Source organism: Perognathus longimembris, chromosome 28 (genome assembly GCF_023159225.1).
Source record: "Perognathus longimembris pacificus isolate PPM17 chromosome 28, ASM2315922v1, whole genome shotgun sequence".
Taxonomy (NCBI): Eukaryota; Metazoa; Chordata; class Mammalia; order Rodentia; family Heteromyidae; genus Perognathus; species Perognathus longimembris.
In genome coordinates, this window is record NC_063188.1 from 96,014,115 (window position 1) to 96,158,293 (window position 144,179).

The window sequence follows — 144,179 nt, forward strand, 5'->3', positions numbered from 1 at the left end:
ATCCCATGTCTCAGATCAGGCATACCATAGTTCTAGGCAAGCCTAGGCAAAACAGATCATGATATTCTATCTTAACACAAAATGCTGGGTATGGTAGGACTCACCTGTCATCTCAGCTAAGATGGGAAGTATAGACAAGAAAATTGTGGTCCAGGCCAGCCTAGGAAAATGTTAGCTCCTATCTCAAAAATGACTAGTGCAAAAAAGGCTGAAGGTTTGGTTCAAGTAGAGTACCTGACCAAGCATGAAATCCTGAGTTCAAATCCTAATACAAAGAAGAACAAAAACTAAGCCGGGCACCAGTGGTTCATGCCTGTAATCCCACCTATTCAGGAGGCTGAGATCTGAGGATCACAGTTCAAAGCCCGCCTGGGAAGGAAAGTCCCAGTCTTATCTACAATTAACCACCAGAAAACAGGGAAGTAGCACTGTGGCTCAGGTGGTAGAGCGCTAGCCTTGAGCAAAAAGAGCCCAAGGACAGGGCCTAGGCCCAGAGGTCAAGCCCCATGACTGAAAGAAAAAAAACGGAGCAAGTTATTATTCAGATTAACAATGCCATCAAATGACACAAAATGTAAAAAGCAGTTGCATATATTAAGCATAATAACTATTTCATGAAAACCTCTTATGGAATCAATTATAACTTCTTTCAATGTATAATGTCATATGTGGAAAAATGTATGACTAAGCTATTTATTAAATGATAATCATCTTTTTCTGTTCTCACAACTTTCTCCCACATACCAGTGTTCCAGATATAGACAGAGACAGAGGAAGAGTTCTTCCCTTGTAAGAGAGAAGGGAGAAAGTATGCAACATGGAGACTAGACAGGCTGAATCTTCAATAGCGTTACCAAGAATTATCTACTGTGCTATTCATAGCACTTGGAAATAAAATTCTAAGTGCTATGAAATTCCAAGTTCCCGTGAAATTTGACCAAACCTCTAAGAAAGTGAGAGTAAAGCTCCAGCTTTTTTACTGTTCTAGTATTGAATTTATAAATGAAAAAATCAAATAAGAATAATTATATTTGGTGCACAGCTGAACTCTGTGTATTGCCATCCACATTCCATATACTTCCTTGCAGATTTTCTGTAAAAGCAATGAATTTTATGTGTTGGAGATTCTCCCTTAAATAGCTCCTTAGGTTTGTAGCAGTATTAAGAATTGTAGTGTGCTTTGAGAACTAGTTGGCAAGGAATGTATTTCTCTACATGCATTTCTAGAAAACTGTATAAAAGCATCTGAGAAAAATTAATTTGAACTGTTAAGACTCCATAAGTTTATTGTGATTTTTATTCTTGTTTAAAAAAAAAAACATACATAGCTAGGCATAGTGGTGGCTTACAGCTATAGTTCTAGCTACTCAGGAGACTTAAAGGATTGAGCTTTTTCCAGTCTGAGGGCTTGAACTCAGAGACTGGGTGCTATCATGAGCTTGTAGCTCAAAACTAGTGCTCTACTACTTAAACCACTGCTGGTGGTTAGAGATAAGAATCTCACAGACTTTCTTGCCCTGGGATGGCTTCAAACTATAATTCTTTTAGATCTCAGCCTCCTGGGTAGTTAGGATTACAGGCATGAGCTACTGACCCTCAGCAGGATTGTTATTTGAAGCCATTCTGGGCAGAAAATTCCATGAAAGTCTTATTCCCAATCAACCAGCAAAATATTAAACTTGAGATATAGGTCAAGTGGCACTTTAGTGTCAGCTTTGAGCAAGGAAACTGAGGAAGAGCCAAAGACTCCTAAGTTCAAACCTGGTATTGGCACTAAAAAAGAAAAAAAGAAGTAGAAAATTATATCCATACAGTTTTCCTGAGATTTTTATTTAAGAAACTCTGCCAGGATATGTGTGTGTGTGTGTGTGTGTGTGTGTGTGTGTGTGTGTGTGTGTGTGTGTGTGTGTGAAATGAAGTATGAAATGAAGGTAGACAGTATTTTGGATATATATAGAGAGAGTATTTAGGGTATAAATGAATATATATGCATATATACACACACCCTATCTATTTTACCTTATGCACTTTTTTTCTGTGGTCGTGGGACTTAACTCTGGGCCTGGGTGCTGTCCCTGAGCTCTTGAGGTCAAGACTAGAGCTCTACCACTTGTGCCACAGTGCCACTTCCAGTTTTCTGGTCGTTAATTGGAGATATGGGTTTCACAAACTTTCCTGCTTGGGGCTAGCTTTGAACCACAATCCTCAGATTTCAGCCTCCTGAGTAGCTAGGATTATAAGCATGAGCCACTGTCACCGGCTAACCTTGTGCACTTTTATAACCTTGACTGCCTTACATTCTGCATGTATTTTTTTCTAATTCTCTGATAAGGAGAAATAAATTTCTCATTTCATCAAGATACCTTAGCTTCTGATAAATGTTGCCCAGACAACACAAACTAAACAAAAAAATCAAGTATTTGCACTTGTTTCTAAAAGAAAATAATGCCACGTTTTTTCTCAACCCTTTATTCAAAGCCAAATTTCCACAAATGTTGTCATTTTTTAAAAAAATTTCAGCTTTGTTGAGACATAATTTTCACATCACAGAAATTTATGCATGTGTCAATTCAATTTTTAAGTGTTCTTGTAAATGTGTGCAGCCTCCATCACAATTCAGGAAGCCTTGCTTCAGCTTCCCATTCCCCTGAGCCTGTATGTACAAATTATATTTTACAACTTGTTTTTTAAGAGTCATTGTCTTCACTTGCTCACCTCTTGGTGAAAATGAACTTTTATCACATGAAACTCCTGATGTTGTGGGGTTCTGTTGCCAACATTCGTTTGAAATCACTAAATGAAATAGCTTAGATGGGTTTCCTCATTTTGAAAGAATGGGTAATCATATCACCTGGAAGTCTTGTGGATTGGTCTGTCCCTTTCATTAATGATTACTGAAAGCGAACAATAATCCTTCCTGATTTTCCCACTGTATGCTATGGATTCTTTTTACTTTTTAAAATCTAACGAATCAATATATCTTGTTTGTTATAAAAAAAATATCAGATTGGTTGCTGTAATTCCAAATATTTAGGAAGCAGAAATTGGAAAGGGTGAGGTTCAAATCTAGCCTTGGAAAAGAGTTAGACCACATATTAACTAATATGTTCCGTGTCGTACCTGTAATCCTAGCTACCCTGGAGGTATACACAAGAGAATTTACAGTTTGAGGCTAACTGTGCCCCACCCAAAAAAAGTCCCTATCAGAAAACTAACTGATATAAGAACCAAAGTAACAATAAAAAGAACATAAAGGGATCATGAAGAGTAGAGAGTAAATGTTGAGAAATTTTCAAAATATGATTTTCATGTTTATAGGTAAGTATGTGAAGTATGTGAGGTGGGAAGAAATTGGGAATGTTTTAGGTTGTTAATGGGAGTTAAAACTGAAGCATACACACAGATTACAGGGATAACCAAATTCTAATCATTTTGTTTAGCCGTTCTTTTTTTCTGGATGTTTACCTGAAAATACCAAGTTTTCAGAAACCTATTTGAAGTAGAGCCTAGTTTTAAAGGTAAAATTCTACTTAGCTATCATTCCTATGCATCATGGATTATGAATAAAGGTATGTGTGTCAGAGTGGGTATTCCATTTTCATAAGACTTAGTATAAGGTTTACACAATGAAAAGTTTGTATGACTTTTACAGAGAGGGAAGATTCAGGAAAGAGAAGGAGGAAAAAATGATTGAGGGGTGTGTGTGTTTCACACAGACATATATAAATATATACGCTCATACATATATGTTCATACACATATACATATATATGAACTTATCTTGTACAACTAATAAAAGCTAATAAAATATATCAAGAAGTTTTTATGACCTTTAATTTTTATGAAAACATTTAGCTAAATTTTCTATTTTTCTAAGTATCTACCACAAAGTGGTTTGTTTATAACCTAGTCTGATAATTAAGGACTAGGAGAAATTGCATCATATGTGCTGTGTGGCCATTATTGGAAGGGTTTGTTGTAATATTCCTAGGAAAATTATTCGAGCGCAAAATCTAATAATCTGAAATTCCATTTTCATTAATTATGTGGGAAAAAGCCAATATCTATAATTAGGCCAAAAGGAATATTTGAAATGAAAACTCAATATTTTTCTATTTATTGTAAAATTACTCAGAAATAGTAATTATATTTAATGATGCCAGATTCTCTTTAAGTAAATATTTATATTTAGATATTATGTACATTTTAAGTATTAGCAAATAATATTTTGTTAATGATAGCTCAGAAAGTGAGTGTCTTTAGAAGTTTGGGGTTTTTTTGATTTGGGGGGTTTATTTTGCCAAAAAACTGAGTAAGACAGTCTGGAAATTTTTCTATGTCTTCTGTAATAAAAGGATCTATGGATATTTATTCCACAAAACCATGGCTTATAGACCTTCTTTCACATGACCTGAAACTCTTCAAGTAAGTCCTATCAGTCTCCGAAAGATAAGCTAGAACCTTGTCCAAAGACCCAGCATGTTTCCTAACTCATGAATATGTGCCTTTAAGAATTTCAATTCTTGGGGCTGGGGATATAGCCTAGCGGCAAGAGTGCCTGCCTCGGATACACGAGGCCCTAGGTTCGATTCCCCAGCACCCACATATACAGAAAACGGCCAGAAGCGGCGCTGTGGCTCAAGTGGCGGAGTGCTAGCCTTGAGCGGGAAGAAGCCAGGGACAGTGCTCAGGCCCTGAGTCCAAGGCCCAGGACTGGCAAAAAAAAAAAAGAATTTCAATTCTTTAGCATTATCTCTTTCAAATGTCTTCTTGAGGTTTTGTTGTTGTTGTTGTTCTAATTTTTATTTTTTACTGGTCCTGAGGCTTGAACTCTGACCTGGGCACTGTCCCGGTGCTTTTGCTCAAGGCAAGCTCTCTACCACTTGAGCCACAGTGCCACTTCTGGCCTTTTTGAGTAGTTTATTGGAGGTAAGAGTTTCCTGACAGGACTGGCTTCAAATCGTCATCCTCAGATCTCGGCCTCCTGAGTAGCTAGGGTTACAGCATGAGCCACCAGCCCCTGGCTTTCTTTTTTGTTTAATTTAAGAATGATAGAATCTCAGGGTAATTTCTAGGAGCTTAGTATCTATCCCTTTCATTATGGGAATCTAATATAGAAAATTAAAGTCCTCCAGAACTTTTACATATGAGGTACCTAGATCAGCCCTGGCGGGGAATTTCATAGAGGGCCAAATAGATTGAATACTTAGCACTGATGAAACAAAAATATATATCATTTCTTAGCTTATTCTTATTTGTTTTATTCTTTTACACTTAATGTAAGGGGTTGTACTCTTTTTAGATTTAATATCTTCTTATACTTACATTTTCTTGTATTTGTAATCCTGGATTCCAAATATGAAGGTATAACCAAGTCATACAGAAGGAGATTCTGAACTGAGGAAAACCAACAAATGAAGGTCCTGATTTAGTTGTCTCAAAAACATTAAATCGAATTTTCTTCTGCGCACACTGAAGACTGAAGCTAAGTCATTTTTCTACCTCAGGTTCTCACTCAACAGTAGCAAGGAAGGATTACAACTATATATTTTGGACCATGACCAGGATATCCATTAAGTTTGTAAGTATTTTCCTCAATTTAAAAAGAGAACTACAGGAAATAATTGTAAATCTATTTTCTTTTTTAAATTCAAATTTATTTTAAAATTAGCATACATTAATAGTACAAAGAGGTTTTATGATGATAATTCCACACATGGGTAAAATTTACTTTAAATAAGGTCACTGAGTTTTCTGATTTGCTAACTTTTCATTGTTTGATGATTTTCCTTATGATATCACAAAACTTTAGAAATCATAAATCATGTATTTACAAATTGTTAGTATATTGATTTTTTTTGCCAGTTCTGGGCCTTGGACTCAGGGCCTGAGCACTGTCCCTGGCTTCTGTTTGCTGAAGGCTAGCACTCTGCCACTTGAGCCACAGAGCCACTTCTGGCTGTTTTCTATGTATGTGGTAATGGGGAATCGAACCCACGGCTTCATGTACACAAGGCAAGAACTCTTGCCACTAGGCCATATTCTCAGCCCATATTGAAATATTTTAATGAGAGTTCCAATAACCAGAGTAGGGAAGTGGCAAGAAAAATGTAAAATTTCATAATTTAATGTGGTGACAGGGCTTATACAAAACTAAAGCTCTCCATAATGTTAATGATCATTCACTAAAACAAGAAATCTTCTGTCATGCTAATTATTCTGTGGAACAGAGGAAAAGATGTAATGATGTCACAGTAAACTAGCAAACACTTATAACATGGGCCATGAGGTTACTAGTAAAATAAGATGGATAGGAAAAATTGTCCAAATTTTGCCACAAACTACAGCTCTCCTGGAAGATATGTAGATTTCTTATTGTATAAAAGTGTAATTAAAGTAACACTGAAAGATAAGACAAACTGGATCCTACATGCAAGAAAGATTGCTACAAATGGTGGAGACAAATCTGCATATGTTTTATGATCAGAAGGGGTTAACATACAAGTGCATACACACATATTTAAAAAGTCAAAAACAAATACACTATATTGATATTCCACTACAGTCAGAATGGTTATTGTCTTTAGTTTCTGTTTTCAGCTCCTATTGTACCATATGAACCATGCCTCCAGCCCTGCTTTTTTGCTACTTATTTTGGAGGTAGAATCTCATGGACTTTTCTTCCTGGGCTCTTCTCAAACTCTGATTTTTTGAATCTCCTGAGTCTCCTGAGTAACTAGGATCACAAGAGTATGCCACCATACCTCACTCAATAATTTTGATTTGTATTTCTCCAATAACTAAGGATATTTTACATTTTTTTCATGTTTTTATTAGCCATTTCCACTGTTTTAAAACTATGTTAAATTAATTTGGCATTCATTAATTGGTTTGTCCTTTCGGTATTAAATTTTTTGAATAATCTGTATATTAATTCTTTATTTGATTAATAGCTAACAAAGATCATCTCTCCTGTTGATTGTCTTTTAATTATTTACTATACAGAAAATTTTTAATTTGATGAAATTGCATTTGTCAAATGCTTTCTATTATTTCCTTGGAAATTGGAATCCTAATCAAGAAGGAATTCCCTATCTCTATATTTTAACCATAAAGAAATGATCAGTATTTAAGGAAACAAGTAGGTTTCATCTGATTTTAACATTATGCAATGTACTATACATAACATTATAACAATGATATATAACATCTATCAAATATCGCATATTACATTATGAACATTAAATTAATTAGTGCAACTGATTTGTTTTTATGTTTTAGTTACAAAAGTACTGATAGAAATAAAGGACCGCTTTCTACATTCTTCTTCCTGAAGAAAAATGCTCTGTTATACCTTTGTCTAAGTGTTGCAAGCAGTATGACACTGGGAATGTGGTAAGAATTTTCCTTCTGCCTTTACCTGAAGTTACCCTTTAGATGTCTATTACTCTGCATATCACAATGAATTAAAGAATTCAAACACAGCATAAGACATATTATATAATTCCATGCATCTGAAGTTCACTAACAAAAAGAAATCTCTAAGCCTAGATTAAGAATTATTCTAAAAACAGAAAGTATAACTGAGAAAAATGTCTTGATTGACAGAAATTTCAGTGGTCTCATATTTATTGTGGTTAAATGTAAAATTCACCTATCTATATATTTTCAATTTGTGAACTTTAACATATGCAATAATCCTAATTAAAATATTAATAAAAATTAAGAGAAAAATAGCACATGCCAACATCATTACCATTCAACAAATATAGGAAGCAGTGAAGGAGAAATAGACTGTATAATTGCTGAAAAGAAAAAATGAAAATAATTGATTGCAATGATATGATAAAATGTATAGATAATTTGAGAATAAACAGTAAATAAATAAATGGAACTCATTTACTTACCAAAGGTCACATGTAATTCCTGTGTTAAAACATTAGAACAATTATTTTATTGTCTTTGCCTTTCAATTGACTGTTAACATAATGCTCTAATATGCCTTCTGTTTTCTGTGGAGAAATCCAGTCTTGAATGATGATCCCATTAGACCTCACTTTGTACTTTGAAACACATTGACTTAGAAGTTGTGGTGGCATTTTTCAATCTTTCTCTTTACACATCATTCTGTACTATACTGATATAGGTAATTTCTTCGTTAAAATTTAATTTTATTGTCAAGGTGATGAGGTTACAGTTACACACATAAGGTAGTAATACATTTCTTGTCAAACTTGTTACTCCCTCACTCATTTCCCTCCCCTCTAACCCCCTCCCCGAGTTGTACAGTTAATTTCCAACATATTGTCTTACGAATTTCACTGTTGCATTGCTTCACTCTTTGTCCCCTTCCCTTCCCTAATTCAGATAAACATATATATATATACACACACACACACACACACACACACACACACACACACACACACACACACACACACACCCAGGGTACCAAAATGAAATACAGTGACAAAAAAGGATAAACCATAGGAAAGAAAAACAGAAAAAAAGAAATAATTTAATATAGTACATTGAAAATAGCAACAGCAATGAAAAACCTCCTGTTTCCATATCTTGGAATTCATTTCACTTAGCATCATCTTATATGATCATGTATACATAACTATTGAGCTATTGTGATCCTCTGCTAGGATTATCCTAGACAGATATTAATTATTACCAATGGTATGGGTAATTTCTCAGAGATTTCTCAAATTTTAAGCCATTATGTCTGAGAACTAGTGTTTATCTAACAATATTTTCATAAAGATTGTTATTTGCTATGGTTCTCTGCAGAAGTTTTCTTTTGTAATAACTCTAGATGTGAGCACTTCTGTGCACATAACTATGCACAATCAACAGAAGACTTATAAGTGTTTTGTGGGAAGTTTTAAATTTAAATTGAAATCTCAAATGAAGTTGACTTTACAGTGCATGTGGATCTCAGATTATGTCCGTTATCTAAAACAGATGAAGGCTCTATGGGGCTTCCTGTGCAGTGGGAATTTAATGTATATTTTATCTATTGTAAAGTTACATTTGCATTTTAAATTAAAAAATCACAAAAATGTTGTTCAAAGGAGATTCTTTTAATTAAGAATTCTTTTTTTTCCACCAGTAATGGGATATGAACTCAGGTGTTTGTTCAAAGTATTCAACTGCTTGAGCCATGCTTTTAGCAATATTTTGGGTAGATGCTTGTATTTTTCCTCAGCAAACATACTCTATAACCTCATGAAGTTCCTTCATAGCTAGATAGACAGGTGTGTACCACCATGCTGTTTTTTGTTGTTGTTGAGATGATGTCTATTTGAAATTTTGCACACATTGGTCTCAAATGGTGATCCTCTTATTCTCAACCTCCTGAGTAGCTGACATTACATCCCTGAGACAATGCTCTTGGTTTAGGATTTCATTTTGTAAATTCCTAAATTTCTTTAGAAGTGTACATTTCCCTGAAACATTCGTTTTCCTGCTTTCTGAGAAAATTAAGTCTAATTGTTTTCATGTAAAATTACAAAATTTCCTCTTACTTGGAGTCCAAACTGATACACTTAACCTCATATTTTATTGGACAAAAGTAAGCAGTAACTTCAATCTCCAAATTTCTTTTCTTTAGACCAGACCTGTGAAGTTCACTTTCCTCTGAATTCATATTGTGTAGCCTGATCCTAGGCAGTCATTTCTCCATTGGTGTCTAAATCCTATATCTCTCTTAAGGTCTTGAATCCTGAATCATTTGGTTTCTTTCTTATACCTAGATATTTTCTGTCAGCATATTTTCCCAATATCTTTCATCTTATACACAATGTGTAACAAGCTCCCTTAGTTATACATTTAGTTCTTTCTTTAATCTTTTTTTCTACATAGCAAAATTTCTTGGTGGGCTGGGAATATGGCCTAGTGGCAAGAGTACTTGCCTTGTATACATGAAGCCCTGGGTTCAATTCCCCAGCACCACATATACAGAAAATGGCCAGGAGTGGTGCTGTGGCTCAAGTGGCAAGAATGCTAGCCTTGAAAAAGGAGCCAGGGACAGTGCTCAGGCTTTGAGTCCAAGCTCCTGGACTGGCGCAAAAAAAAAAAAAAAATTCTTGGAAGACTTGCCTGCATACAATTTATAATACCAGGTACTCAGAAGGTTGAGATTGGGAAGATCACCATTCAAGAAGTGTGGTCCATTTCTAAAGATTTTGATAATATTGTGCTCTGCCAACGTAGGTAAGTTCTATGCTAAATGATCAATAGTTTAATGAAAAAATCAATTTATAAATGTTTTATGTAGTTCCTAAGTACTTTACAATTTAGTCTAGTGCTATGTCTTTAAGAATTATTTTTCTATCTAAAGTTTAGTAAATGTTGTCCTTTAAATTTCTTGTCTTGGTTTCATTTTATAGTTTTTATTGGGCTTTTATTAGAAGCAACTTAGCAGAAGCACACCATTGAACAAAATAGTCAGATAATGATATAGGAAGAAACATTTTCAAAAGGTCACAAATAATGAAAATTACTATGCATGAATCACAAAACAAGTAGATTTCAAAATCTATGGGGACTGAATTATTTCTTCTTATATGATAAACATTATATGAATTATTATAGCTACTATAGTTAAGGAATTTTTCCTATGTTTTCTTTTACTTTTAACATTTTCATTGCTTTGAAATAATTTCTGATTTATAAAAATGTTCCCATACATTTTTCAGTCGTCTCTAATGTTACATCTTCTCTTATCTTGGTATATTTGTTAAAACTAAGAAACTAGTAGTGTTCTGTTATTATTAAATAAGTTACAGACTTTCTTCAGACATTTTGCCACTTTGCTCATTAATGCCCTTTTTCTGTTCCAGGATCATAACCAAATACAGCTTTGCATTTCACCATTATGTCTCCTTAGACTAATTAAGTCTGTGATAGTTTCTCTGCCATTTCTTGTTTTCTGTGACGTTGAAATGTTGAAGAATACTATAGGTATTTTGTAAAATGTTACTCAGTTTGGTCTTGTCTGATGTATTTTTTATCATGACTAGACTTGGGTTATATGGGGTTTGGAGAAGAATATCTGTAAAGATGAATACTCATACCACTGTATAATATTGGAGGCATATGATGTCAACATAGGTTGCATTACTTGATAAAGTAGAATTTTTGTTATAGTTACATATTATAAAGTGATTATTATCTTTTCTTGTTAAATTGGTTGTATGGATGCAAGACACTAAATCCAGTCCATATTCAAAGAAAGAACGGAATAAAATTAACTCACTATTCTTTAAGGAGATTTAAACCTCCTGTCCCATTTATTTAATTATTTATGTATGTCAATGTGGACAGATTTTATAACTCTTTTGTAACTTGATTTTATTTTGTAACTTGAGTTTTAATCTAATACACAGTATTTTATGATGATTTATTTAACCTTTCACAGTTGTAAATTGTTTGAGTTGGATCACGGGCAACCAAAATTTATAGATGTGCTCTTATCCTTTTGTTTACAATTACTTTGCTATTTTATCACTACGGAATGCTCTAGGTTCATCCTTTATGTTTCCTGTAACAGCCCTAGAGCTTCAGTAATTTTTCCAGGGCTTCCAGGTTTCTTTTGTTATAGAATGGTAGTAGAAATCATGATCTTGGATGGATGCTGATGGCTGAAGCCTGTAATCCTATCTACTTGGGAGACTGAGATCCAGAGTTTGAAGCCACCCTGCACAGAAAAGTCAGGACACTATCTCTGAAATCATTAGCAAATAACTGGGCTGGATGCATAACTCAAATGGTAAACTATCAACCATCCAAGCAAATATGAGGCCTTGACTTCAAACACCAGCACTGGCAACAAAGAGGAAGAAAGAAATTAAGGTCTAGTTGCATGTATTCTCATCTCTGACCCAGTGCATCTCCATGGAGAGAGCTATGAAATATATGCACTTTATTTCTGCATCTCTCTTTATAATATATTAAGGTAATCAGAAGTTCATACTGATACCTATAATTCTAATCTAGAACCACAGAGTTCATCTAACCTGCCTTGCTTGCTTCCCTGTCATTTCCCACTGACAGGGAGAAACCTGGTTCTCATCATCCATTATCAGTTTGTTTATTAATAATCACTATATATAACATGTAAAGCAGGTTGAGCATTAGTAACTAGTACTCCCACTGAAAACAATTTATCATCTACATTAGTTTGCATGTGTATTTTTTTTACAGATGTCCTTCAGGATACCGTTTGTTGAAATTATTTAAATCAGCTTACTTTATCCATCCCTACTTTAGCAAGGATATGTCAAACTCATTTATCATAATTCATATCCCATTTTGAGATCTTTGTAACATTGTAGGTGAATATTTTTACTTTTTATATAAATTTATGCTTTTAATGTACTGAGTTTTGACAAATGCATTGAATATTAAATACACCCCTCCAGTATCATACAGATGAATTCTGTCACCCTAAAATGAGGGACTGCTATGAGAACGCATGTGGAATAATATATTTTTCCTACAAAAATGCTAGTTTATTTTCATAGTTCTAAAGTCAATTTTTAGTTTCACAAATACCCTTATTTACCACCTTATAATTTTAAGCTTTCAAATAGCATTCCGGGTATAACAATTAATTCCCTTATGTAACCTTAAAAGGATAACACCTGAAGCCCAACCTTGTCTGTTACTTAGTAATTTTTACTATAAGCTTTTCCAGATGATCTAAGATTTTAATATTTACCTCCTATTGATCCTAGTATCCAACACTATAAACATATTAGATACAAAAGATAGTCCCTAAGATGCCTGAGCCACTGTAGATTTTTAGAGTAATGAAGACAACCCAGTCTCAGCTGTGATTCGAATTTTATTTTAGAGAGAGACTTCTTTTCAGTCCTGGGCCTTGGACTCAGGGCCTGAGCATTCTGTTCCTGGGTTCTTTTTGCTTAAGGCTAGCACTCTGTCACTTTAGCCACAGTGCCACTTCTGGCCATTTTCTATATATGTGGTGCTGGGGAATTGAACCCAGGGCTTCATGTATAAAAGGCAAGCACTCTTGCCACTAGGCCATATTCCCAGCAGAGGGGGGGGGAGGGGGGAGGGAGGGAGGGAGGGAGGGAGGGAGAGAGAGAGAGAGAGAGAGGAGAGAGAGAGAGGAGAGAGAGAGAGAGGAGAGAGAGAGAGATTCTTAAGGAACATTTTTAGCAAATTTCATATGTAACTGAGACTAGATCTACTACTCCTATTTCAATACATACTATTTTACAATATTATTTCTTTCTTTTGCTTATCCTTACTTAAAAAAATTCCCATGTCCTAAAATTCAGCTTAAGGTACTTGAATTATTATTTTGGTTGCCATTTCTGCTTCCTAAGGTGAGAATACATCTACTTTAATACACAGAAATGAAAATGTGAGTATCATGAAAGTATCTTAGGTCCTGGGCTCTCAATTTTTATTATCAACTGTATCACGTTTTCATATACCAAAAGAACAGTGTAAAGATAGATTCAGATGAGAGATAGAGGATAGATACATGGATGAAAAGATTAGCGGATAGATGGAAGGATGGATGGATATACAGATAGAAATATATATATATATATATATATATATATATATAAAGATAAAACACATATATGTCAAGTCCAAACTCTTCATTTAGAGGGCACTGAATTTCTTCATACAGCAAGTATTTGAGTTCAAGTAACTTAGATACATACTTCAAAGCATAAAGGGGAGATACTATCATTCAATGTTCACGCAAGGAAAAAGAAATACGCTGCATTTTGTATATATACATACATAATATATATGATATATGTAAAACAATAGTCTGAACCTTAATTATGGTAGTTGGTTAAGCAGTCATTTTTCTTGTCGGTAGTGGGGCTGCTTAACCAACTACCATAATTAAGGTTCAGACTATTGTGGTGGTTACATTTTGACATGTCCATATGTGTGTATAATGTACCTTGATCAGACACATCACCTCCATCACTTTCCCTCATCCTCCTGCCTCCATTCTGAAACCAATTTCAAGCTTCACTATTCAGTTTTCCCACATAAAGCATTTTGACCATATTCACCCTTTTTTACCCTCTCCCTTTTTAGTAATCCTGTGCTAGTAACAGCTTGTCTCAGAAAAAAATAGTTACAGTTATGGGTATAAAGAAAGGAAGTTAGTACAATATGGCTTAGAAAACTGAAGTGATTGTTACAGTTTTAATTTTTCTCTATCTTATTAGTATACAGAAAATGCAATAGAATATAACTCTCTCATAAGACAGTGCGATAACATAACAATTTTGTCAATTCAAAATGGAGATGAAATTACACCTTTTGCTTTAATTTTTCAACACCAATTATTTTCATTCCAGTATAAAATGTTTACAAAACAGTATTTTTGTAGGCCTTCATGGCTTTTATGATCATAATTATCTCCTCATTATGAATTGAATTTAACTGCATAAAGGTTTTACAGATGCTAAGCTATACTTTATAAAAAGACATCTTTTGGCAGCTTTTCTTTAGAAGGAGAGATATGGGAGAGAATAGAGGTGGAAATACATTCATAGTAGAAATATATGTATATGTGTATATGTAGCTTGCTAAAGGGCAGGCCAAAAATTTTTGGAGCATTCTGATAGTCCAACAGCGGCATTCAACAGAGCTCAGTCTACCAAATTCTGAGCCAAAAGCATAATACAGAAAACTCACAATGGGCTTGATGCTAGAGCTATCCTATGATCAACTTGTATAAACGTCCACTATATTGAAGTGTCTCAATGATCGTCTCAAAAGCAAAAATGAAAGGCTAAGGCTTTCAGATTTTATTTTCATGTCCTTATGGAACATTTAATATATTTAATATATACTTATTTGCTGGATAATGAGAGTTCAGAAATTGGTGAATGACAATTCAGGTACAAAGGGAGGCTAGCATGCTAATCACAAACTGTATTTTGGGGAGAGCTGGGAGTTTTTGTTGAAGAAATCTTAGAAGACACTTGTCCTGTTGTTCAATCAATACATTATGTACAGTTTTTGTTGTCTCTTTATCTAGCAATGTTCCGTAAGTAGTCATCTATGCAATTTAAATATGTATGCTGTCAAAAGTATTACTCAACACTATGTGAAAAATGAACTAATGAAACTTGTGGGTAGGGATGGGAGGGAGAAACTGGGAGGAAAGCAAATTAAGGGGTGGCATTGTCCAAAAGAGAAATGTATTCCTTACCTGAACTATAAAATAGCAACCCCTCTGTACATACCTTAATAATAACAAAATTATATTTAAAAATGTACACTCAAGTATTCATTTGTCAGCTGTTATTCATAATTATATTAAAATGGAGATGAAATTTAAGATCAGTGAAGTTAAATAAACTCTCCCTATATAAAATTATTCAGCTAATAAGGTGCAGAGTATGGGGTCAAATAGAATCTATAAATGTGGATATTCAGCTCTCCCAGCACCAGTTTTTGAATAGGCTGTTTTTTCTTCAGTGTACAGTTGGGGTTCTTTAGTGTTTTGTTCATGATCAGATGTTGCAAGCTGATGGTGAGAGGGCATTCAGGATAGAGAGATGGTTGTAAAATGGAAAAAAACAATAATAAATGGGAATCTGTAAGAATTATTTGGATGACAAGGACAGGTTGAAATTCATGTTTATCTCTCCTTGTCTTCAGACCTCCAGCACCAATTATATGAGTGCTTTGAAAAAGCAGGCACTCCTTTTAATGGAGCAAATGAAAGTAAAGGAATATCTAAGGGATATGGAATTGTTGGCCCAGCTACTACTCCACAACACAAGGTAGGCAAAAATGTTCATGAGCTACAGCAACACCTGCTTCCCCTTCTATCATTTGTGAGTATACTTTTTAAGGATAAAAAATACAGATTTTAGATATTTTTAAATATTTTTCTGTATGCCTGTTATAGGACAAATAATCTCATATTCATGCAGGAAGCGCTACACAAACTTTTGAGTTAACTAAGTTGATGGATTATGGATACCCTAGAAAGGAGAGAAGGAGAACTGTTTATCAACAACAAGCAAAACAAAGTTTCGTAAATGTTGCTAGTTTATACCCTATCCAGTTATACAGAGTGCTTCAAATGTGGAATCCTAGTTTATTACTTTCCTCTCTTTATGTTCTACTTTAAACTGCAATACTAAGCTCAGAAATATTGGGTTCTCTAGGTGAATTCTCTTATGAGAGTCATAGGGTCTTTTTCTGTCAGAATATAGGTAAAATCTTCTACAGGCCTCTAGATCCTTGGGTACTCTTCCTAACTTTGAATCTCCGCGTACTGGAACGTTGATGAAGATATCTTCCATTACAAAGTCTAATCTCATTATGAAAAATTTTCAACTTTCTTACATGGGAGCAGAGAAAATACCCATTTTAGGCAATATTATCAATGGAAAATCATTATTAGGCCATGAGATATTTCATTACATCTTCTTTCCCAGAATAAGTCTGCCAAGAAAGTTAAAAGCTCACTGATATTTAGAGGAAATTGATCTTGTATACTCACTTATGCAAATAACATATAAAACTGGAAATTATTACTAAGCAATCATTGGACATTTAGTACCACAAATTTACATTAAATAAAGCAGAAATAATTTTTAAAGCAGTTTAGCCTATAAATACCTGCAGAGAATTTTAAGCAAAGCATGTATGTAACAACATATTTCTAATGGTTTTACATCAAATAATTGTCTATTTTTATATTGCAGCATTGCTAGTAGGCTAGCATGTTGTAAGAGATGGCTGAGCTAGGAAGATTTCCTGGAAGATAATCAGTGGTAATTCTCAACTATTAGAATTCAAGAAACAAGAAAATTGAAAGTGCACGGTAAAAAATACCATGTGGTAAAATTTACTTTAGCTCTCAGCAGCTTTACTTTACTCAAATTATTCAATATTAATAACATATATCCAGATGTGGACAATTCCAAGTTGTTTAGTTTAAGGCAGTGAATTACCTGGTTAGGAAAATATCTGGCTTCTCATCCTTTTGTGTTTTGTTTTTTGGGTTTTAGGGTTTGTTTGTTTTTTGCCAGTCCTGGAGCTTAAACTCAGGGCCTGAGCACTGTCTCTGGCTTCTTTTTGCTCAAGGCTAGCACTCTGCCACTTGAACCACAGCGCCACTTCTGGCTTTTTCTATATATATGGTGCTGAGGAATCGAACCCAGGCCTTCATGTATACAAGGCAAGCACTCTACCACTTGGCCATATTCCCAGCCCCTCATCCTTTTGTTTGCATGTGGTTTATGCATGGCATAGGGTATGAAATCAAGAAACAAAACCATGATTAGTTTTATTTTATTTTACATTTTTGAAGCATGAACATATTTCTGAAATATCAACAGAAGAATGTAGAATATAGAATTAAATTATTAAAGAAATTAAAAATAGTAAGATGTCTCAATTTGTTCCAGAATTAGGAAACAATAGAGGTTAATTATAAAGGAACAAAAGGGAAGAGGTATAAATAATTTATTTATTCATTTATATAAAGTTAAGGGATAAAGAAAGAGGATTAGAGAAACCACTTGTGCGAACCCATGAGTTTCAAAAATCTTCTTCCTATCTCACATTTTGCAGTACTTGGAAATGCTTCTGTCTTTAGTCAGGACTAGAGTGCTACCCACAAAACCATGTTACACTGTGAGCTGCTGCACATGCTGTGCTATTCTTTTGCAGACTGAGACTTGGTGCACTTTGGCAAATATTCTTATTAGAGAACTATCAGCAAAAGTGATATTCCTTAGGCAAAATAGCTTTCATAAGCCTCTCAGTGCTTTGCTTGAAGATAATGTGCGGTATGAAATGAAGACATAGGCAAGTGCAATGAAAGGTTAGCTAAGTGCTTCATAGCTAGTGACTTCCTGACACACAAGAAATATCTGAAGCAATTCAAACAGCTTGAAGGAAATCTAGAGAATTTCTAACTGGCAAAATTGGTATAAGGTTGCAAGTTAAAATAAAAGATGGCTAGTTAATTGCTTTTCAGATAAACAAATACATTTTTAGTACGAACAGATTTCAGCCATACACTATATTTTCATTTATTATTTAGCTGAGATTCAAATTTAACTTGGTTTCCTGTCATTTTGTTTATTACATTTGGCAGGCTCCTTAGTGAGAAGAAGAATTTACCTTTTTAATTTAACCAAGGCTGAAATCAACTGGTCAATTTAAAGTAGACATTGAAAAGAGTGAGTACGTGATGTTCCAGCAGTATAAGATGGAAGTACAATAGAGGCTTTGTATGTTTATTGGAAATTAATTCAATTTAAAATACCAAAGGAACATCAACTTAATTTGAAGAAAACTTTCTGTGATATTATGGGCTTGCCAATATATTTTTTTATAGCACTCCAAATTAGAGACTTCTTTGGAGTCTTTTAAGAGAAGAAAATCACTAAACTAAGATGGTTAATTGACATTGCTGTATTAACTTCAGAGTTTCTCTAAATAAATTATCTGAGGTAATATGACTATATTTTCTAAAGGACTACAGTACATTTTTGATTAAGTGAAGACTCAAAATAAGAAAAACAAGGATTCCCTCAGAGTAATTGTAAAATGAATGCTAAATTGGCTGCATATAGTAGTATAAACTCTTCTAAAAGAGATGATTCCAGTGCTAATAGCAATGGAAAGGTACATAAAAGAATATTCACAGCAAGTTGTAAAGAAAAGCACGGTAGCCAGAAAACCATTTGCTGATATCATCATGACTAATGTGGTAAATAAATTACCATACATTACTATAATGAATAATTTACAGAATGACAATGAAAGAATTTAAAATTGAGTACATTTGTATGGATGAATCTTAAAAACACAATGAATGAGAAAATCCTGACAGTCCATAATGTGATAATTATACAAATCTACATAGTTTCCATATGTAATAAAACTTTTTCAAAGGGCAAAGAAATAGTTGTCTCACAACATAGGACAATCATTTTCTAATAATAGAGAAAAAGCTTACAAAGCAGGAGAGAGGAAACTTCAAAAATACTTGGTAATATATGTAGTTTACCAAGGGCAAATATGCATTCTCATACTTTGTATTATTTATTGCTAAGCATATACGTCTTTTATGTGTATGATACACAGTCTGGTCATTTTTATTTATTTTTGTTACAGCTCTTCATTTTTAGCAGGTATTTTATTTTGTGTTTTAATTGTTGAAAATTGTCTTCAAGTAATTGTACAAATGGATCTAGTAGAGTTTTTGTTTATTATTATTATTATTAAGTAGTTGTACAAAGAGGTTACAATTTCATAAGTCGGGTTATGAGTATAATATTTCTTAGTCAATGTCCCTACTTCCTTTGGTCTCCCTCATTATTCCTCTTCTGTCTCCACTCTAAGATCTAGTAGTTTTTAAAAGAGAGATTGTTGCTGGGCAGCAGTGCCTCATACCTGTAGTGCTACTCAGGATGCTGAGAGCTAAGGATTGTGGTTAAAGCAGGAAAGTCCATGAGACTTATCTCTGATTAAACACCAAAAATTTGGGAGTGGAGCTGTGACTCAAGTGATAGGTCTCTATCCTTGAATACAAAAGTTCATAGATGGCACCTAGGTCCTTAGTTCAAACCCCAGGACCAACATTAAGAAAGTGATCCTTCATTAACAAGGGAGTGGTCTCAGCCGTGGAGCAAAAACACAGGAAACATAGAGCATCCAAGCCTATGGACGCCCATCCTGGTATTGTACACAAAAGGGGCGGGGCTAAATCTCCGGCAGGAGGTAAGCGTGAACAACGCGCACAGGAACACACGCTGGGAGGAAAGCTTGAAGCAGGTCTCATTTATTGTTGCACAGATCAGGAATTATATAGCCCCCAGCACCCCAACCTCCTGAGTCCTCCCGGGCCAATCACCTAGCGGAGAGTTGATGTAAGGCACTAGTGGCGGGCACCGATTGGTCCCCCGGGGGAGTGTGGGGAATGTGGATAGATCGTGGCCGGCAAGCCGGGCAGACGTGCCTGTGGGCTACGTCTCCAAGAGCAGGAAGTGTGCTTCTACTGCTACTCCAGCTGACTCAACCAGACCTGACCAGCATTACCCACAAAAAGGAATCCCTGTTAGTTGACTTTGGATATATTGGAATACACACACACACACACACACACACACACACACACACACACTTCTTGTCAAATTGGAAAAAAAAGTTCCAGTATTACAGGTTGCATCATGTTTTTTAGCCTAATGCCCTGCATAAATGTATCTTTTAAAATTTCTTCATTTAGCAGAATTTAATAATGACTTGGATTTCATTTAAGTTTGGTTTAACTCTAACTGATTTATTTGACATATTTCCATTTCAATTAAGTTATTCATTCATTCACTTCTCCATTTATTTAAGGCTTCTATATGTCATGTACTCTTCCAGATATTGATAATACATGGTGTACTCACACTTGTAGAGTATATAATACACTGGAGAGAAGATCAGATTAAGCAGTGAATAATATGGGTAGTAATAAATCTGTATAAATGCATATACAGTATGGGACATTAGCTAGTATATTCAGGAAATGTCTTTGTGGTGGCACTGAAACAGAGTGCTGAGTGAAAAGAGAAATGGGATCATCACATATTTAGGGTAAGAAAATTCCCTATATACTGGCATGAAGTGCAAATATTTTGAAATAGTTTCACATTGAGAGTGTTTATAGAATTTCAAACAAGCTACTATGAAGCATTGTAAGGCACTATAAAGGAACAAGTTAGGCAATGGGACTAGAAGAAGCAACAGCCAATGAAATAGTCCTATTGGCCATGAAGAGATTTGACATTTAAGTGTTCTGTGAAACTTTTGAAAGGTTGTGAGTAGAGTAATGCATTATGCGACTCATTTTTTAAATATTTTTATTATCTTTAAGTAGTTGTAGAAAGGAGTTGCCATTTACCAAAGCAGTGTATGACTACAATGTGTCTTGATCAATGGCGTCCCTTTCAGCATTCTCACTTACCCCTCCCAAACCACCCTTTCCCTTGCTTAATTTTAAATTATATATTTAATTTTTGTGCCTTTGAACAAAGCAGTTTATGTATACAATGCAACTTGATCAGTGTAGAATCCCTTTAACATCTTCACCCCCACTTTGGCCTACCGCTGCACTTATATTTCTCAATTCTGTGGTATATATAATCAATTCTTGCTTGCTTTCTCTTCCTTCCCCCTTCATTTTGCTACCCTTCTCCTCTTGAGACCACCCTACCCACTTGCAAGCAACCATTTCCAGATACTTATTTTTGTTGAGCTTTGATTTAATCTTTTTAGAAGAATTAGACTACTTGCATTCTACATAGAGTCTATTAAACTAAAGCTAATTCAATTGTAACCCCTTGATTACCACCCATTACTTGTTGATTTACAGGCACATTCTAGCTACCACAAATGAGTGAAACCATGCAACCTGTGTTTCTCTGGGTCGGTATTACTTCCTTAGTATAATATTTCCAAGTCGTTCGATTTCCTTACTAATGACAAAATCTCATTATTTCTAATGGGTGAGTAGAAATTCATTTTCTTGAACCATTCCTTCTTTGAGGGGTTTCTGGACTGATTCCAGATCTCAGCTATGGTAAATAATGCTGCAGTGAACATGGTTGTGCTTGTAGCTTTAATATGGCCTTGTTTGTGCTCTTTTGGAGTAGAATTGCCAGGTCATAGGGTAACTCTAGTTTTAAGAAGAACCACCATATGGGGCTGGGGATATGGCCTAGTGGCAAGAGAACTTGCCTCGTATACATGAGGCCCTGGGTTCGATTCCCCAGCACCACATATACAGAAAATGGCCAGAAGTGGCGCTGTGGCTCAAGTGGCAGAGTGCTAGCCTTGAGCAAAAAAGGAAGCCAGGGCTGGGGATATAGCCTAGTGGCAAGAGTGCCTGCCTCGGATACACGAGGCCCTAGGTTCAATTCCCCAGCACCACATATACAGAAAACGGCCAGAAGCGGCGCTGTGGCTCAAGTGGCAGAGTGCTAGCCTTGAGCGGGAAGAAGCCAGGGACAGTGCTCAGGCCCTGAGTCCAAGGCCCAGGACTGGCCAAAAAAAAAAAAAAAAAAAAAAAAAAAAAAAAAAAAAAAAAGGAAGCCAGGGACAGTGCTCAGGCCCTGAGTCCAAGGCCCAGGACTGGCAAAAAAAAAAAAAAAAAAAAAAAGAAGAACCACCATACTACTTTCATTGGTTGAACAACTTACATTCCCACCAAGAGTGAACTACAGTTCCCTTTTTCCCACCAAGAGTGAACTAAAGTTCCCTTTGGGCCATATCCATACCAGCCTTTATTATTGTTAGCTTTCTTGATATTGGCTATTCTAACTGGGGTGAAGTGGAATGTGTAGTAGGAAGAACAGTGTTGGAGGAATAACAATACCAAACTTCAAACTCTATTACAAAGCCATAGTAATAAAAAAAATAGCTTGGTACTAGCACAGGAATAGGCCTGACGACCAATGGAACAGAATGGAAAACCAAGAAATGAACCCACACACGTATAGCCACTTAATATTTGATGAAGGAGCAAAAAACACAGGATGGAAGCAAGACAGCCTCTTCAACAAATGGTGCTGGCAGAATTGGCTATCCATGTGCAGAAAACTGATGCTAGAACCTTATGTATCAACTTATACTAGAAATAATTTGAAATGAATCAAAGATCTCAATGTAAGGCCAGAAATGATGAAATTATTACAGGAAGGATTAAGGAAAACTCTAGGGCTCCTATGCACAGGTTGAAACTTTCTAAGTGAAGCTCTATAATTACAACAAATCAAATCAAATCAAATAAATGGTATTCCATTAAAGTTCAAAGTCTCTTTAGATAACAAGCCAATAAAAAGCCCACTGAATGGGATAAACATCAAAGGCCTGATATAAAAAATATACTTAGAGCTCAAAAAATTAAGCTCACAGAAATAAACCCTCAAAGAAACAACAACCAAATTAATAAATAGGTGAATAACTAAAAGACAGACTTCTTAGAAGTAAAAATGGCCAATATATGAAGAAATGTTCAACATCTCTGGCCATAAGGAAATGTACTTCATTAAAAGAAAAAAAAAAGAACAAGAAGACTGGTTTTTGTAGAAGAATACTGGTTTTTGTACAGAAAATATCATGGCTTGAGAAATTAACAGTAGTAGTGTTGGGGATGAAAAGTATTAGGTTTGGGATATATTCTGAAAGTGGAAAAGATAGCATTTTGATGAGTTGATTGAGGTGAATTAGGCTACTAACAAAAGCATACATCACTTGTGCAATTTGAAACAGTTGGGTAATTTGAAGCATGTGGGATTTTGACAAAGGTGAGAATTGACTCCAGGGAAATCACAAGAGAAATATTAGGACTTCAGTGCTGGTATGAACAGAAAGACATTACTTCCATAAACTTAAAGGAGCAGAAGAGCTAGCAGAAGGGCTGGGAATATGGCCTAGTGGCAATAGTGCTTGCCTCATATACATGAAGCCCTAGGTTCGATTCCCAGCACGGCATATATAGAAAATGGCCAGAAGTGGCGCTGTGGCTCAAGTGGTAGAGTGCTTTCCTCGAGCAAAAAGAAGCCAGGGACAGTGCTCAGGCCCTGAGTCCAAGGCCCATGCCTGCCCCCCCCCCAAAAAAAAAAGAGTTAACAGAAACCTTATACAGAATAGCTGATATAAGGAGTCTCACCTGACATCAGTTACCCTTCCATGGTCGCATAGGAAAGAGAACAAAGACTTAAAAACACACCAAATTTATTCTCACTCTTCTGATCTTCTGGTAATTCCACAGAGTCACTTAAGGAAGGAAGGCAAAAGAATCTGGATGGGTAAGGAATCATTTATTCTTCAAGCATTTGCTATTGGCTAAAATAATTTCTTAACTAAATTCTAGATTTTGGAAAGCAGAGGAAATGTATGGCCTACTCAAAAGTATAAAAGAGCACTGGAAACATTTTCCCACCGAAAAAAAGAAGTAGTTCATTAGTAAAGAGAGAGAACTACTACCGAGAAACAATCAAGTCTGTGAGGAAAAGCCAGTGAGGAGCTTGAGCAAATGAAGATAAGGCCACGAAGAGTTCTGGTGATCACTTAATGGGACTCACAGTGTGAGGGGGGATACCCTGACAAGGAGGAAGTGAGTGACCAGAGCTTCAGGGACAGAGAATGAAAAGGCTGTATCGTGTAGCCAGGGGAGTGATAACAAAGGCGTGCAGTAAGAGAAAACTGCAAACACTAACCACCTTGTGTCTTTGACCAATGACATCCCCCTTGAAAACAAAGGAAAAGACAATTTAAAGATGTTAGGAGTAATATTTACAGTGGCACAGTGCAGGCAAAAGAATGAACAATAAAGACAGCAAAGCAGGAAAACATGCTACTCACAAACAACTTGAAAAGTCTATTAATGGAAACTTTCAAACAATCCAAGACACCAGAAAGACCCTGGGAACGCTGTGGGAAGTTACAGTTCTGCATTCATAAGGTACTTGTGACTCCTGTTTTATGGGACAGTAAAAGCTTACCACAATCTAGAGGTAGTTTTTACTCTAAGGATAATTGTATCCTATAGGATGACATCACACATGTGGCTCCTGGGCTATATGTAGCTCAGGGAGAGCGCTGCAATTTCTTAGGAAACTGAACAAAGGCATAACCAAAGTGCAAGAATGAAAGCAATACAAAACTGATGAGATGAGTGGGCAAGGCTCACCCAACCTTGACTGCAACCAAATCTTAATGGACATAAAAAGAAATGTTCTCTGAGTAGGAGACATTTCTGGAGGTGCTCAGTTCTGAGGAAGAAAAAACAGAACAAAACAAAACAAGGCAGAGAAAGAGATGGAAACATAAGTTACATTTGGGTTTTTATAAACTTACACATATCTGTTTCTAAAGTATTGTCTTCCTTACCCAGCTTTGTAGCTCACAAAGAAACTTCAGTTTCTGGGCTTTATTAAAATGATGTTTTGCTTTAAAATAAGGTTTATACTTTATGTCCAGTTCTTTTGTTTCTTCTAATAAGACAATTTAAACAGTTTTAAAAAAATAATCTGGATGGGCAATTTTAAGCTACTCATCCTCTTCGGGACAGATAAGAATTAATCATAACTCCTAATAATAATGGTTGAATAGTAATTACCTTTTACCAGAATGGGAGCTGTAGATGCAGACAGATAATCAATCGTTTTTTTTAAACATCAAGTATCGAAATACTCACTAAACGCTGAGAAAAGAGAAGCATTTGGAAGACTTGGAAATTGGACACACATGTATGGAGTTTGTAAGAAAGAAAAATAAATATAAAATTTGGACATTATTAGCCCCTGGAAATAAATAACATTTCCTAGGGAGTGAATACACAAGGAGAAGACCAAAGATCTTTGGCCCGCTTACTGAAAATCTTCAACATTTATTATAGGAAGAAGAAGAAAACCATTTGGAACAGAAATATAAGAGAAAACATGAGAATATGAAACACGTGTAGAAACTACTTCACAAATGAAGGAGTGATCAACTGTGCTCAAAGCTGTGGAGAAATTAAGGTGAGATATCAGAATTGACCATTGGATTGGGACTTCTGAGAGCAACTAGCCAAGAATATCTGAGGAGAGAAAGATATGTTTAAAAGGGAAGACAGTGAAGGGAAGAAACTCTTAAAGACTTTTACTACAAAAAAGTGAATCCGATGGTAAATCAGAACAAAGGATAAATGTGGCCAAGGGATTTTTGAAATTCATAGTTATCTTAGGATGTTATATGCTAATGATAATGAACTAGTAGTAAATGGTAAAACCACAGTGCAGTAGAGAGAGAAAGTTTCAAAAAATCCTAAATAGGGAGGAAGAATTCAGTGGACAAGTGGAAGCCTTTAACAGGAGGTGAAGACAAGACATGTAAATTGTTATATTTGATGTAGAAGAATGTGCATATTATCTTCTAATTGCTTCCCACCTTGAAGTAAATGGAGAAGCATGGAAATGAATTATGAACAAGGAAGATTGAAGTTGTGCTATAATGTTGATGTAGAAGATTTGCAATAGCCAATTCAGAATAGATGAATGGATCTATTAGGAAGCCTGGGAGCTTAGAGGGTGGCTTGTTGTTTCATAAGAAGTAAAGTCATACAGAATTACTTACTTTTAACCATTTCATGTGTTTGAGTGTAGGAATGTAGTACATCTATACGTATGTTGAAGTAAATTCCAATATTTTTGTTAAAGATGACAGAGTCAGGCGGGTAAAAGATCTTAGATTGTACACAGTGGGAATATTATAACAATGGACCATATTAAGAAGGGAATTAGGGACATGAGGGGAAAGATGGAGAGAATAAGTATTATCAGCTCAGCAGATTGGAGGTCCCAGCAGAATTAAAGTTTGCTGTGGTCAGCAAGTATGATTAACAAGAGAAAAGTAGAATTCACTTCATAATATTTTTTACCCTATAGTCTAAAATGTATATGAAGCTTAGAAAAACAGGATGTCCAGAGCAGTAGTTTTAAAGTAAAAGAAATTTGATTAAATGAATTTGAAAGCAATTGTGGGGAGAATTTTAGAAGAAACATTGCTGTACCACAGGATATCACTACAACTGCTCTTGAAGATCAGAAATAAGGAAGCATTATTCTGATAAGGTCCATGAAAGAAATAAAAACGTGTTCCTTATATGATTGCTTCATTGAGGTTAGAGATTCAAGAGGCAATCATTTCAAAAATGCTTAAAGGCTTTGTCTTGTATTCTTACCTCACGGAAATAACAGTGAAGCAAGGGAGACAGATTTGTAAACCAGTAACCATCATGAAGTGAGGTGCATACTAATGTTAATAAAAGATTTTTCCATGGAAATTTCATGACATAGTGGAAGAACTTACATTTAAATGTGCTTCATAGATTTTAGGACTACTTAAAATTCTAGGAAGCTTAGGAACTTCAGATTTTCATCTAAAAACAAGGGATGCCAAAATTAGTCCTTACCTTCTAGAAAAACTTCACTTTAATCAGTTAAAGTGATTTATTTATTATCAGAGTCCTGTCAAAAGTGATTGTCAGATACTAACTGTTTGGGGGGGTGATCATAGTGTTTAGATTATTTTTTAGGAAAAGCATTTGAGTGTAACAACAAAGAAAGGACTACCACTACCACTTAACATGAATTTTCTTCTGGGCACTTGTGTATTCATGACAATGTTCCTGAGGCTTATCCTTATTCTACTTTAGTCTTCTTTCTGAGTGTGACCTGGCAATGCTTGAAGCAGGTGGAACTTAACACATAGTCTGTGTCAGGAGAGGAAAGAGAGCATACATATTCTGGAAGATAGAAAATCTTGGCTATGACTGCAACAAGGTATGTTGAAACAGTATGAGACAGAGCTACCTAAAAACTTGCCGTGCTTTATTGCAGTACTTCTGAAACTTTTAGATGTTAGGACCCCTTTACCTCAACTCTTCAAAATTATTAAGAGTCCTAAGTTAATCTCTTGATATTTGCTATACTAGAAATGAGAAATGAGAGATATTTAGTTATTAATTTAAAACAATAATTAACCCTTTGCATGTTACCACAAGTAATATAAGAAAGATAATTATTTTTCCTTAAAACAAATTTAATGAAGAGATTGGCATTGTTATACAACTTTGCATATTTTTATTATCTGGCTTAATAGAAGACATCTGGATTCTCCTATTTGCTTCTTCATGCAATCTGTTACATACAGCATCATACATTATACAGTGTCAGAAAAATTTGTACATTTATGAGAGAATTATATTGAAAAAAGCAAATAACATTTTAGGATTATCATGAAAATAATTTCGATGCAGTAGACTCCTGCATGAATAGTTTAAAATTAAGCAAGAAATTACCTTATTAGATTTGTCAGGGTGGGAAGTAAGTTGGAGAGAAGCAAGGCTTGATGATTGGAAACTAATTAAATCTAAACAACTTGTGACATTTTCTTCCTGGAAGAACCATTTTAGACACACACATGTAAAGCTAGTGATTTTTCTATTCATTTCCTCTATTCAAGAGTAAGCTACTTGAGTCAGGCTCGAGGGACTCATATTAGTAGTCGTAGCTACTCAGAAGACTGAGTTCTGAGGACATTGGTTCAAAAGCACTCCAAGCAGGAGAGTGAGTTCATGAGATAATTATATTCAGTGAACGTCCCCAAACCTAAAAGTTGAACAAGGGATAGAGAGCCAGCCTTGAGTGAAAAAGCTAAGGGACAGTCCCAGGCCTTGACTTCAAACACCAGTATCTGCATCAATCACTCAATAGAAGTACATTTGTTAAAATCAGATACTACTATTTTTGTTTTATTTTATTCTAATTTTTAAAATGTATTCATTTAGTGCCAGTACCGGGGCTTGAACTCAGGGCCTGATGCTCTTACTCAGCTTTTTCACTAAAGGCTTCTGCTCTACCAGAGCCATTCCTCTACTTCTAGCATTTCTGCAAGTTAACTGGAAATAAAAGTTTCATGGATCTATGTGGCCTGGCTGGCTCTGAATAACAATCCTCATTCTTCAGCCTCTCTAGTAGGACTATAGGTGTGATTCCTTAGAGCAAGGCTGTTTTTGGTTTCAGTACAGTTCTGGCAATTAAACCTAGGGCCTCATTCATACTAGATAAGTACTATACCACTGATGTATGCACTCAGCCCAAGCATGTACTATTTAGATTAGATTCATCTTTCTAATTTTAGAATTTGGTAGCAAGTAAAGATCTGTTGAAAATAAATGAAAGAACCAACTAAGTAGCTATCAGAATAGGACAGATAAATGATGGTATACAAGCCATTAATTTAATGGCACTGCCAACACAAAAGTGGAAATTCAAGATTTATGATTAATTCACTGTTGGCTGACTGGAAACGCCTTTGACCTACATATCAGATGAAGGTTTTGAGGCAAAAGAAAAGGAACAGCACTATGTTTGCCATCTACCTACACTGCATGAATCCTCATTTAGGGAGTATAGAATGGAGTGGAATTTGCAAAGATGACCTTTGAGTATTTTTTGAATATGATTAATTTCAAGTCTGTGTGTGTGTGTGTGTGTGTGTGTGTGTGTGTGTGTGTGACTTGCTCTCTTAGCATTTTAGGTTTTAAAGTTTACTTAAGTGTCTTGTGTAATTAAGCCAAGATCACAGTATATTCTAATATTTGTTTTCAGTGCTTTAATATTTTAGCATTTGTTTTTAAGACTTTTGATGTTTTAGTGTTTATTTTTAATGTCTTACAATTTTAAATATTTAATCAGAATCTTAGATGTTTATTGGCCTATATTTTCAGTTCTGTTAGTGAGTGCTGATTTACGCCAACCAATTGGGATTAATTTGGTTACAGCACAGTGGATATTACTTTGTATTCAGCTTTACTGTTATATACTTCTAGATGCTATCCAAAATGCAGGAAACTGATTTATCCTTATAATTATGTGAGGGAATCTGCTAGCCTCACTCTAAAATGCATGTATGATAGGAGATACAACATTCCACACATCACTCATAGATATGTTACTATCCTCCTACTTCACAAGCTCCGATAAGGGATAATGATGCATTTTTAAATGAGTATCCACAAGTATGGGTTTTAGTAATTCACAATTCAATAAATAGACATAATGTGATGGGAAATAAAGAAGTGCTATATAGAGTATGTTTTGAACAACTTCAAATGAGTTCAGAAGGTAACAAAACAATCTGGCTTCGTGTTTTCAAGAGAGTAGCCCCAATAGGCAGGAAAGCAAACTTTAAACACTAAAGGGATTTAGTTCTCATGTCCTTTATTGTTGCTCATCTTTCCATCTGGTTAGAGTCACTATTTCATCTAGTAACTTTCTATTCAGTACAATCTCCTTTATATTTTGTTTCCAATGTACTCAACAAGCTTAATTGTTGTCCTGTCCCAAGAGGATATGAATCATTTTTAAGTTAGAAAAAGAAGCATCTGCATAGAGAGAAAATAACAGTCATTTCATTATAATGACTCGATTTGTTTTTCTTTTAATTATGCCAAAATGCATCAATATCTCCAAAGAATAAATGACTACCACCTGTCATAAAAGATGAAGGCAGCCCCCAACTCTGTTTTTATCCTTTCAAAATTTAAAAACAGATTTAATGAAAGTTTCAGCCTTTGTTTCATCTTTGTTACATCTTGTTTCTATTTGCAGCATAATTCAGTGAGTTACAGAAATTGTACTATTGAGGAAACGTAAGAATATACTTTCAAAAATTATCAGTTTTGGTTTTCCATTAGTTATTAATTGTGCACCTGATAAAGTCATACTGAACAGAAAAAACAGATATGCATCTCATTAGAGATATTTACATAATTAAAATGAATACTAGAATATTATTTTTTAGAATGTATGGTGATGTGTGTGAAATGGAGCTTTAGCTCTAAAATTTAAAAAGATTCTGATATGATATTATATAAGTTTTACCCTGAAAAATAGAAAATTAGACATATAAGTTTTAAAAGTAGCCAAAGATATTTCATTAAACATACATACTTGGAAGTGGTTCCACACTTTCTTTCCCTGTGCATTTACCCACAAAGGAAGTTTCTGTGCCTCTCTTTTACTTCTAATCTGATCCTTCAGATTTTCAAATGTAAAAAGCTACAATTCCAGTTTTGTCCGAGCCACTGGTCACATGTGACACATCCTATTGCCCTCTTGCCCTTTTGCCTTAGTGCTTAGGCATGGTGGACACTCTTGTGCTTCCTGGACATACAATAAGTATGCTTAGACAGTGCCTCAGATCTGCCTTTGGTAGACGTGTTGGCCATTCTTGCTGATGCTATCTTCAGCCACTGAATCTACATGTTAGTTGGGTCAGACACCCTTGTCCAAGTGTCACTGACTCACTCTTATCAAATTTTCTACTTACTTAATTTTTTTCTCCTATCACTGTATCCTCTTGCTTCTCCATGCTCCCAATACTTTCCACAACTATTTAGTTCAAAAGACAGATTTGGATTGAGACAGGAGAACCTCGAATTTTAACTATATTTTCCAGTCCAGATTTTTACTGAACAGTTTTGTTTTTGAGGGATCATAAAAATGTTTTTAAAATGAATGAATCCACTTAATGTGAGAGAGTGGTATGATTTGTTTACTTGGATTCAGTTTTCTAAATGCAAAGAAAGACACTAAAATACATTATTTCTATTTTCAGTTTTGGTAAAATAGAAGCTGAAGTTGGAAATCAACATAGCTGATTTTCTTACATAGCTTCTAAATAAACCCCAAGGTCACTTTTTTAAAATATGAGACACAAATATTGTATTTGTATTTTCAGTCTTTGGAATAAGTGTATATACCTTTATACAATGAATATTTTGAAAGCTACCATTTTAAACCAGAAACATTTGAGTTTGTAAAAATCAGTACATATTTTTATTCTTTTTACTTATACCATTCAACAACCCAAGGGAAGTCATTGAAATAACATGTATTCATTGCCATGTAGGATGTACACACAGTTAGAACCAAAGAGGTTCAGAGGAGAGAGAGCTCCCAAAGCTGTGGGCATTTGGGGAAACAATTTGCAAAAGCTAAAAGAAACTGCTTAAACAAGTAGAAAAAGAAGAAAGAATTTCTGGCAAAGAATAAAAAAGTTGCAGACATGATTGTGAATACATAAAATTTACTTCTTTTAGAATATGGATACATGTTTATCAAACTAATGTGAGATAGCAAGAGGCATCTTTTGGAGTCTGGAAAAGGAAAGGAAAGAATTCTCCCTTATAGCCTCCCTAAGAAATATCTACAGAACTAATTATAAAGTAAATTTTTGTTATTCAAAACCATGAAGTTGTTGGTAATTTGTTACTGCAGAAATAGGCAAATGAAACAAGGATGTATGTACATAGCTAGAATGTCACAGCATCTTTAAATATTTTAGCTAAAATGAAAGAATTAGAGGAAAAGCTTTCAGTCTTCACTATTATGATGGTATCTACTGAGTTTACTTCGTTTTTATTTTGAGAAAGAAATTATACTTTTGAACACATTCCAGGAGTTTATAACCTGAACATGTATTGAACATCATAAAAAAATCTGAATATTGTAAGATCACACTGTTTTTTAAATCTCTTAATCTGTTAATTTTATTTATTACCTTAAGTGAACAATGTAATTGAAACAAAGGCCAGAAATAACTAATTTTTGACAAGAGCACCCAAAGTAAACAATGAAAATTCTAAGTATTTCAAAATTATGTAGCTTTATTACATAATGTAATCAATTTTACCCCACAATTTTTCGAATAGTCACTGTCAATAATTTAACTTTAAATATAAGGATGCGGAAGCAGACAAAAAGTCAAATAGCTTGCCCATGGTGGTACAAACAGAAACTAGAACAATAAGAATTCAAACACTATGCCCAAATTCCAATATTTTATATTATAGTCATATCTTTCGAAATATTCTGATATTCATATACGAAGGGAAATAATTACTGTAGTCAATTAAATTAACATGTGTGTCTCTTCACATAATTAACCTTTTTTTCTGTGATAAGAGCACCTGAAATCTGTTCTATTGGTAAATTTTTGGTATGCAATACCATTTTTTCTTTCCTTTTATGTATGTATGTGTTTATTTATTTAATTTTATTGTCAAGGTGATGTAAAGAGGGGTTACAGTTACCTATCTAAGGTAGTAAGTATATTTCTTTTCATACTTGTTACCCCCTCCCTCATTTCTCTCCCTCATTTTTCTCCCACCTTCAATCTTCCCTAGTCATCTCTCTCCCCCTGAGTTGTACAATTAATTTCCAACATATTTATTCATTTTTTGCCAGTGGGGCTCAAACTAGGCTCTGTCCCTGAGCTTCTTTGTGCTCAAAGCTAGCACTCTACCACTTGAGCCACAGCACCACTTCTGGCATTTTCTGTTTATATGGTACTGAGGAATCAAACTCAGGGCTTTATGTGTGCTAGGCAAGCACTCTACCGCTAAGCCACATTCCCAGCCAATTTCCAACATATTGTATTGTGATTATTGCTATTGCATTGGTTCACACTTTCTCCTTTTTCTCACCATTCTGATTCTCTCCTCTTCCCTAATTCAGGTAAACATAATATACAGTATCCAAGGTACCAAAATTAAATACAGTTAAAACATGGGATAAACCACAGGAAAGAAAAAAAATTCACATTGTACATTAAAAATAACAACAATAGGGCTGCGAATATGGCCTAGTGGCAAGAGTGCTTGCCTCACATACATGAAGCCCTGGGTTCGATTCCTCAGCATATATAGAAAACGGCCAGAAGTGGCACTGTGGCTCAGGTGACAGAGTGCTAGCCTTGAGCAAAAAGAAGCCAGGGACAGTGCTCAGGCCCTGAGTCCAAGCCCTAGGACTGGTAAGTAATAAATAAATAAATAAATAAATAAATAAATAAATAAATAAATAAATAAATAAATAAATAAATAAATAAATAAATAAAAACAAGGATAACAAACCTCTTGTTTCCATACCTGGAGTTCATTTTGCTTAGCATCATCTTATATGATCATATGAACATAGCTATTGAGCTCTTGTAATTCTCTGCTAAGACTATCCTAGGCATTTACTAATTATTACTAATGAGGGAAACCATGGAGTCTATGTTTCTTTGAGTCTGGCTCACTTCACTTAATACATTTTTTCCAAGTCTTATACTGTACGTAAGATCTCTAGAATTATTCATCATACGTACCTACAGCTTTATATCCTTTGATATTCATCTCTTACCTTTCTTTGGGTACTCATACTACTCTTTTTAGATTCCAAATATAGCATACATGAGATAATGCAAATAGACTTAAACTTTAGTTTATCTCAAAAATAATATGTGTGGTTCAATTATATAAACTGAATGAGTTCTACAAATATCTATACGTTATGTATAGCAACATGATACTTAGCACTTAAATATTTTAATATTATTTTATGTTAAATATTCTTACCACAATAGCAAATAAAATGTATAGTTTCATATATCATAGAATTAACTAGTAGAAAACGCAGTCTCTTGTGGCTCTCAGCAACGTTTACCTTTAATTTGTTGAAAACTTAGGACATGTCAGGCACTAGTGGCTCACACCTGTAATGCTAGCTCCTGAGATGGGGTCCGCTTAACTTCTTTTTTGCCTCTTGTTTCCTGGAATCACAATCCTTCTGATATTACCCTCTTGCATAGTTGATTGACTGGCACATGTCACCATTCCTAACTTTTGACTGAAATAGTGTCTAGTCAACCTTTCCTAAACTTCTATGGAACCCGTACCCTCTCAATCACAGCCTCCCTCGTAGCTACATTTGCAAGCCTGATTCACCACACCCAGTTATATAAAAGAATTATTGTCAGGTTTTCACAGTTTTATAGCTAAGCCACACACACACACACACACACACACACACACACACACACACACACACACACACACAACTACCAGTAAGGTCATAAAGTGAAATAAATGCATTTCTGCAATATTTATCTCAACCACAATGTCTCCTAATTTGGCCACCATGCATATACATTTTATGATTCAGTATGTTTAAAATTTCACATCTAGGAAGGAGTATAGCACTAAAATAATCTAGGACTACAATGGACAGAACATGTATGCCTCTATCTGCAAATTAGTACTTTGAAATCCTAATACCAAAGGTGTTAGCATTAGGATATAAGGCCTTTGAATAATGACTAGGTCATGGTGATAGGATCTTCTTAAACATGTACCTTTTATAAATGTCATTTAAAAAGCACACCAAGCCAGGAGCTGGTGGCTCATGCCAGTAATCCTAACTACTCAGGAGGCTGAAATCTGAGGATTGGGGTTTGAAGCCAGCCCAGGCAGGAAAGGCTGTGAGAGTCTTATCTCCAAATAAGCACCAGAAAACTGGAAGTGGTGCTGTGGCTTAAAGTGATAGAGCACTGGCCTTGAGCAGCATAGCTCAGGGACAATGTCCAGGCCCTTAGTTTAGGCTCCATGACCAACAAAACAAAACAAAAAAGAAAAGAAGCACACCATATGTGTGTGTATATATATATATATATTGTATATATATATATATCATAGTATTGTACCATGTGAGTTTATAACATTTGTGAAACAAAAGCAGGTCTTATCAAGTATCCTGCCTATCTCACCTGGATATTGAGCCTTTCAGCTTCCCATATTTTTGAAATAAATTTACCTTGTTTAAAATTACTCCTTCTTATCATATTTTGTCACAGGCACCCAAATAAACTAATACAAGAGAGTGGGAGGAGAGAATTTTAACAATCAGTCATTGTTTACCATAGGTCAGAAGCCTGACGGTAGAAGAATATAATGGAACTTTGTTGGAGCAAATGATAGAAATATTCTATATCATGGTTGGCTTCATAGTTACATGATGGAATGCACTTGTTAGAACTCATCAACCTGCTACTCAAGAGGGCGATGTTTCAAATCCAGCTAGGCAGTAAGGTTCAAGAGACTCCATCCTAAAAATAACCAGTCAAAAGCCAAGCTGGAGACATAGCTGAAGTGGTAGAGTGCCAGCTGAGCAAGCATGTGAAGCAAGCTTGAGGATCTGAGTTCAAACTCCAATATCAGCAACAAAACAAAAACAAATGAAACAAACTAAAATGCTCATCAAGCCATATTCTTAATTACTCTTTTTGGAAGTACTAGGTTTTGAACTCAGGGGCCAGCACTTGCTAGACAGGAGCTTTATCACATGAGCTACACCCTCAGAACATTTTGCTTGTGTTTTTTCTCAAATAGTGTCTTGAATTTTTTTTGTGTGCGCTAATGCAGCTGGTTGAATTTGGGGCCTCACGCCCTCGATTGGCTTTCTTGCTTACGGTTCATGCTGTACCACTTCAGGCGCACTTCTAGTCTAGCATTTCTTTGGTTAATTAGAGATGGAGTCTTGAAGATCTTTTTCCTGGGCTTTCTCTGAGACTTGACTTTCAGGTCCCTGCCTCCTGAGTAGCTAGGATTATAGGCATGAACCAGTGGCTTCCAGCTGGATCTTACTTTTTGACAGGGTCTATCTAAACTGTGTCAGGGGCATGCAATACCACAAACTTGTTTTAGCTTTCTTAAAAGAAATTGCAGCACTTTGTACTCAGGGCCACGTACTTGCTATGTAGGTAGACTGCCCCAGAGCTATACATCCATCCCCTTTTGTGCACTTTTTCATTTGGAGAACAGGTCCTATTTGCCAGGGACAAAGCCTAGACTCTTCCTCCAACTGTAACCTTCCCACCATAACTGAGATAACAGGTATGTTCTATCATACCTACTTCTTCTACTAAGATGGAATCTCCCTAACTTTTGCCTTGGGTAAGTGTGAAAATCAATCCTTCCAAACTCTGGCTCCTATGTAGCTGGGATGGCAGGCACATGCCACCAGGATCAGCTGTTGGTAAGATATAGTAAACTTTATGCCTGGCCTGGCTTGTCACCATGATCCTCCTGATTATCCTGAGTAATTAGGATTAAAGGCATGAGTCACCATTCCCAGCTCTTAAGAGTTTTTGTTAATCAGTTTCATAGTTTTATAGATAATTCCTTAAAATGCTACTGACAAATAAATTCAAGGGAGGCAGACCGATTTTTATATTATCTAATTCAACCACAAAGCTTCTAAATTGAGCACTTATGCATATTCTTCTTAGGATATACTACTTTTGTAAATCACATACCCAGCTAAGGAGTATGATATCAAAATAATTTAAAACTACAATGGACTAAATGCTTATGCTTTTACTCGTAAATTAATAATGTTGAAATCCCAACTTCGAAGGCATTGCTATTTAGGATATGGCCTTTTTATGTAGTGATTAGATCATGAAATTGGAGCCCGTAGGAATGTCATGTCTGCTTTTATTTAAAAAGTACTCCAGCCTCAAATCAGGACTGACAGCTCATGTCTATAATCCTAGCTACTCAGGAGACTGAGATATGACGATTGCAGTTGAAAGCCGACACTAGGCAAGAAAATCTGTGAGGCTGTTGTCTCCCAATAAACTACTAAAAAAGCCAAAGGGGAGCTGTAGGTCAGTTGATAGAACCCTAACCTTGAGCAAAAGATGCTCAGGGATAGTGCCCAGGCCCTGAGTTCAAGCCCCAGGACAATAAACAAATAAATAAATACACCCAGAGAGCTAGATTGATCATGTGGTCACATTGAGGAAGCATCATCTACAAAACAAAAGCAGATCTTATCAGATATCATGTGTAATGGAACCTAAATATTGGGCCTTTCACCTTCCTACATATTATGTGATAATTTTTTGTTTGTAAACTACTCCTTTTTATCACATTTTGTTATAGTAATTTTAAAGTATCAGTCATTAGTTTTCCTATGTCTCCAGTCAGGAGATAAGACTGAATGTAATGGAGCATAAAAAAAAAAAACTTTCAGGGAAGTGATGAAAACACAGTGTATCATTATTGGCTTCATAGTTATTCATTTGTTAAAACTCATTAAACTATATGCTTAATGATTTAGAGCATCTGCACTGGAGTTTGAACCGAGAGCATTGTAATTGTGATGCAGAAATTCTACCATTGGTGCACAGATTCTTTAATTTTTGAATGCATCTTGCTTTGTATTGGATTTCTCTAGAGTGTTCTCTTCCCATTTATGATTTCTTCCCTACTTGAATGGCAATCATGTGCCAACATGTGCCAGATTTTTTTTGGGGGGGGGCAGTCCTGGGGCTTGGACTCCGGGCCTGAGCACTGTCCCTGGCTTCTTTTTGCTCAAGGCTAGCACTCTACCACTTGAGCCACAGCACCACTTCTGGCTGTTTTCTATATAAATGGTGCTGGGGAATTGAACCCAGGGCTTCATGTATGTGAGGCAAGCACTCTTGCCACTAGGCCATATCCCCAACCCCAGGTTTTATTTCTTGATGTAGGTTTTGTGACTTTGCTCAGAGTGGCCTCAAATGGTGATCCTCCTGATCTCCACCTTCTGTGTAGCTAGGATAACAGGTGTGAGCCATGGTGTCTGAATGAATAAACTGTTTTGAACATAAACTATTAGACCTACTTTTTCTGAGTCTCCTTCATTCCTGAAATGCTCTAGACTCCTTTTCCATTTTGGTAAACACAAAATGTTTTACAATAATGTCTTTGTGTTTAGGAGCTTTATTTTCAAACTATTTTTATTTTATATTATTTTGCATTATTAGGGATCAAACCTGTCTTCATGTTAGGCCAGCATTACACTGTGGAGTTATAGTTCATACTTTTCTGTTTGTTTTGAGAAAGAGAATCAATGAACTTCTTGTCTTTGGAATTTCCATCTTCCTGCCTCAGTTTCCCAAGTACTAAAATTATGAGCTTGTACCATCTTGTCCAATCTTAATTTAAATTTATGAATTACACTTTCATAGTCATTTCAAACATTGTCTATTTTAATATCTTTTGATATATGTAGAAACATGTTCTTCACACTTTAAAAAATTCACTCAACAAATATGCTTAGTGTCAGGCAGTATTACAGATACTATGGATACAAGAGTGATGAAGACAAATGAACCCATCTCCTAATATAATAGTAGTAGATAAATATACTAATTTGAAAAGTCAGTAGATTAGAGTAGAAATCCTGAATAAAGGTTATATTCATTGAAATTTTTAAAAATAGACAAAAATATATCATGGAAAATGCACTGATTTTAAAGAGGTGAATGAAGAATGCATATGGAGATGTATCTGTATATCAGTGTTTAATATTTCAAGCAGGGAAAGCAGGAAATAGGATTTTCCTGAGAGAAGAGGATGCATGGAATGAATAATGAACAGTTTGGAGGATGGAAAGACCAGGGCAAGTTGCATAAAGGAAAGAAATAGACACAGTGCCAAACAAATAACGGGAGACCATATTATTTAAAGCCTAAATTCCACATTTTAAAGGGTTATACGTTTTCCTTAAACATGCTCATAACAGGATCTGGTAAGAAAACAGACTTGGGAACAAAGGTTTATGTGTCAGTCTTCTATTGGGGAATTTGTCTCAGGAAACAGCATTGAGGAGCAGAGGAATCCAGGAAGAACAATGACCACTGTTAAAAATGATTTGTTGCTCTGATCATTGGATAATCTGAAAAGAATATTAATGCCTTAGATACACTGATGAATGATAAATATGAGCTATTTCAGACGTAGGAACTTGTGTTTGTCCAAAGATACCATTTAAGATTTTAAGAGACAGCATATTTATAACACAAAAAACTAACAAAATGATAGCTCCAGCATAAACAAAGATGACCTGAAAATTAATGAAAAAATAGAGATTTTTAAATAGCCATTATAAAAGAAAATATAATCAGGAATGGTGGTACACACCTGCAATCTCAGCTGCTTGGGAAGCATAGTAGGAGGATTATGATCCAGACCAGCCCCAGAAAAAAAAAATGAGGCTCTATCCAAAGAATAGCTAAATAAAAATGGAAGCATTGTTCAAATGATAGAGATAGAGAGGACCTTCCTAATAAGTGTGTGCCATCATGCTGTGTCCAATAATTGGTTTTTGAAGTTATCTTTCAAAGGGAGGAAAGCGAGCATGATGATACCTCTGGTTTGATGGCAACAGTTTTGCATATATAAATATGAAATTTTAAACCTCTTAAAATGTGTATTATTAAAGGTACATAAAATAGACAACACAGTGGCTCACACCTGTAACCCTAGCTGCTCAGTAAGTGGAGATTAGGATAATTGCCATCCAGGCCAGTTGGTGTAAGCATGATGTTGCTCAATAAAATAACAAAAGCAGAAAGGGTTTGGGGATATGGCTCAGTGGTACAATACTTATCTAGCAAGGCAAGGCCTTGAGTTCAAACCTGAGTATTATCCCCTCCCCTCCAAAGAAGAGATAATACATGTCTCATGACTATCACATAGTAGAAGTAAAATTGATTTTTTTAAAGAAGGACTACATAATCTTTGGATCTATTTATGACTCTAAATTAGTCTGGAGAAAGAGTTGTTAAGGACTGATCTCCCAAATCTCATTCAGATTGAAAGAATAGTAATTGGTTATAAGAATTAAGGGGAAGAGTAATTACTGAGCTGTTCCTGAGAAAATTTATTAGGTGGGAGGGAGTGCAGGGATGTCCTGAGGGGTACTGAAACATGACTAATTGAGTGTGGCCTTTGCTTTTCACTGTGATGTGTTACCAAGCTTGTGTTAGACACAGTAGGGTAGGATATGTAAACAGAGGGCATAGCTATATTGATCTAAGTAATACAAAACTGTTAAGAGAGAGTGATAACTCATTTTGCTTGTTCTTTTCAAAAAAGCTGCAATATTGATAAAAAATAAATTGTTTCATTTTTGCCACACAGTCCCCAATAATGTATATTTATTTATTGTTATACACATATATTTCAAATATTTATCTTAATATATAAATATTTATAGTAGAGTACAATCCTCTGTTTTCAATTGTGTTTAAAAAGCAATGTATGAATTTATCTTCACAATTTCCATTCATGTATATAATGGACTCTTACATCTTCATAAAACATAGAAGGTAAAAATAAAGATTTCAATAAATAAATAGTATCCTATTGAAAATGTCTATACCTATATTCAGCAGGCAAGAGTTATCTATGATGATCACAAATACGTTCTTTGCTGGTGAAAACAAGACTATTCAGTTCTACTTCCTATTAACTCTCAGAGCAGCCTCCATTTGGGAATTGCTGATCTGAGTCTCTATCTCAGTGCTTAAACAGCATTTGAAGTATTTTTGAAGGGTAGTGTACTCCTTAGACAGTATGTCCTTTGGAAATGAGATTAGTATTTGTGTTTTCCTACATATTTCCAGCTTAATTGTCAAGGGAGATGAATCTTTCAGGGCTAAGAAAAATTCAGCTAAGGATTCTTATGTGGCACATGAAGTGTGCCCTTCTTGTGTTTAGAGATTATTCTGTCCTGAAATTAGTATGGGTTACCATTGATTATAATTGCAGAATTGCAAATATGAAATTTCAATGCAATATTTGATGTGAAGCACATTTTATTTATTTTCTTTAATAGTTGCTTAGAATAAATAGCTGTTATTTTATTGTCTGACTCAGGTCATGTGATTGATTCCTTTTGTTTTCCTCCTATTTTCAAGTATTCATGAGATGGTTGCATTTAAAGTGAAAATACCTAGAAGATTTAATTGTATTTGGTTAAAAAATCAGGCAACAGCCTATAAAGTTGAATAAATGTGAATATAGGTCTGTTACTTGGAGATACAATTCTGCAACAGTGAAGAATTAAATTTTCCAATATCTTTTGGCTTAAAAATGGGCTTGTTAAAATGGAATTTTATAACTTAACTTTGTTGCCTTATGAATTTAATATATTCTGTCAAAAGTAGTAGAGAATTAACCAATTGAATTATATTATAATTACTGCCTGAGTAAAAATAGTTATTTTTCCCTTGTTCTTCCTAGCAGAAAATTAAAAATTTTCTATATTCCAAACTGTTCTGAAGTTAGTTTCCCAATGGTATATCTAAGTTTTCAATAATATATAAAATAAACAATGAATACTCCTCTCTACAAAGAAATAGAGAAAATTATTAATAAAATTCCTGTTTTGAACTTGGGAAATATATAAGACTTCTTATATCAAATGTATCTGTATGTAAACATATCATATAAAAGCTGGCCAAAAAATTAATTGAAAGTGTTTTAAGTGACATTTCAAAGAGTGGATCAAGGACATATTCCTATTGATTTCAATAGATAATATAATTTAGATCATATTAAATACATGTATGGAAGTATTCATACTTTGAAATATCTCATCTCAAACTGTTTTACTAATGGTGAACATTTTTATTCAATTTTTTAGCATTCTAATATTTTATGCAAATAGATACAAACATAAAACAGTATTCACTAGCTTTACTTCTTAAAAAACAGACAACACATACAGTACTGAATGAGTGACCTTATTAATGTATCATTTAGAGTAAATATGCATTTCTTGGGACAAATATTCAGAAGAGGTTTGGTGCCAAAAATTAATTCCCCATGTATTTGGGGTAAATAATGCTACGGAGGTTACATTATTTTTCACTTTTACTAGCAATATTTTTGCATTCTATGTTATAAAAGAAAAAACTAAAATAGTTTTCTATTTACAAATACTATTTGTATCTCATGTCATAACTATTCTCAGTTTGTATTTGTTGCCTGTTTTCCTTTTGTATTATTAGTGGTATTGAGTTCTATGAACTTTATTTTTAACTGCTTTATAAGAGCATAAAAAACATACATATCAGGCTGGGAATGTGTCTTAGAGATAGACTGCTTGCCTAGCTTGCATGAAACCCTGGATTCAATTCCTCAACACCACATAAACAGAAAAAGCCAGAAGTGGCCTTTGGCTCAGGTGGTGGAGTACTAGCCTTGAGCAAAAAGAAGCCAGGGATAGTGCTCAGGCCCTGAGTTCAAGCCCCAGGACTGGCAAGAAAAAAAAAATCATACATATCAATGGGGTACCATGTGATGTTTCAATACATGTGTACATTGAATGTTTTAGTCAGATTAAATAAATCTATCTCCTTAATCCTTGATCATTTCTTTATGGTAGAGACTTTAAAAGTATTTTCTTATTGTTATCTATAGCCACTCTATTATGTAATAGCACGTCAGAACTTTTTACTCCTAACTGTAACTTAGTACCCATTGATAAACTCTCTTCAACCCTTCCCTCTCCCTCATTCTCTGCACTTTGCTATTTCCCATTCTACTCTTAACTCCTATGAAATCAACAATTTTAGATTCCACCTGAGGGAAATTATATAGTCCTTACCTTTTTATACACGAAGGAGGTTAGAGTTTTATTTATGGTATAAACTTTGGAGATATTTAATTGGTTTTTATTTGTTTTTTGACCTTGCTTATGATGTGATTTTTTTTTTTTTTTATTTATTTTTGGCCAGTCCTGGGGCTTGGACTCAGGGCCTGAGCACTGTCCCTGGCTTCTTTTTGCTCAAGGCTAGCACTCTGCCACTTGAGCCACAGCGCCACTTCTGGCCATTTTCTGTATATGTGGTGCTGGGGAATTGAACCCAGGGCCTCAAGTATACGAGGCAAGCACTCTTGCCACTAGGCATAAGTTAGAAATATCTATTACTCTTTTCATTTAAGCCTTCTAGATGTTGAATTTCTATTAGAAATTACTACATAACTACTAATTTCAAAAACGTATCCATGTTTATTTCTGATATTTGTAGGTTAACATTTCAATATGTGTACAGAGGTACTGGAATTTGAACTCAAGGCTTTGAACTCAGGCCTTCCTGCTACCAAGTCAAGTGTTGCGACCCACCTCCATCCTAGCTTACGTTTTTTTCATACAAATTTTCTGACTTTTGGAGTTTTTTTGCTAAAAAACACTAACTACAAAGAATAAAAAATCACCCTTGTTTACTTTTGACACTTATAGAAACTTTTTACTTAAAAAATTTAAATCTTCAATCCAACTGAAATTTATCCTGGTACATTCTGTGAGAGATTCAAATATTATCTTTTATTCCCTCTAAATTTCTTCTAACTATTGCACAAAATTATTTAAAATTTTACTTTTAGAGTGGATGTGGTACATACTTGTAACCCCAAGTAATCAATCACATGGCTGAAGCAGGAATTAAGTGCAAGATCCAGTCCTGCTTAGGCTATACAATGAAACCTTGTCTCAAAAAATCACGTTTTGTCTGGGAATGTGTCTTAGAGGTAGAGTGCTTGCCTAGCTTGCATGAAACCCTGGATTCGATTCCTCAGCACCACATAAACAGAAAAAGCCGGAAGTGGCGCTTTGGCTCAGGTGGTAGAATGCTAGCCTTGAGCAAAAAGAAGCCAGGGACAGTGCTCAGGCCCTGAGTCCAAGCCCCAGGACTGGCAAAAAAACAACAACAACAAAAAAAGAGAATGCATGTGTTGAGAATGCATCTGTTGAGAATGCAGTCAGAGCAAAACATAGTTGGAATACTAAGCTTGTAATTATTTAACAAATAGCACATTTGTATAGAAATTTAAAAGGAGAACATAAATATCAGAAAGTTGTTTTAAGGATGCAAGTAGTTAAAATAGTTATTTGAATTATGTAAAAAATAAGTACACTCCTAAGGAAAAATAAAATAAGTTTCATAGCCTTGTAAATATATCTAATTTAGTTGTCTTATTTTTAAAATTGAATGATATGTTTCCCAACAGGGTTGATGATAAAACATGGAAAGTCAGTCATGTAGAGACTGTGTTATTTTAAAACACTTGACAAGATGAAAATTATATAAATATGAAGATGCAAACACACCTAAAGCTATTTGATTTATCTCTGGTTTTAATTGTCATATTTTTAGTATCTCTGCACATCTAACACTAATATTCAAGAATTTTTTGTAATGCTTTCACAGTTTTCCAATTTAGTTATGTTATTCCTGTGTCTAAATCATCCTGTGTTAATGATTTAGGCACCAGAGGCACATTAAAGCTTCTAACCACTATGAAATCACAGGTCTTTTAGGAAATTGCTGTTGCCATGCATAATTTGGTACCCATGGCATTCACCTGTGCCGGTAGCAATTAGAGATTTCCCCACTGATTCTACCACATCCTGAAAGAGTTAATGGACCTGTCTAATAGTGCAACTTTCTAACAGGATCAAATTAATTGTTTCAGAGCAAGTATAACCAGTTTTCTTTTGAAAAAAATTATTTAATGCTTGAATTGTGCTAGTTTAGAGGTACAGGGTGGTTATTCTCAATAAAGATAATAAAAATGACTTAATCGTTGGCATTTCAATCTATCTGATACCACTGAAGAGGAACAGCAAATTTAAAGTTATCTAATATATGGTTCAGAGAGGTTCATTAACAGCAACAACAACAATAATAATGCTAAAATCTGAGATAGAAAAGAAAAGTATTTCTATTCAGTCTGTAGGAAGAGATATTACTAATTTAGCACTGAACATTCCAGAATGTCTAGATATGTTTGTTTCTAAAGAAATTGAGGTAGAATGACCTAGGGCATAAGTGTAATTTTCCCCATACATTTTGTTTTATTATATCATAGTTTGAGAGTGATGAAACTAATCTGTTCCATGCTCTTTTGTATTAGTAAGGGACTCTTCCACATTATTTCTGTTTAACTGGTGCATTGTTCTAGGCACTTGTCTATGTTTTAGACAAACATTAAAACATTACTTGTGGGGCTGGGGATATGGCCTAGTGGCAAGAGTGCTTGTCTCGTATACATGAGGCCCTGGGTTCAATTCCCCAGCACCATATATGCAGAAAATGGCCAGAAGTGGCGCTGTGGCTCAAGTGGCGGAGTGCTAGCCTTGAGCAAAAGGAAGCCAGGGACAGTGCTCAGGCCCTGAGTCCAAGCCCCAGGACTGGCCAAAAAAAAAAAAAAAAAAACATTACTTGTAATAGTGTTGTGAATTGCATGTTACTGAAATTTATACTTTGCAGATTAGAAGACAGATTTTAGACATTAAGTAACTTCCCTAAGCTTGTGAGTCTGGGTCTTGAAACTGTGTTCTTAACTATACTTTAAAGTACTTTGATATTTATTGCATTTTCCAAATTCCACCTTTCATCAAGAATAGGTTTAATATTAGTTGATTTGTTTTACTCTCATTTCTCATCAAATGTGTATTTTCTTTAGGAATTATGGAGCATCATGCCTTGTGGCGGGAACAATATTAGTGCTACAGTAAAAGCATTTTAAGTTTCTAGCATGCAGGTGAGAGGCTATGTTCAGAAAACTGTCTGAACCTAGAAATAATTACCTTTGAATTTTTGTAATCCATCCATGCTGTTTTTACGTTAAGCATGTTTCATAACACAGCTGCAGGCTTCATACCCTTAAGACTGAAATAATATGGCCTTAAACCCAATTGAGTCCTGGCTACTGACATTTGCAATTACTTTAAAAGTTGGAGAAGTAGGGAAGATGGGCAGGCTAGAAAGCACTTGTCAATATATTCAATCCCTCAGAAAACATGAGTTTCTCAAATAACTGTCTCCTCACTGCTATTACTTTTGCAATTTCTGTGGTTTGCAGCCTCTTCTGTAATGTAATGTTGGCTGCCAGAAAAGAACACTCTGCCAAAATAAAATGCTTTCTAAATCCTAGTGATGTTAAAATTTAGTCATTTTATATTATGGGAACAATTTTTCTACTAAACTAAGCATATTTACAGAAAAGTTCTTTGGAGTTGAGAACAAATGCTTAGGAAAGAAATTGTGAAACAGTTTTGTATTATCATACAAAACTTAAGGAAATCTAGGCATGATTGCTCACGTCTGTAATCACAGCTCCTTAAGAGGCAGAGATAGGAGGATCAATGTCCAAGGCCATCTTGTAGAAAAAAAGATAACAAGACATTTTAAGAAAAGGTGGGTGTGGTCTTGTGCCCCTGTGATCTCAGCTATGTGTGAGATGAAGGTAGAAGGATTGGAGTTGCAAGCTGATTTGGACAAACACCACAAAACCCTATGCAAGACAAAAGCTAAAACAAAAGGGACTGTGAGTGTGGCTCAAGTGGTGGAATTCTTGCCTAATAAGCATGAGGCTCAGAATTTAGAACCCCAGTTCTACCAAAAAAATGGAAAAAAGAAATGGTACTTGTATAACAAACTCAACTACATAGGATAAGTATATATTTAGAATTAGTTTGACACCATAAAAGGTTAAAATGATTTTGACAGCTTGCCTTCCTGTATTAATATATATTTGTAGGCATTTAAGGATGAAAAAACAACCCTAGTAAGAATTAGGATTGCATGAAACCCATTTAATTACATTGGTTTGAGTTGTATGTAGCTCAGCTGTAGAATGCTTTCCTAACCTGTAAAAGACCTTGGGTTTGATCTCTAGGACCTGAAGATAGGCATTTATTTTATATTTTCTGCTTTTTCCTCTATTATAAAATGATTCTGTTATTGTTAGCTGAGTATGAGATTGAAGTAGACAAGGCAGAAGACGTTTGTCAGTGATAGATTAGATAACCAACATCAAATAGCTCATTTAACATTTCCTAATATAGTAAAATAAAAGAAATTTAAAAATCACACAACCATAATCTACATGTATCAGATTTTATATTTTACTTTAAATTTATATTATCATGGATGTCTTCTAAATTGAATTATAGTCTGTATACTTAGATACTATATTTATTCCAGGCTTTGCTACTCAATAACTTAATTTCTGATATTACTCTTTCTTTTCTTATATTTGAAGTTAATAAACTATGGTCTATAACCTAGATCCTCTCATATTTAGAAAACAAAGTTTTACTGGAACACAGCCATGTCCATTTATTTTGGGGGGCTGCCTTTGTGCTGTAATGAAAGAGCATACCAGATGTAACAGATCATGTGACTCACAGTCTAAAATATTTACTGTCTGGAACATTGGAGAAAATGCTTGCCAAATAATGGCATACATCTTCAGTTTTTCTTCATAGATTATTCTTGTCTAGAAATAAACATTGTGTAATAGTTCTCATGTTCCTTTCCTGATTCTACTTTCCTCCAATTACTGTCACTTCTCTCTGCTCCCTTTTACAATTATCATCAAAAGGCTTGTATATATCTTATTTCTTTCAACCTCTCCTTGCCAATTATTTTTGAGTCCCATGAAGAGTTTCACCCAGCTATTTCATGCCGACTGCTCTCTTAGGGTTATCAATGGTGTATGTGATTCAAGCTTCACTAGCCAGTGTTTAATTCTTATCTTTTTCATTCAGTAGCAACATTGGGCATTATCCAAATCCATCCAATTTTCTTGAAGCACTTATTTGATTCTTCTCATATCTGCCAAGCCAATTGTTCCTTAAAAAAAAAAAAAGGTTTTCTCTTGGTTCATCTGTCTTTTCTTGGGTCCTCAACTTTGAAGTATAAAGGCTTCAGTCTCTAAACCTTTGATCTTCTCTTGTAATTATTTCCTTCATAATTCCATCAAGTAGCATAGATTAAATGCTATATATTGTATGCCCTGCTGGTTCCCCAAATTTAATTTCCAACCCAGTCCTCTTCCTTAAATTCTGAACAATATAATGCCATATCATATCTACTTGGATAATAAATAAGAATTTCACTGTTAAGTATGTCCAAGACAGATTCATCATGTACATTTTGATGTGTCCATTTTGTTAAGGATCATGCTTTTTCTGAATCACAAGTGAATGTAGTCTATCTCTATAGAAACAGAAATTTGTATGTTTTCAGCCTACCACTAAGTGTTTCTGTTTTCACTATATAGGAGTGCTAATCTAGTACATTGATCCACAATAAATTTCAGACCAAAAATGAGCAAATAAATAATCAAAGCACACTAGGTTCTGAAAACTGAAACGATTAAATGTTGTTTGTAAGTAAGAGCTAAAACTTAGACCAAGTGACCACCCCAAAATAAATTTTCAGTTTCTGACAGCTTTATCTGTGGATAGTCTTATTCATAGCAGCATAGGGACAGCTAAGACTGATTGTAAATCAGAAAAATTTCTAGTTGGGCAGTGAGCAAAGAAAGGAGATAAGAAGAGAACTATTTATTTTGTGCTTAATTATAGCCTGGATTGTGAAACATGCATGTGTAAGGCTACCAGAAAGCAAGAAAAACATAAAAGATTTAAGACATTTCCTCCTTTAGCTAGAGTTCTTTAGAGTTTAGATCTATTTAAAACACTTCCTAGAAAAAGAATGTATCACATAATTCAGAAAAAAAGTTATAGCATCCAAACTGTTTACAATATAACACCCTAATACACTATAAAATTATCTGACATCCAAAGCATCAGGAAATCTAATGACAACTTGATGGAAATAAGAATCCATATTTGCTAATCCTGAGTTGAATCAAAAATAGAATATGTTAAATGAATTAACTACTCAAAATAAAAGCACATATAATTAAATGGGATCAAAAGCAAGCCCAACAGTGTGGTATGTGTAAGAAATTTACTTAATACAAATAGAAAATTTAACATTAAATGGGTTCATATATGCCATGTAAAAAGTAAACTTAAGGCAGTTGAACATCCATATACTATTAACATCAGATTAAAAAATAGACTTCCAAACAATTATTTTTTGCTAGAAGTACATAAGGTTATCAAGATCAAAAGGTCATTTAAGTATGATAACACAGAATAATCTCAGCACCAGGGAGGTGGAGGTAGGAGGATTGAAAGTCCCAGGCTAGCTTTTGCTACACAAAGGGAAAAAAAGATAAAATAGTTAATTTATCTGGAGAAAGTAAAGATTATAAACGTGTATCTTCCTAGTTTCAAAACATTAAAATAAAATTTCTGTTTGTTCAGGAGAAAAATGAATCTTCCAAATTCATAGGAGATTTTGACGTCTTTTCTAAAAAGAGATAAAAATAACTAAGTAATTAAAAATTAGTGGAGATTTGGAACAATACTATAAAACACTATGACCCAATTGGTATTTATAGAACACTATATGAAACTACTTTAGGATTCTCAGTCTTTCAAAGAGCCTAAAATCAAATGTATTGACATCATATAGAACTTATTCTCTAATCACAATAGAATTGAATTGAAACGGAAGTAATAAGACAGCTAGGTAAAGGACCAAAGAAAAAGAGAGAGAGAAAAACAGTGCTCAGAATTTTTATTAAACATATATTAGTAAAGAAGTGAGATCTAAATTATTTGGTCTAAGAATTAAGAAAATTGAAGAACAGTAAAAACACTAGTGCATCATTTTTAGAATAGTAATAATGGTAAGTGCACAAATCAAAAGTATATAAAATGGATTAAGTATTGGAGATAAAATTCACAACCCCTAGCTATACTGAACTGTAATAAAAATGAGAGCAAGTAAATAACAATATCATGAATTACAAAATGAAATATCCTGCATGCTATACAGGCATTAAAAAAATAAGAAGTCCAGCTCCAGTGGCTCATGCATGCAAATAGGAGGCTGAGATCTGAGCATGAGTCATGGGCACCTGGCTTTGTTTTCTTTTTATTCAAAATATTTTCTAATTTCTCCTGTGGTTTATTATTTGACTCATTGGTTCTCTAGTATTATATTGTTTAATTTCCACGTGTTTATTGATTTAAATTATTTTCTTCTGTTATTAATATCTAGGTTAATTCTACTGAACCCAAAGAACTTATATTTTATTGATTTATATATATTCTTTCATTTATTAAAGCTTGATTTATGGATGGTCATATACTATATTCTAGAGAACACATAATTTACTCTTGATAAAAAAAAATGTATATTTTGTGGGGTTGGGAATGTGGCCTAGTGGTAGAGTGATTGCCTAGCACCACATATACAGAAAAAGCCAGAAATGCCGCTGTGGCTCAAGTGGTAGAACAAAAAGAAGCCAGGGACAATGCTCAGGCCCTGAGTTCAAGCCCCAGTACTGGCAAAAAAAAAAAGTATGTTTTGTGTTTTGGATGGAGTAGTCTTCAGATGTCTTTTTAACGAGTCATCTTAGAGTGTGGTCAAACTTATGACACAACCTATCCATTATTGAATTGATTGGATTACTTTTCTTCCTAAACATTATAGCTGTGGACACAATGTCAAGATAATCTTTCCTTCCCTTTACCTTAATTCTTTGTCTCTTTGGAGTCTTTAGAAACATTAAGCACATTAAATTCTTGGTGTTGAGTTAATAAAAAATGTTCCCTGAAATAATTGCACTCAGCTCAGTAAGAAACATACCACAGTGAAACATCTAAATGAAGATCAATTTGAAACCATAATGCAGAAGCTTCTTGATTGAGATTTACACATGGTAAGAAATTGAGGACAAAATTACAGATTTTAATTTATTTCAATTCTTAACTTATATTGCAATGGTGAATTCATTGGTGAAATTTATTCTGAACTTTAATATGCAAATGTTATTTATTTCGTATGCTTTAATTTATCCCTGAAATTTTTATGTGGGGCTGCCTTTATATTTAAATTTATAAAACTTTATACTAGCATTTTGTTATTAAACTATATTAATGCTGTCAATTTTGTTGTTGAAAATTTTGCTTTATCATTAGAAAAATATTTGAGATGAGAGAATTAAAGTAGTTAGTGGTCTTGGGTAATAAGAATGACATTTGTTCATTACAGCATCATTTTCTGGACCATTTCTGATATTTCTAGGAGCAAAATATGTATTTTTCAACCAATACTTTCAGAATGATAGACAAAGGAGCAATGATGTCTATCTTGGCTGGTCCTCAAAGATAACCAACTCTCAGAGGAGAATGCAAATCTATTGTTTCACTCTAGCTCTATAATTTTCTCAAATGGAAATACAAAGACTATTAAAAGAGATTTTCTCTTGGCTCTTGATATTCTCTTAGTTCATGTATTAGGATGCATTTTTTTCTTAACAGTAAATGACTATTCTATACACAAAATACTTTACCTGTTCATTGGTTTTCCTTTCTTAGCCTGCTATATAAGTAACAAATTTAGAGTCCAAGAGATGTGATACCTTCTTTACCTTAGAAATAGAAATATTATACTCAAAATTCTCCAAAGTTTACACCAAAAGCTTTATCTCTCTTTTTCTCTGCCTTATTTTATTCTACACACTTGATGTTATGACAGTACTTCCAATGAGAAAATAATATGCTTGCCTTAGGCATCTTTTCTCTACTCTTAGAAAAATTTTCCTTGAAAATATCTACATGGTTTACTTCCTAACATTTTGATTTTTCTTCTATCCCCTTAACCTGGGCGGCTTTCCTAATGATGTGTATAAAATAGTATTTCTTTTCATCTGCATTCACATTTTTTTGCATTCACATTTTTAAAAACATTTTGCAACTAGCTTATTAACTATTGGGCTTCATTTTCCTCTTTATTTACTTGTTTTAGAGTTCTGCAAAATTTTCATTTGAGGCTTTAGTTGACGCTTGTTGTCTACATTTGGACAAGTCCCAAGGCCAGAGCTGGAGGTTTGTTAATTCATCAATAAATATTTGGGCCATTAAAACCTGTTTGATAGATAATGCTGAGAAAAAGTTATTATCTTATTATTTTAGGCTCTATATTGGGAAACAAATCAAATAAGGACAAGGAGACAATTAGTTATTGTATCAATCTCTGCCAAATTAATAATTTATATCAATAAAATTCTTTGTAGTTTATATTCCTATATTCAAGGACATTCTGTATATAAGGGAAAAATCAAAATAAGTTTCTCATAAATATTTTCTTGAATTTGAAAACATGTGAATAAAATGAATTTTATTCACCATAATACTGAGAAACATTTATTTTGCATAAAGAGATATCAAGGAGTTTACAAGACTGAATTATATTAGTTAATGGGAAAATAATAAGCAGTTGATAAAACAATTAAATTACAAGCTTTGTTTTCCACAGGACTTTTGTTTCTGAATCCCATGAGTTGTTGTAGGATATATACTTACTACAGTTGTATGATGTACAGTTGTATTTACGTATTTTGTGTTGATGTCATCTTTTATTATCTCTCCTTTCCTTTTTCCTTTCCTTCTATCACATTATTTCTTTAATTGCATTAAATATAATAGTCATGGGGTGAGAGTGTAGTTTAGTTATCACATGCCTAGCATGTGAGAGGCCCTTAGTTCTATTCCCAGCACTACTAGCAAACTAACTTGTTAAAAACATCAATATCCTCCCACATTACATAGTAGAGTATACAATTTTTATAGAGTTTTTTCAGTTGATGTTGACTTAACTCTTCAAGGTTACTAACTTGCATATTGATAACTTATTTTAAAAATTATAAGGATATCTTCACTATGCATTTCACAATAATGGATATAGCTAGTACTTGTATTTAATAAAGAGCAAATAAGAGGGAAGAATAATTGGTAAACTAGTTCTAAATATAGTTTAATGTATTTCTATAGATTGCCTTGTAGAGTTGCCAAAAATATTACAATTCTCGAACAGTACATTTTGGGATATAAATTTTGCTGTGCATGAAAAGCACCTCCTGAAAGAGAATGTTTATGGAATTTGATCATATATTACTAGACAATATTTCCTTTTGTTCATCTCCTAAAGCTATTAGGAAATATAAACACCTTTTATATAATATGCATATTGAGACCAATGGTTTCCAGGAATAAAATTATATTAATGAATAAAAACGCTATAAAGCACAACTGCAAAAATGACAAATTAGTTTTGGCATTTATTTAATAACTTTTGTTGATTTTATAATCATCACAAAATTTTTATCATCTCTATAAAGTTACTTTGATGCCTTGTCAGACTGATGCAAAACTGTGCCTTTAGTTCTATTTTACTAAAAGCTCACCTTAAGTGCCATTCTACTTTTATTCAAGTCTCAAGGGTTAGGTCAGGTTAAGAAAACGTTGTGTACAGTTTTGTAAAGAAAATATTTTCAAACTTTTCATAGCACATTCAGTATTGCCCTTCTCAACCCATCTGACCTGATAAAATGATAATGCTAGATTTAGTTGAGGAAATCTCCTTTTGGGGATAGTATCCATTCTATACTAAACAACGTTACTGCTTTTAAAAGATAGGAGGTTTATTCAACTGACTGAAAATGTCTTCCCAGCCATTGTATTCTTTATCTAGTCTGTCCAAGGAGTCTATTTAAAGAAGTGTTTAAAAATCAAACCAACTGATAGTCTCTTAGAAAGGTTTTCTGTTGTACATAACAGGAAATGCTTAATCATCTGGAGGCCTGTGTTTTAAAATAACATTTAGGATGAAAAGCAAAATAAACTTCACAACTATTCACTTATAATTTGTACTTGCTTTTGTGCTTTAAAATGTTTCTTTTTTAAAGGGATATCTATATAGATTCTGTGAAATTATTGTTACAATTTAAAATAAATGTGAAGGCTTCATAGCATAGATTTTTACAATTAAGAAAGTAACTTTGGAAATATCTAGTCTGTAATATTATTTTATTGAAACTGAGGAAGGAATAGCATCTTGTTAAAGCCCAACAGCTAGTTAAATTCAGTCTTTCCTGTGTGTTTTTAGCTTGCCACTTACTTACATTTTAACTTTTTATATCAAAATTAAATTTCCTATATTGTTTCCAATATTTATATTTTGTACTAAAATTATGATGTAAATTTTAATATGCTGTTTTAAAATTGAATAAAACTGTAACATTGATTATATGCTGGAGAACTTTCTTTATAAACTTTCTTTAAAATATTTTTTTATTTTCTTTCATTAGTTGTACAATGATATTACCATTTTACAGAGAAGTTTATGAACACAGTGCCTTTTGATCAATGTCAACATTTAACAAAGCAATTTATGTATACAATGCATATTGATCTGTTTCATCCCTTCAACATCTTTATCCCCTTCCACCCACCCATCCCCTTATTTTTCTCAGTTCTGTGGCATATACATTTTCACCACATTCTACTCATTTCTCCCATTCATTCTTCTACTCCTCTCCTCTTCACTCCCCAGCTCAAGTACCCATTTCCTACTACTAATTTTGTTTCCACAAGCATTAAAATGTCTATATTAATATAGACATAAATATTGATTACTTTCTTAATTATACAGAAGGTAATAGTACTTATTACTGTTATTCACTCTGATTATATGGCAGATACTATATTAGGTTCTAACATATCCTATTTTCAAAATCATGCACTTTTAGCTGGATGGTGGTGGCTCATAACTGTAATCCTAGATACTCAGGAAGCTGAAATCCGAAAGATCATTATTTGAAACTATTCTGGTAGAAAAATTCATGAGACTCTGTCTCCAAAGCAACCATCAAAAAGCAAGGCTGATTGTTGGTGGGAATGTAAACTTGTTCATCCACTCTGGAAAGCGGTATGGAGATTCCTCAGAAGGCTAAATATAGAAATCCCCTACGACCCAGCAGCCTCACTCTTGGGCATCTACCCAAAATATTACAAATAAGAACACACTAAAGTCACCAGTACAACTATGTTCATCACATCACAATTTGTCATTGCTAAAATATGGAACCAGCCCAGATGCCCCTCAGTAGACAAATGGATCAGGAAAATGTGGTACATATACACAATGGAATTTTATGCCTCTATCAGAAAGAATGACATTGCCCCATTCGTAAGGAAATGGAAGGACTTGGAAAAAATTATAATAAGTGCAGTGACCCAGACACAAAGAAACATGGACTCTATGGTTTCCCTCATAAGGAATAATTAGCACAGGTTTAGGCTAGTCACAGCAGAGGATCAGAAGAGCCCAATAGCTATGCCCTTATAAATGCTTAAGATGATGCTAAGTGAAATGAACTCCATGTTATGGAAATGAGTGTTATATCACTGTTGTAATTACTTTCAACATGCCATGTGAAACTGTAGCTTTTTTTGTTGATGATCCTCTTGTATTCCCTTCCTGTGGTTGTCCCCGTGCTATCACTGTATCGCATTTGAGTACACTGGATACTGCACATACTGGTATTAGAACTAGGGAAGGGAAAGGGAGTATCAAAATCGAGAGACAAAGGATAAAAAGACAAACGACCCCAAAAGCAATACTTGCAAAACCATTTGGTGTAAACCAACTGAACAACTCATGGGGGGGAGAGAGAAATAGGGAGGAGGGAGGAGAGAAATGAGGGAGAAGGTTACAAATTGTACAAGAAATGTACCCACTGCCTTATGTCTGAAACTGTAACCCCTCTGTACATCACTTTGACAATAAATATGTAATTATTCAGAAAAAAAGCAAGGCTGTTTGTGTGACCTAAGTGTTAGAACATCAACAAGCAAGCAAGTCCAGTGAGTGTAAGTCCTTGAGTTCATACCTCGGTACCCTCCAAAAAAATTAGAGCTGTTATACAAAGATTTTAATGAGAACATTTAGGTTAAAAACGCAAAGCCTTCTCAAAAATAATTAGTTTATGTCAGACATTTGTTTCCACTGTAGATCTGTTTAACTTCAAAGTCTAAGCTTTTAAATATTGTGATAAATAAAGAATGTAATTCTCAGAGCCTTTAACTCCCATTTCCTGGGGAATGTTTCTCTCTCTTTTTTCCTATTCTCTTTATATTATCTTGTTATACTAAGCTCTCTGATAAAACTTTTTTTAAATGCCATTCTGTACCCCAGTCTAATAGTGAATCAGAACCTCTCCTCTCTTTGTATTTAATTTAAATAGTATTTGTATAATTTTCTATTAACAGAGTTGCTCTCCATAAATTTGTATGTATTACTATAGTTCAACTTGGAAGATAACAGTGATAATAACTACCAAAATGGTTCTTTCACGTGTGTGTGTGTGTGTGTGTGTGTCTGTCTGTCTGTCTGTCTGTACAATGACCTGAACTCAGGGTCTTGGGCTCAGCTTTTTGCTCATTTGATGGTTAATTCAAGATAGAGGCTTATGGATGTTGCCACCTAGACTAGCTTTGAGCCAGTCCTCAGATGTCAGCCTCAAGAGTAGCTCACATTTCAGACATGTCACTAATACCTACCTCAAAATGATTCTTAACTAACATTTTAGCCTTCCCTTAATTGTACATAGAGAATTAAAGCAAAAATATTAAATTTCAAGAAATAAAATTCAGTAATTTCAGGACTGAAATCCATTATTATGAAGGGCTGTGGAGCCAACTTAAGTTCTAGGAGGGTCTGAGCTCATGCACAGGGATCTTCAAGTTCTTTCATCTACTCTGTATGCTATACAAAGTGATGTAATTGAGGTAAGACAAGGGGAAAAAGAGAGCAATTTCATTTCCATTATGAAGGCAGAATTTGATTCTAGAGAGTGGTGCTTCCTGACTATATAGTTGGAGTGTTAGTATACTAAGCATGTTTACATTTCAAGTATGATCATGTTTCTGTTGTTATAATAATAAGAGACAAGGCTGGAGTAGGATGCTTATAACCTCCTACTTATGTGACAAGAATAATATTTGTGACATTTCCAATTTAGTTTATATCTAAAAAGTGTTCCATAGAATAGTATCTTAAAATTAGAGTTTATATTCTCTTAGTAATAATAGAATTGCTGATATACACAAAGGAAAATAAAATCATAAGTCCTTAATTAGGAAGACAGAAACATATTATTTCTTTTCAAATAATTGGACTTTCAATGTTAATTTAGCAAAGTATTAGATGATGTGTTCCCAAAAAAAGTCACTTAAGTCACCTTAACAAATGAATTACTGTTACTTAATAAGTAACATTACTCAAATGAAATTCTATTACATTACTAAAAGTTCAGTTTGAAGCTGGGCACCAGTATCTCACGCCTATAACACTTGCTACTCTGGAGGCTGAGATCTGAGGATTGTGGTTCAAAGCCAGCCCTAGGATACTCCGTGAGACTCTTATCTCCAATAAACTACTTAGAAAAGGCTAGAAGTGGTGCTGTGCTCAAGTGTTAGAGCACCAGCCTTGAGCACAAAGAGGCTCAGGAACAGCATCCAGGCCTTGAGTTCCAGCCCCAGTACTGGCAAAAATAGTTCAGTTCGAGAGAAATGGTAATATTTCAAAAGTTTTCAAGTAAATCTAATCATTGTTAAGTGGATATATTTAAGGCTTAAGCTTTATTAATTTCCTAAAAATAAAAGGTAAAATTTCAGAATATATTTCTCTGAAAATGAAGATAATAAATAAGTATTTTAAATTAATTAACCAGTATAAAATAGAAAGGAATAAAGGCTATACATAGGGTGAAATCAAATGATTCCAATACGGAAATAAAATAAAAGAATAATATGTTACAGAGACCAGGATGCCATTTTCCCTCTCTTAATTAACTTGTAGTTATTTTAAATATTCACAGTTAGGCATATTTTAGTATTCGTTACAACATTTCACAAATTTCCTGATTTAAAAAGCTAAATTTCTGTAGTTATTTGTGAATGAGTTTCATGGATTTACTGATAAAACGAAACATGTGGGAGTTAAATTTCTGTGTGTGTGTGTGTATATAATTTTGTTGTTGGTGGTGGTCATGGGGCTTGAACTCAGGGCCTGAGCACTGTCCCTGAGCTTGTTTGTTCAAGGCTAGTGCTCTACCGCTTTGAGCCACAGCCCCTCTAGTTTCAGGTGCTGAGTTGAAAGTAAGACTCTCCTACCTTTCTTACCTAATAACTCAGCCTCCTGAGTAACTTAAGATTACAGGTGTGAGCCACCAGCATCTGGCTGTTTCTATATATTTTAAGCAGCTTCAAAAATCTCTGTGTATGAGTGAGTGAGTGTGTGTGTGTGTGTGTGTGTGAGTGTGTGTGTGTTTAGAAAGAGGTCTTTTGCTATTAGAAAATTCTACTAAAATTATATGCCTCTGTTTACTGACTCATAATACAATTTGTGCTTGAACTAATGTACAGATGAACTTATAATAATAATAGTTTCCTACACTGGCACATATGTTGCATAACAAAATATTGGAGTCCATCTATTTTATGTTAATCAAGGACTCTGAAGTGGTTAAGACAAGATGATTTTTCAGTCTTGATACTATTAACATGTTGAGATCGTGTAACTTTTTGTTTTTAGGAAACTACTCTGCACTTTAGAATATTTGGTGGGCTTTCCTGATTTCTCCCTACTGAATGCCTTTGAACACCTCTTTTATCAAGACAAGTCTTCATATACTTTCTAAATGCCCTCTGGCAGACATATCAAGCAAGTAGAGGAGTAACAGGTTAGAGTTATAGAACATCTCATCAAAGAAGAGCAACTATTTTCACTAGGTTTATTTTTTAATTAATTCATGTATTTATTGTCAAAGTAAGGTACAAAGGGGCTACATTTTCATATGTAAGGCCATGAGTACATTTCTTCACTAGGTTTAGACTCGTAAAACATTTGAATATCTAACTCTCAAAAACATTCCAAACTCCCAACATTTTGCTTATTATACCTTAGTGATAAGGCCCTTTTGAATCTGCCTATGTTCTTTTGTTCAAAATGCCTCCTTTCAATAGTAGTACACTGGAATAAACATGAATACAAACTGTGAATGTAAGAAAAGTGCATGTCCTTTATGCACTGGACAACTTTCATACTTCTACTAAACTCCTTGGCACACCAAGGATTCATTTCATATGAATCATATGAAAGTCATATCCTGTACATCATCAATAGATAAGTAAATTCTGTTTTCTTAAAAAACTGTGAAAAGTACATTTCAGGCTTGTATTTTTGTTCCTTGACATTTATATTAAGTTAATGTTCAATTTTAGCTACATATCTCCCAGAAACCAAAAATCTGAATGTAACATAAGTGACAAGCTATTGTAGTAAACCTAGTTATGTTCATATAAATAAAGGAAAAAAGAGAGCTATTATTTGGAAGAGATTTGGAAAGTGCCAGTTACTTCTTAACCCCTTCCTCTTGGAAGTAAGTTCTGAGTCACTAGTTTGGTGTTGCCTGGTGGCTTAAAATATATTCAAGTAGCCAGATGCTGGTGGCTCATGCTTATAATCCTAGCAACTCAAAAGGCTGAGATCTGAGGATCCCTGTTCAAAGCCAGCCCGAGCAGCAAAGGCCCATGAGACTCTTATCACCATTTAATAACCAGAAAACCAGTAGAGCTGTGGTTCAAAGTGGTACAGTACTAGCCTTGAGCAATAGAGCTCAGGGATACCACCCAGGCCCTGAGTTCAAGCCCCACTGCTGACAAAAAATAAATTATATATATATATATATATATACATATACATATGCAAAATATGTAGTCAATATGTAGTGTGTATATATACACACACATATATTCAATATGTTGACTATATATTTTGCAGAAGCATCCTATCTATGGCCAACTCCCTCAAAATGGAATTAACGTTTTCCAAATTCAACTCCAAACTTGAAATTTTCTGATAATTCTATTACTAATCATGACAACACAGTTTTAATCTCCATAGCTTCATATCTCACATTCACTATACATCAACTATCTGTAGAATGACAGTGTAAATTCCAATTCTGTCACTTGCTGGCATGTAATTTTTGTCTAACTCTGGACAAAATACTTTAATTTATGATTTAATTGTAAAATAACAATATTATCTGGATGGTGTCTTTTTCTGAGGATTACCACCAGCAAATTCCTTGGATATTTCATTGTTCAATATTTTAGTAATAAAATTCTTTTTTATAATGGAAAATGGACAAAGAAACTAATGTTTCTATAAGTTTCCTTATTTTTATTAACATTTTTGTATTTCTTTTATATAAAACCACATCATTCTATTCTAATAACCAATACTCTTTCTTTGCCATATATTAGATAACAAGTAGGTTTTAAAGCTGTCTTATTTCTTAATGATTTGCAATTACGTTTATTTCCCATATTCTGATATGATATCAAATTGCTCTATAAATGCTCAGGAAACCTAGAGTGACTCAACTGCATTTCTCTTAAAACAACTCTCCAGAAATAAGTGAAGCCAAAAGAACATCTATTTCACATAAAAATAATTTATAGCATAAATTGGTCACTTTATGAAGAGCTATAACCTTGTTAGATTCATGTAGTTAATGAATTGCTACCATTTGATTTGGATCTTGAATGTGATATTTTGTTAGCATTTTTCTTTAATATATTAAATGTCATTCTGATAGAATGATAAATGTGCATATATCTGAAGAAGTTTCAGGTAAATGTGCAGAGAAATACAGAAAAATTGCTTGGCACAGGGAAATGCATTTTTGTCCTTCACTTAAAAAGTGCTTATTTCAGTGGTATTCAATGACACATGAGAATATTAATAGATATGGGCCTTTTTGCTCTCAATTTGTAGTTTCCATTTCAGTTGAGAAGATCTTCAAACTATTTCCAACTTAAGGATATTAGTTGTTAATAGAATAACTTCCTACATTTTTCTCAGTTCAGTTGAGTTGGATGAAATTTATAACAGAAACACTGCTAAATGTTTGGATTTGAGGGTGAAAAAGAACAAACATTGGTTTGTAGTAGGCAACAGAGAACAGAGTAGCCTACAGTGAAAGAAGAGAGATAGCCTAGCAAGATATTACAGGATTTAAAAGACACTGTAAGAATTTGACATTTTGTTGTGCTTCTTGTAAAAAAAAAAAATATATATATATATATATATATATATATAATTTTTAACAGTGAAAGATGTGATGTGATTTTGGTGTCAGCAAGACTACTTTATCCAGTGGGTGGACATTGGTCAACATATGTACAAAATATTATTGACAACTCTAAGATTAGGAAAGTGAATTGAAAAATCGTATTTCTTTCTACACTAAAAAAAAATATTTGTCTTTAAAACTTGCCTATAGTTAAGGCATGTACCTTGTAGGGCATCACATATACTATCATTTCCCATATATTTTTAGTTAGCTTGATTTTCACTTATGTTCTTGTGTGGCTACTGATGACATTTGATATTCAAATCAGCCAGGATCATTAACTGCTTACAGATTCCAGACATGTAAGTTCCTGTTCTACCCTTATGTGTTTTGATTACTTGGAAAATAATACATACATATGTGTAAAAGTCATAATTTCAGGACATATAGCAAGTATTAACACATAAAATGATTGAATAATTCAATTCATTCCATCAGACCACAATGAAATAAAACAAGAAATTTAAAAAATAACAGAACCACCATCCTCCTATCTCTTCTGCTGAGTCCCTTAGATTAAAGACCTTTGCCACCATGTCTGGCCTTCTAGTATCTGATGTTTTGATATATAGATTCCTTATGTTATATTTAAGTCAGATTAAATATGTTTAACAGACCTCAACATTTATCATTTTATGCTGAAAAGTTTCTCAAATAATTTGTTCTAGCTTTGTAAAATGTACATTTCATTGTTATTGCCTATAGTCACCTTACTTTACAGTACAAACTAGAATGGCTCTAAAATTGCAACTTGATAAATAATTGTTCAACCTTTCCTCATCCCAGCCTCCCCTTTGTTCTTTAATCCCCTGCTAACCTTCTTTCTACACACAATTTCTATGAGATCAACTTTTTTAGACTCCACATATGAAGAGATAATGTGATAGTATTCATCTTTCTGTTCCTTGATCACTGCACTTAATGATCTCTAGCTCCATCCATATTGTCACAATTTATAGAATTTCATCTCTTTTTAATGATTAAGTGGTATTACATGATATGCATGTATTTCATTTTCTTTATTCATCAATTGGTCTTTTTTTTTTTGCCAGTTCCAGGGCTTGAACTCAGGGCCTGAGCACTGTCCCTAGCTTCTTCTTCTTTTTTTTTTTAATCTCAAGGCTAGCACTCTACCACTTGAGCCACAGCGCCATTTCTGGCCTTTTCTATATATGTGGTGCTGAGGAACTGAACCCAGGGGTTCATGTATAGGAGGCAAGCACTTTACCACTAGGCCATATTCCCAGCCCTCATCAGTTGGTACTGACTTTGTTTTCATTTCTGTTATGAAAAGTGAAACAATGAATTTGGGCATAACCTCAAAGCAATATTCCTGGATTATGTGGCAGTAAAATTTTTTAAATGTTTGGAAGAATTTGACTGTGTTTCAGTATTTGTGTTAACTTACATTCCCAACAATATTATACAAGCGTTTCTTCTCCATATTTTTATTAGCATGTTATGTTTAGTCACTTTGAGAGTATCCATTATTACTGGGTGAGATGATATCTCATTTTGGTTTCGTTGTGAATTTCTCTGTTGATTAATGATGAGGAGGAGATTTTCCATATGTCTGTTAGCTCTTTGCATATCTTGTTTTATGAACGGTATATTAAAGTAGTATTTTAGAATCACATAGAAGCAATGAGTCTTTCTATAACCTTCTTGATCACCATATTGGGACTCTGGTGCCAGTAATAATTTGAACATATCAGAGCAAATATTAATAAAATCTTTTGCTTCTTTGATATTTAGGCTTTTCCATCTAGAAAGTAGAGATGATTTGTATATATTTATATATTATATAGTTATATATTAACTAATAATATTTTAGTGGTAATTTTCTCATTGGCATTGTTTAAGAATATACATGTTCTCTCTTCACAATCTTCTTCATGGCCACTGAATGACTAATCTGGAGCACAGTGGTAGAGTGCAGGAGCAGATGATGGAAAAGACACATGAAGTTCAACAATGATCAAGGGTAAATCATCATATATAAAGCTTTTATTGAAAACCACCAAAAAACTTTACTAGTAAGAAATCAAAATATTAGTTCGGAGGACAAGACTTAATGTAAAAATTCAATACTTACCTACTCACCTATCCTTCCTGAAAACTTGAGATTCAAAGAAGTCTTCTTTTTTCTTTTTTGACATGTTATATGTTAAAAGTGAGATGTGACTGGTACCACTACTAGCTGCCAGCTCCCACTAGTTCCTAAAGACAGGTTTTAAAGGTTTATTCAAATATAGCAGTGACCTAACTGAGAACCTCCCAGTCAATATCCTATGGCTCTAACAGGAACTATTAAATATGTCAGAGAGAGAAAGAGTCAATATAAAGCACATAAAACTTTACAGGATTTTTTTTCTTGAGAAAAACTGTCTTCTTGCCTCAAATAAAGGACTCTGGGAAGACTCTTGGCAGCTTCAACAACAAAATACTCATTTGGCCAACATCAAGAACTTACATTGACCTGAATCACAATGATTCATAATCTTTTGTCATATGGAAATTTATTCTCTGTTATCTACAACTACAAACAATATAATTCTATTCCATAAATTAATTTTATTGAAAAATGTGAGCTGTTTACTCATTAGAAAAAAAGTTTGTGCAAGATCCAAGCCAGATAAACTTAGTCTAAGGTAGAAAGTAATAATCTGTCATTATTACATAGTTTTAGTACAACTTACTACATTTTACTTTCTCATGAATCATTTTCAGTGTCTTTTTTGTCCAAATTTCATAAGGGAATCATACATTTAGAGATCATTTTTAGAATTTATTTACTAAATATCCCATCAGTTTGACCTTAGATAATTGTTTTTATGTCTTTGGGAAATCTAATTTTAGGAGTACAATCCCTCATACATGTGACACAGTTTTATTGTGGCATTCTGTGACATAAACAATTTTGTGAAATTCTGAGATATGGTTCTTATATAATCAATTTTTTGCATCAAACACATAGTACTAGGAACTCATATATTATATACCACTTATGTTTGGAAAAACCAGGGGGTTTCAGAAAGTACAGGCTTAAAATGTGGATTATTTTAGAAATAGCTTTTAATATTAATCTTTATAGAATTGATATACTTTCAGATTTAACTTTGTAATGTTAATCTAATCAAATGAGGCAAATAAACAGAAAATTTTTATTTATTCCTACTTGACCCATATTTTTACATAATAAAATATACAATAAATTAGCAATATTTTATCTTTTGTTTTAGTTATGTAATTTAATTTTACACTGAACCTTCCAAAGAACATGAATGATACTCTTGAAAGACTAGGACGACTCAATCTTGAAACTGCAACCATCTTGTTGTTTGTGTTAAGCTAAGAATAACCCAGCACATACATAAAACCCAGGAAATGGCTTCTTTATGGTGAAACTAGCCAGAAATTGTACAGATTCCAGGAATGAAGTTGTTTGTGCGGATGTTTGTGCCGAAACCAACCGGCCATAAAGCCCATTTCCCAGATGGCCAAACCGGTTTGGGAATGTTCCAGTTACATTGACTGCTCTGGAATGTCCTCTGACCAATTTTAGAGAACCCCTAGCCCCGAGCCAATCAGACTTGTCCTCGCACTCCAACCCTGCTTGCACTCCTGGTTTTTTGTAACTTTGTGATTTTTTCCTTTAAATACCCATGTAAAACTCTGCTCGTAGCCTTCCTTCTAACCTCCGCTGCGTCGGTGTGTAGGATGAGGTCTGGGCCGCAGCTCGCCTAAAAAAAACCTTGCTTTTGCATTTCAGAACATCTGGCTCTCGGTGGTCTTCTTGGTGGTCTACGAGGACTTGGGCACAATAGTTGGGGGCTCATCCGGGATCCCCAGAGACCCCCGAGACCCCAGACCTTGAAGGTGAGAAACAGCGCTGTTAATTTGTCTTGTCCAGGTCTTTGTCTTGGGAAATCTCCAACTCGTACCAGTAACTTGTCTTTTTCTCAGGCCTGTGTGTTTGGTACCTTTTCTGTTGTTGTAATTGTTGTGTTTTTTGTAGCTGTCTGGATTGAACACCTGACCAGAGTCATAGGTAAAGTACCATCTAGCCCCCTAGACTTGACCCTAGCCCACTGGAAGGACCCCCAGTCCTCCACAGTCAGCCCAAGCCACCCGCAGGTGGTGGGGAGTGACCCCACCGCGCAGCGCTGTCTCTACATTATTTGTGAATCTGATAGTTTCTTTTGTGTCAAACCTGCGTAACCTGTTTTGTTACCTTGTCCTGTGTTTGTTGGCGCTGTCAGTTTATAAATTAGTAGATTGTTTATGGCATATTAATTCCTTTATGTGTTTTGTATGTGGTCTGTGTGTAACTGTGCCTAACCTCCCTCCACACTGGTGGGAGAAATTCCTCCTAGGCATGGGGACTGAACTGAGAACATGGCAAACAGAAGACTTCCAGGGGTGACTCCTTCTCTTTCTCTTTATGTCCCCAGTGGAATTTTCCTCCCTACCTTTTCTTAGCAGCGTTGCTTCTCCAGATTTGTCAAACTGTTTTTACTCTTGCCACTTTTGTATGTTTGTCTGGTTTATGTAAAATGCTCTGAGAAGTCTGAATGATGTGGTTAGTTGGACTTTGATGTAAAAGAGAAAGTGAAATTGAAAGCAGAAGGGCCTAGGACAAGATTGAGTACTGAGGAGACTAGGTCCCGTGGTGAATTAGGAAAGAAAGTAATAGTAAATCCAATCACATACTAGAAAAGATTATGTTGCAGAAAAAAAATTGCCTGGTCTGGACTGTTCTTCCCTGTTTTCTGTATCTCCTGACTGTGACGGACGTAATGGGACAGAGTCCCTCTACCCCCTTGGATTTATGTTTAGCTCATTGGAAAGATGTACAGGTGACAGCTCACAATCAGAGTGTGAGTGTCCTCAAAAAGAACTCTGGGGGACCCCCACCCAGCCTTCTTCAGCAGAAAATTATTTGGTGTGTTAAAATGGTTTGTTAAAACTATCAAGCCCTGGAAGATGAGGCTGGAGAATGTTAAAATCATTTGTTAAAGGTTTTGTCTTAAAATTTGGGTGTTGCAGTAGTAAGATTGGCAAAAATACCTCCTGCCACTGGAAAATGTACGGCCGATGTTTATTTTGCGCGCTTTAAGATCGTTTGAATATGTGTGTGTGCATGTGTGAGTGTGAACATGTTCAAAACTGTTAGCATGATGTAAAATTGAGTGAGTTTAAGTTTAAATTCAAATGGTCATCAAGTTTGGGCATTACCAAAGGCTTCAAAGGATTATTGCATTGTTAAAGAGGAACTATAGTTAAAAAAATGTTTAATTAAAAAATCAGAGCTAAGGTTTATCACTGTTAAAAAAAACTGCTTGGGTTTCTCAGTTCAAAGACCAATAGGAAAGGACAGGAAAAACCTAGGACGGGCCTGTGTGCCTATCCACAGGAGTGAGGGGTGATCTGGCAATGGTGCAGCTTAGCCAGCCCACGTGGTGGTGTTGTGCCAAGTTGCAAGACCACCCCCAAGAAGACCACCGAGATTCAGACACTCCGAAATGCAAAAGCAAGGCAAGGCTCTATTTAACGAGCTGCCAACTCGGGCCTCGTCCTACCCACCGACACAGCGGAGGTTAGGAGGAAGCCCCGAGCTGTGATTACACAGGGCTTATAAAGGCAAAGAACAAGGTTACAACAATCAGCTGTGCAAGCAAGATTAGAACACAGGTACAAATCTGATTGGCTCAGGGTTCGATTCTAAAATGGGGTTCACGTGGTGGGGCCTGACTTCAAAGTCTGGCACCTCATTTCCCCCTTTTTCTTTTTGGTACCTTGGGAGCCAATCATGGCTCCATTCTGTCCATTTCAATGGCTTGCATGTCTAGGGGATGATATAGAGGTAAGGCATGGGCCAGTAGGGCCCAATGTAGTAAACAAATGGCCTGTCACCATTTCTTACAAGAATATTCTCTGTACCTCTTGCATGTCTCTAGTTTATCCTGCCTCATCTTCCCAAAAACAACTCTGGTCCCTTGATTTTAAAGGGGGGCTGATGGGTGAAGATCATCCATCTTCTGTAACTTCTTCAGGCTGACTCAGGGGCGTAGACCTTACCTAGCCAGGAACCTATAACCTTAGTCTCAGTCTTGAGGCGAAGGCAAAGCGGCTGAGTTGGGTGCTTGGAGACTTCCCATGTTCCATCACGGTAGTTGTCATCCAGGGCAAAGGGGTCAGCTGGCCTGGCGTGGAAGCAATGAACCCAAGTGGCGATGCCGTCTAGGGTCCCTTCCACCGTGGTTCTTAGGATTTCAGTCCCCCGGTCTGAATAAATGGGGGGTAGGGACAGAAGCAGAATCATATCTTTTAAAGTCCAATTCATTTTCTCTACCTGTCCTGCACTCTGGGGTTTCCGTCCCCAGTGCTGTAGCTATTCCCTGACTTACTTTTGAGACAAAAGCCTGTCCATTGTCTGACCCAATGGTGGATGGGAAGCCATACCTGGGTAGGATTTCTTCCAGGATCTTTTTAGCCACTACATTCGCAGTCTCATGCTTTGTTGGATAGGCTTCAACCCATCCTGAAAAGGTGTCTACAAAAACTAGCAAATATTCTGTGAAATCTACTTCCCAATACACGCCTGGCCTATTCCCACAGAGGCGAGCTCCTTTAGTAATCTGTTGATTGGGGGCATTGGCAAGCTGACAGGTCTTGCAATTTTTAACAATATACTTTTGCAGGCCTTTAACAGATCTCAATAAGGACACAATCTCAGGTCTACAAGCTTTCTTTCCTAAACAGATATATCAGCTTAAAATTCTTACTGCCAGTCAGAGTTTTTGAGTAAATGCGGGGGGGGGGGGTGAGATTTTAATCTATCCTCTCATTTGACAAACTTACCCTTACTAACCACTATCACAGATGACTGGCAAATTCCTGCCCAGTAGACAGACATGGGCATTGGAAAGGCATGCTTATGAACTATTCTTCTAGGACTTCCCGGCTTTAACTTTTGAAAGGCCAACAGTAGTGACTCTAGGATCTGACATCATCTCTGCCATCCAAGAGTGGCTTACTGCCTCTGGATGCTCCATCACTTTTGTCCCAGGAGGAGTGACTTTCGACTTGGACTCAGGGCCTGAGTGCTGTCCCTCAGCTCTCCAGCTCAAGACTAGCACCCTACCACTTTTGAGCTCCACACCACTCTGTTCCCAGCACTCTGCTGGCTGATTACAGACAAGTCTCTCACAGGGACCTTTCTTTGCCCGGGCTGGCTTCGAACTACAGATTCAGATCAATGAGTCTTATAAGGGGCCACTTTACTCCAATTATAAGCAACAAGCTGGTCCACACAGAAGTAGTTTTTAAGCATGCTCTCTTACCTGGAACTTATTAAGGGCCAGTATTAGATCTTGACAAACTTGTAGGAATCACCTGTGCTTCTCTGTGGGCCTGCTGGAAACTGTTACAAAAAAAACCTACAAAGAAGCTGGAATGGCAATTAAACATTTTGGTAGCCATAATTCTCCTTTTCTCACTTTGCAATAATTATTTAGGACAATTTTACTTCCAAATTTCTTCCAAAAGGCTACAAAAACAAAACAATTAATACAAAAGGAGGAAAACACACAGGCCTAAGAAAAGCTACGAGTTGGAGATCTCCCAAGCTGGCCCACAACCTCCTACAAGGGTGCAGAAGGAATGGACCCGAGTTGGCCCACAACCTCCTGCAAGAAGGAGTGGACCCGAGTTGGCCCACAACCTCCTGCAAGGGTGCAGAAGGAGTGGACCCGAGTTACATGTTGGAGATCTCCCAAGTTGGCCCACAACCTCCTACAAGGGTGCAGAAGGAATGGACCCGAGTTGGCCCACAACCTCCTGCAAGGGTGCAGAAGGAGTGGACCCGAGTTACATGTTGGAGATCTCCCAAGTTGGCCCACAACCTCCTACAAGGGTGCAGAAGGAATGGACCCGAGTTGGCCCACAACCTCCTGCAAGGGTGCAGAAGGAGTGGACCCGAGTTGGCCCACAACCTCCTGCAAGGGTGCAGAAGGAGTGGACCCGAGTACAAGATGGGCGGGTTGAGTCTCGTTTAGGAGGCCCTCCTGGTCAGTTCCGGCCAAAAACCAAACTGACTCGCGCCCTACAAGTATAAGCAAAAGCAAAACAGACAAACAGACAAATTACAGGACAAGACAAATGAACAGCGCTGTTTTCTTACCTTCGGAGTCTGGGATCTCGGGGTCTCTGGGGCTATCCCGGACGAAACCCCAAATGTTGTGCCAAGTTGCAAGACCACCCCCAAGAAGACCACCGAGATTCAGACACTCCGAAATGCAAAAGCAAGGCAAGGCTCTATTTAACGAGCTGCCAACTCGGGCCTCGTCCTACCCACCGACACAGCGGAGGTTAGGAGGAAGCCCCGAGCTGTGATTACACAGGGCTTATAAAGGCAAAGAACAAGGTTACAACAATCAGCTGTGCAAGCAAGATTAGAACACAGGTACAAATCTGATTGGCTCAGGGTTCGATTCTAAAATGGGGTTCACGTGGTGGGGCCTGACTTCAAAGTCTGGCACCTCAGTGGCACAGGCCCTGGAGGGAATCCACGTGGTGGGGCAGCCATAAGGGGGCATCCATTCATGATGGAAGAGGACAAGCCGGCACCAAGACAGTTCATCAAGCTCTGAGGAGTAGGATGGAGATAGGCTGTTGGGTAGGACAGGCCAATGGAGGCCTTTTGTCTCTCTTGTTTTCAGGTGAACTTTGGTGAAACCTGGTGGTAAAAATGAATGCTTTGTCTGGAATTTCTAAAACTGCCCCTTGAGGTACTAAGAATTGGAAAAGTTTTTTTAAATGGTTAAAAAGTTTATTTACCTGATGTGATTTGATTCCAGGGCTATTTTTGTAATTTGGATTTTAAAGGACATATATTAAACTAATGGGGATAGGAGTAAACTCTCATTAACTCTATGTATGTAGGAAGAAATGGCAAAATGGGCTAACGTTTCTCACTAATTTATTGAAAAGCTGAATGGATAAGTATTTCTAATTCTGTAATTGTAATTCTTGCATTAAGGAAAAATTGTCAATTGTGTCCAAAGGTCTTCATGCCATGCGGTAACTGGGACTGAAAAAAAAGAAAAAGGCTCTTTTAAAACAGGCAGCCATTATACTCTGGTTTCTCTTCAGATCGTATAAATCTTTCGCCTTTTAAAACAGGCAGCCCGGAGTCAAAGGGCAGTACCTGGTTTCAGAGTGCCTGTAAGCTTCAGAGTTTTTTCCAATGCAGATAAGAGCTAAAGTGTTAGTGTTAAACAGAGGTTAGTAAAAGGCCTTGCAAATCAAGAATGCATTTCTAGATAAGAAATCTGGAAGTAAAATTGTCCTAAATGATTATTGCAAAGTGAGAAAAGGAAAATTATGGCTACCAAAATGAGTGTTTAATTGCCATTCCAGTTTGTTTGTAGGTTTTTTGTAACAATTTCCAGCAGGCCCACTGAGAAGGACAGGTGATTCCTACAAGTTTGTCAAGACGTAACATTGGCCCTTAATAAGTTCCAGGTAAGAGCATGCTTAAAAACTATTTCTGTGTGGACCACCTTGTTGCTTTTAATCGGAGTAAAGTAGCCTCTTATAAGACTCATTGATCTGAAATCTGTGGTTCGAAGCCAGCCCAGGCAGAGAAAGGTCCCTGTGAGAGTCTTCATGTCCAGTTGGCCAGCAGAAGTGCTGGAAACAGAGTCGTGAGTCGCGTTGAGGTTCAAAGTGGTAGGGTGCTAGTCTTGAGCTGGAGAGCTGAGGGACAGCACTCAGGCCCTGAGTCCAAGTCCAGTGACAGATCAAGAGAAATGCCAAAGGTGCATTTACCTCAGAATAAAAAAGTCACTCCTGGGACAAAGTGATGGAGCATCCAGAGGCAGTAAGCCACTGCTTGGATGGCAGAGATGGTGTCAGATCCTAGAGTCACTCCTGTTTGGCCTTTCAAAAGTTAATCAGAGCTGGGAGGTCCTAGAAGAATAGTTCGTAAGCATGCCTTTTATTGCCCATGTCTATTTACTTTGTAACTGGACAGGAACTTGCCAGTCATCTGTGGTAGTGAGTAGTAAAGCTAAGTTTGTTAAATGGAGGATAGTTTAAAAATCCCAACCCCCTGCATCTACTCAAAGCCCTGACTGGCAGTGAGAATTTTAAGCTGATACATCTGTTCAGGAAAGAAAGTTTGTGGATCTGAGATCTTGTCCTTATTGAGATCCTTTAATGCCTGCAAAGGTACTTTAGGCATTGTTACATCCTCAATTTCCCCATCCAGAGAGGGAAATGCTTGTACAAAACAGAGTACTAAAAGGCTACCATGTTATATCCCAAGAAAAGGTCTGTGCAGTTGTTAAAAGGTTAGCAATTTACTCCAGTTTGGAGTTAAGTTCCTAATAACATCTAGTCCTGACAACCCCTTGGTAAAGTAGCCTAAGGTTATAGGTTCCTGGCTAGGTAAGGCCAACGCCCCTGAGTCAGCCTGAAGAAGTTAAAGAAGATGGATGATCTTCGCCCATCAGCCCCCCTTTAAAACCAAGGGACCAGAGTTGTTTTTGGGAAGATGAGACAGGATAAACTAGGGGCATGGAAAACAGAGGTAACAGTGTATAGAAACTGCCCCTGTGAGAAATGGTTACAGGCCAAACCTTCTATGTAGGTTTAAAAACCAAACAAACAACCCCTAGCCTTATTGGAATATCTGATTTAAACTTATTGCCCTGGCAAAATGACCCAAGGGCCATTGATTGCCTAAAGCTGTCTTGACATTTAGTGATGTGCCAGCCTACAAAAGCTAGTGTGCTTAAGAAGGAATCAGGAAAATACAAGGAAATTTGACTAAAGTTAGGCCTTAGGTTAACTTAGGTTAAGCTATCAAGGACAGTCTGACAGTCATCTAAAAGAATCTACATCTTCACCCTGTGTAGCCCTATCTTGGTAAAACAAATGGGACTCTTATCACAAGCAGCTGAAGTTAACTAGCTCTATTAAGAAAATTGGATATTGTAAGAAATTTCAAGCAGACTGGCCTGCTGCTAAATTCAAAGCATGTATGACAGGCTGGAGACTCACTTCCAGGCAATGTCTGGGGTGGGAGGTGTGTCCAAGAGTATTAAAATGTGTCCAGATGGATTAGGGTGTGACCTCAGAAGAAAGGGAGGTAACTGCCATCAGGTGTGCCAGGTACCAAGGTAACTGGACAGAGATTTAAACTGTCTGGGGGCATCTTCATGGAGCTCTCCTGAGGGTGGATCTTACAGATGCCACTGGCCAACCTTAGGCACTTAGAGGCACTGGAAACTGGAGAAATCCACTCTAAAATAGTAACTCATGATAGTTGGCTCTGGTCTGGCTTCTTAGGAGCAGCAGTCCGGTCAAGGCATTAGGTGAGGCAAGCCCCACCTTTGTTTTCCCCAACAGCCTGTGGGTAGAGTCACAGTAAATTGCCTTGATGTAGTTGAGATAAACCGGATTCTACAAACCAGAGGAAAAGAAAATGTAGACAGTTTAAAGCTCTAGCAGCAAAGAAGCCCCAGAAACTGTAAAGAGGAAAGTTAGTATAGTAAGCCTTGGAGAATAAGAAAGGGATTTAAAAAGTCAAGTGTCACAGAATGTTCCAGTAAGTTGCTGCGGGCGTGAGGAAATAAAAGATGGTGTGAGTGGGGATATGTTACATTTTAAACTGTATAAGGAAAGACTTTAGAAAGAGAATTGGAGAAGTAAAAACGTTTCCTTTAGATTAAAAGGTTTTGGCATGTTGAAAGTAAGAAAGACAATCCCTAGAAAGTTTGAGTGTGTAGCAAACAGTGTCAGTATGTCTTAAAATTAGAGCTTATGAGTAAAGTTGGTATGTAATCAAATTGGCTATAATATAAATAGGTAAATAGGGTCAGAATTGGGGTCGGTGTGAAACTATCTGTACCTGCATCTGCAGGGCTAAGGGACTTGTGTGATGTCATCTAAATGTTAACCAGAAAGATCTCATATATCTTTAACTGCTTGATTCCCTCGCTGAGAATGTTTTGTAGGTAAAGCCTGGATTTGCTCATGTGTAGCCTTAGGATCAGATTTGGGATCCCCTCCCATAATTCCTAACTTGCAATCGCATTTGTTATGAGCTTTTATCTCCCCTCAGAGCCCTATAGCAGGTCCACCAAAAGAACCACATTGGAAGGGCCCCTACATCCTGCTGCTGACAACTCCCACTGCACTCAGGGTGGACAGAGCTGCCACTTGGATTCTCTTCACCCACGCCCCGAAGAGACTGGAGCCGGTGGACTCATTCACAGTGAGAGAGGACATTCCACCCCGGTGGCAGATTAGCCACAACAGAGGCTGTGTACCAAAAGATGGACTTGGCCAACTTTACCTTGCTAGGCCTGCTATGTATGGTTGGTGCTTAGGTAGCTAGGGAGAGAGCCTAGACACCCATAAACCCTACCTCTGGTGGTCCGGCAGCTTGGGGATGATAGAATAGTGGGCACCAGAATTTATATATCTTCCCCGGCCTCCAGTCCTCACACCCCAACCCTGCTTGCACTTCTGGTTTTTTGTAACTTTGTGATTTTTTTCCTTTAAATACCCATGTAAAACTCTGCTCGTGGCCTTCCTCCTAACCTCCTCTGCGTCGGTGTGTAGGACAAGGTCCAGGCTGCAGCTCGCCTGAATAAAGCCTTGCTTTTGCATTTCGGAACGTCTGGCTCTTGGTGGTTTTCTTGGTGGTCTACGAGGACTTGGGCACAACACTCTGAGTGAAACAACTATATGACTTATCTGTCACTTCACTGAAGAGAAGAGATCTAGGGTTTCATAAACTTGGACATGGTTGATACCATAATACATTACATGTATGTGTGAAAAAGTTGTGATATGTAGCTCCTATGCAATAATAATTATAGTAATCAAAAATAATATTGTACCAGGACTGTTTCTTGTGCCTTTTCCTTATTTTCTCTGCTTTTACCACCACTCTACCATCTTTCTTAATTTTATTGCAAGGCCTATACTGACTTACTTCTGCTTACTGACAAGTATATGTTTGTGTTTAATTTTTGGCTGCTATAAACTGATAAGGTCACTCTCCAACTTCCCCACACAGAGTACTGGATTGCTTCCTTTATTCACTGTTGAGTTCCGGGACCCTCTATTAGCCCAACTGAAGAGGAGTAGTTGAAATGTAGATAGCTAGCTCTAAGGCCTATTCCTTTATTTGCTCAAGGAAACTATTGCTATTTTATCTTGGGTCCAATCTTAAACAAAGCCATCCAATAATGACTTCCTTTCTCTAGTTTGTGTTTCTAGAATTCAGATTTAACTTTCTAGTTTTAGTGATCCAGTCACTTAAGACATGTTTTTATGGAAAAAGACTATTGAAATATATTAACATAACAATCTGCATTTCTACTTGCTTGACAATGCCTGACATTCTTTTGTTATGGGACACAGAAGAAAGGATTAAAGTGCCGATTCTTGACTAAGGAAATGCAGGGAAGTCTATTAACCAGTTGTTCAAGTGCTCTGAATTGTAAGAGTTTTGATACTTTCCAGGTTCAGACAATTTGATGCCAGTGATTGTACAGGCAGAAATATATAGAAGAGGATAGATGGCCCGTAAAGTTGAAAGAGAAGATGAGGCCTTGGTGAATAATACATTTTCCAATACTTAAGATATTTCTTTCTTATTATTTATTCCAACTTTGTGCAGAAGGAGACAAGTGATTTACAAAGTGTTTTTATTGATTTTTCTCATGCACATTCATACTCATGCTTGCTTTGATGCTTCTTTTAAGATCTCCCATGACCGCTGACAGTGGTTGACATGCTTTATGAAGCTTATTTTTTCCAACCCAACTACATTGTAGAATGGCTCTATTATCTTGGGGCTTACAGGACCAGAATAAACTTTCACAGCCTCTTTACAATGATATTCCACCCTTAAGCTCTGTGCTACTAGTTAGTTCATAGGGACTCTGCCTAACTCATCCTTAACAATTGTTGAGATGAACTTCTTCATTAATAACTTGTTCAATAGGAAGAAAAGGCAAACAGCACTCTAAATACCTAATATGGTGCCACGGACTTATGGGGTCAGTTTTTTTTTTTTTACTACTTTAGGAAATTATTTTGGAATTTCATCAGTGTAACACAAAATAAAGGGCATGCTTACACTCTTGATTTATTTTTTACAAAATATGATTGAGAGATCCTACATGGTATTTGAGAAAAATACAATATTATGTTTTCTACTTAGATCTATTTGGTGGATAAAGCAAAAGCTATTTTATTTTTAGTAGGGTGCAGAACCAAAAAATAAAAATAAACAAACAAACAAAAAACCTGTTTAGCTAGCTACCGTCCAGGACAAGTAACTTTGTCAGATAATCCTTATAAAACAGGGTATGCGTCAGTGAGTTGAATGTTAGAGGAAGGTGGGGATGTGCTATGAAGTCTATGGTAAATTGTTAAAGAACCATAGAGGATGACCCTGTTATGCTTAGTTTCCAGACCTCCACAAAGACCACCAGAGACCCACAGCAATGCAAATGCAGAAGGAGTCTTCATTGCAAGCTCGAGCTCCGTCCTCCACGCACCTGGTAACCCATGATGTGAAGAGGCCCCGAACATAGACTCAGCTCAGGTTTTATAACCTAAAAACAAACAACTTTAAGGGAATGTTACAGGATTGGTTAACGTTTAAGTCAAGCTAACTTGGGCATACATGATTGGCTGATTATATTTAACGAACATAAAAGTGGTAAGGGGTTACTCATAGGGGGTTGTGGTTGTCATACTCGCGGGGTGGAACATTCTGTGCCCTGACCTCCTGACCTTAGGGGAGGCTGTTCTGGTCTTTGTTCAGACATTTTGACATCTCATAGTAAAACAGGTTTGGGAGTCTGTCTCCTGGCAGTGGGGTGAGCTAAGGGTCACCATACAGCATAGGGTCTTAACAACATAGTTTCCTATATTCCTAACAGCAAAGCAGTTTACAGAAGCAAAATTAGCAGTTAGTAACTACAAGATGGTGGTTACAATTTTAGTCTCTCGGACCCAAAGCTTTTGTAGGAAAATGATGTCCGCCTTACCAAATTTGTTTTCTTCTTGAGAAAATAATCAATCATTTTAATAAGGTTTATACCCTGGTCCAGGAAATTACTTTACTACTGTATTCCAACTCATCATTTTGAACTGTATGCATTTGGTAACATAAGTGCAGTATACTTTAAAAACTCTTAAATAGCAAGTGAAATGGCCTGTGTGCAACATTTTTCCTCTTCCTTGACATTATTCTTTCTTATCTTTATTTCACATTTCTATGCAACCCTCCCTAACCCTTTGGAATATGTCCTTTTCACAACCATTAATAATTGAGTTCACAAAATGTAGTTCTATACTCTCCCTTCCTTTTATTCCACATTCAATTAGTTATATTTTGGGGGCCAGCATCTCAGCACATGGCCAGCTCTATCCTTGAACTCCTGGTTTTCCTGCCTTTGTTACACATGCAATGACACCTTTATTTATATCTCTAGTGTTGTACTCTGAGCTCAAGATTTAGATACTCTTTACTGTGGCAAAATACATGAAATATAAAATTTATGATGTACACCATTTTGAAATACATAATTTAATGTAATTAAGTAAATCCAAATCATTTTATAAGCATTAGCACCTTCATACTCATTATATGATCTTCATCCAGCCCTGGAACCTCTCTTTCTATTTTCCTTTTTTTGTCAGTCCTTGGGCTTGAACTCAGGGCCTGGGCACTATCCCTGGCTTCTTTTTGCTCAAGGCTAGCACTCTACCACTTGAGCCAACTCTGGCTTTTTCTATATATGTGGTGCTGAGGAATCGAACCCAGGGATTCAAGTATATGATGAGGCAAGTACTCTACCACTATGCCATATTCCCAGCCCCCTTTCATTCTATTTCTGTTCCCTTGAATTTGGCCAGTGTATGGACTTCATATAAGTGGAATGAGTCAACGTTTTCTTCTCTGTGTTCATTTCACATAATGCTGCTAAGGTGATTCTATATTATGTTGAGAAAGAAAGAGTGTCAAAATTCTGTGTCTATTGCTTCTGGATTTCTGGTTCAATCAACAGTGGGTCAAATATATCTGTACTATAGAGATATTTTTGTGATTATTTCCTATCCATACATAATAACTATTTATATGATCTTGATAATGTATCAAATATTATACATTATATTATTGTGGTATTGACTTTAGTATTACAAACAATCTAGAGGTGGATTAAAGTATATGAAAAGATACTGGACTTATATCATTTTATATAAGGAACTAGAGCATCCTCATATTTTGACAAGATGTCCTTGAACCAATCTCATACAAGGGATATTGCACAATTTGTGAATAATGTTGGTGTGAGCACTAGTGTAGAATATGTATTTGAGTCTCTGCTTTCAAATCTTTTGTGTAGATACTCAAAAATGGAATTGCTGATCTATATGGTAATTCTGTTTAATTTTTTAAGGAACTGCCATAGTATACTCAGGATATATATACATGCCCTGTACAGTTAAATATGAGATAGAAATTTCAAAATAACATAAATAATTAGTCTTTCTCCATAAATATGTTATTTTATTGGTGTTATCTTCGGAGTATGGTATCACTCACTAGGAAAGTGTACAATCCCAAATCAGCAAGATATAACCCTAAATATGATCCTATTCAGTTTCTTATCTTCCATATCATTGTCTTGTCAATTTTAAAACCTAAAATATTTCTTGAATCCATATATATATATGTATATGTCACTGTTTCATTTAACAAGAATTCTCAATACCATTTTGAACTGGTTTTTCTGTACTTTTTCTTACTGTCTTAAAACCTCTGTTTCATAGTATGGTCAAAATATTTATCAGTTTTGTCACTTGCCTGCTGAAAAATATTTAAATTTAGCATTCAGAGGATAAAGGATAATATTTCACTTGACAATACTATAAACTGAATGCAGGACCTTGCTTTTGCTAGGCAAGAGGTCTGCCACTTGAGTTACATCCACTCCTTTTTGCTAGGGTCTCATGCTTTTATCAAGGCCAGCTTTAGACCTTGATACTCTTTCATCTTCCTGAACAGCTGAGATTATAGATGTACAATACATCTAGCCTTCAGACCACTATTTTAATATGGCTTTCAAGGTCCTGCATGATTTGGCCTCCCTCTCCCTAATTTTCATCTTTCATCTTGCTTATTCTGTGGTATCCAGTCATATTGTGCTTCCTTGGATTATAACTCGTCACCTTCACCTGAAATATGCCCATGGTGAATGATACCCACTTGAAGTGGGAACCTACCCTCCATTATTTATCACTACAAAGATTAGGTTAAACTCTCTCTTATAGGCTGTCATTAATGCCACTTTTTTCTAATAACTGATAATAGAAACATTTGTGCATGTTATTTCTTCGAGTTTTTAAAGTAAAACTTATTTTCCTCTGAGAATATCATTCTGAAGGACATAATCCATATCTACTTTTCAAACCTTTTTGTGTCTAACAGATAAGATGGCTCCTGGAACAGTGTAGACATTTTGTATTTGTAGGATGAAGATTTATGTATCTCCCTTCCTTGCTAGAATTCAAACTCCTCTCTCACATAAAGACGTGGCATTGACTTATTCACATCTGCATCCCAAATCTTGAACATGTGGTAGCATATTTAGAGAACATTCATGTACACCATAATTTCATACAACAGAGACTTTAAAACTAGCCAAAAGCATACACTTTCTCACAGAAATGTTTCACCTCTCTCTTTAAGAAGATCCTAAACTCTATATCCCCTTTCCATATCCCCTTTCTCCTTCTGGAGGAGAAGAACATGTTGTTTAGGCTGGAAGTGAAGACAAGAAGCAAATAAAGTTTGGGGAGAGCTGGAAAGATGGAAACAATTAAGTAAACGTATCCAAAAGTAATTGCAAATGACTCTGTCTGTTTTCTCCATTTCTTGAAATGGAGAAAAATGCATTTCACAAAATCAATAAATGAACATCAATTACCGAAAGCTACACACTGATTTTCTCTAGTTAAGGAAACACATCTGAAACAGCAGCAGTAGTTGCAGTCATTGCCTCATTAAGGTTATGGTAGTCTACCATCTTCTTCCCAGTCCCATAAACATTCTGTACTATCAGAAATGAATAATCAAACAGTGATGCACTGACAATTACAACTTGTGCTATTTTTATTTACTCATGATGGTTCTAATTTCTCCTTTCCTTCTAGGAATGTTTTATATTCACTATTTTGACTAGATAACAGATCCAAAGACTTTTCTTGGATACTTGACTAAAGTAATACCAACGTTAAGATTATAATATTATATACATAAGTATGCATATATTAATACACATATACATAAACAAATGTGAACTTAGACTCTGTATTAGATCATATAGATTCACATTGGAACTTCCTGGAATAGGGGCACTGGATATGTGTAGTTTAGACTATAGTGACATCTGTGTCTTCAAAAATTAGTGCTAATCAACGCCTTTACAATTGCACCTGAAATATTTGGCTACCCTGGCTCATCACCCAGTGAGTCCGGTTAATCAGTATAAGTCACTTTGATAAGCCTACAAAGACACAGAATACTCACTTGTGTTACAGGAAAGACTTCATTGGCATTGCAGACTGATTATTCTGAGGTTGGGAACTGACTCGGGATTAGAAATGGAGTGATAAACTGTGAGTCTATTTCATGTTGGCTTAGAGCATGTCTAAATTTTTCAACTCTGCATTTGATTATGCAAATTAAATCAGAGTTAAGGTACTTCATGATTAATTAAGCATACTGAGAGATTTTATTCAAGTTAGGGCATCCTTTGACAGCTGATTACCATGCTTTCCCTGTTACCTATTGTGATAAATATGTCTACTCTGTTTCTGATGGTTAACTGCTTTCTCCAACCTTATGATCCCATGGCGATCAGAAAGACAATTAAATTGCATTTTATCCTCCCAATATTCCTGACATAGAGCCAATAAAGGACTCTTCAAGTATTTCTGTTTTCATTTCCTTTATCTTCCACAAGGCATTGGATTTGAGAGTGGATATATACGTTACATAGCATTCCTCTTCCTCAAAAGTGTCTAACTTCTTTCTATATTATGTCTATGTCATTTTGAATGCTTAACATCTGAGTTATCATCAATCTACTAGAAACTATTAACTCTTCATCTAGCCTCCCACTTAGAGCACACTGGTTACATAACTTCTCCTAAATTAATACAGGTAAATCACCAATCTGATCTAAAAGTGTATTACAGCTTCCTTGGTCTGGCATTTTCACAATAAATTTCCATGATTTGGGGCTGGAATTTTATGAATTTTTATAAAAATAACTCCCTCAAATATTTTTCCATGAATGCTTCTTTTCACTATTGTTGCTCTACACTATCTCTTCTCACCAGACTATGTTGAATTTATTGCTGATTGTCAGTCAAGAAGCAATTGTGACAAAAAGGATGTGTTATCTTTCTTAGCCAAGAGCTGAGGGGCTGTAAAGGTGACATACTTGAATTTTCAAGGATCTTTGGAATAGTCTAAGTCTTCTAGGTCTTCTAAATCTTAATATTACATTTCTCAAAATGTTAGTATTTTTAACAGAAGTTTTAAATTCACATTTTATAATTTTACTTTACATGATGAAAATGTACTTGAAACAAGAAAAATGCTGCATATAACATTCATAAAAGTAATTCCATTTTTGTTGTCATAATATCTCCTTGGTTAGGGTGGTTGTATTTCCATTGCACAGTTCCCTTGATTTGTTAGCATACTCTGATGAAACATACAGTCCTATGTTCATTACAAGTCACAAGTAAAGCTTCAGTTTTGTAATTGAAAGCATTCAAAATATCATTCCATCCTTTTCCTTCTCAATTGGTAAATAAGATTGTTTTACTATTTTTACAACCAAGGACTGCCAAGGTGGTAACTTGTAATTTGCAAAAAGAAGTTTCGTGGCATTGTATTTTCCTCCTTGACTAAGGAAAAGGTGATGAACGGGGCAGGGTGCAGTTACAGTTATATTAGTAAGGTAATGATTACATTTGATTTTAAACAAAGTTACCCCATCCTTCATTTTCTCCTGCTCAGCCCTCCTAGTCCCCTCCCTACTAAGTTGTAAAGTTGATATCCAACCTACCTTTAAGTATCAGTGTTGTATTAGTTCATCCTTTGACCTGCTGTTTCTGTGATTCCCTTTCCCTTCCCCTGGTCGAATAATCTTATATACAAGACACAAGGTACAGAAAATTAAGAGAGATGAAAGAAAAAAATAAAACTAAAAAAGATTAAATAAAAAATTCATAAGAAAATGGAAAGACCTGGAAAAATTATATTAAGTGAAACAAGCCAAACCCAAAGAAAAGTAGGTTATATCATTTCCTCCATATGTAAGAACAAGAATATGTCTATGATATTCTTAACAGGGAATCTCAGCAACCCAATTGCTTAATACATAGGACCATATACAATGAAGTGTACTAACATGAACTCCAAAATATGCAAGAGGTTCTTATTATGTACTAACATTTCTTTCTTTAGATTCCCATTTTCCTGTCAATATTTAGTGCTGATATATTATTGGTGTCTTAATATCACTAATAATGAAATTATCACTTAAGTGATAATAAATTATTGTTAATTTAATATTAATATCTTAGTGCTTTAAAGAGTGAGAGCGATGAACAGTAAAGAAAATTGGCACATTCTTTCCTGATTGACATTATTATATCACAAATGCATGCTTTCTGAAACTGAACTTGAGGAAGTCAGTCTGCCCAATTTCATGGGTTTTTCAGTTTCCAATGATTAATTCTCTGGCTATCACTCCATTGCCAGATAGAAATCATTCTATTTCTCTAGTTTCTAGTCTCAATTTAGGCCCTAGTTTCCTAGTACTTCATATTTCTAGTTTTTGACAAATACGAACCACATTTGTCCTGGAAATAGGCAGAGGTGTTAGAATAAATAAGCGATTCCATGTATTAAGAGTAATAAATCTTGAAAGTGTGTTGTGTTCACAAATATTAATCCCTATATAACATTTGTATTAAAATTTTACAGAGGATTAAAATCTTAAATGAAGCTTAAATAAGGTAACTTGCTCTCATTCAGAGTGACCAATGAGAAAATATGTCTTACATAAAAGTACATGCTTTTAAGTACTAGGCTACATAACTAACTTGATCCTAAGAATCTACTTGTATTTGTAGAGGTTTAGAAACTTGTGAGTTAAGATGGATGAATAAAATGTTTGGGTTCTAAATGTAGACTACTTGATAGAAAATTTCAAACCTATTTTCTAGTTGTGCAATATTTGTCAAGATATTTAAACACTGTGTTTTACCTTCCATATCTATAAATAGAGATTACATATCCAAAATCATGCCTCTTGAAAGACTGTATGAAAAATAAGTCAGTTAGTGAACGCTAAAACACTTTATAAAAGGGCTTGGAATATAGTAATAATGTATGAAGTTATCCAATATAGCATATAGCAAGCACCAAGTACAAGCTTATAGTTATTATTTTATTAAAGTTATTGTCATTATTAATATTACACCAAAGTAGAAGTTCAATCTTTAGGTCAATCTTTAGATTCTTCAGAATCTTCAAGACTGGGCTGTGAATATGGCCTAGTGGCAAGAGTGCTTGCCTCCCATACATGAAGCCCTGGGTTCAATTCCCCAGTACCACATATATATATAGAAAATGGCCAGAAGTGGTACTGTGGCTCAAGTGGCAGAGTGCTAGTCTTGAGCAAAAAGAAGCCAGGGACAGTGCTCAGGCTTTGAGTCCAAGCCCCAGGACTGGCAAAACAAAAAACAAAGCAAAACAATAAAACACAGAATCTTCAAGAAAATACAGTACAACCATAAAAACATAACCCATCTTTTTTTTTTTTTTTTTTTTTTGCCAGTCCTGGGGCTTAAACTGAGGGCCTGAGCACTGTCTCTGATTTCTTTTCGTCCAAGGCTAGCACTCTACCACTTAAACCACAATGGCACTTCTGGCTTTTTCTATATATGTGGTGCTGAGGAATTGAACCCAGAGTTTCATGTATAAGAGGCAAACACTCTACCACTAGGCCATATTCCCAGCCCCCCACAACCCATATTTAACAGAGTATTTCCAGGCCCAAGTTTAGAAATGATGTGTGCGTGTGCACGTGCACGCATGTGTGTGTTTGTGTGTGTATGTGTGTGTAGTGTTGGAGATGTTATGAAACTTAATAAAAGTTTCAAGGGTTTATGAGAACACTATCCTCAAATGTGCATATAAGTCAAGATGTCCTAAGGAGAAATCTTAACTCTTTTCAATCTAATACTGTAGAAGCAGTAACTAGCTCTGTACATCAGTTTGATAATAAAAATTTGAAAAAAAAAAGAAAAAAGAAAAAAAAAGAAGCAGTAACTAGTTTCATAACTAATTCAAATAATATGCAGACAATTTTTCCCTTATTATTACAACTAGGAAGAAAAATTTGACATGTGAAAGTGCAAGAGAGGAAATTTTGAAGAAAAAACCATGAATTCTTTATCTGAAATTGAGGAATTTCATTTATCAAACATAAAAGTTTAACTTGTAGTTGTCTTGGCCTTAAGTCTGTATTATTCAGAAAAAGGTTTTGCCCAGCTCATTTATGCCTGCTATAGGTAAAGGCCATTTTATCAAAGTGATTAACTGGCAGTAGTATTCAATCCATTTATTGCTCTTAGCTTTCCTTATTGTAATTCATTGTAACAATCTCTGTGAAGCTACTAAGAGTCAGTGGCTATGAAAACTTGAAGTGAGTTTCTTACAATGAAAATAGTAGACCTAATGAAAGAGATCCAACATTATGCTTGTTCATGTCAAAAACGTGCTATTCTTATTCTTTTTAAGTGGTCTACTTGGCAAATGTTGCATTTTCACTCATTGTAAACCAGGGCAATGATATGAATATCACTGATTAATTAGGATAGGCACACCATTGTTCAAAAGTGATTACCCAAATAACAGGCCTTTTGCTCGTGTTTACTCCTATTACTTGTTAGGTTTTTTAAGTAGGTAGCCGGTAAAGGAGAACACCACGTGGTATTCAAGCAGGAGAGAAAGTTTATTACCAAACTGCTGGCCTGTGGCAGAGGTGATCCATGGCCGGAGAGAAGGGCAAGAAGGGAGAGAAAAGGGCAACCCCCACCCAGCCCTGCCTTATCTAGGGCAGGGGCAGGGGGTGTGGCCAGGTGGATTAGGATGTGACCTCAGGGAAAGGGGAGGTAACTGCCTCCAGGTCTGCTGGTCACCCAGGTACCTGGGTGGAGACTTAATGAGGTGGGGGCATCTACATGGAGCCTTCCAGGGATGTACATTACATTACTAATTTTGAGTAAGTTGACCAGTACAAACTGGAACTCTCTAAGTACATTTTCATACTAACATTAAGCAGATTTATAGCTTTTCAACCAAAAGCAAACATTCTAGTTAATATAAAATATTTGCACACATATAAATATTTTTGGTATAATGCATGCTTTGCTTAATGTCATTAGTGTCGAATATATGTATAATTTTGTTTTCCCTTAGAAAGTTATTTCATTCAGAAAATATTTGTTCCATATAAAGATGGATTGTATTTTTACTTAAATAAAGCTTTTAGTATAACTTGGAAATTTCAGTACTTTGTTCTGGGCTTATTTTTTTTTCTAAAAATTGATATGCTTTTGCAATATGGAGGTCAGATCTGGCCAGGGAAAGAGGGCAGAAGCTGACTCCATCTCCACTCTCTCCCCAGACCCCCTGCTCAGAGGCCTGGGAAGATTCCCTCTCTCTGTAAACAATAGTGCCCCACACCCCCTGAATCAGCATGCCAATTCTTGATGGGCTTGCCTGGATTCCCACAGGAAGTTCCAGAAGCCCCAGGGAAGCCCCATCCCCAGGTAATGGGAGTTCCTGAACCCTTGGAGGGATGGGGGATCTCCCCCCACCTCAGAACGCATTACAGTAATATTCTACCAGGCACCTGGTCTGGCCGTGGTTGGGGGAGATCACTAACCATGGTATCTTTTTTCTGGCCTTGGTAGTATTCTAGCAGGCATCTGGTCTGGCCCGGCATGGGGCTGTAGTTGGGGGGTCTCTGGACTGCCCACCTGGCACCTGGTAATGCTCCCTACTGTGCAATATGGAGTTTGGCTTGCTGAGTGGGAGTGGCAGGTTCACTCAGCAGACTCTGCATTCAGTTTGCTTAGTGGGCAAACTCAAGAGTTCTGGTAGGGATGTGGTGGGAGCTTACTAGGCCCCAACTGAGCCTTCATTTTGTTCTGAGCTCTTGTTTTTCCTTGTTCTGTTTTTCTTAAGAATTGCTACCAGGTTGTAAAATTGGCTCCTTACTTTCTATGGTATAGTTCCTTAGCAGAGAGACACTTGTTGGATGATATTGCTCGTACTTCACAGCCATGGGAACTTCCGAGGCCATTCTATCTTGGGTCAGGATTGTACTTCTCTCTTTAATTTGGCTGCTCTTGTTTTCCATTTCAACAGCTGGGGAAGCGAAAGTTCTATGCATATCCTCTCCAATGTATACTGGATAACTTCAACTTGGAATTTTCAGATGACTATGGAGTCCAAGTTTCAAAGTCTAAATTAAAGAGTTTTTGTACAGTAGATTGGCCTGCTTTTGGGGTTGGCTGGCCAAGCCAAGGCACCTTTGACCCTAAGCCAACCTTGGCAGTTTGGGATGTGGCAACCAGGAATCCTGGGTACCCAGACCAATATCCATACATAAACCAATGGAGAACCTTGGTTAAAAATCCTTCTTCTTGGTTAAAAGGTGTACACTACAGTTGGGCACTAATCTTCTTCTTGCTCAGCCTATGGGCCCTAAGAGAAAGGAGAAGCAGGTTCTCCAAGCCTCTCTCCCTATAATCAAATCTCAGCACTAGTTCCATCCTCCAATATCCCTGTGTAAGGCTTAGAAAAACCCAGGCAAAATCCAGCCAGCCTCCTGCCAGAGGATGACCCCACTATGCCTAGGCATGACTGTTTAGATGTGATTTGATTCAGCCAGCTGGCCCTGATTTGACTGATCTTGCACTGGAGAATCCAGAGGTTGTTCTTTTTACCAGTGGCAGTAGCTCTGTGCAAGAAGGGGTAAAAGGTGTTTCTAAAACTGCCCTTTGGGATGTATTAAAATTGGAAAAGTCTTAAAAAGAAGGTTAAAAAGTTTATCTGTATGATGCAATTTGATTTCTATGCTAGTTTGCAATTTGGATGTATTTTTAAAAAGCAAAGATGCTAACTCCAAATTCTTGGTATGGTGCTGGTGCTTATAATTCTTGCATCAAAAAATTGTCTTTAGAGGTTAAGATTTTTCTAGGAAGTAACTCAGACTGCAAAAAAACAAATGGCCCTTTTAAAAACAGGCAGCCAGAGGCAATGGGTTGAGTCTAGTGCCTCAAGATTTCAAAGGGTTCTTCAAATGCAAATGAAAGCTAAAGTTGGTAAAGTGTTAAAGCAGAGGTTTGTAAAAGGCTTTAAAGATCAGAAATGGATCCCTGGTTATAAAATTTGGAAGTAAAGTTGCCCTAACTGGTTGTTCCAAAGTGAAAAAAGGAAAAATTAGGACTACCAAGATGTTTGTTTAATTACTATTTCAGTTTGCCTATAGGTTTTTGTAAAAGTTCCAGGCAGGCCCCCAAAAAAGGGACAGAGGATTCTTACAAGTTGTCATGTTAACTTTGGCCCTTAATAAGTTCCAGGAAAGACCATTCTTAAAAACTGCTTCTGTGTTGACCACCTTGTTGCTTTAAATTGGAGTAAAGTGGCCTTATGATATGATTCGAAGCCAGCCTGGGCAGAGAAAGGTCCTTGTAGACTGTCATCTCTAATTGGCCATCAGAGTGCTGAAAAGCAAGTTACCTTGGAGTTCAAAGTGGCAGAGTGCTAGCCTTGAGTTGGAGAGCTGAGAGACAGCACTCAGACTGTGAGTTCAAGTCTGGCAACTGACCAAGGGAAATGTCGAAGGTGCATTTATCCCAGTATGGAAGACATTCCAGGGACAAAAGCAGTGGAGCATCCAGAGGCAGAAAGCCACTGCTTGGATGACAGAGATGGTATCAGATCCTGGAGTCACTTGAGCCTGGCCCTTCAAAGTTAATCAGAGCCAGGAGATCATAGGAGAATAGTTTGTAAGTATGCCTTTCTAATGCCCATGTCTGTTTACTAAGTAACTGGGAAGGAACTTGCTAGTCATCTGTGATAGTGGGTAGTCAAAAGCTAAGGTTGTCAAATGGGATGGATAGTTTGAAAATCCAAATTCCTTATGTGAAAACCCCAAAATCCAAGTTGTGAGACCCCTAAACAGATTGGAAATTGGAATGCCTTCTCCCAAGGTACTCTTAGAACACTTGAGAGTTTCTTGAAAAGGTCAATCAGTCCTGGCTTAATGGGAACTCAAACTTCTATCCTGTGTGTGGGCTAACTCCACCCTAAACTGTGCGGAAACCTGAGTGTAGACTTAGGTAATTTTGGGCTGAACCAGCCACATACATTTATCTGTTTGAAAAGAAAGTTTGTGTACCTGAGATCATGTCCCTTTTGAGACCTGTCTAAGGCCTGCATGGGTAACAGGTATTGTTAGAGTCATCAGAGATCCAGTTCCCCAGGCAGTTAGGAAAAATGCTTTTGTAAACCAGAGTGCTGAAAGGCTACACTGCTGTAGTCCAAGGAAAGGTCTGTGCAGTTGTTAAAAGTTAAATGTTGTATGTAATTAATTTCCAGTTTGGAGTAAATGTTGCTCCTAGTAACATCTAGTCCTGGCAACCCTTTGGTAAAGTAGGCTAAGGTTATAGGTTCCTGGCTAGGTAGGGTCAGTGTCCCTGAGTCAACTGATCTAGCTTACAGAAGATGACTGATCTTCGCCATCAGCTCCCTTTAAGATCAAGCGACCAGAGGCATTTTTGGAAGATGAGACAGGATAAATTAGAGGCATGGAAAACAGTGGTAACAAGTGTACAAGAGTGGAGACTGCATTTGTGAGAGATGGTTACAGGCCTAGCCTTCTATGTAGGCCTAGAAAATCCTAGCCTTACTTTAAAAAAAATCTGGTTACTAAAGTTGTTGCCCTGATAAAATTACCCAGGGTCCACTGCCTAAAGCTGTCCTTAAAAACCACTGGGGTGGCAGCCTGCAAAAGCCAGTGTACTTAAGAAGGCCACCAGAAAAATATTAGGAGATTCCACTAAAGTCAGGCCTTAGGTTAAGCTTCTTTAACCAGTCTGCAGAAAGTTGCAGGCAACGCAGTAGGAGGTGTAACATTCTCTTGGAGCCCCTTGGAGACACTACTTACTGCTGCTGCTGCTCCTGTCCATCCCTTCCAACCTGGAGATTCCACTTGGGATAAGATCAAGGACAGCCTGACCATCATCTAGAGGAGACCATCATCCTGATCACCTCCATGCAGGTGAAAGCATATGGACTGGACAATGCCTGACTCCATCACATGCAACTGATTCCAGGTGGAAGTCTGCTTTGGATCTGCTAGAACTAAGACTTTGATTGTGGGACATTTTTTGTAGGACAGAGATCTGTAAATCTTACCCACTGGAACCTGAAAAGGCTGATTATGTTCTTATGCTAATAAGACAGATGTAGGCCAAAAGGGCTTCTCCTTGCAAGCTTTGGTTAAAGTAACTTGGTTAAACTGGCCCAATATAGCCCTCTCACTAAAAAGATCAATAATTTGATTTCATGTGCATAAGAACAGTGGGGGATAAAGTGAGAAAATCAAAGATTTGATTTCATTTCCATAAGAGCAGTGGGGAATGTAATGCAGAAAAGGAGTCCTAGCCATCCCTTGCCCGCCCAGGTACTGGGGGCTGTTCATTTCACCAACACCCTAGAGCCTAACCAGGAGATGGGGGGCTGTTCATCCAGCTGCAAGGCCTAGAGGTGAAAAAAGCTATCCATTGAATTGCAGGTGCCTGGCTGCTCAGTGAGTAGAGCCAAGAAGGCCCTGTTTTGGGAAATATGTATGGATACCTTGTGTTGCTTAGCCCCAGGGGAGCCCTGCCACTTGTGCTATGTTTATGTATAATGCTTTGTTGAGGCTTGGGACAAGCTCTGTTGGGGCTGTGGGTTTTTGTAATTGGCCCACTTGCAGACCACTAGCATCCCAATAAACACTCCAAAATTCGAACACTCAAGATGTGGCTTCTCTATTTTCTCATGACTGGTTTTATATCTGATTTAAGGTATATATTTACCATACAAAAATACATATATACACATATGTAATAAAATCTCACACACATTTAATATATACAGTATATAGTACACTGTGTGTGGGAGGGTGCCCAGTTGCAGTACCAGGATTTGAACTCAGCATCCCTTGCTGTTATTCAGCCTTTTTGCTCATGCCTGGCATTCTACTACTTGAGAGACATCTTCAGTCTGACATTCCGATGGTTAATTGCAGATAGAGTCTCAGGGAGTTTCCTGCATGGGATGGCTTTGAATAGCAATTTTCTGGGTCTCAGCCTCCTGAGTAATTAGGATTACAGGATTACAGGCATGAGCCAAATATTCAATGTTAATGTTACTTAAGTGGTTAGTGTTATGGGGTTCAAGGGAGAGGATTCCCCATCCATCCGAGAGTCCACCACTCAGAGATAGTCACAAGCAAAAAGATGAATTTACTGGGAAGTCCCAGATGGACTGGTCCCAGGTTTCAGGAAAAAACGTATAAAACAAAACAGGACACAGACAGAGAGACTTACTTTTGGAAGATTTCTAAATAACCCCTGCAACCAACACATGCCCTTAACACTGTCAGAAAACGGGCCAGAGAGAGAGGAAAGAACAAAAATGATACCAACAAACCAATTCAGCTCCAATGGAGAGCTGACTTGAGACGCCATGGGGACCAGAGATAAGCCAGGAGTCAGGACACAGGACGAGAACATGGAGACATGTGGCATGGAGTAATGGCACCTGAGTTGGCCTGACCCTAGGGTCAGGTCAGGGGGCGGGGTCACAGGAAACTCCCCGTCCCAAGCACTTGACTGACAGGTTCAGTAACCTATAAGTCAAGTACCCACCCCTGGCTCTTGGGATTCAGGAACACCCATTACCTGGGGGTGGGACTTCCCTTCCTCTAGGAATCCAGGCACACCCATCAAGACAAGATGCCAGATAGTACAACTCACCATGTAGCCAATGATGGCACTGGCCATATCTGACCTCCATATTACAGTTAGTAAATTCAATGAGAGCTACACTGGTAGAAATTGTAGACAGAATGGGATTTTATAAGTTACAAAAACTAGAAAGTTTACTTTTTTTTTTGCCAGTCCTGGGTTTTGGGACTCAGGGCCTGAGCACTGTCCCTGGCTTCTTTTTGCTCAAGGCTAGCACTCTAGCTCTTAATCCACAGTGCCACGTCTGGCTTTTTCTATATATGGGGTGCTGGGGAATCAAACACAGGGCTTCATGTATGCAAGGCAAGTACTCTACCACTAGGCCATATTCCCAGCCCAAACGTTTACTTTTTAAGCAGCTAATATTATACTAAGATATTGAGAAGAAATCAATTAATAGAATTTACCATGACCTTGAGAGACACAAATTATTGTGACCACTTTATATTTTGCCAAGTGGTTATGTGTGTGATCATTGTAATGTAACAGAATGATCTCAATTGGAGACTAAGAATGAAGTCCTACAGCTATCTCAGAAACTTAGCTCCTCTCCTCCCCCTCCCCTCTGGTGTTTGATCTCAAAGATAGACACTGGATCCAAGCTAAGCCATGAAGAGTTCTTCCCTGATAAACTTTCTCTCACCTCTTGAAAGCAAACTTTATCTCACCCAGTGAAAGCAAAGGCAAGCCTTCCTGTACCAGACACAAAACAAAGAGAATGCAAACCAAAAGAGCCTTCAGCAAAGTAGAGATAAGGGATTTTTTTTCTATAAAGTAGTCATACAAAGAAGTTGCCATTTAACAAAGCAGTTTATAAATACAATGCATCCTGATAAATGTCACCCCTTCCAACATCCTCACAGATCCCTCCATTACCTATTCTTTCCCTCACTCTTAGTTTTGTAGGATATGCATTAAATTCAGCTACTAATGGGTAGTCATCTTGTTGAAGGTATAAAAGTTTTCCTGCTTGGTCCTATGGTTGAGTCAATTCCAGGTTTGACCCACTCTGTCCAGCCATCATAGGAATCAGATGCATCTCAGATTAACAAGGTGTGTCTTACAACAAATCCATGTTTACTTGGTGAAAGATAGTGGTTTCTAGCAATTCAGTTTGTAAGCTTAAAATCTAATTCATGACATATAAGTCTATCTTTTATATATACGAACCAAAATTCTTTAAAAGGGAACTTAATAAATCAACAGATATAGTAAAGATTATTCAAGAAAAGACATTCTAAGAATTGTCTAATAAAATACTCGTTGAAGAATAAGGATGATTTACTTTCTATTACAAAATGTCCTAAGAAACAAATAATCTCTTTTTCAGGCTGTGTTAGTATTTTTTAAACAAGACCAGAATGTTAAATATCTCCTCATTAGTAAGTTATTTGAGTCAGACAGATTTTCAGTTGTTCTACCTGAACTTTTCTTGTGGCTTCTTTTGCTTTACTCTGCCACTTTTCCATAGAAGCTCTCTAGAATCCTTCTCTGCTTATCTCTTTTTTATATAAAGCAGGCCTTTAAAACCATCATCTGACTTTTTCCTGCAATTATTCAATTTCTACTACTTTTTCTACTTTGAACATTCATTTTCATCTACAAATTAATTACAAAGATAGTTTACACTTTCATTCAATGAGCTGCATGTGCAATTTAGCCTACTTATAGCTATGAGATAAGAATCACTGTGTACTTATTTCTAGTAATCAAATTATTAAAAGCAAAACAAAAAACAAACCAGCTACTCAAAGAAGAAAAATTACTAGGTCACTATTTGTAAGGTAAAAGGTACAACATTCTTAACAGCCACCTTGTAACTTTCCTTTAATATCTGATCTTTCTAATATATAATTAACCTGTGTGTGTGTGTGTGTGTGTGTGTGTGTGTGTGTGTGTGTGTGTTAGCACTGGAGTTTGAATTCAAAATCTAGTATTCTCAAAGCATGTACTTTACCATCTGAGCCACTTTATCAGCTCTTTTTGGAGTTGTTTATTTTCGAGATAGGGTCTCATTTTATGTCTAGGCTGGTGTTCTGTGATCTTCCTATCTGTGCTTCCCTTTACTACTGGTATGACAGGCTCATGCCATCATGAGTAACTGCTGGTTGAAATGAAATCTTGTAAACGTTAATACTTGGGCTGGTCTTGAACTGTGATCTTTACCTCCTGAGGGTCTACAAGTTTGAACCACTGTGTCTGACTTGACCTTGTAATCACAGAGGCTTTCTACTTCAAAAATGACTCTTGAAATGCTTGCATCGGGCAGTATCACTAAGAAGCTGATTTCTTAGACTGGCAACTCTCCAAACTTACTAAATAGAATCTTCATTTCAATGCATTTCTGCACTGAAACTTGACAAGTCCTAGCCCTAACATATAAACTTTACTATTGAAACCAATGTGTCTTGCTTCATCTTTATTTCTATGATTAAGTAGATATTATCATGAAGTAATATGTATCTGTTATAAGAAGCAAACACATTTGAATACAATGCTGTATGGCCAGAAGTAACATTTTTGAAATAAATCTTGCAATTTTCTCTGAAGCCTCTTATTTCATTAGAATTATATTGACCTTTCTGTGTAAAATGCTAAGGGCCTTTAGGAGTTTACATATAAAACAACATTAAGAAAATGTTTTATTTCACTGCAAGTTTAATAAGTAATATTTTACATAATTTTAATATTTTTAAAGCATCTCATTAATTTTAGAACACAATAAAATATAATCGAAAGTGGTTGTCACTAATTTTTTGGAACACATAGTACATGAGATTTTTTTTTCTTAATAGGACCTATATACTGAGAATACTTTTTAATGTTTTGTTGTAAGCCTTGCTTTAAGTGTATCACTTTCATTCTATGGAATACCAGTGTGAAATGTTGGTAAAGTACCACTGGTTGCTGTAATTTACCAAATTATCTATCCTGAAGCTATAGATGATAAAGACTCTTTCTATATACTATTTGCTAATATTTCTCCAACAGTATTTATGTGCCTATAACATGAAGAATATAAACCTAATAAGTGGGATTGAAATGCTCAGTAGAATATGCTCTCTTAATTGCAATGATGCATAATTGGTGAGGAAAGTCAAGTACACTGTAATCATTATTAGAGGCTATAAGCCTTGGATAATCACAGTCAAATATGAAAGGTATACCAAGCTTCTATCCATCAGATAGACTTTTTTTTTCCTTTTTGATGATACTAGAGATTGAATTCAGTGCCTTGTGTTTACTAGGCAGGCACTCTACCCATTGAGCCACATCTCCAGCTTGGCTATTGGCTGATTTGGGGACTGAATCTTTCAGACTTTACTTCCTGGACAGGCTTTGAATTGTAATCCTATAGCCTTATAAGTAACTAGGATTATTTGTATAAGCTACCAGTACCAGAATTTATGTAATTATTTCATAGTATATTTGGCCACTGTTATCCTGCTTTGAACTGAGACTTTAAATCATTTGTTTTAAAAGAGATGCTTCCTAGTTACATGTTTAAGAATTTCCCTACATAACAATTAAATGTGTGAACAAAGATCTATGTATAGCAACATTTTTTTCAATATTGCTTATAGTAATGAGAAAATGCCATGGCTACATGGCACTCCTCCACCTTTAACTTGATGATGTGGAACATATTTCATGGCCTTAAAATGTGTAAATGGCATACTAAGTAAAAAAAAAGGTTACAGATTCACTTAGGAAAATTGATTTTTGAACCACAAACAAAATCACAGTAATGCCACCAGCACAACAATGTTCATCGCAGCACAATTTGTCATAGCTAGAATTTGGAACCAACCCAGATGCCCCTCAGTAGACGAATGGATCAGGAAAATGTGGTACATAAACACAATGGAATTTTATGCCTCTATCAGAAAGAATGACATTGCCCCATTTGTAAGGAAATGGAAGGACTTGTAAAAAAATCATACTAAGTGAAGTGAGCCAGACCCAAAGAAACATGGACTCTATGGTCTCCCTTATTGGGAATAATTAGTACAGGTTTAGGCAAGTCATAGCAGAGCATCACAAGGCCCAATAGCTATACCCTTATGAACACATAAGATGATGCTAAGTGAAATGAACTCCATGTTATGGAAACAATTGTTATATCACAGTTGTAACTACTTTCAACGTCCCATGTGTATCTGTAGCTTCTATTATTGATGATGTTCTTGTATCACCTTCCTGTGGTTGTATCTACACTATCTCTGTAATCTTATCTGAGTATATTGGAAACCGTGTATACTGGTATTAGAACTAGGAAATTGAAAGGGAATACCAAAATCAAGAGACATAGGGTAAAAAAAGACAAACAACTACAAAAGCAATACTTGCAAAACTGTTTGGTGTAAGTGAACTGAACACCTCAGGGGGGGAAGGGAAAGGGGGAGTGGGGAGGGGGTATGAGGGACAAGGTAACAAACAGTACAAGAAATGTATCCAATGCCTAATGTATGAAACTGTAACCTCTCTGTACATCAGTTTGATAATAAGAATTTGAAAAAAAAAAAGAAAATTGACTTTTGAAAGGAAAGATATATGCATACCTGTGAGTAGAAAATGTCAATAGTATCAAACTGTTGAGGATGTTTATTTCCAGATGATAATATTGAGAAACATGGAAAAAAATTCCTATTTCACATAAGTGCATAGTAGGCTCTTAACAACAGACAAAATTTTAATACTTTTTAACTTTACAAGGGTAATTTTTTATGTTTATAATTATAATTCACATTTTACATTTTTAGTTAGTTCATAGGTTACTTCTAAAATTATTGGCACGTCAACATCTTTATATAGGGATAAATCTTTCAAATCTCTTCTTTCACTCCCCATCTCTTCTTCTCTTTCTCTCCCCCTACTCCCCCCTCCTTTCTTCATTCTACACTTCCATTCTTCTATACTTTACTTCAACTCTACTACCATATTCTCAGAGTGAGAATTTATAATATCTAGGCCCAAGTGGCACAATTATTTCATGCAAAGCATTTTGTGATTGTCCAAGAATGAAAATATTTATAGCTTCTACTTCTAGTACAATCAAAACATTCCTATGGCTAGTCTAAGTAGTAATTTATTTTCCCTAGCCTCTTCCAATTTTATTACAGACTTATAAAATTGAATATCATCAAAACTTCAGACATCCAAGGAAGCAATTATTTACTCAAAATCTTCATAGCAATTTTGTGACCTACACTTACCATACTATCAATGAAACATTTCTCACTGATTTTTCTTTTATTACATGGAAAAAGGCTATTTCTTTAAGTCTTAGAAATAGGTTGTATTTCAACATCAAATTGACTAGATAACCAGCTTTCCTAAAAGTTAATCACTTACAAGTTTCTTAATATGATACTCTTTCTGATTTTCCATTTCTAAATATTTTCTTAATCACAGTAACAATGTAAACTTTTATAATGCGAAGTCAACAAACATTTATTAATCACCTATTGCAAGATACTATGTTATCAGAAATATTATGTCATTCAGATAATTGCTTTCTCAAATAAAGAGACAGACTTACTGGGTCTGGGTCAATTATCTTTAAGCTAAGTTTCATATTCTTCACATTACTGAATAGCTAACAAAAGCAAATGCACATTTATTTGGTACAAGAGGTCTTCCTGAGGTTTTCCAAAACAGTGTTTCAACCTTGGGCTACATATTAGAACTAATGAGGAACTTCTAGAAATTACCAATGTCAACAGCCTCTTTCAAGTCTATTCTGAAATACTCCACCAACTCTTGATCCCATCTTCCCATATAATTCATTCCAAAGGGTGTTATTCATCTGATAAGGTAATAGCATGGTTTCTGTCTCACATGGTAACCCTATTGACATCTTCACTGAAGAGATCCCAAATAATTATAATTGAGAACCACCTAGGAAGAAAAACATGAAAGTTTTACCTTAGACACAGAGACCAGATTGATTAGAATCCGAGTTAGTAATAGAGTACCATTTTAACCAATTAGTTAATAAAAATTAGAATACATGTTTTCGTGTCTTCATCTAAACAGTTTTGTTACATAGGTAAATTTCCCCCATTTTTAAAAGATAAAAGCAAAAGAAAACTTCCCTTTGACACGTAAAACAACTTGACCAAAGTCATGCAAGTAATATAAACCCAGTTATGGTAAAGTCTGGTATTAGAAAATCTAATAACATTTCAATCTTCAAAAATAGTTATTGAATACTCATTCCATGTCATACTGCTCCCTCAGTAGAACAAACAGGCTCACATTTTTCTGTCTTTCAATCTTTATTTAATGAAATTCAGTCACACTTTCCTTAATTTTTAGGAAATTGGACCAAATATGAAATTCAGCACAATTAATGTAGAAAAACAACAGTATATACATATAGTCCAAGATTAGTGTATATTTTATATAAGCTACACACAAGTATTTGTATCAATATTTTGATATTCAGAGTTCTGAATACTGATTTTACTCTCAAATGAAATCAGTCTGTTGTCTTTGTATGACTAAACCTTGAAGCACCTTGTGACATGGTGATTTAATTTGTCAGTGCTGATGATGTTTAATTTTGACTGAGTGTTTTTACGTTCCAAAATACACTGTTTTGACACTTTGTGCTGTTTACTAAGTAACACTTTATACAATAAGTAATAATATGAAAGTGATATAGAATTATCACTGTGATGGAGGCATACATTTTGTATCCAACTGAACTCTTTCAGTTTCTGAATATGACATATAAAAATAGAAATATGGAAAATCCTGAAACCAGTAAAATAGGAATACATTCTAAATATACATTGCTATTGATCCCAAGAAGACAATTAGAAAATGCATTAATTAGGAAGGTATTTGTATTTCACTGCCACTGGTACAGTGGATTTTGTTAACTAAAATTCTCTATCATAGCCACTTGATGCTGTTGATTCTTTTTTTTTTTTTTTTTTTGGCCAGTCCTGGGCCTTGGACTCCGGGCCTGAGCACTGTCCCTGGCTTCTTCCCGCTCAAGGCTAGCACTCCGCCACTTGAGCCACAGCGCCGCTTCTGGCCGTTTTCTGTATATGTGGTGGTGGGGAATCGAACCTAGGGCCTCGTGTATCCGAAGCAGGCACTCTTGCCACTAGGCTATATCCCCAGCCCGATGCTGTTGATTCTTAAAAAAATACATTTATGTAGCATACATTTTTTTCATAAAATAGAATCTGTTACTTTAAGGAATAATTGTCAGGACAAACTACAAATTGACATTTAATTCTCTAATTGTTCTGTGCTTCTTTCCTGCTGAGATTATCCTTACTCTTTCTCTTGTCTGGCTACATTTTAAGAATGAAATGCCTTAGGAATTTTTGTTATGCTCTATCCTTATTAGTAAAATAATGACTGAACATCAAATTTCATATCTCCATAATCATTTTATTAAGTTTGTTCTTTGAAACTATAAGCATGATGGACTATTGGAGAAAAATTCATAGTATTTACAATCTGATGACTTGTCAACCATTGCTTTATTGCTGGTTGATAGAATGATACTAACGAGATTACTTAGCCTCTCTGAGTCCAAATTCTTGGTTATAAAACAAGGACAATAATACATAGGGCTAATCTCAAGAGCAAATAAAATGTTGTACGTACATACTTAAAAAGGAGCCAAGATCATAGTGTGTGTAGCAGATTGTATTATTATCATATTTTTTTACTTCTTTCTATGATGTGACCTTTTCTTTTTTCTTTTCTTCAACTAAAGGGGTAATGCACATTTTCCTGATGCTTGATTTTTGGCCAAGAGAATACATATGAACTGAGTATTCCATATCAACCTGTAGAGATGAGGAACATCTGGCCTGCAAGTAATAGAAAGCCCCTAAAATGTTGGTACATTGTTAACACATGTTTCTTGTGTGCTTCTTGTCTGGTTCTTTCAGCCCATCTGCCTGAACTGATCATTTTATATAATTTTGAATGATGTTATAAATATTCAAATGGCCCTTAGCAGGAAAAGGTTCTTTACCTCTGCAACTTTGGAGCCTTATATATTCTGTTCATATACTTATCTCTCTACCAACCTACTAAGTGGATTGATAAAATTACTGGAATGGTCTCACTCCTACCAACCTAGACAACTGTATGAAGTAGGGACACCCTAGCTAGCACAGCTTGAAAAATAAATGACAAACCCACAAACAATACTTTTTATTTTAATGATAATGGTTTTGGAGGTAATTTGCTATGTAGCAAAAATTAATGGGTATAATACATAATTAATAAAAATTAGTAATTGATGTAGTTATTACTTACTATCATCAAAATAGAGGCCTAATAAAAACATAAGAAACAAAGTAGTTTGATAATCAGTAAGTTATAGAACTCTATATTTTCTAAGGCTTATGTTCCTAGTAAAGAAATAATTATTTTTATCTAGCCACCAGTGGCTGGTATCTGTAGTCATAGCTACTTAGGAGGTCGAAACATGGAGGATTACTGTTCAAATCCAACTTGACCACTGAAATCCAAGAGATTTCATCTCCAATTAACCAGCAAAATATTGGACTGGATATGTGGCTTGAGTTGTTTTGAACATCAGGTTTAAACAAGCCTCACAATGAATATGAGGCCCTGAGTTCAAATCCAGGTACCCACACAACATAAAAATAAATATATTTTATCTACTTCTGTTTGTTTTCTGGAACAGGGATTAACAGAAAGCACTTCTTCAGGAAAAGGAAACCAAAATGCTTAGGAGAGTTTTGTTGAATTTGCCTTTCCTCCAAGGAAAATAGAATCCTATAATAAGCAGACCTCAAATACCTATCTGCCTTCTACATATTTTTCCATAAATGCTTTGCTACATTTCCCAGAAAGAACTTCAAGTATTTCATCCTGAAGCCTCAAGTGTATAGCTTTCCTCAGTGAAATTTAGGCCTTAATACTCATAAGAACTATAACAAGGGTGGGATTAGGACACAGTTTTTTTTTAACAAGAAATTAAAGGGCAAATGGGAGAAGAAAATTGAAGGCAGAGGTACTTAGCTATCTGAACTTTTAACAGCTCACAAATTTGAAGCTTTTAAAAGCATATAAAAATAGATGCCCTTCAACTGAATGCAGTGAACAAGTTGGGTTCCTCCTTCTAGTGCACATATTGCCCAATTTATTTAGCATGTAAGCTGAAGTGATTTGTGGATTAGTGGAAAAGAAAGAATCCTTCATGATCAAATCTGGTTGAAAATACAAGTACAAATACACTATCATCCTGTTTCAGTCTGACTAACTACTCTAAGAAATGTGGCACAATCTTGTCATTAGAAATGAAGCAATAATAAAAATGCTTTCTAAAACTCTCTACTTTGAAGTTAAATTGTGACTTCAAGAGGGGAATTGCAGTTGGTTTCTATATATTGCTTTGCCCTTCAGCTCAGCTGTTGGCCCTGCATTAATATTCAGGCAGCATCAGTGCCAGTCCTGGTGAATCACTGAGGTATTATGAATATGCAAATAAGCAAGAGCTTTTTATGTCTATAGTTTGTCTATCTTAGATGTTTGAAGGAATAATTGGAGCCAATCAGCTACGGGTAACTTACATACAGATGGCTATTGCTTTGGAACCTAAAGCCATTTAATAATTCTTTTTATACTGACCCAAAGGTTTGATTTCAGTCAATCTCTTTAAAATAGTACTCCCCAGTTATCTCTTAAATTGGATGAATTAGAGGTTACAGTGCCATATTATTTTATATTTCTAGATTAGAGTGGCAGCATTTTGGAGTGAGCAGTGTACAAAGAGTTGAATTGTGCTGGCAAGTTGTTTTTCACAGAAATTTATCCATTTTCTCTGGGTATTTAAAATCAGAGATGGAGACCAGTGATAGAATTTAGTTATAACGTGTATGCTTAACATGTGCAACGCCTTCATTTCAATCTTTAGCACTTTAAAAAATCAGGGAGTTTGTAGTTCCTGGAGTGTCCTAATTACATGAAGTTTGGAGTTTCTGCAGGGTAGAGCTATAATAAGTCGAATGGAATTTATTAGAGATAGGAAAAGGTGTGTAGACTGAACTTTTTCTATGCTCAGTTTCTTATATTCAACAATAATTAATGTTTGATTTTGAATTTGCATAAATGTTATCTTGATGGTATGCATTAATGAAAGAACCCTTACATCAGTGGACAAATGGAGCAAGAAAATAGTGTGTGTGTGTGTGTGTGTGTGTGTGTGTGCATTTGTCTGTATGTGTGTGTTTTCTACTCATCCCTCAGAAAGAATGATATTTGTACCATTTGTAAGGAAATGGAAACACTTGGAAATATTATATTAAATTAAGTAAGCCAGAGCCAAAGAAACATAGGCTGCATTGTTTCCCTCATTTGTTGTAACTAGAATGTGCCTCTAAATCTACACGTAAATACATTGAATGACCAAAACAAATAAATAAAATTGAGACATGATAAATTATATAGGACCCTAATCATTACCATACAGAAGCCAAAGGATGCTAAGCATAGGCAAAGGCTCAATACCTATGGACAGATGATCATATAAAATAATATTCTATGAAATGAACTCCAAAAAAAGGATACACGAGAAACTCCTTAGTTGCCATTATTGCTGTTTTTTGTTCTCTTTTCCTTTTGTTTCATTTGTTGCTTTGTTTGTATTTGGGAGGGTAACGGAGGGCACATAAAGGATGGAATAAGGATGAACAAATACAACAGTGATACTCACCAGACACTATGTAGAAAATTAACTCGTTATCTTATGGGTGGGGATGAGAGGGAAAGATTAGAAGAGAGCAACAGAAAAAAAATGGTTCAAAAAGAATTGTACTTATTGTATCTGATTCATGTAACTGTAAGCCCTCTGTATATCAACTATGCAAAAACAATTAAAAATAGTTTGAAAACATCCAAAATTTCTGTATAGTTCATTTTAGCCTAGACAAACAATAATAACTTTTGTAAAGAAAACAAAAGCATAAAGAAATGCGATAAAATAATGCAAACTTTTCTGAGTTTTGTTAAATCTTGGTTAGGGATTTTGTAATGCATTTGAAAAATTTCACATTTATTCTCCCTCAGAAGAAGATATATGTTATATAATATCACTATTATTGTGCCCTGAAGTTGATTAAAATTTTCATGGTTATTTCTTCTGATGTTCTCATACTGTCTTGTTTCTAATTGATAGCACTTACTGAATGTAGATAACTACCTTAAAACTGGGAAGAAAATAACATATTAGTAACACAGTCATTTTCACTTAATGTAAAACTACATAAAATAGTTTAAAATGTAAGATCACGTAGTTGTGTGATTTTTGTGTACCTACACAGTGAGGTGTGCGTTTTGTATAAAGAGGCAAAGGCCAGCTCGTTTTGTTGTTGTTTTGCTGCCATTTTTTATTTTAAAAAATCTCTTTGAAAGACCAAAGGATGAATTCTTGCATGTACTACATAAACTACAGAATAGTAGGGGAGTGGAGTTCATTGTAGATATTGACAGACTTAGATGGATAGGTGTTTCAAATTGACAAGTACTCCCTTACTTGTCATTTCAGAGGAAGAACAATCCTAGAGGATCATGTACTAGCAATTAAATGTCCATGCCCTACAGTGACATATGTCACTTCTTCCTTCAACTCATTGACTACAATAGTTACATGCCCACAGACTACTTCAAGGAGTGGAAAAGCAAAAAGAAAAATCACCATATTCCCCAAAGAGAGGGAAATTAAAATATTTGTGCACATTAATCATTTCAGATCCGTGACAGTGCATTTCTACATTTTTAGTAGAAAAGCATTCTATTTCAAAATTAAGTAAAAAATAGCACTGTTAATAATATTAACTTATTGGAAAATGTGTTATTTGTATATCTATGTATGTGATTGTATGTCTATGTATACACACACACACATACATATACATTGGAGCTGAATTGAATTGGTTCAAGACATATAGTTGCCTAGCAAACAGTATGCTATAAAGGTATTTAAATCATTAGCATAAAGTAAATTATTGGAAAAAGTATTTTTATATGGCATATCTTGTTTTAGCAGTCTAGCTGGAGTAAGACTGCTATGAAGGAATTTCTAAAGTAACAGTGGTGGAACACTCATTCTTGTATCCCCAACTTCTCTGAAGGCAGAAGTCTGGAGGATTGTCATTCAAGGCCAGCTGGAGGCTGGGCATATTATATTTCTGATATTGCAGCTTGCAGGTTACAGGAGGTATAAATAGGATAATTATGGTTCAAGGATGGCCCAAGCAAAAATTATAGACCCTATTTAAAAATGAACCTAAAAGCAAAAAGGGATCAAGTAAATGAGTACTTCTGTAGTATATGCAAACTCCAAGTTCAAGTCCCAATATTGCCAAAAACATAGTAATGATAGAAGTTCTTTAGATTCTTTTATTATGTATCCAACAAATAATTATTCTATTGTTGTCAGTGAGTGGGGCATGGTAATTTAGAATCAGAATTTTTTTTTTGCCAGTCCTGGGGCTTGAACTCAGGGCCTGAGCACCGTCTCTGGCTTCTTTTTTCTCAAGGCTATCACTCTACCACCTGACCCACAGCACCACTTATGGCTTTTTCTATATATGTGGTGCTGAGCAATTGAACCCAAGATTTCATGTATACCACTCATGTATAGCACTCTACCACTAGGCCACATTCCCAGCCCTAGAATCGGAATTTTTGACAAGAAGATTTGCCCTTCTGGTATTTGCCTGCACAATAATCTATTTATCTTGCAAATAGGGCAATATGCTGTAAACCAACTGTACAACTGGGGGGAGGAGCTTGGGATGGGGGAGAAAAGCGAGGGAGGTGGTAACAAGTTTGATAAGAAATGTACTCACAGCCTTACACATGAAACTGTAACCCCTCTGTACATAACTTGGACAATAAATAATTAAAAAATTAAACATTAAAAGAGAAGTAAGTCACTTGACTGTCAAATTGTTAACTCTGTGGCTGGAACATACAGTGTCTATTAACGTTCGGAACATGCTATCACTGATTTTATTCTGGCAGTAGCTTACTCCTTCCCACAGTACTTAAGAGAATGCCATCCAATACTGTATATATAGCTGGTCCCAGAAAGGTGCATGATTTCTAAGTTATTGATATAGGGAATCGATCCATTAGCTCTAGTGAAGAAAATTTACCCTCGTAGCAAATGAAATGAATATATAAGAACTTACTTATCTGAATTTATTTCTTCCTATTATCTGTTTCATAGATATTGAATGCCCAGTAATCATAATAGAAAGGTTTGGGGTTTTTTTGCCAATCCTTTTGCTTGAACTCAGGGCCTAAGCCTTGTCCCTGGCTTCTTTTGATCTACCACCTGAGCCATAGGGCCACTTCCAGCTTTTTCTGTTTATGTGGTGTTAAGGAATCAAACTCAGGCTTCATGCATGTGAGGCAAGCACTGTACTGCTAAGCCACATTCCCAGTCCCATAATAGAAAGTTTTTATGATGATAGTAATTTCCTTTTAAAAATCAATAGAGATAATATGTTCATTCAAACACCAGGAATCCCCACTCCAGAATCAGTGAATTATTACTTTTACATTGAGCGCCATCTCTCCTCTCTAGAGACAATGACCATTAGCTTTTTATTATGCAGATATTTTACTAATCACTATATTTAATATGAAAAATGAGTTTTATTTATTAAGTCATTGGCAAGTTTTAATTAACATGAAGTGTTAGAAATGGATTGCCATTGGTGAAATTAAAAGTTTTCGACTTATATGAGTTGGCTAAAACAGGTTAAATACCTAAAAGTCCAGCAAGATTTCCTTAATCGTTTGTGCCAAAAGCCTGATTTGTGAATTATTCTGTATTCAGCATTTAGAAGGATTCTGATTCCTCAATACTGACTTATATATCATTAATCTTTCTTTGAAGATAGAGGTCATAAATCCTCAAGTGATAGACCAAAATAGACCATATTAATCACTGGTCCTCTTTTTTAGTAAATGTCTTTATTGTAAGAGTTTATTTTGAAAGTTGATTTCATAATAACCTGGTTGCAGTCTTTGAAGGAATTAGCTAACTCTTACTGATAGAGAAGATTTCATTGGCTATTGTCAAAGGGGTAACACTGTCCAAAAAAAATGTACTCATTTCCTAACTTGTGTAACTGAAACCCCTCTGTACATCAACTTTACAATAATAAAGTGTAAACAAAGCCCTAAGAATTTGCTTAGATTCTTTCCCAGCATAACTAAATGTTAAAGTTAATATTCAAAGCAATATGAATTAATGTTATTTCAATTTTTACTACATTCAACTTTTATGGATCTCATTTCTTTAAGTGATTTTAAAACTACTGTTGTACAATTTAAATTGACTAACTATAACTGTTAATTGCCATCTTCATCTCAGGATTTGAACATCCATGTAAACAAAGAAATAAGTTAGTAAGTTTTTTTTTCTTTTATCAAAGCAAATATTTATAGAGAGAGGGAGAAAGAGAGAAACAGACAGACAGACAGACAAGCAGACATTTTCTGCTCCCCTATGCAGGAACTTGTTTCCTTTATGCTTTGAACTGGGAGATTACACATAATCATCAAGCAATCCAAGACTTTTAGGCAAAGGTAATGGATAGGCAGATGGATATTACTTATTGCTATAAAATATGGTTGACACTGGGTCTACCAAAAACATAGCGATATGTGAGCCTCCTTGGTTTCAGATGAGCTTTACATCTTTTTGTCTCTACCCTTTACCAGGAATTATTCTAAATGGCGGTATTATACTAACTGATGATTTTGTTTAAGTTTTCATTATTAATGTGTCAACTAAATTTTTATTCTGAAAAATTAATTTATTTTAAATGTATAGAAAATGCTATTGATTAAAGGTTCTGTAGGGTGTTTCTGAGTGGGGTCTTGAACTCTAGCTTTGCTTTTGTTGCTTAGTATCATCATCATCATTTAATCTATCCCTATAGCCCTGATTTGGACTTTTAAGTAAATATAAATATAATATAAATGGAAATAAATAAAATATTATACAAATAAATGTATAATATAAATACAAACTCAATAAAGCTTGTAAACAATAATAAAGATTGACAATATTTACTAATATGATTTTAAATGCAAGAGACAGAAATATTTGCTAAAAATTATCCCACAATTAATACTAGACCAACTTGGTAAATTACCAACTGAATATCTATCAGTTAATGTTTTTTCAAGAAGCCATGCATAGAGTTACACAAAGGACATACTATGATTTTTAGAAATTCCTTAAAAAAAGTAGTGCTAATCTAGCCAGATACCATTAAATAACTTTTTTTTTATTTAAGCATATAGCAGTTTATTGGAGGATAACAGGCTCAGAAGAAATGTATTCACTACCTTACATATATAACTGTAACCCCTCTGTACACCACCTTTCCAAAAAATTAAATTAAAAAATAAAATGCACAGGAAAACAACTTTCATAAACTACTAAAATTAATTATAGATCCTATCTAAAAAATAAGAAAGGAAATGAGGAGTGTACTAATCAGCTATTGCCACAATAATTCTGTATGACAAATCACCTCAAAATTCAGAGGTTAGCATTTACTCTCACTTTCATGGGTCTTGAGGTTCACTGTGGTTTCATGGATCCTGGATGGGTTTGTTTTTTTGTGTTTGTTTTTCATATCTTTATTGTCAAACTGATGTATAGAGTGGTCACAGTTTCATACGTAAGGCAGTGAGTACATTTCTTATCCAACTTGTTACCTCCTCCCTCCTTTCCCCTCCTTTCCCCCTCCCCATTTTCCTCTACCCCTATGAGTTGTACAGTTAGTTTACACCAAGTAGTTTTGTAAGTTAAATAACTCTTAAATAATATATGACTATAAATTCTGTCATGTTCTAGGTTCTAGTTTTAGTTTTGGAATTTATTAAGAATTTACGAATACAGCATTTAATATTTCTGAGACTTGGTTTCTTCATATACTAATAAAAGAAAAGAGACAATAATGCCTGGCTGACAGAGGATTAAATATACTAATGTTGTCTATTTGCATGAGCGTAGGGCCTGGGGCTTGAATTTAGGGCCTTGGTGCTGTCTCTGAGCTTTTCAGCTCAAGGCTACCACTCTGATACTTGAGCCACAGCTCCATTTCCAGAAACTTTTTTGTTCCGTGATTAATTGGAGATAATTGTCTCAGGAACTCTCCTGCCCTGGCTAGCTCTGACCAGCAATCCTTAGATCTTCTCCTCCCAGTAGATAGGATTATAGGCATGTGCCATCAGTCCTAAGCTTAACTGCTGTGTGTGTGTATCCATGTCTTTCCTGTCCTGGTGCTTGAACTTGGTTGGGGCCTGGGCACTGTACCTCAGTTTTTGTGCTTAAGGCTAGTGCTCTACTACTTTGAGCCACAGTGACATTTCTGGCTATTTTTAAATAAATCTTGAGATACGAGTCTTACAGACTTGCCTACCTGGGCTGGCTTTGAACTGCAATCCTTAGTTCTCAGCCTCCTGAGTAGCCAGGATTACAAGCATGAGCCACCAATATGAATCTTAAATGCTTTTTAATGCCTGGTGTATTTCACCCCTGAGAAGCTCTTAGTGTGCTTCTTTAAAATTACCAATTTACTGAACAGTGTGTACATAAAACATACTGATAGTTCCTTTTACATCTCTGAATGCTTATGGCTATGAGGCTACTCTCCACTACACATCTTAATGCTCATTGTCATTGATTGAGCTGGTTGCCTATCAATAATGCATTTCCCCTTAAAATTTGTTGTGCCAGTTTTTGATTATTTTTATTGTATAACTTAATTCAATATGAAAAAGTAGAAGCATATTTTGTCTATAAAATGTAAATTGAATTCTTTTGCCGATATTTGAATAAACATAAGCTTCAAAAATATTCAGAAGAGGCAAAATTAAAAAAAAAAGAAAAGGAAATATTTTTAAACCAACTTTTTCCTAAGTGTCATTGAAGTTTTACTTGAGGACGAAAATAACTAAAACCACAATGGGTAGATGATGCATATGGCTATGGAACATGACTCAGCAAAATCAAACTACAGTTTATTGGTAATTTACATTATAATACAGGTTATGTTTCTCAAAGATTATCTCATTTATACTGACATGCAGTTAGACAAATTCAATTATTGAAGCATGATCATAGTAATAATGTTACAATTAAATTTTATTGATATCTTAAGAAATATAAAAGTTATGTACATATGTATATATATAAAATATGTGTAACACATTTCAGCTTCTTATCTTATGTAGTTTACCTATAAAGATGATATTAGAACCAAACAGCATTCTATAAAATTTGTAATCAATAGAGGGCCAACTATCCAAAACACGTTTTGAATAGTGAAGAAAACATGTAATTGAATAATACAATTTTATTTTTAGACTGTCATGTAGGTGAAAGTATCATTTTAAGTATATGTCTATTATTATATTTAAATTCTTTTTTTTTTTTTTTTTGCCAGTCCTGGGCCTTGGACTCAGGGCCTGAGCACTGTCCCTGACTTCTTCCCGCTCAAGGCTAGCACTCTGCCACTTGAGCCACAGCGCCGCTTCTGGCCGTTTTCTGTATATGTGGTGCTGGGGAATCGAACCTAGGGCCTCGTGTATCCGAGGCAGGCACTCTTGCCACTAGGCTATATCCCCAGCCCTAAATTCTTATACAAAGGAATTGCCATTTAAAAAGCAGCTTATGAGTACAATATATGTTGACCAATGTTACCTCTTTCAAATATATTCATTTTGTCTGAATTTATTTTTAATAAATATCAGTGTGACTCAAAAAAAAATAAGAAATATAAAAGTATTGCTTTAAAGTTGGGCATAGTTACTCCTGTCTAATTGTAGCTAATCAAAGATCAATTTCTACAAATTGACACTATATCAAAAAGAGTAGTTGGCCCTGAGTCCAAGCCCCAGGACTGGCCAAAAAAAAAAAAAAAAAAAAAACACAAAAACAAAAACAAAAACAAAAAAACAAAAAGAGTAGTTAATGAAAGTAAATTTTTTTTAAGTTTAAGTGAAAAATTTCAAATTAACTTAGTATTAAAGTTACATGAACAATTAAAATGCACATACATCCATATATCATTATATGTACATAGTTATTTTTAGACAGCAACTATATGAGACACTTTTTATTAGCTGACCAGTCACACATTTATAACTTCTTCATTGTTTCTAGTTAAGTAAAATGTCAATTGTCAGTATAAGTGTATAAAAGCTTCTTCAAGCTTTCCCTCTACCACTTCAGCCACAGTGCCACTAGTGGCTTTCTTTGTCAGAGTAGTTTATTGCAGGTAAGAGTCTCATGGACTCTCCTGCCCTGGTTAGCTTCAAACCATGATCTTCAGATCTCAGCCTCCTGTGTAGCTAGGATTACAGGCATGAGCCACCAGCACTTTGCTCAAAGTTTTATTTTAATGATAGCATATTAACTGTTTTAAAGTAAAATGGCTCTTAAAATGAAATAGGTAATAATAAATATTAAGAACATTAAAAATACTGATATTATTTATGCATTCAGATAATATTTAGAATTCTTTTTATAAAAAACAAAGTATTTCTTCACATAGCTCTATTTAGTTTTCTTTTATCTATATGTGTTTTATTCTAATAAATTTTGGGAAGTTACTACAGGGATTTTTATATTTGTGTTCTTATCATATATGTAACACTGGCTCAAAATATGTAGTCAATATGTATTTCCTAAAACAAAATGTATATCTAGAAATAACTACTAAAAGAAAGAATGACATTTTTCAATTTTATTTCCAGACTTTTCAAAAATAAATTATGTTACTTAACATAGAAAAATGGAGGTGAAATACGTCTTGTGCAATATGTCTAAATTACTTGAATAATGCATGATTGCATTGCTTCATAGACTAATGTGGCAGTGAGTTGATATCATTCAGCAGAAATGTTACCTAAGGTTTTTCATAATTCCTTCATATTTTGAAGAATAAAAATATATTACAGTGCACATTTACTAGCAGATGTTGCATAAATCATTATTCATAAATATTTAGATCTTGATTTTATGAGAAAAATATAAGATTACAGTATATGTCGCAGTCTTTGCACCTAAGTGTATAACTATCTTCTTGAATTATGGCTAGTGGGGATGTAATGTCTTTTAAAGTATTTTATTACAGCAATGTATTTCCCCAAGGAGGAGTGTTTATAAATATATGAATCAAGGTGACGCATTTTGCTGGTATTATTTCCTTGCCTTCTTCCTGGATTTGTTTTCATGAGTTATAAAACGTTTTACAATAAAATGAGCCAACAGTCAAATAGGCACACAATTCAATTATTCTGGAAATTATTATATGAATGTATTTTTGTCATTGTTGTTCTTAAAGCCAGAAAAGTATATACTCGCAACTATATTATTACTGTAAATGATTATCCTTTTCGTGCATATTCTAAAATGAAAGCTTTTTATTTAGAATTTTTCTGATATGGTCACCCAGAAAATTTTTACATTCACATTTAGACCTATCGTTGATTCATAGCAGTTTACTTGCTTTCCTGACATCAGGGATATGTATCAGAGTTATTTTGATCAATTTAGAGGAACAAAACAATCTGAAGTTCTAATGATGTTTTGAGCAATTTGATAATATTTGATATATATATTTTCTTGTAACCTTTTGATTGGATGGTACTTTTGTCCTTGATTTTCTTTCTGTTATTCAAGGTTCCCATATTCTATTTTCTGAATCACTTCATTCTGAACTAATAATAGTGTGCCAGGTCCTCATCATTGTGTATAACTACATAGTCTGCTCTCATCCCTGCTGATGCATGACTGAGTGGTGGAATAATGAAATGCTCTCAAGTTGTTGGAATTGACAAAATAACCTACCAAATAACTTTGGTAGTTGATGCCTGTTTTGGGTCAAGTTTTTTTCACATTAAACCTTCAGTTTCTATATGTACTTAAAGGTGGAGATTCCATCTATGTTGTTCACAACTGTACATTTAGAACTCAGCACAGAATAGACACTCCATATTGAAGGAATGAATTGAATGAATTTTATGTAATTAGATACATCACTTAGTAAATATGTGAAATGATGCTTACATTTGTTGTCATTTTGATTGGGAATTGAATTCAGGGCTTTGAAGTGCTCACAAAGCAGGAGGTGCTCTACCACTTGAGCCATGTCTCCAGTCAGTTTACACTTTGTTCCTCTATTTTAAAAACAGATTGACCATATCTACCTATCAGAGTAGTTGGACCTGAGAATGTTGGAATTAAATAAAACAGGATATGTAATTTAATATAAATTATGGATCCTGAGTAGTTTTAATTTTTCTGATTTTAAAGGAAAATGATAAATATACTGTAACAAAGATTAGGTGAAGTAACAAATTCAATGATTATGTTTTTCATATACTAGTCACCCAAAACATAGTAACTACAATTTAATTTTTTTTGTTTAACAATTCACTTTCAATAACTAGTAACAAATTAGATTATTACATAACAACATCATCTGGCTGCTAAGAATATTAAAGATTTGTTGGGCAGCAGTAATTTGCACCTATAATCATAGCTACTCAAGAGACTGAGATGTGAAGATTGTGATTTGAAGCCAGCCTGGGCAGAAAAATATCAGACTCTTACTTCCAATTAACCAGGCAAAAAGCCTGAAGTGGAGGTATGGCACAAGTAGTAGAGCACCATGATCAGAAAGGCAGTACTGGGTGGGGTGTGCACACTCATACACACACACATATTAGAATTACATTATAGAAATTAAAGATGACAAAGCATTTGAGAAGGATCAGACAAGATCTGAAATGGTGGAAAATCAGAAACTAGCAGTCATCTTTAATTTTGAAAATTAATGGGATTCTATTAAAGTTCAGTTCTTAAGACAGCATTCTTCTAGGATTTCTGAAAAGAAAATAATTATGCATTCTTTTAATCCTGAGATTGATAAAATACTAGTGCTGACTCTATATAAACCATTAGAGAAGATAACTTAAGATAGTTCTTTTAAAAAGCAAAAGCAGAATGTTTTATTTTGCTTTAATGGTGTGTCAAGTGCTGGAATCAAAAAGGATTGAATTATTCCCTGTTGTCCAACATAACTTTCTGTGATGATGGAAGTGTTCTAATTGTAAGCTATCCCGTATTGTAGTTATGAACCACTAGAAATATGCCTATTGTGCATGTTGAAATTATTTCTAATTTGTACTTAATTTCAATTAAGTTAAATGGAAATAACCACATGTGACTGAAGGCCATCGTATTGCAAGATATAGATACAGATACATGACACGATGGTCACTTTCAACTTTTTAGGACAAATTTTGTCAATTACATTACTTTCCTATTCAAAGACTATTAAACCTAAGATAAAATGCATTGTGCATATTTTAGAATGAATTCTGTGGTTATTCCAATATGTATCAATTATAATTTGTTTTATTTAAGCAAAAGTTATAACACAATCCTAGTTTCTACTCTAGATTTTTGTCTTCCATAGTGTGGAGTAATTTTTCATAGAGTATTTTACAAGTCATATTGAGTCCCAGAATGTTTAGAGATCTAAAATGAGTTTAGTTAGCATCACCTATCTAAAAGCACAACTCCTGAAAAAAGACTTAAGGATCCCACAGTATATCTTAATTCCTTTACCTCTACCTGAAAATATTCCTGAAATTCTTGTTCAAGGTATAATGTAGGTTTCAAACTATTTCTAGGTCAACAAGAACAGCTGAAAATAGCAGGTCATAGTTGCATGTTGTTGAAATTACATCCTTAAGTTTTCATGCAGACACATAGGCCATTGATGACATTTTACTAAAGGAATGTACTTTTCAACTGGATTCAAATTAGAATAAATATAGGAGGTTTTTAAGAAATATTAATGCCCAGTTTCTGTTCATGGAGTCAGGTTATCGGCATGTTTAAACTTTCTCATATGTTGTTAATATACAGTTAGGTTTGAGAGACTTGATTCCATTATTAGCTAGTATACTAACCTACCGGTAAATATAACTTTTACTCCATCTTTTAGTACAAATATGAATAAGATATACAGTAGCTCACAAGTAAAGACAATTTCTTTGCATGATGTGATCAATTCCACATTATATTGTTGTATAGGCAAATTATCCAAGAAGCCACATATTGAAGGATCCAATCTGGGAGTTTTTATTAGAGCATTAGCAGTCTACAGGCAGCCAGTTGTTACAAAGGCCTGCAGCCCATACATACCCTTAATACTATCAGGAAACAGGCCAGAGAGGAAGGATAGGCCAAAGCAATACCAACAATCCAATCCAGCTCCAATGGAGAGCTGACTTGGGACGCCATGGGGACCAGAGACATGCCAGGAGACAGGGCACAGGCAGGAACACGAAGACATGTGGCATGGCGTAATGGCACTTGAGCTGGCCTGACCCTAAATCAGGTAAGGGGAAAGGGTCACAGGGAGCTCCCAGTCCCAAGCATTTGATAGATAGGTTCAGTAACCATGTGCCCACCCCTGTCTCTTGGGATTCAGGGACACCCATCACCTGGGGATGGGACTTCCTTCCTCTAGGAATCCAGGCACACCCATCAAGACAAGATGCCAGATAGTACAACTCCAACTCGCCATGTGCCAGATCTGACCTCCATCTTCCAATATAAATCTGTGTTCAATATTATGTTACTGTGTGGTGGGTAAAAGCCCACCCAGCAGCGGGCAAGCCCACCCAGCAGCAGGCAAGCCCACCAACCGTCATCCGGAATTAAGAGCCCACCGCAACAAAGTTGAAAAAAAGGAAAACAACTTTATTGAGAGAGTTCCTACACTGACCAGTCAGGGCCGCAGCACTAGTTCCGGAGTAGATACTGCAACCTTGCCCGATCTTACAGTCTAGCTTTTAGAGCAAAAATCACATTTTTGGGCCTAGCCACTCGCAGGTGGCCAATGGGATTAAAGCACATATAGAAAACTGCATAGTCATACCTGGCCACATGCAGGTGGCCAATAAGGTCACAAGTTGTCATATAGTTTCGTTTAAAACTAACCTATCCTTTTACTCTAATTGGTGCACGCTGGGAAGACCAATAGGATTACAGGTTGGTTGTGGTTGAATGAGTACAACATGTTTGTTTTTCTGGTTTGCTTGATCTTTGCTACACCTCACCACATTCTTTAAAAACAGGAAGGTTTTGTAATTAAGTCGCTCAGGGGAGTAAGGGCCAGACGCTCTTTACATTTCCGGAATCTGGCCTCTATCAGGATATGGGCTGGGTGTTTCTTTGCAAGCAAGGAAAGGTCACATTGCCCATGAGCTAAGATGAATGCTCTAAACTTAAAATGGAGTCATACTAGCTCAGGGTCCACTTCAACTGGACAATGCTTTTCCAAACTTAGTGTACCTTATGTCATTTATAGTCTAAAACTCAGTGTAGAGCCAGAAGGACCACAGTAACTCTATATTGTACTAAGACCCCATTCTGTACCTGACTGACCTTATGGTAAGTCCTACCCCCTACCCCTCCCTTGCCGGTAAAGACCACTCCTCGCTTCCTGGTAAAGACCATACCCAACTGTGAGTTATGAATGGAATTTTCAGTATCTAATTGTGAGTGTGATTTCCAGTATTTGTGAGAGGGATTTCCAGTATCCAATTGTGAGTGCAATTTCCAATATCTAATCAAAACCCTGCAGCTGTGCACACATCCCCCTTGCTACACCCCTATGGCTTAACCAATCAGTTTTAAATGTGTAGGTCCCTTGATCTGACCAATGACCCTTTCCAGATTCCTTCCTGCCACCAAATGTGCCAAACATGCTTTAGAATTATTTTTTAATTTTCCCGCGGTGTGTGTTGATTTGTTAAAAGATGGTATGATGTATGTTAAGTCCCTGTCTTCCCCCAAAAATGTATAAAACAGCTGGGAGCCCGAGGCTCAGGGCCTCTTGAGTCACTCGTGCTGAGTTGCAGGCGGAGGATGGACTGAGCTAGCTCGAAATAAACGCCCTTTTTGCTGCTTGCATTGGTCTTGGTCTCTGGAGGTCTTTCGGGGGATCTGAACTTGAGCATTTCGTCAGGTAGGCATGAGTACTAAAAATTGTCTTGAATACTTAAGGCCTGTAACATTGGTACTGTTTCCAGTGAACTGGGAAATTTTAATAATTATTGTTTTATACTAAATTATCTAAGAAACCACATATTGTAGGATCAAATCTTGGAGTTTTTATTAGAGCATTAGCAGTCTGCAGGGCAGCCAGTTGTTCCAAAGGCCTGCAGCCCACAAACACACTTAACACTGTCAGGAAACAGGCCAGAGAGGAAAGCAAGAACAAAACAATAACAACAAACCCATTCAGCTCTAATGGAGAGCTGACCTGGGACACCATGGTGACCAAAGACAAGCCAGGAGACAGGACACAGAATGCAAAGACAGAGACATGTGAGATGGTGCCTGAGCTGGCCTGGTTAGGCCAGGTCATCTAGGTCTCAGGAAGCTCCCAGTCCCAGACACTTGACTGATGGTTCAGTAACCTGTAGGCCAAGTGCCCACCCTGTCTCTAGGGATTCAGGAACACCCATCACCTGGAGATGGGACTTCTCTTCCTCTAGGAAGTAAGGCCCACCCATCAAGACAAGATGCCAGATAGTGCAACTTGCCATGTGGCCAATGATGGGGCTGACCAGATCTGACCTCCACACTACATTATCAGGTAACTATGCAGTTCTGAATTGCTTGGGTATTTTTTCTATGGTATATGTCTCTTGATTTTTTTCTCCTGGGGCTTGAACTCAGAGGCTGGGCACTGTCCCTGAGATTCTTTTGCTCAAGGATAGCCCTCTACCACTTGGGCCACAGCACCACTTCTGGCCTGTTGTGTTTATGTGGTACTGAGGAATCCAACCCAGGGCTTCATGCACGCTAGGCAAACATTCTACCACTAAGCCGCATTCCCAGCCTGATGTTTCTTAGTTGTATGTAGTTCCAAAAAGAAAAATCTCCTAATTTTTAAAGTGTTGTCTGCTCATCTGGGATATATCACTATTGTCCTTTGAAAACATTTATCCTGTCAAGATAGAAGTATTATTCACTCTTTCATAGAAATATCATTACTCCAAATTTAATAGTTATAATATTTTTCATTTTCATTTTTTATATCCCTGAATAATATAAAGCATTACTTTGTATATTTTATGCTTTGATTCCTAGATGTGATAACTTCGGAATGTCTTCATTTTTATTTCTTTAAATATTTTATACATGCTTATTTTATCATATTTATTTATAAATTTTAGTATCCAAATTCCTTGATCATTAATATATGTCATTTTAGTCCTCCTTCAATTTGGTTTTGGTACTTGGTTTCTTTCTTTTTTATTTTTTTGGCAGTTGGGGCTTGAACTCAGGGCCTAGGCTCTGTCCCTGAGCCTCTCTCTACTCAAGGCTAGAGCTCTACAACTTGAGTCACAGCACTACTTGCTTCTTCTGTTTATGTGGTACTGAGGAACCTGGGCTTCTTGCATGCTAGGCAAGCACTTTTACCACTGAGCCACATTCCCAGCCAACTTTCTTTTGCTAATGTGAAAATTCTAAATTCAAGCTTGTTATGCTCAAACGCCAGACCCGCACAAGGACCACCAGAGACCCACACCAATGCAAAAGCAAAAGGAGTCTTTATTGCAAGCTCGAGATTGGTCCTCCAAGCACGGGTGACTGGTGACGTTAAGAGGCCCTGAGGCTAAGGGCTTCCAATTGTTTTATACATTCTTTGGGGAAGGCAGGGACTTAGCATACATCATAGCATCTTTTAACAAATCAACGCACATCGCAGGAAAATTATAAAATAATTCTAAAGCATGTTTGGCACATTTGGTAGCGGGAAGGAATCTGGAAAGGGTCATTGGTCAGATCAAGGGACCGACACATTTAGAATTGATTGGTTAAGCCATAAGGGTGTAGCAAGGCGGGGGGGGGGGGGGGGGGGGGGGGCGGGGGGGGATGTGTGCACAGCTGCAGGGTTTTAATTGGATACTGGAAACCACACCTGGGTGGGGGAGTTCTGGTAACTCCAAAACTTGCTTTTCTTCTCTGCTGGTCACTCTTATGGGTGATTATGGTTTTTCTGAAAACTGTCCTGCCCAGGGCATTTTATGGTCTTTACTGGAAAGCGAGGAGTGGAGAGTAGTGCTTACAGTAAGGTCAGTCAGAATGGGGTGTTAGTACAATATGTAGTTTCCTAGGTCCTTAGTAGCAAAGCGGTTTACAGAAGCAAAATTAGCAGTTAGTAACTACAAAATGGTGGTTACAATTCTTAGTTTCTCAGCTTCAGACCAAAGGCTCTTTACAAGAAGATAGCCTTCAGCATGTTTTTCCTCTGTGAAGCCGTCCATCTTGCAAACAATGCAAAACATCTTATTTTTGTAGCACTGAGATTAATAGGTCATGTAGGTGACAAAAATAGGACTTCATCTCATAAATGAGCACAGATATGAAGTTATAAAGTCTCAGTATAATTTTTTTTTAAAAATGTTCTTCCCAGTGCCTAAGCCTAAACAATTTTCCTTAATATAGGCTTTTGCCAGGAGGTGGGTTTTCATCCAACATTTTTCTTTCCTTTTTTTCTTCTTCTAATTTTGGAGTATTTATTGGGAAGCTAGTGGTCTGCAGGTGGGCCAATTACAAAACCTACAGCCTGAGCTTGCACCAGCTTTGAAAGACAAAGGTCACATGTTGGGTGGAGACTAAGCCTCAGAGAAGCAGTACACGGAAAACACTGCACAAGGAGCAGAGCTCCCCCGGGCCTAAACAAGGCTAGGAATCCTAGGTAGTCCCCATAGCTGGGCCCTCCAGGCTCTACCCATTGAACCAGGCATCTGCAATTCAAAAGATGGCTTTTCTCATCTCTGGGCCCAGGAGCTTAGGCTCCAAGATGTTAGTGAAAACAGCCCCCAGCACCTGGCCAGGCTAGGGGTGGCTGTGACTCCGTTTCTGCATTACATTCCCCACTGCTCTTATGGAAATGAAATCAATTCTTTGATTTCCTTATTTTATCTCCCACTACTCTAATGTCTTTTTGGATACTGAAGAAGGAAAACAATATGCCTAATAGCAATAGTTCTAACTTTATTTTACAATTTGGTCACCAGTTTTCTCTTCCTTTTTCTTTGGTTCCTGGGGATTACTGTTAGTTTCCTGAAAATTCAGCTATGTAATTAAAATATTCTTGGTCATATTTATCCAGGATATGTTGTTAGTTTGTAATTGGAGGTTTTCTTTGAGGAGTTAGCTTGCCTTATCATAGAAAACAGATGTATCCTATATTACTGAGAATCTAGATGATGAGGCTTTTTCTAATGAAGTGTATCACAACCTGGCCAGATCTCCCACGTTTTCCTATACAATCCGGCTCAACAGGGTTCCCACTCTCTTTCCTTTTCTCTCTTACTCTCTCTTGCTTTTTTTCCCTTCTTCTTTCCCCTCTGTCTCCCCACACCTCCATCTTGTATGTGCAGGCCAGCAGTTTGCCTCCCCCCCCCCCCAATAAACTCCTTTGGTCCTGAACGTTGTGGTGGGTTTCCTTTCTGGTGAACCTTACACATACTATGCCTTATATACTATTGGTGGGAACATAAATTAGCAAAATAAATAAGAAAAATAACTTTCAGATCCTTCACAACATTAAGAATCCAATTAGGGGCTGGGAATATGGCCTAGTGTTAACAGTGCTTGCCTTGTATACAAGAAGCCCTAGGTTCCAGTCCTCAGCACCGCATATATAGAAAAGGCCAGAAGTGGCGCTGTGGCTCAAGTGGCAGAGTGCTAGCCTTGAGCAAAAATGAAGCCAGGGACAGTGCTCATGCCCTGAGTTCAAGCCCCAAGACTGACAAAAAAAAAATCCAATTAGTACATAGTCCAACAATCTCACTCCTGAGTATATATCCAAAGGAAATTAGAGATGGCTGCACTGTCGTGTTCACTAAGGCATTCACAATAGCCAATGTTTAGAATCATCCTGTGTCTATCATCAGCTGTACGGATAAAGAGAAATAGTGCATCATTATTCAGTCTGAGAAAATACAATCTTACCATTCACAAGAGCATACATGAATATAGAAGACATTATGTCAAGTATAAAAAGACAAATGAAGATGCTATCACTAAGCACCTAGAAGCTTAAGAGGTCAAAACTAATAGATGCAGAGGGTACAATGGTGATTGCCAAAGACTGATGTTAAAGTATAAATAGCTCAATTCGAGATTAATAAATTATGGAGATCCAACAAACAGCATAGGAACTATAGTTATATTCTGCTTAGAGAATAGGTACTAAATTTTGTCTTCACATTCAAAGTAGTGACTTTGAAGTAAGGGATCTGATAGTTAGCTTTACTATTATAATCATTTTGTAATGTGTAAGTATATTAAATAATGTGTAAGTATACCATGATGATGGTATATACATGTAGATATAAATAATTTTATTTGTTAGACATAAGTAAACCTATGTAATAAATAAGCAAAAATTTATGATAACAAATTTGAAACATCGCTAAAATAATTTATAGGAAAAGTACAAGTCTTTGCAAAATTCATGATGTGAGTTAGCCGCACTCTTCTTAATTCTGTCCAAACCTCTTGCATTGTAAGGTTCTACAACTTTTTAATTTTACTTCTACTAAGTAATATAGGCATCTCCAACTGAATATGAATAATGCATTCTTGAAATGAGAGATTGTAAGTGGAAATGCTAATAACTTATTTTGCATTGTTTGAAAAGAGAAATACAATGAATTTCTTATACCTCAAAGTTAATCCAGATTAGTTAAGTAAAACAGAAGCACAGTAATAACAGATGCATATAAATAGCAAGATGTCATATTAAAAGGCAAATGGATTATTAAAACTTACGAAATCTGAATGAAACTTTTTACCCTCTATGAATCTTTCTATATGTGTATATATAGATAAAATGACACTATATTTCAGAAATATATATAATTACTATCCATTAATTAAAATATAGGTAAAAAGACAAAAATGCTCAAGACATGAGTTCCTGATTAAAAAACAGCATAGTAGAATTTTAAAACAATGGCATGATTGTAGTAGTTTTGTGATGCTAGTCTTATCTCCAGAAATATCCAGGTTGTGCATCACTGTTGTAAACCACAAGTGATTACATGACTCTGATAGTGTATCAGTTATATTTTTAAAAAACACAAAATTTATCTTGCATATCCTGTTAAAAATTGAAAAAGTTATATTGAATTGATCAAACTATAAATTTTTTACATATGAATATTTAGGAGATAGGTTGTGAATGACAGATAAATTTAATGATGTTCATGTGTTGGTAGTTAAGAAGAATTTTAGGAGAAAATTTGTAGTAAAGAAATGTTCTATAAAGTAGGTATAGCCTGTCTTTATTTGTTCTTTTGTCAGGTTCTATGTAAAGTAGTTGTTATGTATTTATTTAATGTAATCCTGTAGCCATTATAGTGTAATATATATTATTGTTTCAACTGTATAGAAAATAATGGTGTAATGAAGACAAGTGTAAACCTCCAGTCAAGACGGATAAAGACTGGGTTTATTTTCCAGTCTTAATGAGGAGAGGAAAGAATGAAACAGTAGTTTATGGATATTAGGAAACAGTGCAGGAGAAGAATCTCTACAAGATGGAAATCAATGAGATGCTTTTTCTAATTGTCCAGAATAATATTTAGACAGTTGTTAGGTCACAGCACAGGGTGAGGAAACCCAGGGAAATCCTAGCAGTGTCACTGATTTGAAGAAAACATCTGGAGTTCAGAAGGAAAACAGAGATGAGAAAAGTGCAGTAGAAGAAAGCTCTGAAGATCTTCAGAAGATATCTTCTCTCTGAGTCTTATCAGCACATGCATGTGAGGAAGTTCCCTGAAATCAAAGAAAATAACCTCTAAGAAATAGGAAAAATCTTATTGTGACCCGTGGATAATTGATGTTCTCAGCAATGAGATTACATAATATTGTAATATGTAATATATCAAGCTAACTGTTCCAAAGGGTATTGGTGCAGCTGAGGATGAAGATTATATCTAAAAGCTTCTCTGGCCCTATTTAGCAAAGCTTAAAATAAAGTTTTAAGAAGATTAGTCCCAAAGGAAAAATGAAGAAGAGTACACTAGGACACATCCTAATCAAACTGCCATGAACTGATAATGACAAATATCTTTAGCAAAAGCAGGGGAAAATACATTATTCACAGAGGAACCCAAGACAAAAATATAAACAAGTTAAAAATACAGCAGAAGGTTCTGTGTATAGTGCTTGTGAAAAGACAGAGAATTATATTTAAAGTATTGCATGAAAATAACTATTAACCATGAGCTTTACACAAGTTAAATATATTTCTAAAACAAAAAGGACATAGACATTTGTGTAAACATACAAAAAAGTAAGGAACTCACCACCAGTTGACATACAACTTCAAAGTAAGTCTTTCAGGTAGATAGGAATAATACCAGATACAAATCTGCATTTTTATAAAGGAATGACTAAGATAAAAGAAATGGTACCTGTGTGAGTAAATAAAAGTAATGATTTATTATATTAAATTATTTATAAGAAAATTGAATGCTTATACAGACATACAAGATCAATCTAATTATAGATATAAAAGCAAATTATAGGAAAACAACAAAGACTAGGAAAAGGAAATGAATCGTAGTGTTTTAAGTTTCTTCTACTTTAAATGTGGTGAAACAGTACTATTTAAGAGTGGCCTTTTGTAACTTATCTATACTTACAAAATTTTGGCAAAGAATATATATAAATGATGAGTACACGACTACATAGCAACATCAGTCATTAAATATCTCTAAATTAAAATGAATGACTAGTATATACCTAAATGGTTAAAAAAATAAAACTGTCAATGTTAAGTGCAGAAAATGATGTGCAATAATTTGAATCCTGATTGTTATGGAAATTAAAAGAAATTCATAAACTTTGGAAAACAGCCTAGTAGTTTTTGTTCTTGTTGTTCATAAGACTTGAACTCAGGGCCTGGGCCCTGTCCTTGAGCTGTTTTTACTCAAGGCTGGCCGCTCTATTATTTTAAGCCAGAGTGCCACTGGTATTTAATTGGAGATGAGTGTCTCATGGACTTTCCAGCACTGGCTGGCTTTGAACTGCAATCTTCAGATTTCAGCCTCCTGCGTAGCTATGATTATAGGTGTACGCCAGTAGTGTCTAGCCTAGTAGTTTCTTATAAATGTAAACATCAAAAATAACTCTGAAATTCCACTCTTAGGTATTTACCTAAATAAAATTATTATATCCCTGACTATTTATAACAGCTTTATACAAAGTTGTTGGAAATGATGAAAACGTCTTTCAACTGAAGAATGGATAAACAGTATGCAATGTCATTTGAATAATACTCCATAACATAAATGAACGAAACACTGATATATACAGGAGTGAGATATACAAATAGTGAAATAAGTCAGGTACTCAAGTCTTTATCCTTTTTGGATACATTTATATAACGTTCAGAGAAAGGTGAAAAGTTACAGGAGAAAAGATTACTAAATGACTGCCAGTGAGATTAATGAATGCCTATTGGGGTAGGTGATAAATTCAATTAAAACAAAAAAAAAACACAAATAAAACAACAACAACAAAAACAAGGGGCTAGGAATGTGGCTTAGTGGTAGAGTGCTTGCCTAGCATGCATAAAGCCCTGAGTTTGATTCCTCAGTACCACATAAACAGAAAAAGCCGCAAATGGCATTAGAGCTCAAGTGGTAGAGCACTAGCCTTGAGCACAGAGGGGCTTAGGGACAGAGCCCTGGCCCTGAGTTCAAGCCCCAGGACAGGCAAAAAGACAAAACAACAACAACAAAAAACCAGGAGCTGGAGATGTGGATCAAATGGTAGAGTACTTGCTTTACAAATGGGAGGCCCTGGGTTCAAGCCCCAGTTTCAGTCCCAAACAATAAAAGACAAACCAAAGCAAATAAACACCAGCAAAAGACCAGCCTAAAAGTCCCAATTTGAATCCAGGCTTGCTTGATGTCAAAGATTGATACCAAAGTTTTTCTGTCCCATCATGGTGTATGTTTAAGAACAATTAAATGGACATATATGAGAGCAGTTATTTCAAAACTTGGTTCTCCAGTAATGCTATTCATATACTAGCAACATCAGCACCACGTGGGAATTTAAAGCTGCACATTTTAAGGCTCCATCCATAGACCTATTGATTCAGAGACTCAAAAAGTGAAAGTAAATTCAGTGATATGTGTTTTAACAAGTCTTCTAAATGAATATGATGTTCACTAAAGTTTGAGAACCTACACATCTACATAACCTCATCAGCCCTTATTATTTCAAATTAGAAATGCAAATAAATTGAGCTAATCTCAACTGATTGTTCATCTGTAAATCTCCTAGTAAAACCTCAGCACTGGGATCTCCCATTCTGTTCTGGTCCTCCATAATACATTGCTTATACTATTATTAAACACACATTTCCTTTCATTTTGTATTATATTTCATTGCTGACATGTCTATAACCTTCACTAGAATGCCAGTTCCATGGGGCATAGATTCTCATATTTCAAGATTTATAAAGCTCATAGCCAGCATAATCTGAGAAAGGGCAAAACCAGCTGGCCATGAAGGTTAAAATAATTGGGAAGTATCAGTTTCCAAGGTACATAAAGTTCCAGGCTTGATTCACATAAATCATGTACATTTAGTAGTCATCATATTTTCACCATCAAAATGAGGGTGGGGAATGGCAGGCCTACAAATGTTACTCTCGGATCTCCTTTTGTGAGAATCATAATTGAGCAATGACCCCAACAGCTGAATTCTAAGTTCATCAATACAGTTCTCATAGCCTTTTTCCTATTCGATGATGATGCACAGTGGGTTACAAATTAAAGATACTTCTCAAAGTAACAATATTAACTCATTTTTAATTTAATTTTACACTGGTTGACATCAACTCAAAGATAGGAAGAGTATACTGATAGAAAACCCACATACTGACATATGGGAATCCAGTAAAGAAAGCAATTTAATTGATAGCTTTAAATACCTGGGTGCTTGTAACATTAGCAAAAATTTAGAAGTAGAACCGTTATCTCAAAGTTAAGCTAATGAGCCTTGGAATAAAGACACCAAAGCAGGAAATAAAATGCGACGCTCTGGGAACTAGAAGTCCTTAAGACATAAGCAACAGATACATTTGAAAAAAATGGTTTAAGGCAAAGAATTAATTTAATAAGGTCTACAATCACATTGTTCAGAAACTAAGCTTTATGTGAAAATAGACTACTAAGTCATTTTGGGTTGCCCAGTAAATTAAAAGCCTTTCTAGTTTTAGAGAACCCCCAATTTGAGATTCCCAGAAGGTGATAGTACATTTCCCAATAAAAGACAGTTAAAGGTAAAATCTACTATCTTTTCATCTTCTGATGGCCAGAACCTGAAAATGAATGCACACATATTCTTATTCAGGATTCTATATTTTAGTCTTGTGACCTGAAGGAAATGATTTTCATATTTAACTGCTCACATCTATTTGTGGAGCTGTGTCTTATGAATGAAATGGTAGACAGTGGCAGTAAATGTTTTTGTAGATCAGGTTTTTTCAATGTTACTTGATTTGTTTAGTTCCTGTTTCTTTGGTGGTACTGGGGTTTGAACTTAGGGCCTTGTGCTTGCAAAACAAGTACTCTAACTCTGAACCATGACTTCTGTCCTTGTATGGAATTGATGTTTTGAGATAGGATGTTGCTTCCTGCTCAAGATGTAGGCCACAAATCCCAACTTCTTCCATTGAGGAGTCTTGTGGAATTTTCTGCCTTAGCTTGGCTTGCAGTATGAGCCTCCCAATAATCTCAGCTTCCTAAGAACCTGTGATAATAGACATATGCCAAGGCAAGCTATGTGGTTCAGAATGGGGTATTGTGAACTTTTCTACCTAGGCTGACCTCAAACCACAATCTTCCTATTTTCAGCTGCCCAAATGGCTAATATTAAAGGTGTGAGCCACCAGAACCGGGAGTAATTTTTTTTTCCACTTGCAAGGCCTTTTCACCATTTCTCCTCCCAATTCTTTGAACTATTAATAGGCCTTAAATAGAGAAGTGATAAAATCCCAGCTTGGCATTTGTGAAACACTAGGTTCAACATCCAACATGAAAATTCTTGCAAGAAACATGTCTGATTCACTTGAGTTCCATGAATGAATGAATGAAGAAGGATATACATTTACAAATTCTTATATCTTTGGACACACTTGAAATAATGAACTAATAGCTAAATGTAGTGTTGATTTAAGTAGAATAGCAGTAAAATTGAGATGATAGTAAAAATCTATTTAATAACAACAAGTTGTAGATGACTATATTGTTTTTAATGATGGAAAATGTACCACAAATACAGACAAGATAAAAAGTCCACTATCTAAAACAATGTATTTCAGTGTTACTGTTTTCATGCAGCACAATTCATTAAGAAAATAAAATTCCTCAAGCATTCTGCTTGTATTGCCATTAACAAAAGTAGCTTGCATAAATCAAATAATGACTCTTGTCTGGATATATTAAAATATTATTTCAAAAAGTATCATTTTCAATCTGACATACTGATGATTGAAAAATCTTATTTTTTGCTTGTAACAAAGCGGGGAGTAGAATGGCAAATTGAGTGAAGTGTTGAACTGGGAAGAAAATGGTTGCTTCTGTGTTCTTGAAACCGCTGCAGTAATCAGTGTCTTAGTTTCTACAAGTTTCAACAGTGTGTATTTCATAGCATTTGCTTTAAAGGAAACAAAAGCTTGAGTACAATTAACACGGTTTATCACACCAAGGAACTATCAACACAGAAATGTAAGTATAACATTTAAAATTATGATGAAATATTTGAGCAAGTATTAGAAACTAATCATTAACAATGATAATAATTCCATTAGAGTAATGCTTCAATTTAATCAGCCATTGATAAAATATTAATTGTGTTTTATTTAATATTAAGTACTAGGTCCCAAAGATGAATGAATAAAACTATCTTCTCTCCATCCACTCATGGTTTGGTGAGGAGCTAAAAATAATTTAAAAATCAATGTTAAACAACAACAGTAAAATTCTGCAATGAACTGTACTTAAAGCACCAAAGTGGTAATAACAAAATAGCAATGCAAGTATATCACTAACAAGAGCTAACATATACTGAGTGCTTGATGCAAGATAGGTGCTATTCTAAGCCCTTCATTGGTATTTTGCTTAATCATCACAACAACCCAAGAAAATAGATGCTATTACTTTTTTTTAAGCTTAAGGAAATGGAGGTAAAAATCAGGTTAAATAATTTCCCTGGAGTTAATGCAACTATAAAGAGATAGAATATATAAACCCCCAAAATCTGTTATCAAAGCCAGAGTTCCTAAGCACAAGGACTTAGTGCCACTCTAAGGCATCAGAAGTAACTGTGCAGAGGAAATAAAATGTAAAATATATTCTTTAGAAGGGTAGAGAGTATTGAGCCAGGCAGAAATGAGTGAAGGGCAATTTAGAGACAAGGAGTAGCATGTAGATTGGCAGAAAGATGATGTTATATGAAAGGTACTTACAAGTAATCTACTATATCTGTAGTCCATGTCATTTATGGAGAAATCAGAGGTGGAGATTGGTTAGGAAATTATAGCTCAAGTCTAGCTAGTAGATAGTAAAGGAACAAGGTGTATGGTGCTAACTGGGATGGAGCATGTATTACATACTTAATTCTGTAGGGAATACACAAATAAATTAGACATAACATTTAGCTTTAGGGTTTGTATTTGTATAAGCATAGATAAATGGCATATCAAACACCTATTAAATTTTGACAAGAATACCAGCTTTCACAAGGTCATCAAACTGCCTCTCCAATAAGGCAAGAGGGAAAATTGACTTCTCAAGTAGAAAGAGAAAAATGCTAATTTTAACACTGATAAGTATAGGATAATTTTAAAGCTAAAACATAATTTCCATGACTACACAATCAGAAATAACCAGCTTTGAAGCAGTTGCCAGAAAAATATTCCAAGGTTTATTATGGGCTCAGAGTTAAATTTGTCAGCAATATAATTCTTTAAAAGAAAGGAGTGATGAAATTGGGATATGTACACTGAAGCAGAGGCTCCAAAAAGAGCAAGCTTTCTTCCCATAGTTGGCACTGGTGGTCAAATGAATAGTATGTTTCCCTTGGGGCATTGAAATCAATACCAGCAACTTGGAACAGGTATAAAATGTGATAAAAAGGCTTAGGAAATAGGTGCAGTGAGCAAAGGTTAAAGGTATTCTGCACTTCAGTGACCCATAAAGCATGCCAATAAGTGTCTTACATCTTGAAAAGGCATTGGATTACATTTAAAGACTTTCAACTAGTTTAACTGGAAGTTGCTTTGAATATACATTATTCTTTTATGCTTTAAAATTTCCTGGAAAATTAAATGTAACATGCATTTTAATGAAGTGCTGTAAATATTAAAATTAGAGGCAGAAGGACTTGGATATAAAGGAAATTTAAAGAATATTTGTAATATCATTATCTCAGCCCAATGGAACACATCTAGGATTTTATATCAGTATTAAAATACTTGGAAACAAATGAACATTTTCTAAAAAATATTTATGAAATTCTTTTTGGAAAATTCTAACTTGGCAATTTTCGTATTTTTTAACAATTAAATAAATTTCCTCCAGAAGTGAATGTCTTAGGCATTTGACATATATGTATGCACATATATATATATGCATATATATGTAGCTAGTTGATTACAAAGTATTTATCATGTTTTAGGGAATCTTCAAGGACTTCAGAATATATCAGTGAACCAAAAAGACAAAATTTGCTCCCTTCCTGAAGGTGACATGCTACTGGGAGAAAGTATTTATTGTACAATAAATATAATGTAAACATACATACATACATCATCTAATAAGTTAAAGCTTATAATATTGTATTTAAAAGGAAACAAAATAGAACAAATAACAAAGAGGGCCTAAGAAGCTTTAAGAGTGTTGAACATGTCTTATTACCTTGATTATGCTGATGGTATTATGATGCTAGGATGTGTACATTACTCATTGATTGCAAACATTCACAGGCTTTTTATATAAGAATTACATCTTCATAAATTTTTTAAGAAAAAGAATTATTACACAACGCTAGTAAATTCTATAGCTTTGGATAATTACAGAAAAATAATAATATAAGCAAACAAATTGAGTATTATTTATGTATTCCAATGAAGTATTAGCTGTCTTTCTTTCCTTGCCTTCCCTTCTCCCTGTTTTCTCTGCCTGTCTCCCTCTTTTTGTCTCCTTCTCTGTTGCTCCTTCCTTCCTTCTTTCCTTCCTTCTCTCCCTCTTTCTCTCCCTCTTCCTCTCCCCCTCCCCCCCTTCCTCCCTCCCTCCCTCTCTCTCTCTCTCTCTCTCTCTCTCTCTCTCTCTCTCTCTCTCACACACACACACACACACACACACACACACACACACACACACACATTTGGATTTTTTAACATTAACATTATAGGGAAAGGAGGTCCCATAACTTTCCCACATAAGCCTACAGTGTATTTTGAGCAAGTTCACTCTCTCTTTTGTATTCTCTAAACCTGCCTTTCCTCTCCCTTCCCTTCCTATTTCTTTTGAATTTGCTCACCATGTTTTCCCCACTTTGGTCTTGCATTTCTTGGTATTATCTGTTTTTCCCACTACCTAGAATTAGAAATCAATTCTTTTGTTTTAAATGTGAATTCACACCCCCCTTTAATTATAAGCTGCTAGTTTATATAACAAAAGAATTGATTTTTGAAAGCTCTTTTCAGACATTAGCAAAGCCAACAATTGGAATTATTCAAATCGATGTCCTATATAAGCATTAGCAGGCAACTGTAAGATATAGCCTTATTTTTAGACACATCTCTACATTCATTTACTTCATAACTTTAAGTCAATGGTATATGACAACAAGCATCTTTGCCTCCTACACTAGAGCTTTCTTTTCTCTTTGCAGAGCAGTGCTACTTATTTAAATTTCTTGATAACTAAAACAGCAAGTGTGTATTTTTTCAAGTTGCATGGCTTCTTTTCTTGGAAAACAAAGAATAAATGTTATGTATTAAGTGAAACTGCTAATTTGCTTGGGATAATTCTATTCATCATATCCTTTGCTGATCAAATCATTTTTGAGGTGGGCTTGAAGCTAGCTTTGCTATCTGATTGTTTTCTTCCTTACTGTGTTCTTCTTTACACTAAGATTAACCTCTCTTCCTTTCCCTGTACCCTATTTGCTATTATAGATCACAGAGTGATGGTTCCTGCTTAGTAAATTTTCAGATCATTGTCAAACAGTGTTCTTTGTGCTCAGATATCAAGAAGGCATGGGCTAGCAATTGGCTAGGGATTGGAGATGAGAAGCCAGGGTGCACTCGCTTTTTCAGCTTTTGAAGATCTTTAGTAAATGGCTCAGAATGTCCCAGATCCTATACCAAAGCTCCTATGATTCACTGCTGACGTTCATTCCTCCATGTTGAGTTTAGATTCCTCTTAATAGCCAGATGTGCTGCTCACTTGAACTGATTCTACTGGAAGTTTTTAGTCCCTCTGAGGGGGAAATGCACCCCCTAGGCTCTGCAACCTGGATCCTTCAATTTTTTCCATATCTGTAGTAAAGGTAGCAGCTTCTTGATAACCTCCATTCTATCTCTCTCACCCTGTTATTTTGTCAGCTCTTCCAACAGTTAGGAACTAGCTTTCCATACTCATCTGTCTTCTCTTCATTGAAGTAGCTGACATGAGTTGTGTTTTCCTCACAGTGCTCTAACTGACAAACCCTGATAGCATGGTATCTAAAAGCAACATGTAGGCACAAAAAATGGCTTTGGGGTCAGAAGAATTGTGTTTAATTTCGAGCATTCCAGTTTCTTATTGTGTGACTAGAAACAATATTTATATTCTGAGTTTCAGTATACTCATCTGTAAAGCTTAGAAAATAATTCCAATTCCATTGGTTAATCATAAATATTGAATGAGACAATTTAAGTGAATGCATAGTGAAACATCTAGCAGGAGATATTCGATAAATATGCAAAAGACTGTAGAAGTATTTTCTTTTACTTTAGGAAACACTCTTACTATTTTAGCCTTATTTCATGGATTTTCACCTAATTGTCAGAGTGCAAACATGATCAATGTAAAATGAAACCTAATCCTTTCAAATTCATATATGTTTAAATCTACATTGCCATTTTTCTCAAAGGTTTCGAGAGGCATATATTTTGTTACTAAAACAAACACCGTTTAATACATCATAAAATCCTATCCAGGCTGTTGTGGAATTTTTTTCATTAAATAACATTTTATTAAATATGCAAGTGAAAAAATTGACTCCCATGATCTCACATTTTTCATTGTGCTTCAAACTTCTTAAGGTTTAAAGATTTTTTCATTAAACAACACTCATGCCAAGTAACAGTGCCTAATGTCTTTAATCTTACCTTTTTGGAAAGCTTAAGTCAGGAGGATTACTATTCCAGGTCAGGCTTGATGCAGAAAAGCCCATGAGGCTCCATCTCAATGTAATGGAACTTAATGTATTGGCATGTTCCCATTATCCCATCTATGACAGGAAGCATATATTAAAATAGCATGTTCCAAGATGGCTTGGCATAAAGCAAGACCTTATCTAAAAAATAACCAGAGCAAAGAGAGCTATGAGTGTAGCTCAAGGTGTATAATGCTTGCTTAGCAAGTGTGAAACCCTGAGCTTCATCCCCATTAGTACCAAAATAAATAAAAATAAACAATATCCTATACTATTTGTTTTTTGTTGTTGTTAGCTTTATTTTATTTTATTTTATTCTTGCCAGTCCTGGGGCTTGAACTCAGGGCCTGAGCACTGTCTCTGGCTTCTTTTTGCTCAAGGCTAGCACTCTGCCACTTGAGCCACAGCACCACTTCTGGCGATTTTCTATATATGTGCTGCTGGGGAATCGAACCCAGGGCTTCATGTATATGAGGCGAGCACTTTACCACTAGACCATATTCCCAGCCCCATTTAGCCCACTAATGGGTTGGTTGATTCTTTTGGAATTTGTTTTTAGAGTATTTAATTTTTTAAGCTCTAAGTATATTTTAGATAAGAGGCCTTTGTTGTATAGCTAGTGAAAATCTCCCAGCCTGTGGGCTTTCTACTTATCTTGCTAGCTATGTCCTTTGCCATGCAGAAGCTCTGCAGTTTAATACAATCCCATTTATCCGACCTTTCTTTGGTTTGTTGTTTTCTAGGTCTTTATTAAGAAAGTTTCAATCTGTACCAAGGAGCCCAAGTGTTTGCTCGATTCCTTCCTGTAATATTTTCAGGGTATCTGCTTTTACCTTGAGGTCTTTGATCCATTTGGAATTGATTCTAGTGCAGTGTGATATATAAAGGCTCTGACTTCAGTTTTCTACACCGTTAGCTAATTCTGCCAGCACCATTTGTTGAAGAGGCTATCTTTCTTCCATTCTGTCTTTTGGCTCCCTTATCAAAGATTAGGTGGCCATAAGTCTGCTGGTTTGTCTCTGAGTCTTCAGTTTTATATTAAGCGAAGTAAGTGAGGCCCAAAGAAAAGTAGGTTGTATGGTTTCCCTCACTTGTAGTAACTAGAATATATTTATGATATTCTTAACAGAAGTTCTCAATAGCCCAATTGCTAAGTGCATAGGTCCACATATAATGAAGTGTATCATGTGTAACTTGGAAACAAGAAGTTTTTATTATGTCCTGTATGCAGTTATTTCTTTTTTCCTGTTTTAGTATTCTGTACCCTTTGTCTTGTATGTAAGTTTATCCATGGAAGAGACAGGGAAACACAGAAACAGCAGGACAAAGGATGTACTAATGCAACAATCTGTTGTTTTGTTTTAATGTGTGTGTGCCACTCCTGGGGCTTTAACTCGGGGTCTCAGCTCTGTCCCTGAGCTTTTTTTGCTCAAGAATAGCACTCTGACTTGAGTCACTAATCCACTTCTGGGTTTAGGGTAGTTAATTAGAGATCAGAGTCTCATGGAATTTCCTGCCTGGGATGGCTTCAAACTGTGATCCTGAGATCTCAGCCTCCTGAGTAGCTAGGATTATAGATGTGAGCCACTTTCACCAAGAGGGTTTAGCTTTTATAAAAGTATATACATGTATCTTCAGACATTTGTATTTTCTGAATGCATTCATTCTCATATTTTATAATGAAATAATTGTTTTCTAGTAATGTATTTTCATCTGCAATACAATAATAGAAATTTTGCCAATTTCTCTCTATGCACAGTTCCTCTTTAGTGTGGATATTTCTCTTTTTTCTTATTCTATTTTTATATTTTTAAGTCGATGTGCAAAGGAATTACCATTCAACAAATCACTTTATATGTGCAATGCATCTTGATTGATGTTTCTTAATGAGAAGAAAACTCTTCTCAAAGTATTTATTCTAGTCTCTAAGTTTTTCTGTCCTTGAAGGCCAATCAGAGAAATCTAGAAAGAGATTTACTAGATTTTCCCTTTCTATTGTCACCAAGATTTTCCTTTCTGGAACCCCAAAATGAATTAGTGTGAAATGTGTGTTTCACTGTGTGCAGAATGTTTCTGCAGTGAGCTCAGTTTTTTGGCACAAGTCACCGAGGCCTTCACACTAAAGCATCTGATATGGAAAGTTAGTATTAAAGGCTCCTTACCCACTACCACAACTGAGAAGGCCAATGGTCTATCTCTTCTTCTTTCCTTCCCTCCTTCTTTTTCCCTCTCTCCCCTCCCCCACAATCTTCTATATTTTGTGTAATCTTCTACTTGTCTGCTTTTTAGGAGTGTCACACTGTAAACTTATTCCTATTTAAAGACTCAAAAAACGATGTCATAACATACAAGTTTCCAAGACAACCAGAATAAAGCAAAAGATTACTATATTCATCATTGCATTGCCACATTTTCTTGATTTTTTAATCAAAACCTCTTACCTAAAATGCATTCTTGTCTACAGTTAGTTTTCTAATAAAAGTTTTTGTGGTACATATATTGTATTGTTTTATTATGTCATATATATGCATATCAAGATACTATGTATAAGATAAGTGGTGTATATATATCTATATCTATCACATATATACTCATCACATATACATCATATGTATCACATATATACTCATAAATTTCTAATATATATGTCTATATTCAGAGTGTATCTGAAAATATATATAGGTACATATCATCTATGTTTGTATGTATGTATCCATCCATCTACCTATCTACATATACTTCCTGAATCAATATTTCAAGCATTTCATAAAATGAGTTTAGTCATAAAAATGTTATTTTTAGACTTTCTTCACATTGAAAGTTAAGAGACATAATTTTGAATAACCTTTCTTAGTAATAAAATTAAACTTTTATTTCTTTTAATCTGTGATCATTAAGGCTGAAAAAACTAATTACTATTAATCTGCCTTTCACATTCCCATTAGTATTAACAGAACTGCAATAACTAGGAAGGCTGAGTACTGAACATGTGTTCTTGTTGTTCACTTCACATAGACAGCAAGCCAAGACAGCAAGTAGAGATTGAAATCAATTCCAAGATCTTCTAAACATCATTTGCTTCTTGGGGCAGAGCTGCATTTGCTAGGAGTAAAGAATATCTTTTCTAATTAGCACAAAGGATCCATCAGTGCTCCCAGATGCAGGGCTATGGGGAAGTGCAAACCTGGAAGTGCCTGTATAGCATATTTGTTTGTCAAATATCCCAAATACCTATGTTTGGGTATTTTCATTTTGCCAGTGAGGAAGTTGTGTTTTGAAGAAGGTAAGATTATCTGTTAGTAACCTCAAGGGTAGTAAGTAACCCAAGTCCAAGTTGCATTTGTTTCTTTTCCATTGTAATAGTCTCCTTACAGTGAGTGTATTTCTTCCATGTACTGTACTTCTTTGTATCTTTTTAATTATTTGTAACTGGATATTTTCTTGTGCAATTTCTTTAAGATGAAGATCATGACTCCATTACGACAAATGAGAAATGAATGTCTTTCATTATAAAATATATTGTTTACTGCATATGTAATTTGGAAGTTAATTCTGTAATCTTATCTTAGAAATTTATTCTATATAGTCTATTTAGTTTTCTTTAAGCTTTCTTTTTTCTAGAAGCTCTATAACTGTACCAACCATGAGATAGACAAATGCACCTAAATATCTTCAGTGAAATTTTAAGCCATATATTTAAACATAGAATGCTACCATGTTAGAACTATAAATGACAGAAGTTGTGTACTAAAATGATAGAAACAGCATTTTCCTTTTAAATAAATATTCCTAGTTGTACTTATTCAATTTCTTTATCCTATAAGAGGTGGTGACCCCTTTATTCAGAAAAATCAATGTTTTTTTTTTAAGATTTAGTGAATTTTCAGTTAATAAATATATGAACTATTCACTAGGTGGCAGACAACTAGATATTTTGGGAATATGAAAATCACAGTTGATGTTTACAATAAAAACTAGAAACCCATAAAGAGGTGTAATACTAATAAAAGAGGCTTAAAAGGGAAGACCTTTTCCTGCCCATTTTTTTCTACATATATCATTATTTTCAGTAAGCAAATGAAGGAACCTCATGAATTTCTGTCTAAACATGTAAAATCGTGGGATTTTGTTCTTAGCTTTTTAAGCTTTCATGAAATAAAGCATTAACTCTTGTTTGATAGGACACAACATATAGATAGATGTAAAATAGAGGTTAGTGAGGAAAAAATTATGAGCATAAAAATGGTGAGTACAAATATTTATCTGAACTCTCCTTTTCTCTAAGGTGGGGCATAGTTCTTTTTGAGTCAAATAGTACCAGACAGGAGACAACTTCTGGAATCTTTATGTATTTATAAAGAAAGTAAAGGGATAGCTATGTTAACAACTAACAGAGGAACTTTATGGTTAGCAAAGTGGCTTTGCTAGAAATGGGAAACCGTGCTCTGGTTAAATCATGATATTTGAGATACTCTTCAATGTTAATTTTTTTTAAAGTGAGGACCATTCCAATTTGTTGCTTCTGATGTATTTAATCAGCACAGCTTGAAACTTCAGTTGACTAATGTCATGGCTTACATATAAAATGGTGTATCTATAATTATAATATCCAACTCCATTTTTTTCTTTGTCCTTTTCTTCTTTTTGTCCTCCTCTGCCTGTCCAGTATTTTACCTTTTCTCAAGCAAATGAATACTCTAATTGAGTAATGTGTGTTATATTGTTCATAACATTTTCTCCTGCTTTGTCCTGGACAGCAAGAATTCAGGCACTGTTTGCTATAAGATGAAGTATATTCAGTTTTCTTTCTTTCTTTTTTCTTTTTTGGTCAGTCGTGGGGCTTGGACTCGAGGCCTGGGCGCTATCCCTGAGCTGTTTAGCTCAAGGCTTGCGCTCTACCACTTAAGCCACAGTGCCACTTCTGGTTTACTGGTGGTGAATTGGAGATGAGTGTCTCAAGGATTTTCCTGCCTCAGCTGGTTTTGAACTGCAATCCTTAGATCTCAGCCTCCTGAGTAGCTAGGATTACAGGCATGAGCCACCAGTGCCCAGCTGTTCAGTTTTCTTTAGGACAATTTTCCAAAGAGATCTGTGGACAAGGGTCATATCTGATGACGATTTTAAACTGTAGCCTCGTATTGCATGGCTTTCTGCAATAACTCTTTGCATAAAGCAGTCAGTGGCAAGGGTTGGTCGGTATATGAAGTGCTAATAACATAATTTAAATTTTGTATTTAGTTATGAGTGGATCAAGGCCTCATTCTTTTTGTATAGTTGAATAGATGTCCATAATATCTTGAATTAATTTCAGTTAATTTTTCTTATACTCAAATGAGCCATAATTGAAATAATTATGAGAAAAAAATCTACTACTATTTTTGTTCTCAGTTAAATATCCTAGTTCTTTGTGTGTGTGCTGGTCCTAGGCCTTGAATTTATGGCTGTTATTGAGCCTTTATGTTCAAAGCTATCTACCACTTGAGTCATAGCTCCCCTTCTGTTTTTTTTGCTGGTTAATTGGAGATACGAGTCTTAGAATCTTTCCTTCAAGAACTCCTTTTGAACCTGAGTTGCTAGGATTACAAACATGAGCTGCCAGTGCCCAGCAATATTGCAATTAGTTTAGAGTATTAGACTTATTTCCAACTATTGGGTAATCTATATACAATTTAGGAATATTAATATTTACATTAGGACTAGAAGACAAAAATCTTCTATGTCTTTAATGGTTTATTATTTCAAAGGCAAAGATGAACTTTATATGGCAATAGTTGAGTGCAGTAAAAGTACCTTAAGTGAATAAGATAATGCAATACCAGATATAATAATAACAATATTAGTCAAAAATCCTTCAACAGAAACTTTGTGTATAGTTTATAATTTGGAAAATGTACTCTGCAGAAACACTAAATCTTTTACTTCCTTACAGGGGAAAAGAATGTTATTTATTTTATTAATATTCTAACTGAAATTTAAGACAATAAAAGTGTAGACATTTTGAATGTGAAGAAAAAAATGTATTTAGTTTCTTTTATATAATTATTTCTGATTCATAGCCTTTAAGAGCTTTTAATGTTGATAGATTGTTTTTAATATTTCAGACTGAAATTATTAGGAAAATAGTTTTTCATATTCATTTCTGATCTACATGTGTTTGATTCTGTTCAGAATTAATTAGTGCTCTAATCTGTTATTTTTATTTGTATTATGATGAGTATTAGCCTATAATGTGGGCGCTTTCAATTGTAACTTTGGTGAGCAGAGAGTAAATTTCGAAATTACATTTTATATATATATATATTACATAAGAGATTAATTGAATTGTGATGTATAAAATATTTTGTATTTCTGGGATTAATCATGTTACAAAGAAAGTTTTCAGAAATATTCGTAGCTTCTTACACATGGAAAATTTCAAGATATGCATGAATTTATACTTTTTTATCATTTAATGTTTTCAATTATATTGAATACAACAATAAATGCTTATAAAATTATATTGTGTTCAAATGTTTTCTGAATTTAAAATTATTCATGAATGACAATTTACCTATATTTTTAGTTATATGATCAAGAATCAGAAAAATTCAAAAAAGAACTGAAATTATTACAATGTAAATATACTAGATATTTGTCCTTTCATGTCCGGATTTCCTCTTTTTTTTTTTTCTGTCAGTTGTGGGGTTTGAGATCAGGACATGGGTGCTGTCCCTGAGCATTTTCTGCTAAAGGCTAGACTCTTACCACCTTGAGCCATAGCTTCTAGTTTTGAGTAGTTAATTGGAGATAAGAGTCTCATGGACTTTTCTGCTGGGGCTGGCCTCAAACCATGATCCTTATATCTCAGCTTCCTGATTAGCTAGAATTACAGGTATGAACCACCAGCTCCCTAGCCCTGTTTTGTCTTTATAGAGTAACAATACTTCTTTTTTTTTTTTTTTTGAGAACTCTGTCTTTCTTTTGTCTCACACACTATCTTTTCCCTCCATGGATACATATAAGACATAAAGTATATCAAGCATATGACCCCAAAAGTGGAGATACTTACACTGTAGTTTGAATTTGCTTCTAAAACACATTTCTTTTCTTTTTTTGCTCTGGGACTGACTCAGTATTATTGCTGAAGACAGATTTGTGGGTATGAAGACGTTTTCTACAGAACCTGACAAAGTTCACTGGGCTTTGTAGTTTTTTCACAATAAGATGCATATGGTTTACTGATTCCTCATTTGTTTGTGGGATGTGTCCTGCCACAGGATACATAAAATTAAATTGGAATTGGCATTTCCCTAAACTTCCTCAGATTCATATTATTCCTATGGACTGTACATGTTGTACCAATGTCTTAGCTATGCTAATCACATTTTGATCCTCTTCCTTGATCAAGATGGCATTATTGATGTAATGAATTAATGTGTTGTTCTGTGATTGATTCTGGTGATCTGAAGATCTTTAGACCATATTGTCACAGAGAACATTGAAGTTAACATAGCCCTGAGAGAAAACTGTTGATCAATTTCTTTATCTGTTCCACATGAATTCAAGTTGTTACTGATCTATCTTGATACCATTAAAATAGAAAGATACATTTTTCAAATTGGCCATCATACATCATGGACTCAAGGTCATATTATTCTGTTTCAACAATGATCTGTGTCTAACATAGTACCTGCAATCCAGTCTACTGCTTAATGTGCCCACAGTTGTCTGCCATTTTCCTCTTAGATCATCCAGATTGGCTAGTGCATGAGACCAAAATTCAATGGACACCTCCAGCATTGTAGCCTTACATCTTTTTTTTTCTGTTTATGTGGTGCTAAGGAATGGAACCCAGGGCTTTATGCATGCTAGGCAAGCACTCTACCACTAAGCCACATTCCCAGCCCCTTACATCTTTAATGGTAACACATTTTCTAACATTCCTACCAGATACATTAATTTCGATATTCTGTCTTGGCTGTGTAGGAAAAGCAGTTTTAAATATGTCCATTTGGTTTTCCGTTGTGGTAGTATTTCCTTAAAAGGTTCTAAGGTCAAAGGATCAAAATATGAACACATTTTATATAATGAAAAATAACATTACCAATAAATTAGTTACGGCCCTGGGTACTGTTTATTTTTGTTAAAGCTCCCTAAGAGTCATGGCGCTTATATTGTTAAAATAATCATTTATTTTTGTACATAATTCAAAACTCATAATATATACTTAATTGGAGAAGTTTTATGGGGGAAGGTGTTGTGGGTGTGGGTGCCGTGCCAGTGCTGGGGCTTGAACTCAGGACCTGGGAGCTGTCCCTTAGCTTTTTGTTCATGAGTAGCACTCTACCACATTAGCCACAGCTCCACTTCTGGCTTTTTTGGTGGTTACTTAGAGATAACAACATTACTGACTTTCCTGCCTGGACAGACTTCCAACAATGATCCTCAGAACTTAGCTGGGATTACAGGTGTGAGCTGCCAGTACCTGGATAATAGTACAAGTTTTGAAATTGGAGACTAAGTGCATTGTAATAATAGTTTAATATCAAATTTGCACAAAGATTTTGGACTGCTTACTTGTGTAATTTTAAATCTCATACTTAAGCATGTTCTTATGTATATTGTCCAAAATGTTTAAGATGGGTATGGTGGCACATGCCTATAATTCTGAGGCAAGAAAATCAAGAGTTCAAGGCCAGCCTGGGGTTGCACAGGAAGACCCTATTTCTCTCTCTCTTTCTCTCTCTCTCTCCCTCTCTCTCTCCACATATATGTATATATACATATGTATGAAGAGAAGAGAGTGCATTTTTATTGTATGATTTTTTTCTGTTTTGATAATTTTAGAACATTTGGAATAGCTTTATGAAGCCTAGAGAATTCAATGAATCATTTTCAATGGTAGGCATGAGCTAAAACACTTTGTGAAATCCTGGTCCATGTTATCCACCCAAAGAATTCAGTATATGGCTTAAAAATATTTCAAGCTTGATTTCATTTTAATGGTGCATTAACTGGGTGAGCATGATTTATTGTGACAGGGTAAATTCGACTATTGAGTCTTTAACAATAAATAACGAACAGTTTGTAACAGAGAACAATAAAGCATTATGTTCTGATGGAGGCAGAATTGAAATGATGATAAAATATAGCAATCTACTATCAGACAACATAATTAAAGTCTAGCTGTGGGGTGGCTGCATTCTGTTACTTTAAGGTGGTTTGGGTGTGTGACTATGTAAGCTAAGAACCAATTAGTCTGTGCTGGACAGCTATGTTTAGTTTCTTCTTATAAAGAAGTAGCTATATAAATTTTGCTTAAAAGCATCAGACATGTATATTAAGTTTGAGCACTTAAACCATGAGTCATTTGGCAGGGAATTCAGTGACCTGAGACTGGGAATAGTGTTAATATTTCTATTCGAGAAAAGAACTGGCTTTTTATTTTGCCTACGTTGGTACTGGATACACAGAAATTCATTTGGTTTGTTTCAAACCAGCTGTATCATAGGTTTGTAGGTAGCCAGAATCTGCAGAATAGTTCGTTGTCAGCAGGGATATAAAACTATCATGAGAATGACAGTGTTATTTTGAATGCAATCTCCCACAGTGTTTCCTCTCTATCAGGAACTTAGGGAAGAATTGGGAAGTCAACCTTTTCTTTGGAATTATTTTTTAATCTTTATCACAGTTTCTGTTCTTCCCCCCCCCCTCCATTAAAGAAATTTACACCCCATAACTTTATGACATTTTCTCATAGTATTCTATCTATGAACTTTGGCACAATGGTTAACCTCTATTGGGTTTTATTTTTTCATCTATAAAACAGAGATAAGGCTCTTTTAAAGAAAATATGACATAGTGTATGGGAAGCTTTACCTATAGTTCCTGGAATATGGTAGGAGTTCATGCATACCAAATCTGAAGTGTTACTGTTTCTTGTTTCTTCTGATTAAGAATAGTAACAATAAAAAACATAGTATTAGCTTTGAGGATGTCATCTACATTTAAAAGAATCTATTTTCTCAATGAAGTATTGCTCCATCCTCTGTATCTAGTTGTGAGGCCAGCAGAAACCATGGTAACAGTGCAGAGTGTCATTCTGTATACTATTGATTGGACTAGTGTGGGACACCAGGCTTGACCTGAGTTATCAGATTCTCTTAGGAATGTGAAATTGCCATGCAACTCTGCAAATGCTAGGATAGAGGGACTCATCAATCTTAAACAGAGAAACAGCCTTCTTCTGTCGTATTTGCAAAAAGTCAGAGACAAAAAGGATGTTTGGGAAAATAACAATGAATCACATAGGAAGCAGAAAGACTGGAATGAGATTCTCCTACATATCTATAGCTGTTCTGTGTTTTGGTTTTCTATATGCTGACTGACTTTGAATTTTACTATTCAGTATCTGTCCTATAAATAAACATTGTTGCTTAAGTGAGCTGGACTTATCCCCCATTATGTATATTCAAAGAAAATTTAACCCAAAGTAGAATGAAATGAGGTTCACTAAATTGTATTGAAATCACCCAGATTTGAAATCACATCTATTTTATTTTATTGCAATATAATATCATCTCACATGATTCATATGCAAAAGATTGAATAAAATATGTTAGTAATATTCTCAACTTACTTTATACCTAAGTAAACAACCTTTGTAATGATTAATTTTTAGTTCATCATATCGTGCCTTACTTGGAATTCAAGTAAGTTAAACTACAAGTGCTTCAAAAATATGTTAGTAGTTTTGTCATTCTAAAGCATCAAACTGTAGATTTTCATATTTACCTAATGGAAAAATTATAGAGGTTTTAATTAAATAATTGTTTGCAGCATATAATAAGTAAACATTTTTCCTGGAAAAACAAAGAACTATATTGTAACTTCTTAGTCAGATTGATATAATGTCTGAATTATTTCTTCAAGTTTTAGCACATTTTTTTTGTCCCCAAATCCACATCCATTACCTTGATATTTTTACTGGAGTATAGTGACAACATAAAAGAAATGGCAACAAAAACTAAAAATAATGCACATAAAGAAAGACAAAAATTAACTGGTCTGGAAAAATTATAAAAGATAACTCAGTGAAAAAATATTAAGTACTGCTTCAGAATAACATTATATTCAGTGTAATAGAAAGTCATGATTATTTGTTAAGATATGTGCAGAAAATATTTTCCAATGAGTAAAAATGGTGATACACATACAGCAAGAATGCTAAATCTTGCTTCTGAGTCATAGTAGATTAGTATTCAAAGTGAAAACACTGTAAACCCATTTGAAGATTTAATAACTCTTTGTTTAATGATCACAGATCTTGTTCAAGAGATTCAGCTAATCCTAGAGAAAACTATAAAAAATAATGACAAACAGTGAGACCACTGAAGGAAAACAGATATCCCACATAATAAAGAATTATGGAGAAATTACTTGACACTATTTCATATTTCCTTCTTTCTGGTATCATGTAGTAATGCAGGCTCCACAAAACTATACTTTTGCAATTACTCCGATTTAACTTTATTCAAAACAGTAAAACCAGCAGTTCTGAGCTGATTAATTCTTCTTATTTACCTTCACAAAGAGCATAGTAGGCAAAATAGCATTTTTAAAACTCATACATATTATCTATTATAGTGATTTCACATGACTTTTTTTTCAATTTCCTAATCATTTTTTGAAGTTCTCTAGCCTCCATGTACATTTAATAATGTCAACTCCCATATATGCTGCTGAAAGTTTCTTCGTTCTCTAACTTGGTGTTTCTAATATAGTTTGAGGAATTTAAGATATTATCCCTAGATTGTTGGGTAGGATGTAGGTACAGGAAATTTCTTTCAGCATCTGAACTGTTTTTATAGTTTGAATGTATAAAAAGAAGTGAACAGGTAGAATTTTGACTACTAAAACAAATATAAACCCAATACAAACAGATCTACCTTCACAGATACTTGACTTAAATTTTTTCCATTACACTTAGAAGTAAGAAGTTGTGGTATACTATTGTACTGCAGGGTGACTATATAAAGTAACAACAGTATGTCCTAAAAATACTGATTGGACATTATTCTCTTTTGCTAAACGTTCACCATTGTTGAAGTTACTAAGATAACAACATATCTGTGCCTGTATATGTACTCTTTAACTCTTCTTTTATTCTTTACCATTAGACTGATTCTTATTTCTGCCTCTGTTGATTACCTGCCTATATTTATACATGATTATTTGTGAAGAGAAGCAAGGAGAGATCTCTACTCTCAGTTTCACGTAATATCCATAGGAAAATAAAGAACAGAATTTGCCACTTTGGTTCACCACTTAGTGAAAGATTTTTGTAAAATGATTTTTATATGTTTCTCAAATAGTACTTTATGCCTAATGCCATCCATTCATACAATCATGCACTGGTTGATTCTTTCCATGTTTACAGAGATTTTGTAGTGAAAATCCCTCCATACTAGGAAATGGCGAGAAAGGACAAAATAAGCTAAAAATACGATATGTGGTCTATATCCTTTAGGAACATATTGCTGACTTGAAGACACAATGACAGCTGTCTCGAGTAACAGTAATTGAGATTGGCAGTTCATAGTATGAACATGGCATAAAAATCTAGAAATGGCCTGCTCTTATAGTTTACACACTGGAATTTTATATTTGGTTGGCACCTTAGTGCTAAACTGTATAACATTATTATGTGTTGAATTTCAACTCTAAGTGCAGATTGGAGGACCAGTCCACTATGTATAACAATTGAAATCATTTTGGTGACATTAAAAAGGTCATATTCCTTAAAATATAGAAAAAGTATAAAAATCCCCCAAACCAAAAAAAAACCCACCACTATCCTCTTAGTAGACATAATGAGAGAGTAAAAAACTCAAGGTAGAAAAAAACCTATTCATGCTTATGAATCATTGAATCATTAATGAAAGTGTCATGTCACATACAACCTATCACAGTACTTATCATCCAGTACCACCATATAGTTATAAAATTTGATTTTAATCAATTAAGGAAAAATTGGGAAAGATTGTTATTCTATAGCTGTGAAAAGGTGTGAAGGCCAATAAATATCTGATTTGTTGTTTCAAGTCTTATTGTATGAAAAACACATTCAAGGTAAAACTTCCAACATGGCAACAGATATATTGCAAACATTCAGAGAGTGCCTTTAAAGTTCTATAGCTTTTAAAGCCATCTAACCCTCTAGTCCACAACTGATAAAAACACATGTTTCATATCGAGTCAAAACAAAATAAAAATGTGTACCCATGGCTATCAATGTTGATTGATATATAGTTGAAGTAGTTCTGTTCCAGCGAACTGTACTTCAGAAATAGGCTTTATACACGTTGTAGATCTGTGATAACAATTCTTGTTTTATGATTTCTGCTTCTAGCTCTATGAAAACTGCTTGCCTAAATCTTCACTAAATGATATATGACTGTGGTCCCTTTGCTTGAATTAAAGCCTCTAAATGCATTTTGTGTGATTTTATATCATTTTGAACTTCATAATTCAGGCCATGAATAATTCACTTCAGTTGACTAAGAGACATCTTTAGGTGAATATATGAATAACCAGAATGATGCTTTTTAAATATAGTCTCTTGGCACTTTAAATTCTTAGGCGGTTTTGTAGGCCAAAAATAAAGTGTAAAAAAGTACACTAAGGCTTGAAGATTGTCATTTAGTTCTCAAAAATAAGCACAAATGCTCTAAGTCAAGAGTTTAAACAAGAATCAACCTCTTCAATAGAAAATGTACAAAAGGTAATAAAAATGTTAAAATATACTAATTATCACAGAAAAAGTAGGGCAAAAATTATACTTCCCTTCATGAACATAAGAAAGCTGCTGCTGTAGAAAGTAGAGGCATAGATCAAGTAGTAGAGCACTAGCCTTGAGTGAAAAAGCCAAGCAAGAACATGAAACCCTGAGTTCAAGCCCCAGTATTGACACATACGGAAAAAGCCAGTTGTTGCCCTGGTACTATCCAAAAAGTTCTTAGATTGTATAGAAATATCTCTTAAAATTTCAAATTATTATTATGAAAATACTTTATATAAAAAGTGTTTCAAAAAGTTTATAACTTGATGTTTTAAATGATTTTGAGTTTTGTTGAATAGAATGTATGTATTGTCTTTACTTTTACTGATTATAAGATGAAGAATATATAGAACAGAGATGCAATTCATGAATTA